This window comes from Staurois parvus, unplaced genomic scaffold (assembly GCF_062004578.1).
Source record: "Staurois parvus isolate SC_StPar_1 unplaced genomic scaffold, SC_StPar_1.0 ptg001805l, whole genome shotgun sequence".
NCBI lineage: Eukaryota > Metazoa > Chordata > Amphibia > Anura > Ranidae > Staurois > Staurois parvus.
In genome coordinates, this window is record NW_028319601.1 from 2055721 (window position 1) to 2165554 (window position 109834).

Genomic DNA, 109834 nt, shown 5'->3' on the forward strand with positions numbered 1-109834 from the left:
TGCCACAGAACCTGGCCCCTTCATTGCCACAAAACCAAACCCCTTTGCCACAGAACAGGGCCCTTTCCTTGCCTCAAAACGGCCTCTGACCTTGCAAAACACAAACTGGTCAGCATACAGCACACTTTCTGGAATGGACTGACCTACCTGAAAAAGGAAAGATGTGCAGATGTACATAAAGATGATCACAGACTGCCAAGTCCAGCCTGATGCCACTGATCCTCTACCTGCTGTCAAGTCTGACTCTACTAATCCTTTACCCACTATCCAGCTTAACTCCATTGGTACTTCACCTGCTTCTCAGCCAGATGCCACTGTTCCTTTACCCTCTGACCAGCCTTATGTTGCTGGTTACCACCTGCTGCCCAGCCTGATGCTGCTGATATGTTGCCTACTGTCCACTGTAGGGGCTACATTAATTTGTTGAGCACCAAGTCTGGGTCACTTAAGAGGATTACCCTTGGGGTGGGTTCTTCTGGGCTACACTAGGAACCTGTAACCGGATCAATTGCCTTGCACATGGGGTACCTCTACTTGTGGCGATTCCATCAGTGCCCAGGGACAAGGCCAAGGCTGCTGTCAGGGACTACTCAAGCTTAAGGCGTGCCTCCACTTTAGAAATGGCCGTACATGATGTACATTTGACCAGAAACTGTCCTCCAGCTAATTCCCCATGTGTCAATGTACACTTTAACTGTAATTTGTGTCAATTAGAAGAGACATGTCGATACTATGCCCACTCCACCTGTCCAGCATATCTCCACTACCTCACTCCCAGTAGTGAAATGGAATCCCTCCATGCACCAGGCGTGGACTCCATGTGTGCACGTGACTTAACTTCTGATTTCCCATACCTCTGCACAGGCTGGGGACCTCGGCGGTACCGATCTTCTCTCATTGCTATAGGAGACAGACTGCTGTGGAAGGAGTGCTGACAACATCTCCCTCTCTGCTAGAGGCATTCTGACCTGATGCAGGAACATGCTTAATGACAGGCTGCTTGACTGGCTCTTGGCTTCCGTTACCCCTGTTAACCATATGCTGTCTTCATACCCCAATGTGCTATTGACCCAAGTGGGAAACAATGTGTAGTGCTGATTACTTGCATTACACTTCTTTAATAACTTCAGACCAGGCAACAGGCAAAGTTTTAATGTTTTACTTAGAAAAGTGCCAAAACATTACAGAGTCCAAGCACAAGTAACAGTTCATCCTTATGTCCCTAATCCCTAACTCAGGCTTGTGTGCTGCCCTGATATACCTGGAAAGGTAGAGTCCATCAGTGGAAAAATCCATAAGTATCGACAGAGTCCAGCAGCTAGTGTCTTCAAGGAGGACCACAGGTCCCTGTAATCCCCCTACATGGTGGTAGGTTCCTTATAGCAGGCGGTCCCAGGTAATGTTAGCGATTCATCAGACCAGTAGAGATCATTTCAAGACATACACGTGCGCTCTCTGTTCCAGACCACTTTCCCTTTTATATCCACAGGATCAGTGGGTCAGACTCAAAAAGTCTGCCAAGCAAAAGACCCGGGGGAACATTATTAACCCTAACCCTCCTGTCTGGGACAGCACCTAACTAAGTCCAATTTAAAGTGGAGTTGTTCTTTAACCAATTCCTGTCCGATGTATGTTAATAAGCGTGCTATTTTTCTATATTGGGATAGAGTACAGTAATGCTGGCAAACAGCACTTTAATGTAGCATGTTGTGGTGCACTGCAGTGCATGTACTTTGCCTGATAGTGTAACTGTGTTTTCTGCATCTTCAAAATAACGGCATTCTAATGCATCTATTTAAAGGGAGTCTAAAATGTTATAATAAACCTTATCACTAAAATTTCATATTAGCCTTAGCATATTATAAAGTTCTAGGAACTTTATTTGAAATGTTGGCAACTATGCATATGGCCAAAGTTTGCAGACTCCTTATCATCACATTTATAAGAGTTGCTTGAATATTCCAAAACCATGACCAAAACCCCTCCCCTTACAACTATAATGCGCCTGCGCACTGCAAACCCCAGGAACTGCACACCTGTTCTTCACCAGGTCTTCACCAACTCAGGGTCTGCAGAAATCCCTGCTGTACCGATCTTAGGCTGTCTCCTTCCAGATCTGGAATATATCACCAATCCTATCCGGGGATAAAGACATATTGAGAGATCACTTATAAAGATTTTGGACTTTATACTTTATTTGGACTTTAGGTGTATGGGACTTTATTTATATTTGATATATATAATTTTTTTGGTTATATTATTTTTCTGGTTATATTATTTTTGTTTGTTTGGGTAGTCACTCATTATGTTTGCTTATTTTATTATTATGTTTGTACTTCAGGGGAAGGAATGTTAAGCAATTCATTAAGTTTTTGGTAGAGGAAGAAAGTGCTATTTATTTTGGATTGATTTTCCCAGAACTGATCTGCTCTTTTATGAACTGCTAACAAAGGAAACCACAGTTATGACTAAAGGGTTGAAAACCCATCCTGTTTATGCTACAGTATCAGACCTTTTTCAGGTCTCCAAGAAATACTGGTGTAAGACAAAATCAGAAGTCGCCCCATCCCTCCTCTGTCATGTGAGCCTCTTCGGTGCCTCTTTTGGGAGTGAAAAACAGTGATCCACTGCTAAATTCTAGACCCATCACTGACCTTTCTTGTTATCACCCCTCATTTGATGTCACCCACTGCCTTCAGGACCCTGTAAGATGAATCCAATGGGAAGTTTCCATGTCACCAGGCAGTGATAGTGGCAATCAAAGAAGGACCATTCCTTACCTTTTTTTTTCTTTGAAGGGAGTATTTTTTTTTGGGGGGGGGCAAAAGGCTTTCATGGCTGGAATTAGGTTTAAAGGAGAGGTATCGCAATATAACGGAGTTTCAATTATTGCGATTACCACCCTTTAGAAGGAAATGACAATTGAAAGTTGACTAGTGAGAGGAAAGTATCCGAAATTCATCAATCCTTAGAGGCCCAAGCCAAATGTAGCATTGTCAGCGTGTATTGATTAACCTGACAATAATATTATGACTTAGTTGCATACCTATTTTTTTAAGGATATATAAGGCTTCTATTTGTAACATTTTTTAAAATTAAAAATACTGCTCTGTTTTATATTATTGGCAGTCAAATAAGTAAATTTTTTAAATTATTATTTTTTTTTAATACTTTAATTGTATTTGTAATTACAATGTTAAACTGATGTCCCCTGCCACCAACAGGCTATAGTGCCATCTGCAGCCTTGAGGCTTATTTTGGTAAATGAAACCACCAGCCTGCATATGATAACTATGTTATAGCTGACAGTGGTCACATGATTAGGAAGCACTTTTAATGGTACCTTATATTCATTGGGGACCTTTGCTATCAGTGATAGCTAGGTTAGAGAGCTAGACGCAAAGGGTCAGCTGATGGCTCTCACAAGGAGAAGAAATATTAAAGTGTATCTGTAGGCAGAGCTTTTCATTTCTAGTTTTATGAATAGAATGGGTAAGGGATAGACCCTCTGTCAAGTTTCTAGTGCTCTAAAATCTAAGATAGTGTAGCGCAACCTTCAATACCTTATTCAGTCAATATACGATATAACAAATCTCTAAATAATATAATAATATATCTTATATTCACTGAATAAGTTATTGAAGGTTGCTCTACATTATATTAGTTTTATCATTTGTTTAAAGTGTGTTGAAATCACTTTAGCGTGCAATCTTTGATCTTTGTATATATCTGTTTTTATTTTATATCTTTTGATTTTCTGCACAAATTTCTATTGTTGTCTGCTTCCCATTGGGGAGAGTCACCCCTCTACCATAGTCTCCAAGAAAAAAAATGAGAGAAAATACAACATTTTAGAGCTGTTCCCAAACATAAGTCAAGGTGTAAACTTTGAAAGGGGGCACCTGTTTAGAGAATTCCTTTCACTTTGGAAGATTCGCTCTACCGTCTTCTTGCAACAGGAAGTGAAGGGAGATTTCCCCAATGATACACAAACTACAAAAAAGAAACTGGTGGAGGTTTTAATCATTTCCTACTCTATCCAAAACTAAAAATAATTTGGCTAGAAATACATTTTCACGAATCCGCAGCAAGAAACACTATGCCAAAGACCATTAATATCAGTACTGCAGGAAGGTTGAAAGACCCGTGTGTTTTAAGGATTGCAGAGCTCAGAATGTTTACTATGTTCCCCTTGTATACAGTGTTTCAACCCTCCCAGAGTCAAAACCAATTACACAAGTGGTCATAATTACAAGATATTACTACATTTTCCCATGGTCTACACTAAAAAGTGAAAGACTATATAGGAAGACAACAATAAACAAACAGAAGGCACTGCCATCTAAGTGTATCAATTTAATTAAAAACAAGTAAAGGGAAGCGTTAAAATACATTCACAAGGATGAGAGTAAATGCTCATTTCATCAGTCCTTATTCGCTTGCAAGCCTCGGTGGACAGTGGGTGGATGGATGAGATATATCCCTAAAACAGCTCTGCATTATAGGTGGAATAAAGCTGGACTCTGTCAGAATGCAGATAAAGTCCATATGACAGGTTGTGTCTTCCTCCAGCAGCAAATATCGCCATACTGGAACGCAAGCCAGTGCTAGGATCAGCAATCAGAAGTCACGTCTGGATGTAGTGACGTCAAAGCATGATGAGTGGTAACATGTTTTCAGAGCCCACAATCGCTCCTTTGTCAAACCATGAGCTGATGGATAAGAATGTGATTTGAGTTTGCGACTATATAGAGTTTGACCCAAGTATTACATATTCTCAGAAATTGCCTTGGGCTCCCCCTAAAATTCCATACCAAACTCTTATCCTTGATGAGGGTATCGCATGGATTTTATGGGGACCCATGGAAAAAAAATGAAAAAACAAAAAAAATGGCATGCCTTCCCAAGACACATGGGGGAACAGATATCTGATGGTGTCTATCATTCTGCAGACATCAACATTCACCAGGGCAGGGATATGGAGAAAAGAAACTCCCTGGTAAGGCACTTTCCCAATGTTGAGGTCATGTGGCCTGATATGGCTCTGGAGGTAAGAGGGGTCTGGGGGGGGGCACACACTTGACACTGGATAAGAGTTTGATATAAAGTTTTGGAGGATCCTACACCTTTTTTGGGGGGGGGATTTTTTTTTGCACACGCAGGTCTTGGATGACAGATTCCTAGACAAAGTACTGTTTCAGCAGTATTGCGCCCATCAGTAGTAGCCTCAAAGTAATGCAAGTAGTTGATGGGACAACCAGTTGTTCTGAGACTATGTTCTACAAAGTAAGGTGCTGAAACAAAAGTTCATGGATAAAGGATACATTCCATGTTAGTTGAAGAAGCATTCATTTCACATCTTCAAAAACATGAGAAAAAAGCTTCTACATTCACCAATGATCCAAGCCCAATATGGTTCATCACCCAGTTTAACTGGGTGAATGTAGAAATATGGAGAAAATCTTAAACGCACATTGGAATATTCTATGACAGGACCCCGTATTGGATCCACTGATTCCTACCTAACCCATGTTCACATATCACAGGACGGTAATGTTAAGAGCCACATAGCCCCAAGCAAACTCAAGACCCAAATCATTAGAAACACCACAGAGTCTCTACATTTTTTTCTGTAACTTAGTAGGCATGTTTGAACGTAGGAAACCTAAGTGTCTTACATATCAATTCATAGAACATACACCAAAATCCATTATGGGCATTGGCAAATTATACCGCATCTCCCAATTCTTCAGTTGTTCTACTGGATTTGTCATATACTGCCTACATTGCCCATGTAGATTATTGTATCTGGGACGTACCTTCAGAGCACTCACAGATAGGTTTTGCGAACGCTGTTGTGCCATAGAGCAAGGTAACACCAACTGTAGGGTACATTTCAGCAAGAGCCACAATCAGTCCATTCTTCATGCGGATACTGGAAAATATAACGTCCAGCTGTACAACAGCAGAACTTTTCAACATGCTCTGTGAACATTAAACGTTCTGGATTTTCTCTCCTAACACCCTGCATCCTCAGGGTCTTAATGAAGAGATAGAGCCATTATTGTTATTATTTTTTCCAAGAAGTGATCTTCTCTATTAATTATTCATAAATGTCATTATAGGTATTAAAAAAAAGATAGATTTGTAATTTAATTATTTTTTTTATTTCATGCTTCCTTTAATTTCATATCGGATCATATATCTATATACTGTCTATATATTACAACTAAGTGTCACCATATTTACTAAGCAGGCAGTTTACCCTGTAAATTGATGAGTCATTTTTTTTTATATCTTTTTATTTTATTATTTTAATTTTTTTGTATTTTTACAAAATATTTTTTACTGTCTCATTTTCTCATCAGGTGTCCATCCCTTGTTGTCTTTCCATCTTGGTCCATCATTTTTATTCCAGTAATGTTCTATCTGGCTGCTATTCACTCCATTCTTTCTTAGTATACATTTATGTACATTGTTTTTCCGTTTCCCCCTTAAATTTTCTTGTTTACATTTTGCCCCTGACAGTGTACATGACCAGCTGAAATAACTTTGTGTGCATAGAGCAGGCATCACTAAATGGCGGACCAGGGTCCGGATGCGGACCGAGTTACTATCCCATCTGGACCCATTCCGGTCCCGCCATTTAGGAGCCTTTTCTTCCTACAGCTGTCTCGTGATCATCCTAACAGAGCTGACAGCTGGAGGCTGGACAGTTCTGGATGCAGGGCGGGAGCTGCCCGAGGTTAACAAGCAGGTGATTGGTTGCTAGGATGAAGGACAGTCTTAGCAAACAATCACTGTCTGTCAATCACTGTCTGTGTAATGTAGGACAGTGGGGGGGGTGAAGCTAAAGGGGCTAAGGACATTAGTGTGAAAGAGAGCTGATGTGAAAAGGAGCCGAGAACTGAATGTGGAGGACTGAGGACTGAATGTGGGGGGCTTAGAACAGTAACGTTGGGGGGGGGCTGAGGACATTAAGTGGGGGAGGTGAGGACATTAAAATGAAGTGGAGGAGCTGACAATTGAAATGTGAGGGGCTAAAGGCTGTGATGTGGGGGGGGGGCTGTGAACATTAAAGTGGGGGGGCTGAGGACAGTAAGGGGGGCTAAGGACTATGGTGTATGGAGCCGGAGGAAATGAAAGTGGGGGAACTAAGAACTGTAATGTGGGTCCGAAGACAGTAAAGTGGCGTGGCTGAGGACAGTAATGTGGGGCTGAGGGCTGTAATGTGGGAGCTGAGGATAGTAATATGGGGGGGGAGGTCTGAGGACAGTAATGTGGGCAGAGTACTCTTGAGTGAAGGGGGAAGAGGACAGTACTGTTGGGGGGTGGAAATGTGAGAACACCAATGTGAAAGGGGTGGAGTGGGGTGATGATAATGGGGAGCAGAAGACCATCATCAATAGGGGATCTTGCTGTGATAGAGGACTGGACTGTGATGTCCAGTGGGGATTGGGGACACTTATGTAAGAACAAGTTTAGATCTGTACATGTGCATTTGGTGTACACGTCGTGGGTAGTTCATTTTAATGGGCTGCACTACCTGCGAGAAACACGAAGAAGTCCTCGACTCTTTTTTTTTTTTGCATAATTGCACCACAGCAACACATGGTTTGGCGCACAAGAAAATGGACCACAGGGTACTACACGAGATTCGGACCTCTGATGCATGAAAATTTACTGCCCGGACCTCTGTGAATTTTAATTCAATACCCCTGGCATAGAGACTCATTCCTGTCCCAGTCTGAATAAATAGGAATTTAGTTCTGACCAATCATTCTTTCTGACCTGAGAACTCCAATTGCCCTGAAATGCATAGCCAAATCGCCTTATGTCCATGACGTCACTGCCAGCTGAGAAATCCCCACAGGAGTCAATTTGATCTGCCTTCCAGCAAGTGCCATCTGAAACCACCTGGAAGACACGGAGGTACTTGCAGTCCACACTGAGAGTTCTATGGTGGTTCTTCCTCTCACTAGCAGCTTCCTTGCTTAACTCTGCAATGTCCAGCCACTTGCCTGCCAAACTCTGTAGTCCTTTATGGTTCTGGGACACCCTTCTCTGAGCATGGTTACAAGCCAAACTCTTCTTAACACAAAGTGAGTGCATATTGTTTTTAACCCTTTATTTTCCATTAAACTTAGTGGTAACCTCTTGTGTTTTGTCTATTCTCTGATCTGAGCCTCTTGGGATAAATGTGCACATTTCCATTTGCACATGTGTGAGATCTGGCGCCATGTCTTTCACATTACAAAGTACCATAGGGTGTGATTTACTAAAACTGGAGAGTGCAAAATCCGGCTCAGCTGTGCATTGTAGCCAATCAGCTTCAACTTCAGCTTGTTAATTAAGCTTTAACAAAAAAAACCTGGAAGGTGATTGGTTTCTGTGCAGAGCTGCACCAGATTTTGCACTCTCCAGTTTTAGTAAATAAACCCCATAGTGCCAGGAGAGTGCACAAGAATTTGGCACCCATGAGGTTGAAGCTTCCTGGGATGCATGATATGTAACTCCAGGAAGGAGTGTAGAAGAACAACTCCACTTAGCCTAGACGAGTAAAAGGCAATAGAATTATTAAGCATGCAAAATAAAGGTATTTACAAAATGGACAAAAATTAGTAAATAATTATATACGAGGGAGGCAGGAAGAAATGAACAAGACTGGGTTACACATTTAGTCGAAGGTCAGCTTTAAAAAAAATACAAATTAATGTAGTTAGTATAGTTAAAGAAAACACAAATATAAACTCAATGGGTTCCATTCACAGAAGCAGAACGCATGCAATATTTAGGTGTATGGACACATTTTGCCTAAATATTGCATGCGATTCTGAAACTGTCAATTCACTATATCGTTTTGCGGTATTTAATGCAAAACGCTCAAAATGCTTGGCAAATACCTCATGAAAAGGCTGTAAACTCAATTCACAGAAGGAAATAAATAATGAAATGAATGTGGTAATTAAGTAGTGCCCCATGTAAAAATATAATAGGCAATTCTGAGTAGTGTATGTGTTTTTGGATCAGTTCTCTCAACAGTAATGCATAGAAATCTAAATATGGAAATCATTGGAAATCAAAAACACTGATCGCACAAACAGACACCATAGAGAACAATTGATTTTTTTAAGTTTGAGCGTTTTTGGACCTTTGAGCTTCAAGCTACAAATCACTCAAGTGTGAATGCAGCCTAACTGTCCAAAATGAAAAAAAAAAATTTTTTTACTATAGTTCTAGTTAAACGTCTGGGCCTTGACGCCGAGCGGCCGCACATTTGCGTGCAATTAAGAATAACATATGTGCTGAGAGCATGCATCCTGAGTGCTCCCAGCACACATGTCCGGTACTCACAGAAAGGTCCCAATCTCCTCTTTCGATCGGGACCTTTGCCGATCATGTGACCGCTGTGACGGTGAATCACGGTGGTCACATGACCTTAAAACCCCGACCCACCTCCCAGCTTCTGAAACCCTTAAAGGGCCGGGAGGCGCTGGCGCCAAGGGGTTAAGGCAAATAGACTGTGCTATTTGCAAGTTGCTCCATATAGTGCATGAATCAAGTTTCACTTTACAAAGAATACCCAATCACAAGCAAGGAAAAAAATTGCATTTTTGCTTGCACATCATTGGGTAATGGAAGTCAGCAGAGCTCCCCTCATTTACTAAGCTCTTGAGCAACTACACTTGCACTATGCACAGTCTACTTGTCTTAAGCGCTGGTTCACATTAGAATATGGTGACTGCACGCGGTTCCCACACTGCATTCAAAACCCACTGCCCTTGTGATCTGCAGTCAGTGTCATGTTAACAACACCCCAAACGCAGGTTGCATATGCTGATTAATAAGTGGGTCTTTTTAGCACCTCTACAGAAAATGTCAGGTAGTGGTAAGCTATTAATAAATTAACACAGGGAAGTAATGTATTACCTAGGTACCTTCCTTGGTCTCCCTTGAGGAGCTTTGCTATTTTCAGAGCCCTGCTGTGATCCAGTCACCAGCCCACCAGACCCAGAGAGGAAAGCGCCTGTAATTCAGGAATCTTCACCTACCTATCCCTTAAAGGGGACCTCTGGCCTACTGGATCTATCTACACCTACTGGGGGCTATTTATCCATACCAACCTGAAGGAGAACCCACCACGTGTTCCAGTCTGGACCTAGACCAGTGAAGTGGACCTGTATGATTTATACACTGCGTAATCCTATTACGCTTCTAGTTAGTGCGCAATTTTTACCTTAACACAGGGAGCACCACCAGTGGACTGGAAGTTGAATATCACTCTATATTCATTTAAAAACTGCCACTGGCTGTTTTTATCATTGGGGACATATATTATGATATTATATGATACCATTATTTGTTAATTAGCGCTGCACATATATATTTTTATGCAATTTTGACAAGGCTTTTTATTTGGTTTCCTTGGATGTTCAGCTGCTTACCTTATAAGAGCGCTCACTTTTATTGCTATTTTAATGTATTACCTATACCAAGGGAAAAGGAGAACAAGCACCATGTAGGTGTAGTATTAAAAACAATGGTCCCAAAATAATGCACTCACAAAAGCAAGATGTAAATGGGCATGTAGTGCTGGGTATATAGCTGTCATCAGTACCGGTCCTGGTCCGCCGGATGGATGAGGCTGTGTACTCACTGGCAGGTTGTTCTGAAGGCTCACAGGGCTTCCCAATTGGCATGGAATGTATCTGGGCGGGTGGAAGTGACGTCACGACCGGATGTGACGAGCGACAATTGCATTGTGTTGCGGAGCATGTACTCTTTCTTCTGGCCATAGGGATGCCAACTTGGAAGGGGTATTTATTAGCACAAAGGCGGCACATAGAGAAAGTAAGATGGCATATGGAGAAAAAAGGGAAATAAAGTTTGTGGCCGCATTGTGAAGAATGTTTTACCTATACATTTGATGACTAAAAATAAATTTTAAATCAATTGCCATAGACATTAAAGGCCTGTTGAATGTGCAGGAACAATCCAACCACCCTCAGAGATGCAAATTTTTAAACCCTACAGATGTCTCTGCTGCCCTAACATGTTTATTTCAATTCAAATAGGAGATAATGGGTGGCACAAGATCCTGCTGCCCACGTGTACACCATGGCAGAACAGTAGCAGTAGAGAGGCATTTTCTTTTCTGATAACTGGTGTTCATCCTGTGGGCTGTTTGTCTGAAAACTTCTACCTGGCCCCATAAAGCCAAAGAAAAAAATGATTGGACTGAGTGACTGTCATCTTATGTCTCTGGGTTGCTTAACACTATAAACAACACAGAGAATATTTGGGACAAATCCCATGACCTAGAAGTGGTTAGACATGAAGAGCCCTGTAAAAGTTTTTCGTTTGTAAAAAAGATCTCAGGGTGGAGAGTGTAACTACAGCAAGTGACAGTTGCCTGGTTTCACAATCTGAACTGGTTAATCAAAAAAGGGAGCAGCTCCAGTCTTGTTGCTTTATGTAACCATAGAAGCAAGTCCAAGCTTTCTTTCCTCTTCATTAGACTTCAAGATATAGGTGGGCTGACAGAGGTGCCAGATAAAATAACTCATGGCATGTACAGCTTCAGCATAAGGTAAGATTTACTAGCATGTTTATAGAACTTTGTTGAATGCAAAGTACTTGAACAATGTTTTCACAAATAAGATTTAGTTCATGCATTGTATATAGAGAAAATATTATTATTAGCCAATGCAGGTAATTGCATATGTTTGCGTTTTCATTCCTTATATGTCATACTCTAAGCGTTTGTATCAAATACAGTATACCTATGTGTACCTTATTTTATGTAAAATTAAATTGTTTACTTGCTATAGACATTTAGGGGCAATGGCGAGGTTACGATTCTACCATTGGAGAATTTAAACAAATACTGATATAAACATGCATACTTTCAAGCCGACCTCAATGCACTGTTTAATTGGGCAACTATGTGGCAAACGAGGTTTAATGTTGATAAATGTAAGGTTATGCACTTGGGGGGCTAAGAATATGCATGCATCATACATACTAGGGGGAGTACAACTGGGGGAATCAATGGTGGAGAAGGATCTGGGGGTTCTGGTAGATCACAAGCTTAATAATGGCATGCAATGCCAAGCTGCGGTTTGTAAAGCGAGCAAAATCCACTCTTGTATTAAAAGAGGTATAGACTCCAGAGAGAGAGATATCATATTACCCCTGTACAAATCATTAGTAATACCTCATCTGGAATATGCAGTTCAGTTTTGGGCACCAATTCACAAAAAGAACATTGGGGAACTGGAGAAAGTACAGAGAAGGGCAACCAAACTGATAAGAGGCATGGAGGAGATCAGTTTTGAGGAAAGATTAGAGGAACTGAATTTATTCTCTCTTGAGAAGAGGAGATTAAGGGGGGATATGATCAACATGTATAAATACATCAGTGGTTCATATAGTGAACTCTGTGTAGAGTTATTATCCTTGAGGTCATCACAGAGGACAAGGGGGCACTCTTTATGTCTGGAGGAAAAGAAATTTAATCTCCAAACACGGAAAGGTTTCTTCACAGTGAGAGCTCTGAAAATGTGGAATATACTCCCTTAAGAGTTGGTTCTGGCCAGCTCAGTGGATTGCTTTAAAAAAGTCCTGGATTCTTTCTTGGATACACAGAATATAACTGGATACTAACATTTATAGGTAAAGTTGATCCAGGGAATATCCAATTGCCTCTCAGGGGATTTTTTTCCCCTGCAGGAGCAAATTAGGTCATGTTTTGCTGGGTTGTATCCTTCCTGAATCAATTGTGGGTGTAGGATTATAACTTTTTTTTTTTAATGGATGTACTTTTGTCTTTTTTCAGCCAGACTAACTATGTAACTATATTTAATTATGTAACACTTTGCAAAGTGAATTTAGTACAAAGGATGGTACTTACATTGAATGAGAAGTGTTCTGGTGGCTGCTCTCTAAGGCTAGGCTCACATACAGTCAGGTCCATAAATATTGGGACATCAACACAATTCTAACATTTTTGGCTCTATACACCACCACAATAGATTTGAAATGAAATGAACAAGATGTGCTTTAACTGCAGACTGTCAGCTTTAATTTGAGGGTATTTACATCCAAATCAGGTGAACGGTGTAGGAATTACAACAGTTTGCATATGTGCCTCCCACTTGTTAAGGGACCAAAAGTAATGGGACAATTGGCTTCTCAGCTGTTCCATGGCCAGGTGTGTGTTATTCTCTCATTATCCCAATTACAATGAGCAGATAAAAGATCCAGAGTTCATTTCAAGTGTGCTATTTGCATTTGGAATCTGTTGCTGTCAACTCTCAAGATGAGATCCAAAGTGCTGTCACTATCAGTGAAGCAAGCCATCATTAGGCTGAAAAAACAAAACAAACCCATCAGAGAGATAGCAAAAACATTAGGCGTGGCCAAAACAACTGTTTGGAACATTCTTAAAAAGAAGGAACGCACCGGTGAGCTCAGCAACACCAAAAGACCCGGAAGACCACGGAAAACAACTGTGGTGGATGACCGAAGAATTCTTTCCCTGGTGAAGAAAACACCCTTCACAACAGTTGGCCAGATCAAGAACACTCTCCAGGAGGTAGGTGTATGTGTTTCAGAGTCAACAATCAAGAGAAGACTTCACCAGAGTGAATACAGAGGGTTCACCACAAGATGGAAACCATTGGTGAGCCTCAAAAACAGGAAGGCCAGATTAGAGTTTGCCAAACGACATCTAAAAAAGCCTTCACAGTTCTGGAACATCATCCTATGAACAGATGAGACCAAGATCAACTTGTACCAGAGTAATGGGAAGAGAAGAGTATGGAGAAGGAAAGGAACTGCTCATGATCCTAAGCATACCACCTCATCAGTGAAGCATGGTGGTGGTAGTGTCATGGCGTGGGCATGTATGGCTGCCAATGGAACTGGTTCTCTTGTATTTATTGATGATGTGACTGCTGACAAAAGCAGCAGGATGAATTCTGAAGTGTTTCAGGCAATATTATCTGCTCATATTCAGCCAAATGCTTCAGAACTCATTGGATGCTTCACAGTGCAGATGGACGATGACCCAAAGCATACTGCAAAAGCAACCAAAGAGTTTTTTTAAGGGAAAGAAGTGGAATGTTATGCAATGGCCAAGTCAATCACCTGACCTGAATCCGATTGAGCATGCATTTCACTTGTTGAAGACAAAACTGAAGGGAAAATGCCCCAAGAACAAGCAGGAACTGAAGATAGTTGCAGTAGAGGCCTAACAGTGCATCACTAGGGATGAAACCCAGCGTCTGGTGATGTCTATGCGTTCCAGACTTCAGGCTGTAATTGACTGCAAAGGATTTGCAACCAAGTATTAAAAAGTGAAAGTTTGATTTATGATTATTATTCTGTCCCATTACTTTTGGTCCCTTAACAAGTGGGAGGCACATATGCAAACAGTTGTAATTCCTACACCGTTCACCTGATTTGGATGTAAATACCCTCAAATTAAAGCCGACAGTCTGCAGTTAAAGCACAACTTGTTCGTTTCATTTCAAATCCATTGTGGTGGTGTATAGAGCCAAACATGTTAGAATTGTGTCCATGTCCCAATATTTATGGACCTGACTGTATATGCAGGTGAGGGAATGCATGTAAATTGCACACATTCCTACACCACAGGCAAACCACACCATTATTTAGCAGACGCCTGGGGCTGCCATGTGAGAAATCATATGATAGAAAAGTACTGTGAGATTTCCCTGCAGCTGTGAACTCTTCCATGCATTTCCCACTGGTACAGCAGCCAATTCAAATGAATGGCCTCCTGTGCCCGTACAAACTCAACCCGCACCAATCATATAAGTGTGAACCTAGCCTTAGTTGAAATATTCTGTCCTTAGTCCCCTCCCCCATAGCAGTAATCTTCCAGTACTGTGGGGGTTAAAATGAGCTATTGGACATGCCATAGGCATTCATCTAGAGTGCTGACTTTGCCAACCCTTTCTGCCCCCATTCTCCATTCATAGAAGCCATACTATAGCTTCACTGAACAGCGCTCTATGAAGGGAGAAGGTGGATCTTTCATTTATTGACTGTCCTTCATTCATAGAGCACTTTTCATTAACAAAAGCTTCTTGAAAAGTGATGACAAATCCAGTGGCTCATATTAATTCCCTTGTGCTGATTAAAAAAAACCCCAAAGGGTTGTGTAAAATGTAGGCAAAATTGCCTTTGCATGTATATAAACATAAGTACACCCATAGTTAATATGATTTTCACACATTTTGCAACAGTTTCAAGCATCAATTGCAATATAAAAGAGATTGCGAATATACTGTAAGTAGTGTGAGTTTGTGTCTGATAAGTGATTATTACTTTGCTTAAAGTGGATCTTCACTCAGGAAAAGAAAATGAAAGGACACTTACCTTTCCAGGAATTCAGTGCCGTCCTCCCCCGGGCTAGTTTCTTTACTAGCCTTCGGGTTCCCAGCTCTGTCATTCTAACTGTGGCAATTGGCCATGCTGCTTTCAGCATCACAGCCAGCTGCACACTTTGTGAATGGTCCTCCATTCTTCTGGGACTTGTGGTGTATCCCAGAAGACTGTGGGGACAAAGGGGGGAGAAAAATTTGCCTTGGCAATCCAAACAGAAGTGGAAGCTGGTACCTGTCAAAACTAGGTACCCCCCAAGAAAAAAAAATTATATGCCAAACTTGGTAAAGGAAGGGGGGGGGGACCTAAAGCAGAACTTCTCCTTTTGGGTGAGTTGCCGCTTTAATAGAAAAGTGAATTTGATCTTAAAGTGGTGTTAAACATAAAAAAACATTATTATATTGCAACTTTCAAGTTCATAGATGTGATGGTTGCATTACTTTTTTTTCCTAAGCTTTCTTTCTTTTATTTTCACCTGCTGATCTGGCCAGTAAGTCTGTTATTTTTCAACAGAATAAGTTGTCCTGCAGATGTAGCAGTTAGATGGTTGAGAAAAACTATTTAACACTGACAGGAGTGCTTACAATGGTCAGTTTTTTTTTTTCATTTATGTAAAAACCTTTTTCCCCAAAAAACTGCTGTAATTGCTTATAAAGTGTGAGCTGGAACTTGGCTTCAATTTGCTAGTGTATCTATCTAACTCTCCTGCTAGTACATTCAACATTCCCCTACTCCCAGACTGACAATGGTGCTGTCCAAAGGTGTCTTTGAAACCAAATACAATAAGAGCACTGCCTAAATATGATACATATACTTAAATGCAACTCAGCAAAAAAATTAGGAATAGAACTTCCAAGTGAAATATAATGTCCTTAGTGCCAGTAGTCAGTGCAAGTGCTTCTGTTCCAAAACAATATGTGATTCATGCTCTGTGCTCCCCTCCTGTGTGCCAACTCACCAGATATATGGGACTCTTATGATGAAATAAGAGTCATGCACGCTTTGGTGGGGCATGTGGAGTTCCTGCTGGGTCTTGTAGTCCTCCTGATTAAATTAAGTTTATGATCCTCAATCATTCCAGCATGAAGTGGGATATATGCATGCAAGGAATGGAAAAGGCATCCGAATAGCGTGATTCCGTTTATTAAGTAAAATTGAAATATACTGGTAATACACTCACATGTCTCCAAAATATAACAAGCATGAACACTGATAAAAAGGCAAAGCAACCCCTTGTGCTCTTCAAACACCTGTTGGATGTCACCATGGTCCGATTCTAATGCGTTTAATCCCTCCCACTGGGCAGCCTCTGTTTTCCTTGTGATAGCAATAAAAGTGACTTAAAAATGTAACGAGACAGTGTAAAAATAAAGAATAAAATAAATAATAAAATTAAACAAAAATGTTTAAAGCTCCCCCATTCCACCATGCTCCCACACAATGGCGAATGCATGTGTTCGTCCTGCATGCATATATAAACGGCAATCCCACCTCGCATCTGAAGTATCATCACAAATGACAGAGCGAGAGCAATAATTCTAGCACCAGACCTCTTGTACAGCTCTAAACTGGTCACCTGTAAGGGTTTAAAACATTGCCTATGGAGATTTTTACGTAACATAGCTCCACGAGCGTGTGCAATATTAAAGCATAATGTGTTAGGGTATTTATTTACTCGGCGTAACATCATCTTTTATATTTTAACAAAAAATTGGTTATTATATTGTGTTTGTGTGCATTAAAATTCATTAAAGTGTATTTTTTATGAAAAATGCGTTTGAAAAATTACTGCAAAATTACTGTGTGACATAAAAAATTGCAAAACCCAACATTTTATTCTCTAGGGCCTCTGCTTAAAAAAATATATAATGTTTGGGGTTCTGTGTTTTCTAGCAAACAAAAATATGTTTTTTACATGTAGGAGAGGAATGTCAGATTTGGCCAGGACCAGAACTGGTTAAAGTGTATTTTCAGCCAATATTTTTCTTTTAGTTTTGGATAGAGTAGGGAAGGATTAGAATCCTGTGAGCTTATTAGTTGCTGTCTGTGCACCACCAGGGAGATTCCCCTTCATTTATTGTGTAATAGCTGCAACAGGAAGTCAGAAATATTCCAGAGTGAGAAGAATTCCTCTGTTAGACTGTTGTCACTGGAATAGGTGTCAGCAGGGACTTCCCCCCTATTAGAATACACAGATCATGCACTGATCGAATGCTGTTTTTTCCTATTGAACACAGAGGGATACACACAAATCGAAATTCATCAGGTTCCTGCTGAACCTGCCAATTTTCGATACATGTATACCCTGCTGTTTTTTTGTTTTTTTTTTAATATAATCATTATTGAAACAGTATAATTGAATACAAAACCAAGGTGAATGTAAACATACAGTGCTCTATGATATGTAAAATCATACAGCAAAGACAGGTCGTCATCAGTCACCATGAAATGTACAAAGAGTAGATAAATAATAAACAACCAATACAGAGAACATGGGACCCAGGAGTCCGGTTCTGAGGCAGTAATTGTTGTCAGGCTTTACAGAATGGAAGGACCAAAGCAAACTAAGAAACTGTGTAGTCAAAGCAGTGGAGAAGAGACATGCCCAGCAGCTCATGTCATGTCCCAGCGAGAGCAAAGAACCCCATAATAACAAGCTCTTTAGTAGATGTATGAGCCCAAATAATTACGATTATCAACGACCCCCTAGCCTCCAACCCAAAAAAGTAGGAATGGGATGAACGGTAACAATACAAATATACAAGCCTCATAAAGAGGAAGAAAATTCCCTGTAAATGGACGTTTACCAGATCCACATCGGAGTTCAGTCGCACCGGCATAGCCAGTTTGGCTGTTAATAGGTGATACAATAGCGATCTAGAAGGTGGTCTCTGTAAGTACTATGTGTGTGTTCTGATCAAAGGGTGAGCTAGTGCAAGCAAGGCAATATCCAGGCTTGATGGGATATGGGTAGAGTCAGTAGTGTAGGCCACCCATGTAGTCCAAATGTTACTGACATGATCACACATACCTCTGCAGGTCGCTAACCACTCCTCAAGGCTGGGAACTTGAGCCCTTTTCCATTGTATACCCTGCTTAAAGCCAGCCATACATGGATTAAGATTTGGCCAGTTTAGCAGGGCACTGTGGTTGTACAGAAGTCGTTCTTCCTCTCCTCTCCTCCTTTTTTTACACTTACTTGATATAAGTGCTCATTCATATCTATATCATCTTTTTTCTGGCTTTCCTCCTCCACATACAGTACTTGTTCAAGGTCAGTGGTTTTAAAAGTAGTCAACAGAACAGTCAGGCAAATAACATTTTCAGAAGGAGGTCATCAATGGCAGCCCCTATTTTCTCTTTTGGCAGGTTTCTTTTATTAAATCACATTTTCTTTAATGAAAATGGGCACCCTAAAATTTTGCTTGTATTAAGAGAGGATTCCATTTCTTCTTTATTTATTAGACATAATGCAAAATAGATGCACCATTTGCTATACCACAAAGTAACAAATTGGACTATAACAAAATAAACTCTCCCACGCAATATCCTTTTGTGTTACTGTCGCTTTGGTTGCTCAAAATGCAGGATTTAACACTTATGATGGGTACACACTATCAGTTTTTTTAATTCAATCCAGTGGACTGAAAAAATAAAAAAAATTAAGAGCTTGGCAGGAGCTCGCTGTATTCTAAATTGTATTCTAAATGGGGGGCTGCTCCCCCCGCAAGAGCACACCGGTCATTGTCCATTAGCATGCCCATTCAACTGAAGCTGGCATTTGACCAGAATTTGTTGGACAGGTGGGTGTACACATGGGCCTAATGTTGGCCGGTTTCTATTGAACCAGTCGATACCAGCCAACATTCGGCTTAAAGGACTTAATTGCCTAACATAGAGTCAAGCACCCTTAAACAGACCTATTCCTAAAGTTCACATTACATATAAACAATACGTCCACATTACATTCAATTTTGACTTGAATAGACTTTTCTGAGCAAAAATCAAATTCAGTGTTCGAAATTCATTCACTTGAGAACAATTCTCCGTTCTGCTCTTTTGAGCTTTCTCTGCACTGCCGTTGAAAACAAACTTTGATTTGACCCCATTAATGATTACAAAATCAAAGGAATGTTCTTAAAACAAAGATTTGTGAATGAAATTCTGCTAGCATATGGCAGCTTAAAATGTCATGGTTTCAGGTTACCTGGAGCATTATGGGTGTGCCAAGTCAATAGATACTACAAGGAATCTATTGTTTTCAGGGCATTGTCTGTGGGACTTCTAACAAGATAAGAACAGCATGGCACAGCCATTATGGCTGCCCTATGTAAATATATAATTGTAAATATGCACAGAAACAAGGTTAACGAGATGCATCAACACACTTTGATTAGGTAAGTTACTTTAAAATAATGTGTTTCACACATATACATATATATATATATATATATATATATATATATATATATATATATAAATGCTATCATAACTCTTAACAAAGAAGGAGAGCGCATGCGTGGGCGGCTGGAGCGGATGCTGTGATCCTCGCTCCGCACCTTCCCTGCGCTTTAGGGGGGACGTATAGCACACCTTGACCCCGTTTTGCGGGACCACTCACCTGATCAGCTTGGCGAGTAGTTAAGGGGACCTCTGATGCCCACCCGGCTGGATGGAAGATTGACGGGCGGCTCCCAAACTGCCACATTAAGGAAAGGAGGAGGGGGCAAGATGACAGCCAGCACCGGATTCCAGAGCTCCTCCACTTCAGAGGGGATGCTGTCTTTGACATAGAGTTCTCAGCTCTCCCCTTCCAGCCCTGGCACATGCAGTGATGGCTCCCCAGCCTCCCAGACACTTGTGAGTATGTTTACTGCTCTGGTCCATATCCAGCCCAGCCAGATCTCCCCCTCAGGCTGTGGCCCTGTCACCAGGCCAGGAATCCCATACTTTCTCCATACTTGATAAGGAAATGGCGGAGATATTTAATAGTCAGCTCAGTGGCCAAGAGTCTGCTCCTGATGGACAGGAGATTCTGTTCTCATTGCTCGTTTTGCTGATTTCCTTCAGAGGGAATTCGAAAAAGCTACCACTAAACTAACCTCTGACCTCAGGCTGGAATTTAGGGAGATCGGAAACCACCTGGAGAATATTGAAAATAAAGTTGATGATACCATTCTCAGAGTGTCGCAGTATTCTACCAAGGTTGCAAACCTACAAGATCGCCTTGAGGAAGCTTATACAAAGATATATGACCTTGAGAATCACACCTACTGGTACAATTTTAGAATTACAGGCCTACCAGAAATGGTTAAAGATATTGCTACATTTGCCCACTCCCTCATAATGTTGGGGGTTCCCGATACTGACGAAATTCACAAGGAGATTGACCACATCCATAGAGCTCTGATCCTCTTAAAGCCTGATGGACCCGCTCGAGATGTAATCATCAAACCTCACTTTTTCAGAATTAAGGAAGTGGTGATGCACTACGCCAGGGAACATCCAGACTTGGAAATCGAAGGATATAAGATTCAAGTCTTTGCTGACATTTCGCAAGCTACTATTCAAAAACAGCGTTCAAACCATTACTTTCACCTTTGATTCAGAGAGATATCTGCTATAGCTGGAACTATCCATTCTGCCTGCAATTTATTTACAATGGCAAATCGTATGTGTTCTCTACATTTTCTGAAGGGGAGAAAATCTTGCTGAATTTGGGCTTTATTTCCCTTAGCCCTTCCATCACGGAATCCTTCCAAGGCTAATGGCCCTCCTCCTCCACTCTTGCCTCTATGGTCTCCATCTCCCAGGAAGAAAATGACTACGCCCCCAATGTCAATCAACTAGCATTTTTTCGATCTCTATTTCAAACTTTTTCCCCCGGAGTTGGAAGGCAATATACTTTTGGTGGGGGACTCAAATCTGGCCTTAGATCAAATGCTTGATAAATCACATGCAACTAAACTTAGAGCCCCTCCGAAACAAAGTCAAGCATTTGCACAACTTTTGTGTTGTTATAATTTGATAGACACGTGGAGGGAGGCCAACCCTACCTCTAGAGACTACACCCAGGTTTCTAGAGCTCATAATTGCTACTCGCATATTGACCACGTTTTACTCCCTACGGAGATGCTGTCTATATTGATTTCGACTAAAATTGTGTCGGCACTGTGGTCGGACCATGACCCGGTGATGTTAACGCTTTCTAATTTAGCTGTCAGCTTGGCTAAGCCACATTGGTGATTAAATGAGTCCTTTCTTAGCACTGAGTCGATCCGCCTTGACATCATGCAACACTTGAAATCTTACTTTACTATCAATAAAGCAGAAGATACGACTCCTGTTAGTAACTGGGCAGCTCATAAAGCCTCTGTCAGAGTTTTTTGTGTTCAACTATCCTCTAGACTTAAGCGATCTTGTGATGAGTTGACTTCTGCCAAAACTAGGGAATATGAAGCTTTGCTAGCTCAGCACAAAAATATCCCATCCCCCGACCTGTTACTCAAGGTGGAACACGCTTGACTAGAACGTAATCTTTGCCTCACCACGAAAGTGGAAAAACAGCTACGATGGCTGAACCATACATTTTTCACATGGCAGGACAATCCTGGTTCTCTCTTGGCACGTAAACTTTCTCCTAAACACACCTATTCGGCCCTTCCTAAACTTCGGCTTTCGGGAGGTAACATCTCACAGGATCCTCAGAAAATCCTTCAGGAATTTAATAATTTTTATACTACTTTATATAGCCAACCCCGGCCCGTTGAGCCCTCTTGACTTCACAATTTTTTGGGACCTTTACTGCTTCCAGGCATTGCCGAGGCTCACAGGGAACTTATGGAACAGCCTATAACTAGCGAAGAACTAGGTAAGGTTCTTAAACTGCTGACACCACATAAATCCCCTGGCCCTGATGGCTTACCGAATATTTACTGTATATCTTTCTCTGAACAGCTTCTCCCCTATATGGCTCTTTACTTCAATTGCTTGAGAGGGAACGGTGTGATTCTGTGGACGAAAATAAGGCTTATATTAGTGTTATTCCTAAACCTAACAAGGACACTACTGATATTCTTAACTATAGGACTATCTCGCTTATTAACTGCGACCTGAAAATCCTGACAAAACTTCTGGCCTTGCACCTTAATTCATTTTTAGCACAATATATTCATAAAGATCAATCGGGTTTTATGTCTAATCGTCAAATGTTAGATCAAATCCACAGATCCATAGCTTTGATTTCTGCGGTCCACTCTAATTGGGATGCCCCTCTCTCTTGGAAACTGTTCCTCTCTTTAGACCTTCATAAAGCTTTCGATAGGTTAACCTGGGACTATTTGTTTGCTATCTTGAAAGCTTTTGGATTTGGCCCTACATTTCTTACGCTATTACAGTCCTTGTGTCACACACACTTGGCTCAAGTGTCCATTAGAAGTTACAGATCCCCCATATTTGCAATTCGTCGCAGCACTAGGCAGGGTTGTCCACTCTCCCCTTTACTTTTTGCACTGGCCATAGAACCCTTAGCTTTGGCAATCTGCTCTCACTTTGGTAGTCATGGGGTCCACTGTGGTCCTCAGGAACATAAATGCGCTTTATTTGCTGACGACGGTTTAATGTACATTTCCTCCCCTCTGACTACCATTCCTAGTCTACTTTCTCTTCTGCACCATTCCTCTGAACTCTCTGGGCTCTCTTTAAACTCTCAAAAGATGACAGATCCTAAATGTTTTGTTGCCCTCTTCCATCAAAAACTTGGGAATATGTATGATTTTCAATGGATCACCAACTCCTTACCTTATTTAGGGATTCATTTGATGGCTTCCATCGAGACTCTTTACCAAGCTAATTATCCTCCTCTTTTCAAGCACCTTAAAGAGGACCTCTGTCATTGGGCTATTTATTCTGTTTCTTGGTTTGGCAGGATCAACTCTATCAAAATGATGTTTTTGCCCCCGCTATTATGTTTTCTTTAGGACCATAATTAATAAAGGGTTACTGAGGATAGGTGACTTCCTCTGGGGTGCCCGAATTTACCCTTCTCAATATTTTAAAGATAAATTGCAGATACCTCCCATTGAAATTTTTAGATTTGACCAATTTGCCTCTTTTATCCGCTCGAAAATTATAAAACTTTATTGAGGTGGTACTTGGTCCCAACTCAGATTACGAAGAGGCATCCGCCTACTTCCCCACTGTACTTTCAGCGTTGTGGCCAGATGCGGTCTATGTTTCACAACTGGTGGCAATGCCCAATAGTAACTAGATTTTGGATCTGCATATTTAATTTAATCTATACATTGACAGGGGTGAATGTCTGTAGGGCTCCGGAGACAGCCCTCTTCCATAGATATCCCACTACGATACCAAAGAACTCCCTTCAACTGCTTACCTATATGCTGATAGTAGCAAGAATTTCTATAGCTAGACATTGGCAGAGTTCTCTTATTCCACTTGAATATGTTAAAAATAAATTAAACTGGATCATGATCAATGACAAATGTACCTGTATTCTACACAACAATACTACTAAATTTGACAAACCGTGGGACGCATGGATTCAATATATCCCTGTACCTTGATCCTTCCCGAGGTGACCCTTTTCTTCTTCTTCTTCTTCTTCTTCTTTAGCTTCTTATTTTTTCTCTTCTCTTATTCTTCTTTTTTTCATCTCTTACTTTATTATGTCCTTTCTCACTCCTCCGTGTAATGTGGTTGGGTGAACCCATTTGTATTTGTTCTACAACATTTGTTATGTTTTTCTTAATGCTTATTTGATGCACTTCATGCAGCTACAAGTATTGAGTCTTATTACTTTGATATATCATGACATTTGTGTTTGATGCTATTTGTATTATGAAAACGTTTAAATAAAAATCATTGGAAAATGACTCTTAACAAAGTGGGTAACAGAAAGCACAAGATAAGGAACATATGTCCAGAATAAAACATCTAAAAAACATTTCAAGAAAGCCACAATGCATACCAGGCATTTATAATAAAAAAATCAGAAATCCATATGATCCTCCAGAGCATTAAGAGAGCAGGTTGCACTGCTCAGCACATGGAAAAACACAAACAAAACTCAAACTGTCGTGGAGGGACACAAATAAGCAACATACTGCCAGAGACGCTCAGAGACATGAAATAACGAGATTTCATCCCTACGGTAGTGCAACCATTGTTTTTAGCTGAATGGATAGAAATATGTTTCCTGCTTTACACATGGTTTTGCACAGAGATTTCAGGAACCAACATGAATCAGAGAAGGCAGAATAGTACAGAAAGAAAGCAAAGTCGTGGGATAGTTTGATGAAAGGCATGAAATAGTTGCCTTTGGGATAATCACACACCAGAAGATAAACTTAAAACTTTATGCCAGCAACAAATGTCCCTGGCACACTCTGAGTGCCCAGAACATAGTTATTTTATAATATCTATAAGTAATATCTATGCCTTCATACCTATGCCGATGCAGACACTGAACCTAAGCGAGAAAATAGGTTGTACTAAAGTTATGGACAAGAAAAAAAGACTACATTTTAAAAAAGAGCATCTGGAATCTGTGTTGGGTGGCAGTGGAAGGGGTCATAGTACAGGAGGAGGTTGCAAACCTCTCTGATCATTTCTAAATCAAGGAATCCCTCTCCTGTGGTAATCTTTCCTGGTGTACCACCCCAGACTCCAAATGAACCCTCTTCTCATCCAGCTGAACTGAGGGAATCCTTGAGCAAGGGGTCCCAGAATCTGTTTCTGAAAATCAACAGTCTTAGATTGGAGTTAGTCAGGTTTCCCATCAGAATGCCCTCTACCCTTATCTGACCCAAGGGGTGTAGGATTATTCACTGTTCCTTGCCTGCAGGCTGGTTGGGTTGGAAGCTGTCTTGAGGCCTTCTGCTGGGTTGGCTCCTTCCCTGGCTGTACCGGTGGCCCTCCTTCTGAGGACCAGTGAGGTCCAGAGATACTCCTTTCAATATCCTGACTGGAGGTAGGCCCCTTCCTCATGGGCCCCCTCCCAAGCTCCTGCATCCTAGCCTTTTACTTCATTTTCCACCCAAACTCTGCTGCTGCTGAGCAGGCTCAATAACACTTAAGGGCTGTCCCGGCCTCATACCAAGCCTTCTGTTTGAGGATTGGCCAAAGTCCCTTAAGCGTGCAGGCCAGCCCCTCCTCACACCCAACCACTGAGTTCTAGAGACTTCTCCAAGTCTCTAGATCAGGGAGAGGTATTAGGGAACTGACCTGAGAAGCCCTCAGCCCTGACCTCTAATGACCTGGCTGACTCATGCCCAAGCTGACTCATGCCATGGCTGCTATACAGCCTTTCTCTCTAAAAAAAAAAAAAAAATAACTAGCTCCCCTGGCTATCTAGAGGAGCGCTACATTTATATATAGCAAATACAATATATGATCCTGCGAGTATGTATTTTTGGTAGGCCAAGTCCACTTTAATTTAAAATCATAGTCAGTATGGTTAATAATCAGAAGAATAGTGATAGTGTTAGACAGTTATACTGTATAGTATGATATTTGATCTTCAATATTTTGCTTATTTTTACAGGTTCTTTATTTTGCATCTCAGACTTATACGCCTGAACCAAGCACAATGGTCATAACAGTTGCCTAGCCATCTCTGCACTATTTTTGGTTATCTTGTATTTTGTAACTTTGGAACAAATGTCATACCGGATCAAAAATGGATATGTCAGTTTGCCTTCACGTTATGGTTCCATAGAAAACTTTCAGCACCATCTGGATAATGGAAGGAGGTCTCCTCGGTGGACCTCTACAGACCTAGGCAGCTGCAGGCATGGATTGGATTCACCAAGACTCTTTGGTCTCTCAGAGCTGGAGAAGAACATTGCGGTGAGACATCTTCATAATTTAATTATTGTTCTAAAACTGCCATATATTACGCAGTTTTCTTTCCTATAACCACAGGCTGAAGGAAAGAAAACTGCTCAATTCCCCCCCATCAAAACAGACCGCATTGATGGGGGAATCCCTGCTGAACCAGCCGAATATCGATCCATCCATGGCCTGCTTAAGGCCCCATTCACGCCTGAGCATTATAGTTCGAAGCTCAAAGTTCAAAAACTCACAACAAATGAAATCTCATGTAATTGATTGGTGGCTGTTTCCCATATAAGAGCTCAGGTGCCCATACCTCAATTCCTGACACTCCAAAAGCTACATAAGATACTTTTGAGGCAGATTTTGGCATTTTTGGCCCAACAGACTTCAGTGGGAAAGCCTGTAAACGCTAGAATTGAGCGTTTTTCAGGCATAGTTCAGTTGTTTTTAGCCAGTAAGAACTGGTCTCTTCCCCTCTGTGCTTTCCATTTGCTAAAACAGAAATGCTTGAACCTTCAATATACATGTTAAATGCTAGAAATATGTTTCTAAAATGCTTATATGTGGTATAGATATGCAAACACTCAAAAATGCTCAAATATTAATGCCTGAAAATTGCTGCTCAGGTGCCATTTTCAGGTGTTTTATTTGACCATTTTGCATGTGTATGCAAGTATTTTAGAAGCATTTTACAATTGTTTTACATGTATATTCAAGCTTCAGGCATTTTTAGCCAATGGATAGAATCAGGGGATATAGGCCAGTTCTTACAGCCTAAAAACATCTAAAATACACCTAAAAACTCTCAATTCAAGCATTTACAAACTTTCCCATTGAAGTCTATATGCCCACAAATGTCCAAATCTGCCTCAAAAGTAGCTCTTGTAACTTTTGGAATGTGAGGCACTAAGCTACAGGTGCCTGAGCTCTCATATGTGAGCAGCCACCATTAAAAGACACAGGATGTTGGAAGTATTTTAATTGTAGTTTATGGAACATCCATATCTAAACTGCTGAAACTAAGACATACACTATATTGGCAAAAGTATTGGGACACCCCTCCAAATCATTGGATTCAGGTGTTCTAATCACCTCCATGGCCACAGGTGTATAAAATCAAACACCTAGGCATGCAGACTGCTTCTACAAACATTTGTGAAAGAATGGGTACCTCTCAGGAGCTTAGTGAATTCAAGTGTGGTACCAGGATAGGTTGCCACCTGTGCAAGTCCATCAGTGAAATGTCCTTGCTACTAAATATGCCATGGTCAACTGTTAGTGGTATTATAACAAAGTATAAGCAACTGGGAACAGCAGCAATTCAGCCACGAAGTGGTAGGCCCCACTTTGTGGGAACAGTTTGGGGATGGCCCCTTCATGCTCCAACATGACTGCACACCAGTGCACAAAGCAAGGCCCATAAAGACATGGATGAGCGAGTTTGGGTGGAGGAACTTGACTGGCCTGTCCTGACCTCAACCCAATAGAACACCTTTGGGATGAATTAGAGCGGAGACTGTGAGCAAGCGACATCAGTCCCTGACCTCACAAATGTGCTTCTAGAAGAATGGTCAAACATTGCCATGGACACACTCCTTAACCTTGTGGAAAACCTTCCCAGAAGAGTTAAAGCTGTTCATAGCAGGAACGGGAGTAGCCACTAACTATTGAACCCTACGGACTAAGACTGGGATGCCATTAAAGTTGGCATGCGTGTAAAGGCAGGTGTCCCAATACTTTTGGCAATATAGTGTATCTAGGACAGTAGTACTATTTTCTTGCTTGTTATGTTTTCTGAATAATTTTATTACAAAGTTGCTAATGTATTCTCATCATGCACAATAAGAGAGCAGTTGACCTCAAATATAATCTACTTAAAGTGTAAAGCAGGCCATAGTGGAGGCTATAGCCACTGGCAATAAATGCATGTAAAAATCCGACCTGCTGGTTGTACCCAAGGTGATCGATGAATTGACTTGGGTACTATCAGCCTGTCCATAGATGGTTTAACTCTCAGCTGGTCCCTGCTGAACTGGCCAAGAGTCGAACCATCTAAGGCTGGCTTAAGTCAAGTTTAGGATAGAGTGAACAATATTTAGAACCTTTGTGAGGTTTGTGGGGCGCCATTACAAAACATTTCTGAACACTTAGGCAAGCCATACATATGTAAAGTTCCTTTTTCAGCTCCGCATGCTGAACAATCAATCAATCAATACCATTTGAGATAGCTGTGTAAAATTTTTGCCTGGTACAGTGAAAGAAAGGCCAACTCAGTGGATTGCCATCTAATGTCCCATCTAGGCATCTTTAGACTTTGAGATGGTTAGCTATCCTCCCGAGGACATTGGGTGGGATACCCAGCCATCCTTACACAACATAAAGAAGTAGTAGGACCCAACAATAATCATCACATGATGCTACCAAAATTGAAGGCGTGATACTGTTGACTCCTCACTCTTCCCCATAGAGAAGGATCTTAAAGGGACATTTTCCAGCAAGCATCTCAATCCACATGAGGTACTTATTATTGCATTCTAACAATGCAGAATACGTAATAAATTGCTTAGAAGTCATATGCACAGTGGTTCCCTGGGGGCATCATCCCCAAAACAACAAATGGTAAAGAAACTACAAAGAACACAGGACGTTTAATATGCCACCCAGGAAAGCATGTATAGTCAAAAACAAAAGAACTAAAAAGATAATCACACTTTATTAAACATATCATTTTTTTTGGTAAATTCATAAAAATAATTCAGTAATTAAACAAAAGTATTAAGTAATAATAATAATAATGATAAAAAGTACAAAACAAGCAATATAGAGACAAACGTCCTGACAAAACTGTGTTGTATCTTCACACTTTGCAGAAAATCTGCTTCTTCAGTACAAGGGCTTGCCAAACATGTCTTCAAGATCATAGCAGCTCCATCTAAGAAGACAAATCAACACATTGATATACTCCATAGCAATTAGTGTAACATTGTGGCAGTAAATTATTATATCCATCATCAAACATTATTCATAAAAAAAACAAATTCTATTTATCCCCCTTCACCATGTTATTTACAGTTGTGAATATAATATTTTTTTTATTATGAATTATGACATATTGGAGAGTAATCTTTTTTATTAATGAACCACCAGCGCTGTCAGGGGGCAGTGCCATGTGATAAACCCTGCAGCGCTGCCTGTGTGATCCGTCTGCAGGGGCTGTGTATGTGTACAAGCAGCTGTAGGTAGCCACATTGGTGCTGCTGGTAGTAAATGAACACTCATTTTATAGAGGGTCTGGGGCTCAGTGCTGGCTGTACCTTCCCCCACAAGAACACCCAAAAATTGGGCTTAAGAATGGGGTGGGACTGCAGCCATAAAAACAAGGTTTTTAATCCCCAACAGAGCTGCTAATCCAAATGGCACCAATTGCTATATGCATTTTGTCCCCTTCTAAAGTATTAAAAAGTTAAAAAGATTGAAATTAATAAGAGTTCCTATTAAGGACTGCTGACCAGAAAATTGTAGTTTTCTGATGGCTTCTCTTACAGTATGTGGTAAATAATCTGTTTATAGTGTTGTTAAAGCAGTAGTAAACTCTTAAAAGTAAAAAAAAAAAAAATCTTCCCCCTGCAAGCTAAGAGCATAAAGTGCCCGTATGTATCGCATACTTGTACATTATTATTATTATACAGTATTTATAAAGCGCCAATAGTTCCCTCAGCGCTTTACATTACAAAGGGGACAGAACATGTGACAGAACAATACCAATACAATGCAAAACATGAGGGGATCGAGGGCCCTGCTCTTTCGAGCTTACAATCTAGGAGATTATGAAAGACTTACCTTAAAACAAAGCGCTCCAGAGGCGCACTGTCACTGCTGACAAGGCTTCAATCTTTGCCTGGTCTTCCTCCTGGGTTCCCAGGCTCTGGACGCTTGAATGGCCACGATGACGTCACTCCCGCACATGTGCATGAGAGTCACGGTCAAGGCACAGAGCTCTGAAGGGATGGCATGAGTTTGCCATCCTTTCAGAACGCATAGACCAGTGATGTCACTGGCTGCAACAACAGTGAATATCTCCTAAACAGTAAACGTTTAGGAGATATTCTTTGTATCTACAGGTAAGTTTTATTATAAGCTTACCTGTAGGTACAAATGTCCATGCGGTGTTTACTAACACTTTAAGGCAGTTTTGATATTTTTGTAGCATCTAATAACTTTATCTTTGTAATATCTTGCCTGAATAATTCCCAAAAAGGCAGCTGGGCACATAGAATCCGAAAACTGGATGGGACAGTGGAGAGATTACACTAAAGGGCCTATGAATCCACGGCATACAGACAGAGCAAGATCTGTGAGTCCCCTGCGCGGCATCCACTCTTTGGAATGTTACAGGTACGGTGTACAATGAAACAAACATCTTGGCTTTAAATAGAGAGGTTACAAGCGGTAGAAGCATTCTTGTCATTCTTCAGTTATGTTTAATAAAGTTATTGACTGATGATCTCTAAATGTAACCACCAGGACCAATCCTTAGAACCACAAAGTGACAGCATAGCAATGATTCCATAAATTCAATCACAATTACATCACATTACTCTTCATTTCCTTAGATCTGCTTATACACAATTAGATTTTCATGTGAACGTTCATATGCAATATCTGAAAGGTCATTCATCAGAACATTTTTTCTTGCCATCATTGCGTCAACTAATTTTTTTTGAAAGCCCTTAAAATTTTATCCAGTGCTATTGAATGGAAACTCCAATTTGTTTTCAAAAACTACAACAAAAACTACAATACAGTTAGAATTGTTTTGCGCTGCACATTTATTTATATGTTTATGTAGTGGAATTAGAGGGTTTGCCACATTGTACTAGCTGCTCATTCACTTCTTTACTCTCACTGTTTATATTTTTTTACAAAGTATGCTGAGTATCCCAAGTATAAATACAAATAAACCCCCCTAGTGCAAAATAATGACAATTAAATACGGTGTACCCTTCCCTTATTAACAAACTTCCCCAAAACGCATATAAAACACTTTAAACCCCAAAAAATGTGATAATCTTATGAAATATGCTTAGTATCCCAAGTATAAATACAGATATAATAAGTGCTCAAAACAAAAAACACACAAGTCCCAAAATAATAAATTAGTTCTTCAAAATATCAAAGTCATTCAAAATCTCAAAATCAACCTCCAGGTGAAGACAGCCTCCAAAGTAATTTCTGAAACCAAAAAAACCTCAAAAAAAGAAAGGAAAACGCACAGTGTATTATCCTTAACAACTTGAATTATTCATTCCATAACGCATGTGATTCACACAAAAACACTTGTGATCACTATATGGTAAAGTGAATAGATGTGTAAACACGTGCCCGTGAAACAATCTAGTGATAAAAAAACTGTAAAAAACGTGTCCACTTCTAGAGTGCAAAATAGATACCCTTATCAAAAAAATATATAAACACAAGCTTAGTAATCCTCCAGGCAGCGTACTGATATATAATAAGTTCCTCCAGAGGGATCTTCACAGCCACAGTATTATACTCCTCTCCACATCAGTCTCCAAATGATGCCCACCATAAATGAAACCACAATAGTGTAATTCCATAAAAACTTAAACAGAATATACTTTATGTGCTTACATATATCTTCATCTTTAAAATTGCCATCAAACAAGAAATCAGCCCAGCCAGACCTCGGGCAGGGATTTCCGGAGGTCTGGCTGGGCTGATTTCTTGTTTGATGGCAATTTTAAAGATGAATATATATGTAAGCACCAGGGTCGGACTGACAACTCATGGGGCCCCCGGGCAATAGGGGATCATGGGGCCCCTGTGTCTTTGCCCAAACTCAAAAAAGCCTATGAAAAAGGTACCAGGGGCATCTCACGGGGCCTTCTACTGACCCCGGGCCCTCGGGCAGTGCCTGAATTTCCAAATGGTCAGTCCACCCCTGTTTTTTTTTGTTTCAGAAATTACTTTGGATTCTGTCTTCACCTGGAGGTTGATTTTGAGATTTTGAATGACTTTGATACTTTGAAGGACTAATGTATTTTTTGGGACTTGTGTGTTTTTTGTTTTTGTTTTGAGCACTTATTATATCTGTATTTATACTTGGGATACTAAGCATATTTCATAAGAATATATTTTTTACAAGTTAAAATTGTTTGTTCAGGAAAAATTTCATCCTGTTCCTTTGAATTTTCTCATTACTATGGTAAAAAATGAACCTCAATTTGGCCTCATTATCCATTAAAAAAAATTAAAGAACATTCCAAATATCAAATTAAATTCTGCTTGTGTATGGCTAGCTTTAGGTCAGGCAAAAATAGATATTTTTCCAGTCAATTACTATTTTTTCAAAGAGATAAGGTCATCACCAGTGGTGTTTGCTCAATGCTTGACCAAAATGGTTGTGCATGTTTGTTTCCTGATAATGCGGCAGAATGACTGCATTCCAACATGTCTATATTGGTGGTTGTGTTTATTCCAAAATGAAGATGACTTGTTTGTCCAAACATAAATTGCTGATCTGTGTCCAGAGTCCAGTCATATATATGGACACCACTACTATTCTGTGTCATAAAATGTAGATCAGGCCAGTCATCTGATTTTTTGTGAAACAGAATAAAGTAAGGCTTCATTTGTCCCACCAACTCAAAAAATTATCCCACAAAATAGATAAAAAAATTGATATTTTAATAAATAAATGTCACAATTTGCATAAACCATGTTAATACCACATGATCGGGCCCACTATATAAACTACAATAATGATGATGTAAATATTCAATATATAAAAAGCCACACATATATCCATGTGTAGCACCTTCCTAGATAGGTTAGATAAATTTAGTTCTTAGCTCTCCTGTTATCAGTGGAGCTTCTTGTGATTAATCTGGTCTGCTCTAAGTTTCACAGGCTGTGGGTTTGTCTGCTTCCCTGTTTTCTGGATGGTTCTGAAAAATAGTGGGCTGAGAGAATCAAATCTACAGTATGAATATTTATGTGGTTCCAGCCAATCCCTGGGGGAGGACGCCTAGATGGTGGATGGGACTGAGCATAAATAGTCTAAATCCTGGAGCTGCTGGGTCTTGTCTAAGAAGAGGAGATCCCAGCCTGAATGACTGCTGTCTTTCTGGGCGGTCCATCTGTGCTTTTCGACTGCTCATTGATGTCCCAGCTGGATAGCTTACAGGGGGGTTCCTATTCTGCTGAACTCTACTGGAGCTGATTGAGGGACTTCTTTTGGGGATCTGGTCTGAAGGATTCCGAGGATATATGTCTGGCAGATATTGGAAGGAGGCATCCAGATATCCAAGGACATTAGTGAGTACAGACCATTGTGTGAGAGCCCAGTGACCGTGTGCTGCTGCTGTCCCTTAGAGTCAGCTTGTGCTTAAAAGAGAAGTATGGGATTAGTTTTTTTTTTTAAATTATACTTACCTAGGTGGATGCAGCATTGATCCAGTGCTGCATCTGTTCCTTGCTGACTCTAAGGCTGAGAACTGAGCATTCAGACACTGCTGATCGCTCAGTTCTCCCAGTGACTGCTCTGCCCCTCCAGTGCTCACTGAAGTGCTGGCTCAGGCTCTCAGCAGCTCACTGAGAGGATGGGCCAGGTGCTGGGTCCAGGTTCCTGGGTGGATCCCAACCATATGGCCACAATCTTTCCCCAGTCTGGACCTGCCATCATCACTACTGTGATCCAAATTGGTTGGCTGTACTTCTGCTTTAAAAGTGGATATTGTTTATGGTGTCCCTATGTAGCTTAGCCATTATTTGCTGTTGCAAGGACTGTGCTCAGAATCCTTAAGAGGATCCAACGGTTGTCTTGCACCCATCCATGTTCAATTTTTTCAATAAAGCATCAAAAAGAATATCCTTAGACTAATCAATGGGCCGGAACAGTGACTGAGACTGTGTGCCTGGCTGCTAGTGTATCTACCGAGGAAAGAAACTTGGGAGCAAAACAGTGGGCCCTTTAGGGGGTGAGCATTACACATGTATTCCAGTAAAATAACTGATATTATGATACATTTATCAATCCAAATATATCTTGTAGAGGCATATACATACTTCAGTAAACATAAAAGCAATATTAATGTGACAGGTTCACTAAGTCCTTGTAATGAAAGCAAAAGTACCGGTAAATATAATGAGTCAAATCTAAAAGAAATGGACACCTTTGGGCAATTAAAAAGACTCACCGTGCCTGCAAGGGGGGTGCAGCTAGAGAGAAATATAGACCCCATCATATCAGTTATTTTACTGTGTGGCTTTATATATATATATATATATATATATATATATATGGAATATTTACTTCATGATTAATGTAGTTTACAGGTATATAGTGGTGCTGTCCATGTCCAAAACTGTTTATTAAAAACAGCTTTCTAAAGATTTTTTTTGTGATTTTTTAATATATTTTAGGTTTTGTGCAACAAATGATGCCTCTATTTTTCTTTATCTCTAGTTCACATTGTACTGGTTGAGGTTGTCCCTCAGACCAATTATTTTATAATGAATAAACAGTTTTTGTTATTTCATTATCTTGACATTGAATCTTATTAATCCCAGTAGAGCACTCTGCAGTTAAACCTTAACCACATTATATATCACATTAAACCACCACAATTGTGTGTAACACCCCTTCACATTAGTAAAACTTTAAATACAATCTATCATCAAAACAATCACTATGTGGCATGAATCCCATCAATACAATTATTTGTAATAAGAACAATCCTTAAACATCTTCTGTATTCTTTAATTCGCTTCCTGTGAATCATCCAAACAAAAACTCCTCTTGTACTCCTCCACTCCGTGGCCTCAATATTGCTGTTACAGGCTCCCAGCATGTATAGTGCTGCACCTATATCTCTCAGCTCAGCTCCCTGTCCGCTGTTGCATTGTGATGGTTATCTTATCAAGGTTTAATAACAAAGAGATGCACTGAGATGAACAAGATTACATTTTTGCTTAGTGTGGGAATCGCATATTGGTGCCAGCTTGCTTAGTTTATAAGTAATACTTTTTTATATATATATATGTATAATATTTACATACTATTACAAACCTCTCATCCATTACTGGACAACCAGCACTTTTCTAGTCATCTGTGTTTTTGTATTGTGGCAAAGTAGACAAATATGTTCTAACATGAACGTTATCTGCACACACATTGACTGCAATCTTTACTTTATTTGTATACTGCTGGTTTTTTTTTTAAAGGTTGCTTTACTGGAATGTTTATTGCTATGACTGTTTTCTTAAGCAGATATATATTTACTAGTAGCTTTCAGATAGCCTTTATAGTTTGTATGTGCCTTCATATTTTTCAATTTTATAATTTAATAGTTTTTATAAAATGGTACTTTATGTAGTTCAAGGTTGTTCTATCTGTGTCTACTTGCAGTAAGCTGCCAAATAATACACCTCCCAATTCAAGGAGAAATTCTCTGTCTCGCCTGTCCACATCGTCTCCAGAGGAGTTTCCCCTGGAGCTGTCCCTGACTCGTAGAGGATGGAGTGGATCAGAAATGGACCTCAGGGCATCTTTCTCAGAAAGTGCCCAGAAACGTGCAGATCTTGTACAGCGCCTGAGGGAGGCTCAAGGGAAACTGGAGGAGCAATCAGACAAAATCAGAAAGAGGGATAAAGAGCTGGAAATGGGCCGGGCCAAAACAGAGCTACTTGCCCTGAAGCAGAAAGTAAGAAAAGTGGCAGCTATAAGATATTAGGCCTCATGCACACTGGGCATAAAAAAATGCTGCCTAACAGGTGTTTGGTGGTTTTTCTTTCAGCCTTTAGACACAATTCTACATTAGACTACGCGTCCATGCATATTTGGGCGTTTACAGACATATTTGTAGAGGAGTGTTTACAGGCTGAAAAAAAAAATCTGTTTTTGAGAGGTGCTTTCGGGCATAAAAAATGCTTGAGATGCCTAAACACATGTAAACTGGTGTTTAGACACATCAGGCTTTTTAAATGTACATTTTTCTAGTGTTTTGAGGAAAAATTATTTTATATGCACCTAAATATGTGTACACTATGCTCCTTTTTTTATGCTACCTTTTTCTGCCAGCAATTCTGGCATTTTTACTGCTGCCTAGTGTTCATCGACCCTAACTCATAGCAAGCATAAAAACAGGCCATGGTTTGTTGCAGATTAAACCATTTTAGTCTAATCTTTCAATAAATGCCACATATGGGAGACTCAGACATTTGCTGCCAACCAGCTTTCATTCAGATATTAATCAGAAGAATGGAATGGCAAATCCACCTGCATATGTGATTATCATAGGATCACCAACATTGTCCTGCACATACAGCAATTCAAATATCTCATGAATGAAACATAAGGAGGAGTGCAAATGTTTATTAAGGCTTTTCCATACATTTTCCTTATGTACTAGATTTTTATTTTTCTAGTCAGGTGAATGAATCAACGTAAAGTTTGGGATTTATATAAAAAAAGTATATTCTCTCTGTCCCCCCACCACCTCTAAGATCAAAAAGACTTCTGAGCACTCAGTTCTCAGTCTTCAGTGAGCAGAGAGCCAGTGACTGTCAGTCACTGACTCTGCTCTGCCTCTCTGGAGCTCACTGGAATACCAGCCTGTACAGGGGACAGGAGCGGCTGGCCCAGGCTCTCAGCGGTGTGGATCTCGACTTTTAAGTCGAGATCCTTTCAGAGCCTGGACCAGCTGGGTGATGTCAGTTGACAGCCGGCTTTAGCCCATTGTTGGCTGAATAGGAGTCACAGGAATGCAGAAATAAGTGCACTCCTGTGACCAACAGGAGAAGTAGGACCAGAAAAGCTTTGGACCTACTTCTCCTTTAATGATTTGGTTCCATAGAGATAATCAGTCTGCAGAAACTGTGAACAATGTAAAACTGTGCTGAAAAGTCTTGTATGACAGCTCAGTATGCAACATAATTGTCTTTTAAAAGCCATCAGGAGGAGCCTAAAGCTGGCCACACAGGTTACCAGCAACTATTAACCCCAAAGGAGATTGTAGTTCTCTAGTGCTGTAAATAAAAGGCCTACCTAACTAGATATATTTTTTTCAGATCCTTGAACAATGTTGGTAAAGCTAAGGGAGATTATTCAGAGAATGTACAATTAGATTGTAACCTGCATAACCAGTTTAAGCTGAAATGGCAGTTCTAGCATTGTCTATATATGCTATTTGTCATAGCAATGATAATTTCTAGCTCTCATTGACTCTCTTTGCTGAAAATAATAGTCATTGTAGTGCTTAACAATTATTATAGCTTAGTGAATTGAGTCAATTGTTTGGAAAGTACTTACTGGAGTAGCTTTTCTTTTATGATGTACCCCTTGCCATTTGTTTTATTACGTTATGCTTCTATAAAAATGGTTTTCTTTTTTTTTTTAATGATTGCTAAATGATTTTTGCTAAAATTCTAAATTGGTATTGTGAATTTATTTTACCAGGTAGGATAGATAAATCTGTCAGAAGTACCTTCTGGAGCAGATGTGTAGCAGATGGGACTTGTGTCTTAAGTATAAAACTGAACTGATAACTACAATTTGATCATTGTTCAAGTCTATAGATTTACAGTTAAAGTGGTAGTAAACTTCACAACAAAAAAGTGGGCCCCCCATCTCACATTAGCACATTATGACAGACTTACCTGAAAATGAAGCCCTCTAGTGGAACGCTGTCTTCCTTCCAGGTTCACGGGCTTCGGCCATATGAATGGCGAGTCAAGATGACGTCACTCACATGCATGCACAGGAGTCAAAGCAGCAGCACAGAGTTTTTACCGAGAGGTAAAAATCAGCATTGTGACTTTACTACCACTTTAATAGTTTTAAAAACACTGAAGCTGAACCATCTTAACTGATGAATACAAATAGCTGCTTTCTGTTTTAGAGGTTAATAGCATGCCTAAAATACATTAAATGCACATATAATCTTACAGGAATATTGTTGCTGAAACAAATTATTTTTTGACAGGGTCACTTCACAGGGTAAACTTCAGTTCTTCATCCTTTACTTTGTAGTGCAGATCTGAATGTGATTGGTAGTTAAATGACAGTGGATCATGACAGTTCTTTCATCCTTGACTCTTTGTTAAAGCACAATGTTTACATGTACATTATGGTCATTTTCACACCTCTATTTTATTGGCTAGCAACTAGAAGCCTCAATTTCTCAATTAGAAAAAGAGAAAGGTTGGCTGGAAGTATCCCGTTTTGAAGATAAGAAACAACGAGGAGAACTGCAAGACAGGTGAGATTTTCATTAAAACTGTATGTTCATCACCTTTTTGTATATTATAATAAATGATAAATATTAGATATCATCCAATTACATGAGACAGACATAAATAGAATAATCGTATATAGCCAAATTGTTTAAACTGACCTGCCTGTAGTTAACCCCCCCCCCAAAAAAAACCCATTCTATATATATATTTGTGTATATATATATATATATATATATATATACACATACATACATACACACACACTACATATATATATAAATATATATGTAAATAATATGTAGTATGTTGTATATGTAAATATGTATATACATAAAGTACACATACATAATACTACACTGTTCTTTTAAAAATTCATGCTATATTATTATTATTATAATACAGTATTTATATAGCGCTAAAAGGTTTGCTCAGCGCTGTACATTATAGTGGGGGACAGTACATGAGACAATACAGTAACAAAACAATACACGAGGGGTTCAAGGGCCCTGCCCTTTCGAGCTTACAATCTAGGAGGGAGGGGATAGTGGTACAGGAGGAAGTGGCTGTGGGGGATGGAGTGGTAGGAGGAGTGGAGGAGATCAGCTGTTAGGTGAGGTTAGGGTAGGCTTCCCTGAAGAGATGGGTTTTCAGGGTGCGCCTAAAGGTGAGGAGGGTAGGTGACAGTCTGATGGATTGGGGTAGTGAGTTCCAGAGGATGGGGGAAGTCCTGCAGTCGGGCGTGGTCGGTGGAGACCAGGGAGCTAGAAAGTAGGAGGTCTTGTGAGGAGCGAAGATTATGGGTAGGGTGGTATTTGGGTATCAGGTCAGTGAGGTAGTTTGGGGCAGCGTTATGAATGGCTTTGTATGTCCGTGTTAGTAGTTTGAATTTAATGCGTTGGGCAATCGGGAGCCAGTGGAGGGGATGACAGAGGGGGGTGGCGGATGCGGAGCAGTTGGTAAGGTGGATGAGTCTGGCCGCTGAGTTCAGGATAAACTGAAGCGGGGATAGTCTGTGATGAGGTAGGCCGGTGAGAAGGGAGTTGCAGTAGTCCAGACGTGAGATAATAAGGGAGTGAACGAGTTGTTTAGTAGTGTCTGGGGTTAGGAACGTACGTATTTTGGAGATGTTGCGGAGGTGAAGCCTGCACGAGTTTGCCAATGATTGGACATGGGGTTGGAATGACAGGTATAAATAGCTATATGCTATTTATATCAAGCACATCCTTGCTAGAAGTCAGAATTCAGTGCACAATACACTATCTGGAGATTCTTTGACACTGAACTCCATGAAAATATTTTGGTGTTTGGAATATGTGATCATGTTCATTTAGTTTAATCCAGTAAAATGTCTTAACGCAGCATTTACAGTACATAGCATTTTAGGTATCAGTGCTAAATTTGACAATTTGACATTTGCTTTATGACAAATATTTTTATTGCCAGGATTATTAATTTGGAGATGGAAGTAATGTTGGCAAAATCTAGTTTAGAAAATTTCAACTACACCAATGGGCTCATGAATCAGAAAACTTCAATGGTAAGATTTTATTAAAACATTAAACAATTGTGGATCTAGTGCCCACTTTACTGCACCTGTATCTTCTGGATACATGCACAATAGCTTAAGAGTCCAAAAAGCTAGCTCAGCCCATTGCTATGGACAGGTTCAGGAGATAATAAAGGTAGACAACACATTTGTGCATGTCTGTGTGCAACTTCCAACCACCAACAACCAATTATTGGTCGTGAAGGGACATGGAGAAGAGACATCAGTGGCCAGTACCACACAAAACCTTTAGATTAAAAAAGGGGAGGCTGTCACAACCAAAAATATACTATCCAGAGGCTTACCTAGGTTGGTGTCACCCAGTGCGGTAACACTTGGTGACACCCCCTCCGACAATCCCCGCAGAATGGATCGGATCTGTGGATTGAGCATAATGGATCGGACTCCGATCCATTATGCTCAATCCGCAGATCCGATCCATCCTGCGGGGATCGTCGGCTTTCTTTACAACTTACCTTTTCGTGGAGCGGGTCCAATGTCACCCACCGTATAGGTTGCATGCCGACAATCCCCGCAGGATGGTTCGGATCTGCGGATTGAGAATAAGGGATCAGAGTCTGATCCATTATGCTCCCCAATCCGCAGATCCCATCCATCCTGCGGGAATCGTCAGCATGCAACCTATATGGGGTGACATCGGACCCGCTCCACGAAAAGGTAAGTTGTAAAGAAAGCCGGCAATCCCCGCAGGATGGATCGGATCCATCCTGCGGGGATTGTCAGCTTGCTTTACAACTTACCTTTTTGTGGAGTGGGTCCGGTGTCACCCCATGCGGTCGGTGTCACCCAGTGCGGGCCGCAGCCCCTGCACCTGCCTCGAGACGCCACTGATACTATCTTAGACCAGTGATCAGTGAATCACAATTACTTACTACAATGGCCTGTCTTAAAGGCAGCCTTGAAAACTGATCTGTTGGGTGTGAAACCTGGAGAGAAGTATGCCTGTGAATTCACAGAAAAAAATCTGGCATGACGCACAACAGTGCAAACAGCCACATACAGTGCAAGCGCTGCCTATGTATGCAAATGTAGGATCACCCCGGTGAAGCTTTCAGTTAATTGGGAAGACACAACTCTTTTGCTGCTGGAAAGGCAATCCAGGACAACAGTTATTGGACATAAAGTTACAAGCAGCAGCTTGATTTAAAAAAAACAGTTTAAGAAGTCTTGATCCAGAAATCTGTAGAGAAACGTCCTACTTTTTTATGATATTAAAGAGAAACTACAGTCAAATTTTTTAAACTAAAAGTCAGCAGCTATAAATACTGTATAAATAAACTGACACTTTCCAGCCCAGGGATCCAGCATTGTCTTTACCCGGGCCAGTTGTTATATGGTCTTTGGATTGCTGGCAACCCCATCTTGACTGTGGGATGCAGGTTGTGACTTCCTGCTGTTTCACTGCCTGCTTCCCACTGTGCATGCACTCTCAGAATGGTCCCGCAGTCTCATGGAACACGTGGCAGGCCCCAGGAGTTTGGGGGGTCGGGGAGAGAACTAGGCTAGAAAAACAGAAGTGGTAGTGGGTACTTGTCAGAAAAAGGTGTCTGCTCTCAAAAAAAGAAAAAGGAATTCCAATAGTGGCATAGGAGGGGGAGGAGAGAGTTAGCAGAACTTAAGTGAAGTTCTGCTTTAAGCTAAAGTAGGCCGTACCAGCAGATACAAGGGTACCGCCACTAAAGGATGCTGGCCTTCATGTAATTAGTCCTCCTGTATGTGGCATTATATCCACAGGTTATGAATATACAATGCTGTATCTCTCAATGGACATTGGAGAGTGAAAGAAAATGTTTTTTCTGCACAAAATGAATGCTTGGTATATTAATACAAAGATAATTGTTTTACATTGTCCACATTACTAGTTTATTCTAAATAGCAGCATTATTCAGTACTTCACAGTTTTCAGTACCTGAAAAGATATCAGATAACAGATGACCAATGCTGGTCATGATTTTTATAATATTTGTATTGAGATGTATTTACAATGTAATACACAGATCAAGTTATGAGATTCAGTCTATGCACAATTAAGAAATAATATAAAGTTTAATATGTGTAGGGAAATGAAGAGGTGAATCGGGAATTGAAGACAGCCAGGGAAAATCTAATCTACTTTCGAAATCGAGTCAAAATCCTTGAGGCAGAAAAGAACCAAGCTGTGGAAGAGCTGAGAAAACTCACAAAGGTAAACAGATATTCCCAATGCATGTTACGATTGACATGCTTACATGAGTACCTAAAGTTTCCTATTTGAAATTTAGGTAGACCCCAGATTTTTCTTTTTAAAGATGCACAAAATATGACAATTAAGAGTCAAACAGCTTGTGTATCAAAGGATAATACAGTCCACAGAAGGGAAACAATTATCTTAAATAACAGAGTCAAACATTACAGTACATGCAAATAGGGCTATTGAAGGCTGACATGGAATGCTTACAAAGACTGGTTGCTCAATCAATAGATTGTGATACCATCGTATCTGTGTCGAACTCCAATCAAGATACCTGACCAACTGGGATCTTGAAATAACTGGATATAACAATCGGCAACAAGTCGTAGCAAAGTGCACCAACATTTTTTGATCTTAAAAGAGTTGTAAAAGGGTAGGGGGAAGCTGACCCTAGATTTTAACCCCACTGTGTATTGAACACAACTTCTCTCTGTTCACACACCAGTTGCAGAAGGGTGCATATTGTTTTTTTTTACCTTACATTAGCATGGAGAAAAAAATATATTCATCACACTATAGAATCTTTTAGTCAGAATGGTAACTGAAATATTGCTGCACTTAATTGAATGCACCCTTTAACCGATAGTCCCTTGTGCACAGATTTAGGGCTCCTTCCTATACTTATTGTAAAAGATGAAATACAAGAAAAAAAATGGAGTTTTGGTTTTCTCTTAGTTCCATCCTGATATAGTGATTGAGTATTCAAAAGAATAATATAGAAGGTTAAATAGTTTGGGAGTGATAAATCGTGGTGTTGTATTTCACATAAAATGTTTACCTTGAAAGTAAATGAAATATAGAATAGAGTGGAGGTTGGACTTTTTAAATATGGCTGCAAGGCCTGAAAGGGTTCCTGTTCTTATGGAGGTGGTGGGTGGGCTCAGCGTTTGGCTTCCCTTTGCCCTTTAGTCTGGAAATGTGAACCTCACTTCCCTGGGGAACACATACTGGGGTTGATTTACTAAGACTGGAGAGTGCAGCTGTGCATGGTAGCCAATCAACTTCTAACTTCAGCTTGTTCAATCAAGCTTTGACATACCTGGAAGCTGATTGATTTCTATGCAGATCTGCACCAGATCACCGAATTTAGCATTCTCCAGTTTTAGTAAATCAACCCCATAGTGTTTTGTGCCCCCAGAGACTGGAGAACTGCCTTCCTTAGAAGCATAGTTGCCAAGTACATAGCTGTCAAATCACCCAGGAAACTCACCCAATTTTGATGGTCCTCTCCCATGTTTTAAGACATTGAAACAAAGCCTGTGGGGGGTGATCTGCATAAACAACCTGCACTGGGTAAGAAGTGATGTCACCAGATGGAGGAAGAAGTGGGAGGTGTCAAATACTGAGCAGGCGCCAGAAACTTCAAACTCCATCTTTGTCTCTTGTCCTCTCTGCAGAGGTGAGGGGTGGGTTGCTGGAGCAGAATGAGCAGTGGTGGAGTTTGCTGTGGCAGAGCAGAGTTGCTTGGTAGCAGAAAGTTGCAGTGCATGGGGTGTTGGGCTGCAATGTCAGAGAGGTTCAAAGACAGGGGTGAAAGGGGTGCTAGGTGGCAAGAAGGTGTTGAATGCCAGGGGTACTGGGTTCTTCATAGTCCTGAATGCAAGAGCTATCTACCTGGCATGGAGGAGCTCAGCTATGAGGAAAGATTAGAGGAACTGAATGTATTCTCTCTTGAGAAGAGGAGATTAAGGGGGGATGATATGATCAACATGTATAAATACATCAGTGGTTCATATAGTGAACTCTGTGTAGAGTTATTCACCCTGAGGTCATCACAGAGGACAAGGGGGCACTCTTTATGTCAGGAGGAAAAGAAATGTAATCTCCAAACACAGAAAGGTTTCTTCACAGTGAGAGCTGTGAAAATGTGGAACAGACTTCCGAAAGAGTTGGTTCTGGCCAGCTCAGTGGATTGCTTTAAAAAAGGCCTGGATTCATTCTTGGATACACAGAATATAACTGGATATAACATTTATAGGTAAAGTTGATCCAGGGAATATCTGATTGCCTCTCGGGGGATCAGGAAGGAATTTTTGTTCCCTGCATGAGCAAATTGGATCATGGTTTGCTGGGTTTTTTTGCCTTCTTCTGGATCAACTGTGGGTATAGGATTATAACTTTTTTTTTTTTAATGGTTGAACTGGATGGACTTATGTCTTTTTTCATCCAGACTAAGTATGTAACTATGTAACCTGTAAGTCTGCAGGAAAGTTTATGTGACTGAGCACCATTCAATATGGGTTGGCTCCTGGATGCATTGTCAGCTGACCTAAGGTAATTGCAAATGAGTTTAGTTAGCATGTGGAGGAATTAGGAATTAGGTTATATAAAAAAAAGTACAGTGGATATAAAAAGTCTACACACCCCTGTTAAAATGTCAGGTTTCTGTGATGTAAAAAAATAAGACAAAGATAAATAATTTCAGAACTTTTTCCATCTTTACTGTAACCTATAAACTGTACAACTCAGTGGAACAACAAACTGAAATCTTTTAGGTGGAGAGAAGTAAACATTAAAAACTAAAATAATATGGTTGCATAAGCGTACACACCCTTAAACTAATACTTTGTTGAAGCACCTTTTGATTTTATTCCAGCACTCAGTCTTTTTGGATATGAGTCTATCAGCATGGCACATCTTCACTTGGCAATATTTGCCCACTCTTCCTTGCAAAAACATTCCAAATCTGTCAGATTGCGAGGGCATCTCCTGTGCACAGTCCTCTTCAGATCACCCCACAGATTTTCAATCGGATTCAGGTCTGGGCTCTGGCTGGGCCATTCCAAACCTTTAATCTTTTTCTGGCGAAGCCATTCCTTTGTTGATTTGAATGTACAGTATGCTTTGGGTCATTGACATGCTGAAAGATGAAATTCCTCTTCAAGTTCAGCTTTCTAGCAGAAGCCTGAACGTTTTGTGCCAATATTGACTGGGGTTTGGAACTGTTCATAATTCCCTCTACCTTGACTAAGGCCCTAGTTCCAGCTGAAGAAAAACAGCTGTCACCACCATGCTTCACTGTGGGTATGGTGTTCTTTGACACAAAAACAACACTGCACATCACCAAAACATATCTTTTGGAATTATGGCCAAAAAGTTCAACTTTGGTTTCATCAGACCATAACATATTTTCCCACATGCTTTTCGGAGACTTCAGATGTGTTTGTGCAAACTTTATCTGGGCTTGGGAGATTGTTGTCACATGTACCACACAGCCAGTACTTGCCAGGTATTCCTGCAGCTCCTTTAATGTTGCTGTAGGCCTCTTGGTAGCCTCCAAGACCAGTTTTCTTCTTGTCTTTTCATCAATTTTGGAGTGACGTCCAGCTCTTGGTAATGTCACTGTTGTGCCATATTTTCTCCACTTGATAACGGTCTTTACTGTGCTCCATGGTATATCTAATGCCTTGGAAATTCTTTTGTATCCTTCTCCTGACTGATACCTTTTAACAATGAGATCCCTCTAATGCTTTGGAAGCTGTCTGTGGACCATGGCTTCTGCTGTAGGATGCAACTAAGAAAATGTCAGGAAAGACCTACTAGAACAGCTGAATTTTATTTGGGGTTAGAGGCACTTTAAATGATGGCAGGTGTGTACTGACTCCTATTTAACATGATTTTGAATGTGATTGCTTAATTCTGAACACAGCTACATCCTCAGTTATAAGAGGGTGTGCACACTTATGCAACCACATTATTTTAGTTTTTTATGTTTACTTCCCCCCCTAAAAGATTTCAGTTTGTTTTTCAATTGAGTTGTACAGTTTATAGGTCACATTAAAGGCGGAAAAGGTTCTGAAATGATTTTATCTTTGTCTCATTTTTTTACACCACTGGAACCTGACATTTTAACAGGGGTGTGTAAACTTTTTATATCCACTGTAGGTGTTTTTTTTAGTGGAAGGAGGCCTATTCAACTGAATGATGCGCTCCAAAATCACGCTTAAAAAAAGCTTTAAAAAAGTGGCAAAAACATGACACAGTAGCGTCACTCACGTGCAAACGGGGCCTTAGTGAAGTGACTGCATAGTGTTCAAAAGAGTCATCTGTGTTGTTAAAGGTTTGATAGTTCAATCTCACTATTTCTGTTTACAGGGGAGTCATTTGGCTCTCAGCCAAACAAATGAAGCAAACCAGAGGGTGACTGACACTCTTAGGACACATCAGAACCTGCAAGAAGAGCTTTCTGACCTTCAGCTGAATTTCAACAACATTAATCTGGTATGGATACTGAATTGCGCATACTGAATGTTGTCATGTGGCCCCAACCTGTCTTTTCCAGTGTGGTGAAGCTCTTATTTTTAACAGGAGAAAGAACTTCTGTCTTCAAAAGTAATGAGGTTAGAAGAAAAGGTTTCAGATCTGACCTTAAGGCTGAGAATTGCTCAGTCTGACAAAGAGAGGTATATGCAGGTAAGCATGGAAGCAGTTTGAAATAGAAGTGTTGCCTTTTATCTTTATATTTACTGATTTTAGAAATTGTCATACATACAGGAGAAACTTGAGCTCCACCGACGCACACAGGAGCTGTCTTTAGAGCTAGAGAGGTCTCAGAGAGGACGTGAAGGGTTTAATGACCAGGTCAGTGATCTCCATATTGAACTAGTTGGTGCAAAGGCCCAGGCTAACCGACAAGATCAAGAAAAGGTGCAAATGAAAGAAGAACTGGTGATGCTGAAACAAGTAAGACCTTTGCAACGCTTTCCTATATACATTTCGTACTCTTTCCTAATTACCAGAGTTTACATTTGTTTTAAAGTATTGTGAAATTATATTCAACATATCATTGCTATTATTTGTTATATAAACATTATATCATTGTCCTCTATTTTGCCAGGTCAATGAGAAACTGACAGAAGAGTTGGGGCAAACACAGCAAACTCTCCAGAATGCTCTGGAACAATTGCACCAGACTCAGGCAGAGCACAAGATTGCCAGCAATCTATCTGCTGCACTGGAAGCTGAACGCAAACAACTCCTAGAAGAGAAGCAGCTTCTAATGGCAGCTGTGGAAAATGATGAAGAAAGCCAACGTGTACAGGACCTCAGGTAGCCAGTTGTGCCCCATTAGTATGCAACTTCTAACATTCTTTTTTTGTTTTATGTTTTTCACTGTTTTGACTGTAATATATATGGACACATTTAGCTACTCACAATTCATTGTTAGTTATAATTGTTGTTTAGCTAATTCCTATCAATTTACCTGTCCTGCTATTTATCCTAGTTTGGGATATCTAGTGCAGCATGTTAAACTTGTTTCCCCGGAATTATCTTTGCCTGATCATGGACTCTAGCTGCTCCTTGGTGGAGCGTTGGTAAAACAAATTAAATGTAATAATGCAATAACCAGATTTTTCAGAATCTGTCAAAGAAACTCCCTCTAGTTTGGCATGCCGAGAATTGTCAGTTGTCATGGGGACATTTGCATAAGATGTTCAAATGACCTTTAGAAGGCTGCTCAAAATAAAGCTAGCCATACATGTCTGGATGTTTCTTCGAATGCTTATATTAAAATTATGAAAAATAGTTCATCAGAACATCATTGAGTCAACTAATTTCACTTGAAAGCCCTTAAAATTTCAAACACACCTGCTATTTGAAAGGAATGCCAGATATATTAAACAGGTTTCATGAAAATATGTACATTGCCCAAACCAAAACCACATTAATAGCTAGAATTTCACTTGTTCGAGAAAAAGTTACTATCTTGCTGGTTCAAATTTTTTCATCAATATGGTCGAAAATAAACTTCGACTGTATTGACCCTACTAACAAAAATCTAATGTTCCCAAAAATAAAAAACTTTCACTCAGAATTTTACTGGTGTATGGCAAGCTTTAGCATGAGCAGATTCTCTACTTTGTGTTTTACAAGATAATGACACTTAATATCATCACTCCAACCACAAAGAGGATGCTCATTTCCAAATTGTGCCATTGTGGAAAATCAGAATTAACACTTAGCCCATTTGTCAGAAAATATATATTTCGCTTTGCCATCACAGGGCAGACCAAAGTCTAGCAGATCAATTTTCTTCAAAAACGTTTTGAGTTAAAGTGGGTATAAAGCCTAAACATTTTTTGCCTTAATGCAGTCCTTGCCTTAAGGTAAAAAATGTTTAGGCATCAGTGTCTGCCCTCACCCTTCCCCCATACTTACCTGAGCCCTCATTTGATCCAGCGCTGTGCACGTCTGCAACTCTTCTGTCCCCTCACTTCCTTGTCCCACTGGCTTTGCTGAGGCAGTGGGAGCTATTGGCACAAGTGCCCTTATAGAGAGTCGCTCTCGGCGGAGAGGAGGAGCCAGGAGTGACAGTTGGGGAAGAGGAGAAGAGGAGAATTGGGGCTACTCTGTGCAATTCCATTGCACAGAGCAGGCAAGTATAAACCTGTTTGTTATTATTATTATTTTTTTTTATATAAGAGAGAATTTACAATCACTTTAAAAGTTGGTAGTAACACAAAAAAAAAAAGATTGTAGTTTTAGGCACTTTTAAAAATTGTTTCGTTGTTACACAGTATTACTTACCTTATTTCTACACAGGTAAACCATAGTTATTATTTTTATCCGTATTTGAGTCATGCAACAACTTCTAAGATGGTTGGGAACAGCAATGTTATTTTCTGTATCCTGAACTGTGAATTTGTGTTTTATAGCAAGTTAGAAATTCTGCTAATGTCTTGTAGAGCTAGTTATGACAATTTTGTTTTGTTACACTAATATCAGTGATGACCAAAGATTTTAAAACACAGATCTTCAAACAGAGCCTGTTTTATACAACTCTATGTAACTTTCAGAGCTTCCCAAGAAAATCAGCAGAAAGAAAGAGACAAACTGAACACTCGTTGCCATGAACTGGAGGCAGCTCTGGAACAAGCACATGAACAATTAGGGTCCCAAATCCAGGAGCAACAGCAGGTCACCCTATATTGGAAGGAAAGATGGCAGCAGACAGCTGTAAATTTAAAGAACGTGGAGGAACTGCTTGAGCAAGAAAAATCTCAGTGTCAGAAAGCTGCAGAAAAGGTGTGGGAATGTTTGGGGCAAGTATGTTATGACACAATCTTACTAGGATTGTTTTACAGTTTTTTTTTTAATGACTAGGTTAGAACATGATACGTTTTAGAGAATGCAATTAATTTAAAAGGATCAAGTTGTTTTAAAGAATATAGTGCCAACATTACATCTGGCAACGCATTTGGGAATTGGGTTGTTCTTTAGAAGCAAATTCAACCATGGGAAATTCCATTCTACACTGGACATAAATACACTGGATAGTACTATTAGTGTATTGGTAATGTTTGAGGCATCAGAAAAAAACAAACAGGTGTCATTCAGCTGAAAATATACTAAAAATGGTCATCGATCATAAAAGACTAAGGGATACATATAGGTATAACTAAATGTGTACTGAATTTAATAGGGTAAATCTCAATTATTTGCTGTTGTAAAGATTGGTTTTAATTTAAACACTGGTGAGACTGATGTGCTAGTGCTACCCTTACCTTTATTGCTGCTGATTAGAGCTTTGGTCTTGTACTGAGTAAAATAGTTAGCTTATTCTATACTTCTCTTCTATTGGTAGTTCTAGTCTGGAATTGAGCTATTATTTTCATTTTTCATGTATGTTGTGAATTTATACCACTGGTGAGCCACGTTTCAAATTTGTATTGTTATCAGGATCAGGTACCAATCCCAGGTATTTTGTCTTTTAGTATATCTTTCTTACATGCTCTGCTATCTTGTCTAAGTGCTACACCCTTGGCTTCTCTTTGACAACTATATGTCTCCTATTGGCCCTATTCACTAAAGGGTAAATTAGTTTGCACATCCCATTTTTGCCAGGTTTGCAAACTTATAATTTTTTTCAGCTTACTCAATTCATTACATTTTAGCATTTTGATGAGGTAAGAAGCACATTTTTTTCAGGTGCAAAATGGAGGCTCAAAAAAGTAAATTTTGCTAAATTAACATATACTTTTTGACTGATTCATCAGTTAGTTTCAAATGTTAGAGTTGGCATTAAAGTGTAAAATTGAAAGCTCAGTTTCTCTTGCTGGTGATATTTAGATACTGACACATTGGGGTTGATTAACTAAATGTGGAGCACTCAGAATCTGGTGCAGATGTGCATGGTTGCCAATCATGTTTTAAATTCAGCTTGTTCCATTAATCTTTGACAAAAGAACCTGGAAACTGATTGGTTTCTATGCAGAGCTGCACCAGATTTTGCACTTTCAGTTTTAGTAAATCAACCCCTGTGGGTGGAACCTGTTTCGAAAGTTCAGAAAGAGTTCAGGCTGGATCACTGAGAAGTTTTTCTTATATTCCAACAGACGTTAATTATTAGATTAGTTATCCTAAATATAAAGGTAACTTGTATGTTTTTCAGGGGGTGTTATATTTGAGGAACAAGGTGATCTGTGCAACATGGACATACTGTGTGTCATATGTCTTTTTTTATGTACAAAATGTAAAACTTTCTAAAATTCTTTTTATTTTCTTTAAACGTCTTTGAAATGTTTTCAGTAATTGATGTTTATTATTTATCACTTTAGAACTTTCCATCATTTTAGCATGTGTGCATAAAGTTTGGTTTGCAAAACATTCTTCCACAAGCATTATCAGCAGAGAAAGGCTCATAACTTTGATGCTTATGGGTGTGCACTATGGGATTCATTTACTAAAATTGGAGAGTGCAAAATCTGGTGTAGCTCTGCATAGAAACCAGTTAGTTTCCAGTGTTCCAGCTTAATTGAAGAAGCTGAAGTTAGAAGCTGATTGACTATCATGCCCACCAAACTCGGGATATAATCACAACCAACAGCCAACCAACTATCCAAAGCAGCCTTTTTTAGGGGAAGGCACAACGCGGAAAAGAAGGGACACCGGAGGGGAAAGAGAGGAGGAAAGAGAACGAATAGATACCCCCAAGAAAAGAAAGTTATAAAAGGACAAGGGATCTTTAACCTTAGTGGAACAAAGTTAACAGATAATGAGTTACAACTATTGGACAAGGGATTGAAATATGCCCCTTCCAGAAGTTTGAGTAAATTTGATACATATAGACATACACAAATTTACACGACAACTATCACTTAAGAGATATTTTGCAACTAACCCTATCATTAAAAACATGACCACTGACAAGTTCACCCATTCTAAATTGCATAACGCATCCACTTACAACCCCCCTCCTCAGGCCCACTCCTATGTAAATCTATTCAGGGATAAAGTCCTAAAGGAATTAAAGGACATACCGTTTAAAAAATCTTTTGATAAAACAGGAGATCAGAAGGCTATTAAGCAGTTACTTGAAAGGAAGGATTTGGTATTCAGACCAGCTGACAAGGGAGGTGGCGTTGTGGTTCTAAATAAGGATGACTATATAAAGGAGGTGAATAACATCTTGAGTGATAAGACCACCTATACCCCTCTACCTAAAGACCCTATGGTGGAATACAAACGGTCTCTGAAAAATATTAATAGAGGTTATGAAGAGGGAATTTTAAACAAAAAAGAAAAAGCATTTTTATGCCCAATAACCCCAAGGTTGCCAGTCCTATACATACTGCCGAAAGTTCATAAAGACCCCATTAAACCACCTGGCAGACCAATAGTGAGTGGCATCGGGTCTTTATGCTCTAAGATTGGAGAATATGTCGATTTCTTCCTCCAACCACTGGTCTTACAAACGCCATCCTACTTACGGGACACTAAGCAGGTCCTCAATGAAACAAGCACTTTAGTCACATCCCCTGATACATTTTTGGTGACGGCAGATGTCGCCTCTTTATATACTAACATTAATCATAAAGATGGCATGGAAGCAACTGATTTTTACCTCAAACACTATAGCACTTTACCTGCCACCCAAAAGAATTTTATCCTGGATCTATTAGAGTTTGCCATGTACAGAAATTATTTCTGGTTTAATAAAACATATTACTTGCAAACTAAGGGCGTGGCGATGGGGGCTAAATTTGCCCCCAGCCTGGCAAATTTATTTATGTCTCGTTGGGAGGAGGACCTTATTTTTGCTAGGGACTGGCCTGAATTGATGTTCTATAAAAGATACATTGATGATATCTTGCTTTTATGGAATGGGGAGGAGGAGTCTCTTATTAACTTTTTTACCTCTCTTAATAATAACGATATAAATATTAAACTCTCCTATACATACAGTCGGCAGGAGATTAACTTTTTAGATCTTACTCTTGTTAATTTTAATGGAAGAATTATCACAAAATCATTTTTTAAATCCACAGACCGCAACAGTTACATCCCTCTTGGTAGTTGCCATCATCCTAAATGGCTAACAAACATTCCGAAGGGCCAATTGATGAGAATTAGACGTAACTGCACCAATATAGATACTTTTCAGGTTCAAGCAAATATCCTAAAAAATAGATTCTTGGAAAAAGGGTATAATGAAGCGGCTTTGGATTATACTATTCAAACTGTGGCACAGATGGATAGAAATTCTATGTTATTGAATAAACCAAAAGGGAACAACACAACAAAAATATGCCCCTTCATTACTGCTTTCTCAAACCAGTACAAACTAATTAATAAAATTATCAATAAAAATTGGGGCATTTTGAAAATGGACCCGGTATTATCAAAGATTCTGCCTGAAAAACCAGAAATCATTTATCGAAAAGCAAATGCTGTTAGACATATGATTGCACCTAATGTGGTTGATCCCCCTAAAAATATTTCTCTATTCAATGAACTAAAGGGTTTCCATCCCTGTAACAGATGTGTCATCTGCAAATGTAACAACATCAGAAAACGCAGAGCTGATACATTCGAATCATCTGTCACTGGCAGAACGTACAATATAAAACAATTTATATCCTGTTACAGTAAGTTTGTTGTATACTTGCTACAGTGTCCTTGCCAGAAACAATATGTGGGCAGGACCACAAGGCGTTTACGTGACCGCTTGCGTGAACATGTATCAAATATAAAAAAGGGTTTTAGAGAACATTCATTATCCAACCATTATCGGATTCATCATAATAATGACCCGTCATCTTTGAAGTTTGTTGGCATTGATGTGATTGGCCATCATTGGAGGGGTATTAATAAAACACGAGCGGTCTCCCAAGCAGAAACGAAGTGGGTGTTTGAGCTTAATACATTACATCCCTCAGGCCATAATATAGAAGTAGATGTCAACTGCTTCATTGCCAATAGCTGATTGAAAAACCATATCTTCTTATATTTTCTTTTATTCTGCGCCCAATTTTATATCATATTTTATATTGCATTTATTTTTATACAGCATATATGATTTTATTGGTAATTTGCAATATAGAGTGCTACATCATTCTTTATGTTTAATTAACATTTTCATTTTATTCATTTTGTACAATCCGAATGGAATGAGTGAGGCACTAATATTGATATAACCAATTGTGGCAATTTTTAATATTTTATATTTAATTTTTATACTATTAAGCATACTGCGTTCTGGATTTTATCATATTCTGTTAAGTTTATTGTTTTATTTGCCATAAATGTATATTCAGTGCATCCACCTTGCCGTGGTCCGCCAGTATAGCTATTTGCCAGTCACTGTGGGGCCACTTTAAGGCCATTGATACCACTGTTACACTTTAGGATTACTCGAGCACCGTCACTTTACTTTTTGGATATATGGAGGATGTGTGTATATTATCCACACATTAGTTCCCTGGGGTCTGTGGCTGGCTAACTTTCAGCTAGCCCTGAATGGTTAATGGGAATAATCTCCCGGTCCTTTCTATTCTGCTTGTAGTATCGCGGATCCACGGCAAAATGGCGCCGTCATTAACGCGCATGCGCACTGTCTGAAACTTCGGGAAGATGGCCGCGGCTAACTGCGCACGCGCCGTCTTCCCCTATATAAACCTTTGACGTCGGTCACGCCTCTGTGTAGCCTCCCCTCTGATGATGTGCCTATAGCACGAAAGGCCTAAGGAGGAGCTGTGCAGAGCGTGACGTCATCTCACCGCCGGAGCCACGAGGAGGCCCGGCGGCCATCTTTGTTAGGGTCAGTATTGCTATTCTCACTGCTACTCAGTTTTCTGTGATATGCATACTACCCTGTTTTATTCTATCAATAAATACTTTTTGGGAACATACTACACTATCTTTGGCACCTTTTTTGGGGCTCCTGTGTGGAGCTATTACCTCCACAGAGGAGGTGCCTTTACCATCCAGAGGAGGGATCATTACCATCATAGAGGACTACCTGGCCGACCTTAAGGGGATCTCTGGACCTGGATTGGAGCTCTGGATGACCCACTATGAGAAGGATGCCTACCACCTGGTCTTGGATCTAACATCTAGGATGATTATTCCTAAATGCGCATAACCCATGCGTTTCTGGTGAGTGCGCACTTCTATCATTTGAGGCAGACAAGCTCTGGATATTTTCATCGCTTTAGAGAGCATTACGGATTATTATTGACTTTTATTTGCTGCCACCTTGCTGTTTTTTACTATATTATATTACTTGGTTTTATTATGTTCTAAGCGCTGCACCATACTACTTACGTTTATATTTTGCATTTAAAGGCAATGTGGTTGCCTTAGGTGTTCTAGCCGCTGTATGTATATAAGAGCGCTCACTACAACCCGCTTTTGAATTAATCCCCCTCCAGTGTTCACCTTTCCCACTCAAAAATGATCTAAATGTGCAATAATAATACTGCAAATGTTCACCATCTGAAATAATATAAAAGTCCACTCCAGTGTTAAACTTCTCTTAAACTAAGTGATATTCAAACATCCGATGTGATTCCTCATGTGCTCACCGCAAAATGAATGCTCACCTTGTTTGATGACCTATATTCTCATACAGGTCACCAATCACTTATGGGCTTCTCTCCCAACTGGGTTTCTACATCCAGTGCTCTTGGCTTTAATGCTCCTTCAATGTCTCCCATCTCTCTTATGACTTGCAATTATGTTCATAAAAATGAAAAATAAAAGCCCCCCTAGTGTAGTAGTGCTAATAACGTACTTATTAAAAGTAAGTCATGTACTCACATAATATAAATAAACACTAGCTAGCATAGACATATAGGTGCAGTAAAAACTGTTAGGACAGTTTTTCATTGATACTTCCGGTTTCAACGTGACGTGACGTTGCGTGGCTTTTTCCCACGTGTTGTGTCACAACTCACGTGACTTTGTCACGTAAATTTTACCTATTTATTTTGTGTGGATTCGCACATGTGTGGAGATTTAACAGTCTGTGTAGATATATATTTATTTGAGTAACCACTACACTATTACCTACCTATAATACAGATATATATGTCCAAATATAGTGGTCATTCCATTGTTTTGCATACATTTACCAATAAAGTCATTTACTAAACTGTACTGAATGAACATCTGATTATACAGTATTATGTTGCTCTGTGGATGTCACATTTGAAAGTAATGCCTAAAACACATTAGAGTTGAAAACTACTACTAGTTTGAATCAGTATGGTGACTTGTATCTTATTTCTCATTCTGTTCTCTGCCTAGAACACAGAGCTACTGCAGGATTGTGAAATGTTTCAGGTTGACACAGAGGAGTTGTCAGAGCTTAAAACAGAAGTGAACAGGTTGGTTGGAGAAAACTATAAACAAGCATTTGGGTTTTATTAGTGAATGAATATTAAACACAAATCTACAGTGCTCCATTGTTCTACATGTGGGCTATTTTTTTCTGCATTTTATATTCTGCCTTGAAGAGTATAAAACAGTCATGAAAGAAGTGAATTCTCCTGATTTTCAATGAATGCATTTTAAATTGTGATCTGATCATAGTAACAAATGCAGTATTATTTCACAAAGAATACTCATGTTTTACACTGTCATTTGAATACAGTAAAGAAAATTGATAGATACACTTTGTCAATCATTATATTATGTAACTAGTTGAACTTCTTTTCTTGATATTTTTAAGAGCTGCTTGGCAGATTTGTGCATGTGTTAGGAGATAGTATGGCCAATCCCTAAAATACATATTTACTTTAGTTCATGCATACATTTAAAATAAATGCTGAGAAATCCTTGAGTATTAGATCATAATGAGATGCCTTGATATTCTTTTCTACTATTTCCTGGCACAAAATGAAAATAATTGATCCCTTAAAGATTGCAAGATGTCCAGGTCATGAGCCAGCAAAGCGGCTCTACCACTCCTTCTGTAATATTTCGTAAAATGATGTTTTGTTGTTGTGGTAAAGCAGGGTTTCTCAACCAGGCATCTATGGAACCTTAGGGTTCCTCCTGGGTTTACCAGGGGTTTCTTGCACAAGGAGCAATTTCTGTCTCTCAGAAAAGTTCCTATTGACACGATTGATCTTTTTAGCTATCTATAATTCGGTAATTTTTTCCAGTGTCCACAAGTGAAAGGAGCATTCTTCCCACTGACCATCATACTAATATATCATGAGATGTAGATAAAATAATTTTTAGCAGGGGTTCGCTGAGACCGGAGAGTTATTGCAAGGGCTCCCCTGTGTTGAAAAGGTTAAGAAAGGCTGGTATAAAGTGTTTTGTGTTCTTCAAACACAAGCCTGTATACATTTACCAAAAGGTAATTGACCAGTGCTGCAGAACATCTTGGTAGTCTTTAAATGGACAGCAATGATTTTTTAGTGGGCCTCGCCTTTGTGGTAACCTACCATGAACTCTTCTATAGTATTTTTCCTATAGCAGACTCATAAACATAAATGTTATAAAGTGCTACCAATCATCAGTTGTCATCTATTTAGGAATGGTTCTCTCTACCTGAATTTTTATATGTAAACATTGTGGTTCATTTATAAGAGGGGTAGAGTATGTTCACTTTGCAAAGTGAATTTATACTATGCAAGGGATGAATGAGAGATATATTTAGCTGTGTATGCCCAGTTTTACTTTCATAAGCTCCTAAAACTGAGCAATTGTTTATAGGGATCATATGCTGCTTTAACATAAACATATACAAAATATAAGAGAAATACTTTATTTCTGTTCAGAACCATGTGCTTTTTTTATCTGAATGTTATATACAATGCACTGTAAATTTTTCCCTTTTGCTCAGATTAAAAGAGGAGAACAACAGGCTGTCCCAGCATATGACAGAGGTACAAAAAAGTCATCACCTACAACACCTTCAAAACTCAATAGTAAGAGCAAAACAAGTTTTCATTTCTGACCCTTTTGTCCCCTTGAAACAATATTCTATGCTTTGTATTTGTGGAGAATGAAGGAAGTCTTGAACCAAGACCTATTTACCTATTCTACAACCTACATGATTACAGAAGCTGCTTTTTGCTTGTAATTGGACTCGTACCCATGCTCAAATTTATATTTTTGTACATGGCATGCTAATCCTTATGGTTCCTTGAAGATCTCAAAAAGTAAATAACACAATGGGGGTTATTTACTAAAACTGCATGGTGCAAAATCTAGCACAGCTCTGCATAAAAAATCAGCTTCCAGGTTTTATTGTCAATGCCTAATTGAAGAAGCTGAAGTTAGAAGCTGTTTGGCTAACGTGCGCAACTGCACCAGATTCTGAGATTTCCAGTTTTAGTAAATCTCCCCCATTGTGTATGTATATTCTCAATAAAATATATTTAAATGAGAAAAAGCACCCATGGTGAGTTGTAAGAGAGCAGCTGGAAAACCAGAATCTTTTCTTAGAACCCCATTTACTTTAAAATTGAAACTGTTGTATTATTACAATACTGAGTTTTGTTTTACAAAGTTATGTATTTTGTGCCACCTATGAATGTATGCATACAGTTGTGTTACCCTTTTATTTTTTTGTCATTAGTACTTCTACTGATCAAATTATACATTTATCTCTGCAGCAAGAAAATAATGAAGGAATGACAACTCGACTAAAAGACTTGTTTGAAGAGCTCCAGCAAGCTCAGTGAGTGACGACATAGAACCATTTTGGTTCACAGTAATCCTCAGCATCTGCCAATTACATAAATCAGGGGTGTCAAGCAGACATGTGCAGAACCAAAAACGTATTTCATTTAGTTTCGATTCGTTAATTAACTAATTTTGTTTACTTAAATTAGTTAAATTTGTTTGGTTTCGTTTCGTTTATTCGTTTTCAAATTCGCTTTGGATTTTCCGAATTTAATGCAATAAGACCGAATTCGGATGCATCCAAATTTCCAAATAATGAAAAATGTGTCTGAATATTGATTTGGAACAAAACTATTTGCACATGTCTAGTGTCCAGCCTTTTGACTTTCATGAGCTACACTGGAAGAAAAGGAATTGTCTTTGGCCACACATAAAATACACTAACAATAAGCATAGCTGATGAGCAGAAAAAGATTACAAGTTAACAATCACTGATATAGATAATTTACCTATCTGGGTAATACAACGTTTTTGGTATATTTTTATTATAAAAGTAATAGAGGGAAACATAAAACTAGTGAGATATTTGACACAGTTTTTGATAAACTAATGTATCAATATCTGGTTCAATAGATGTAGTAGCAATTCTCAAAAGAATTCAAAGGTGCTCATCAGATATTTTGGTTCTAATTTTGCCCTTCATGTGCTTCGCCCTGGAAAATAGTTGCTCACAAATATAGGTGCTGCCAAAAACTGTTGACATGAATAAGGTGTGATTGTAAAAAGTGGAATAGTTTTCTTTGGGAAGATAAATGTTATAAAAGTCTAGTAAAGATACATTGTCAAATTTTTCTTCGGCTGCATGTGTTCACTAAGCGTAAACTTTTTTAAATCAACATTTTTAAAGTAGGTTTACGATTTTGCGTTGAGCCACATTCATAGCCGTCACGGGCTGCAGGTTGGACACTCCTGACATAAATTCATACTTTACAGTAAAAGCGGCAAAAAAACACAGCAACAAAAAAAAATATGGGCACGTTATCACTGCTGTAGGTGCTTCCACCTTCACCCAGTCTTCCTTCTGGGTTCATGAGCTTCAGCGCACTGAAGCTCCCGCACATGCACACAGGAGTCACTGTTTCTTCAGAGTGCATGCACCGCTGACGTCACTGGCTGCTTCTACAGTAAATACCTCCTAAACGTGCACTGTTATTTACTGTACCTATAGGTAAGCATTATTATAGGTCTACCTATAGGTAAAAATCAAACAAGGGAGATTACTCCCACTTTAAAGCAAACCTCCATCTTTGTGATAAATGATAAACTGAATATTTTGAAGCAGGACAGTTAAGAATAAATTGTGGATAATATATATATATATATATATATATATATATATATATATATATATAGTCTTTTTTTCTTATGATTCCAAAGGCTTTTAATGTGGTGCATTGTAAAAGTTTTTCTTGGGAGTTTATGCAATGCTTTGTGTATTTATGCTGAATGATGTTAGGAGGACATTCAAAATGTTTTCAAAGAACCTTACAAAATGTAAGCCCAAGCACACTGTAATAGTGCATAATACTGCCTAAGTGCACTGGCATTCCAAGTGTGATGCTAAAAGGACATTATGAGATGTAAGTGGAAATGTCCTCCTCCATAAACTTTATGATTTCTTACCACAGCCCAAAAATTTTTAGTTGGATTCTACCTAAAATATCAAAAAATGAAATGGACTTTTATGATAGAGTAAGTCCCATTGGGGCAGGAATTGCTTTGAATGGTACAGAGTCAACTGCCTAACACTTCAAATGAAGTAGGTTTTATCCAAGTATATATTAATATATTTATATCTGCTGTCACCCTCATATCCTGCTGTTTTTTCTACAAATGGTATTATGTTACATTTATAGTACATTATTGACACCAATATATAACTTTAGTAAAGTATTGCAGATTATGTTGACATGGCAGTGAATAGTGCCCAGTCTCACTGTATTGTACTTGGCACACCCAGGTCTGCCCTCCTGGAATGTTTATTCATTGCTTGTGTCTTGGAATGTAGAGCTTGTTTATAGATGAATAAGTGATAGAATTATTATATCACACTATCTCTACAGTGAAAAGATAAAAGACCTGGAGAGAGAAAAGTCAGATAAAGAATTAGAGATGAGAAAACTAAAGGTAAGCTCTAAGTTGTATACTTCATGGCTTTAGACTTTACATTTTATACTCTATATATTTCTTATGCAGACTGACAATGGATCAGTTCTTCGAATTGAGCTAGATGCCTGTAAGCAGCAGCTGGAACTGGAGAGAAGCCGTCGGGAGGTGCTACAAAGTAGAGTAGGAGAACTGGAGTCCAAGCTGTCCGAAGAAAGGAAAAGCCAGGTACACATCCAAAAGCTTTATTCAACATTAACAAAATGTTTAGAGTGAAGCATGGAATGGTGCACTATGCTGAGAATTGAATAAAGGTAAATAGGCTGTTCAGTTTTCAAGGGACTTTCTCAGTTTGCAAGAAAATGCATCTTAGCTTAGTGAACTTTACAAAAGATACCCAATTACATGCAAGGAAAAAAATGCCAGTAATTTTGTTTATACGTTTGTACACATACTAGAAGAAGTGAACAGAAACTGCAGACATGTTACAAGTATTGTCAGGATTTCTGCAGTATGGCGTGCACTCCGCGCATGATTTGGGCAGTACAATGTGCAGTGCAGTTTGATATGCATTGCACACTGGAGTGGTGCAGTTTGACATGCAGTGTGCACTGTACGGTTACAGTATGACATGCAGTGCACACTGGATGGGTGCAGTACAATGTACAGTGCACAGTGGATGTGCAGTGTGACATGTAGTGTGCACTAGATGGGTGCTGTGCAATGTGCAGTATATACTGGATGGGTGCAGTGCATACTGGATGGGTGCAGTGTGACATGTAGTGTGCACTGCGATGTACAGTGTGCAGTGTGACGTACAGGGCATACTGATTGGGTGCAGTGTGATGTACATTTGTCACATCCATCTGAGATGGGTGTAGTGTGACATGCAGTGCGCTCTGGATGGGTGCAGTGTAATATGCAGTGCGCTCTGGGTGAGTGCAGTGTGATGTGAAGTGTACACTGGATGATTACAGTGTGATGTGCAGTGTGTAATGGATGAGTGCAGTGCATACTGGATAGGTGCAGTGTGACATGCAGTGTGTGGGATGGGTGCAGTGTGACATGCAGTTCACACTGGATGGGTGTAGTGTGTCAAGCACAGCGCACTAAATGGGTGCTGTGTGATGTGCAGTGTGCACTAGAGTGGTGAAGTGCGATGTTCAATGTGCAATGAAAGGGTGCAGTGTTATGTGCAGTGCACACAGGCTGGGTACATTTCAATGTGCACTGGATAAGTGCGGTGTGATGTGCGATGCGCACTGGATGGGTGTAGTGTGAGGTACAGTGCACATTAGATGGGTGCAGCATGACCAGCACAGTGTACTGAACAATTGCAGTGGTGCAGTGCAACATTCAATGCACACTCAATCAGTGCAGTGCACACTGGATGGATGGATGTAGTGTGATGCACAATGCACACTGGATGGGTACAGTGAAATGTACAGTGGTTGGACAAAAATATGGACACACCTACATGATTTGCAGGTGTGAAAGTGACAACATGTTGCTCCTTGAAGGCCGAAGCGATGTAACATTCTTTTCCTTTCCACTGTGTGATGAGACACCTTGCTAACAGGTGAAAAGTCTTCACTGAGTGCGCTGCTAGTACTACGGAGTCATGTCAAAGCTTACTGAGCTTCAAAGAAGGCAAATTGTTGGTGCCGCTTAGCTGGTACCTCTGTGACTGAAGTTGCCAATTTATTTGCTGCGTGGCGAGGTCCAGTATGAACGGTTATGACGGCATATACAGTTTCCAGGTAAACATCGTCTGATAAGTATAAGCGCGGTGGACATAGTGCAATACTATTGTGTCTAAGTGGCTTTTACTTTTCCCAGACACAAAGTTCTGAGGGAATCTCTGGGGTGCAGCAATCTAGCTTCTATCTTTTCTGAACCCATATACTTGTAGGGGAGTTTGTGTGTTTGAATCTCGGTCAAAAGCTTATGTACCTGAAATGTGTGAGCTTTCTTAAAGAGTAACTCCACTTTTGCTGAGAAAAGAACCTTCCCCTCTGCGTGATCTATGTGCAGTGGAAGGATTTTAACAAACTTTGTTGCAGATTCCTACCTTTTGTTATTCTGAGGAAAAAGCTGTTTGTTTGTCTGTGTCCATGTGAAGAGTGAATCTGTATGGGAGTGATTTCATAATTATCACTCAGCTGCTGCATATGCAGGGTCCTAATGAGGAAAGTGGCAGGGTCTGCAACCCTTTAGACGTGATTTCCCTTTGGAAGTTATCCCACCAAAAATATTTTTGTTGCAGGAGGTGCCAAAAATATGACATATCTTAGTGAAGACCTCTGGGAAAATCAGTAAGCCAATGACATAAGCAAAAAATCTGAGTACAGAATGCCCCCAGGCTGCCATATTGCATTGCATTTTTGCATTGCAGAAAATTAAAGTGCTGCAAATTGAAAAGGAAAGCTAATTTTAATAACATTCAATTACAATATGATTTGTGTCACAACTGTATATGCTATACATTTTTTTGTATTTGCTTTTTTTTCCCCCACAAAAGTGGAGTTACCCTTTAAGTTTAGAACTATAATTTATCATTATACCTCTAATAAAAGGTTTGTGGGTTGTGCAGGTGATCAGTGGGTTGGTATCTGGTGTCCAGTTTATGTCAAAGTATGCTGAAAGAAAAAGAGTTTCAGTGAGACACCACTGCCTCTGTAGATTGGGACGAAAGGCGCTCGAGTCCCAAGAAAACAGGGGTGCGATCAGAGATTGGGATATTATTGCTGGATGAATCAGGGAAGAGGGACAAGTTCCTGTGTTTCATACCCATATACACATTATGTGTGTGAGAATAAAATGTGTATTACCTAGTGGAGGTATGGATCCTCCACTCATCACAAAGCTACTGTTTCGGCCACTTTTTTGGATTAAAAAGAAATCCTTTAATAAATATTTTAGAAATGCAGAAGCTTTCAGTCCTCATGCACATTGGACGTTTTTACAGCTGCTGTTTTTGGCTTTTGGCATTTTATTCTACAGTCAGTAAACTCCCCTGCATGTTATGTCCATGCACACATAGGCTGTAATCAGCATTTTTTGGCAGGGCCGTTTTTTGGCTGGAAAATACCCAGAACTAGTTTGTTTCTAGAGGAGGTTTTTAGTTGTAAAAACACTCTAATGCTGAAAAACGTGGTAAAACGCGGCAAACCAGCGTTTTTGGACTTTTGAGCAAAAATATCTTTTTTTGGTAATAAAAAGGCAAACGTGGAAAAACACAGCAAAACGCGGCTAAACACTAATGCTAAACACTAATACTAACACTAACATGCTAAAAACCGCTGAAATTTGTGCGTTTTTATGTGACTTTAACAGCTAACGCTACCAGCATTAATAAAATGCCCAGTGTGCATGGAGCCTTATAGCCTGTTGTTAATTTTTTACATAATATGTTATGTAATGTATACTGATCTGTATATTGTATGTATATAATATGTATATGTTTCTTAGGATTGGCTTAATGGTGTAGGAATCCAAAATTCGGTAGATCTTTCAAAGAGGTATGTAAGTTAGTAGCTGTATTATTATTATTAACCATTTGACGCCCGGCCAATAACTGTATGGCATCTGGAAAAATGTACTAGCTTTCCAGGAGGCCGCCATATGGCGTCCTCCCGCACATGCGCAGTTCGTGCGCATGCAGAGCCACGTGGCGGCGTTATCTGTCACCAGCCGCGTACCTTGGACACGGCAGATGACAGATCTGAGTACCGACCCCCGTTGCTGGTACCAGGTGACCTGATGTGACCAATCACAGCAGGTCACATGACAGTTGTATACAATGGATGGCTTCATTCATGCCATCCATTGTATACTAGTGTCTAGCTGTGAATGGTCACAGCTAAGCACAAAAAAAAAAAAACCCTGAATGAATTGATGTCATTCAGGTAAATGCTTGCTTATAGCAAAGTAATTCTTTGCTATAAGCAAATTGTGTAAAAAAAAACAAAAAAAAAAACAAACTGATCACTTCCCCAAAGTAGTACAATGTTACTATGGTAACATTGTACTACTTTGGACATAGTGAAATATGAAAAAAAAAATTTTAAGAAAGAAAAAAAATGTAATAAAAAATGTAAAATAATAAAAAAATAAAAATTTTTTAAAAAAAAAAATATTTTTTTTTTCACACTGTCACCAGTCAGTGTCCCTGATCACCACCATGCCAGTTATAGGATGACGCTGTACTGCACTGGTGACAGTATGTAAAAAAAAAAATAGTGAAAATAATTTTTTTTATTTTTTCATTTTCCGAAAAATTATGACAAAAAAAATACAACTTTAAAAAACTCGCCATGCCTCTTATGAAGTACGTCAGACTGTCTACTTTGCAAAAAGGGGTGATTTGGGGGATATCTGTACTGTTCTGACATTCTTGGACCTCAAGAAATTAGATTGACTGTCAGTACTTCAGGATTGATCAATATTCAGATCTATACCATAGTTTGTGAACTCTATAACTTTCCTACAAACTAAAAAATACATCCTAATTTGGGTTATTTTCACCAAAGACATGTAGTAGAATACATCTCGGCCTACATTTCTGAAGAACAATTATTTATTTGCAAACTTTTATAACAGAAACAAAGAAAAACGTGTTTTTTTTCAAAATTTTTGGTCTTTTTTTGTTAATTTAGCAAAAAATAAAAACCCCAGCAATGATTAAATACCACCAAAAGAAAGCTCTAGTTGTGTGAAGAAAATGATAAAAGTTTAGTTTGGGTACAATGTTGTATGACTGCGCAATTGTCATTCAAAGTGTGAAAGCGCTGAAACCTGAAAAATGGCCTGGGCAGGAAGGTGTAAAATTGCCCGGTATTGAATTGGTTAAGTACCATCAACTCAAGTCCTAGCAACTTGATGCATAAGAGCTCTAAAAAGAAGTCAGATTTGTGCTAGTCTGGTGAGATTCTCCAGCATCACCCCCACAGCTGTAATCAATGTGTCCAACCACCTAGTAGTTGGTCTCCCTCTTCACCTGGTTCCTTCGATCGTCCCAAACATTATGTCCTTCTACAGTGATCTCTGTCTTCTAACAGTGTGACCAAAATATGACAGTCACCATTTCATCATTTGGGCTTCTAGTGACATAGCCAGTTTGGTCTCTTCAAAAATCGATCTATTAGTTCTATGGGCTGTCCACAGCACACATGAAATCCTTCTCCAGCACCAAAGCTCAAATGAGTCGTAATTCCTGAGTTAATCATTGAATGTTCTAACTATTACTTAATGGCTCCTCTTTTTTAGGATTATATAGTGATAGAGTATAATGATATATTGTAAGTTATACTTACGCAACCATTTACACTAACGACACTGAAAATGTAATTCAATGGATCTGGAGAAGATATACCTTATGGTAAAAAGGATGTCCTATCTCTTAGGTCGAACGTGGGTGATGTCAGGGCAGCAATACAGAACCTAGAGCAGCAATTGGAAAAGGAAAAAGAAACAAAGACGCAAAAAGATGAATTGATATTTACCCTGAAAGAGGTGAGAAACTCGCCATTTCTATTTTGCTTTGAAAATGAGTAACTGTAAGGTAGCCCATATGGGGAATCTAAATGCAGCTCTTCTAGGCATGCTCTATGCCTTTGGGGTTTGGATTTAGTTTTTTTTTGTTATTCAGAATGATATTATACTTTACAACATTTACAATGCTAGTGTAATTATCATTTTTAAATCTTTCTTTTGTAATTGCTACTTGTACTTGGTTTTTATTATTCCTTTTCTGACATTGTCTACTCGTGCTACAATTATTACTAAATATATGATCTCTACCTACATTCAGGAGTTGGAAGATCTGAAACGTAAGAAGCCTGGAGACATCAAGGTGAGTGTGTAGCAAAAACAATTATGCAAATCGGTCTGCCTTAAGAAATGTATCAGATATAAAATATACATTTAATCATACAAATGGGTTTGTGGCTTTTCCCTCAAAAATAATCCAAGCCTGAAATTTTTGTTCTTTTCATCCTACATGCATGTCAGCTATAGGGGGAATGTTGTACATATTCCACATTGAAGCTTTTTTACATTGAAACATTGTCATTGTAATGTACAGGATTACTGTATATTGTATATAGCGCTCTGTATACATAGTTACATAGTTAGTCTGGCTGAAAAAAGACAAAAGTCCATCCAGTTTAACCAAAAAGTTATAATCCTACACCCACAAATGATCCAAAGGAAGGCAAAAAAAAACCCAGCAAAGCATGATCCAATTTGCTCCTGCAGGGAAAAAAATTCCTTCCTGATTCCCCGAGAGGCAATCGGATATTACTTGGATCAACTTTACCTATAAATGTTAGTATCCAGTTATATTCTGTGTATCTAGGAAAGAATCCAGGCCTTTTTTAAAGCAATCCACTGAGCTGGCCAGAACCGACTCTTGAGGGAGTCTATTCCACATTTTCACAGCTCTCACTGTGAAGAAACCTTTCCATGTTTGGAGATTAAATCTCTTTTCCTCCAGCTGTAAAGAGTGTCCCCTTGACCTCTGTGATGACCTCAGGGTGAATAACTTTACACCAAGTTCACTATATGAACCACTGATGTATTTATACATGTTGATCATATCCCCCCTTATCTCCTCTTCTCAAAACATAATAAATTCAATTCCTCTAATCTTTCCTCATAGCTGAGCTCCTCCATGCCTCTTATCAGTTTGGTTGCCCTTCTCTGTATTTTCTCCAGTTCCCCAATGTTCTTTTTGTGAATTGGTGCCCAAAACTGAACTGCATATTCCAGATGAGGTGTTACTAATGATTTGTACCGGGGTAATAAGATATCTCTCTCTCTGGAGTCTATACCTCTTTTAATACAAGAGAGGATTTTGCTCGCTTTAGAAACCACAACTTGACATTGCATGCCATTATTAAGCTTGTGATCTACCAGAATCTCCAGTATACATAAAACATTTTCCTACAATATATGGCTCTTTGCCAAGGTTGATTGTTAATCAGAAAAGGGAATAATGTGACTCTTAGACTTCGGCATTGGACAGAAGCTGAACCTACTGGGTTGGCCATTTTCTACACCTCCTGTAGTCAACGGTCCTTTCAGAAATAAGTGTACTTCTATGATTCACAATAAATGTTTGGTCATAAGATACAAATATGTAAGTTATTAGAACAAAATATATTTCAGCATTTAGAACTTTATCTACAGAACCTTATGTTTAATGTTCTGTTTTGCTGTCTTCTGCATATTCCAGCTTTACTTCTTTTGGTTTAAGCAATGGAGTTGTTATCTAGGCAATGTCAGTGACGTTTGACTGTATTCTGTTTAGACATCTTTGGAGGAAGTGGACTCTGAATTAGTTCTGGTTAGAGAAGAACTACAGAAGGTGTGGGATATGTTAAAGTCAAAGGACACAGAACTGGAAGAGCAGTATCAAGAACTGGAGTCTGCTCGGGACCAGGTATGAAGCAAAAGGAAAAAATACACACTGTTGATTAAGCTGATAAGTGATTTTGAATGAACCATTGGGTTTTACATTTGATCAATTTAGGCCTGGTTCACACTGATGCGATGCATGAAACGCCCACGTTTCCCACACTGCATAGTAATCGCACTGTGTTCATGCCATCTGTTGCAGGTGCCAATTTAAAGATGCCAAACACCCCAAAAGCAGGTCACAGAATGCCATGCATTTGCATGAATCAGATCACATGGGTATGAAGACAAATGCAAAAAAAGAGCCTGCACCTTTATCGTGTAGATACAGTGTGATTTGAGCCATACAAAATGATAGACTCAATTTGCGCCTCACAAAATTGCATGTGATGTGCACAGGAAAGCAATGGAAATCCTGTACAAAACAGATGCGATGTGACAGTGTGAACAGGACTTTACAGTCGTCAGAAAAATGTATGGAAGACTGCTGACTGATAATGGATGTATTTTGAGTTTTATAGAACATACCTCATCAGTTGGCACAAACCAGAAACAAAAGCTTGTTATGAGCCAAACTTGAAGTGGAAGTAAAGTCTATTTTTTTATGTTTTACCTACTTTTAAGCCTTTAAAAAGTACTGTAAATATCTCCTAAACGTGCACCGAGATATTTACTTTTGTAGCGGTGGTGATTTCACCATCCATCTGTCCTTTGAGAGAGCCTTGCTGCAGATCAAACTCCCGCACGCTTGTGCGGGAGTAACATCATTGCAGTTGGGCCAGTCAAACGGCCACAGCCCGCGGTCCCGGGAGAAAGACCGGGTGAAGATGGAAGCCTTGGGGAGCCGTGACTGCGCTTCCCTGGTGGGCTTTCTTTTCAGATAAGTCTTTCATAATGTGCTAGTACAGGTGAAACTCGAAAAATTTGAATATCGTGCAAAAGTTCATTTATTTCAGTAATGCAACTTAAAAGGTGAAACTAATATATGAGATAGACTCATTGCATGCAAAGCAAGATAGTTCAAGCCATGATTTGTCATAATTGTGATGATTATGGCTTACAGCTTATGAAAACCCCAAATCCACAATCTCAGAAAATTAGAATATTACATGCAATCAATAAAACAAGGATTGTACATAGAACAATATTGGACCTCTGAAAAGTATAAGCATGCATATGTACTCAGTACTTGGTTTGGGCCCCTTTTGCAGAAATTACTGCCTCAATGCGGCGTGGCATGGAAGCTATCAGCCTGTGGCACTGCTGAGGTGTTATGGAAGACCATGATGCTTCAATAGCGGCCTTCAGCTCTTCTGCATTGTTCGGTCTCATGTCTCTCATCTTTCTCTTGGCAATGCCCCATAAATTCTCTATGGGGTTCAGGTTAGGCGAGTTTGCTGGCCAATCAAGTACAGTAATCCCACGGTCATTGCACCAGGGTTTGGTGCTTTTGGCAGTGTGGGCAGGTGCCAAGTCCAGCTGGAAAATGAAATCAGCATCCCCATGAAGCTAGTCTGCGGAAGGCAGCATGAAGTGCTCCAAAATCTCCTGGTAGATGGCTGCGTTGACCCTGGACTTAATGAAGCACAGTGGACCAACACCAGCAGATGACATGGCTCCCCAAATCAACACAGACTGTGGAAACTTCACACTGGACTTCAAGCATCTTGCAGTGTGTGCCTCTCCATTCTTCCTCCATACTCTGGGTCCTTGGTTTCCAAATGAGATGCAAAAGTTGCTCTCATCAGAAAAGAGGACTTTGGACCAGGTCTGTTTTTCTTTAGCCCAGGTAAGATGCTTCTGACGTTGTTTGTTGTTCAGGAGCGGCTTGACAAGAGGAATACGACATTTGAAGCCCATGGCCAGGATCCGTCTGTGTGTGGTGGCTCTTGATGCACTGACTCCAGCCTCAGTCCACTCCTTGTGAAAGTCCCCAACACTTTTGAATGGCCTTTTCCTGACAATCCTCTCCAGGCTGTGGTCATCCCTGCTGCTTGTGCACCTTTTTCTTCCACACTTTTCCCTTCCACATAACTTTCTATTAATGTGCTTTGATACAGCACTTTGGGAACATCCAACTTCTTTTGCAATTACCTTTTGAGGCTTTCCCTCCTTATGGAGGGTGTCAATGATGGTTTTCTGTACAACTGTCAGGTCAGCAGTCTTTCCCATGATTGTGATTCCTACTGAACCAGACTGAGAGACCATTTAAAGGCTCAGGAACCCTTTGCAGGTATTATGGCTTAATTAGCTGATTAGAGTGAGACACTTTGAGCCTAGAATATTGCACCTTTCCACAATATTCTAATTTTCTGAGATTGTGGATTTGGGGTTTTCATGAGCTGTAAGCCATAATCATCATAATTATGACAAATCATGACTTGAACTATCTTGCTTTGCATGTAATGAGTCTATCTCATATATTAGTTTCACCTTTTAAGTTGCATTACTGAAATAAATAAACTTTTGCACGATATTCTAATTTTTCGAGTTTCACCTGTATGTGATGCAACTTGTAGGGAGATTTGTTCAGATTTTTTATTTTTTTTTTTAGGTTTACTACCACTTTAAATAAATGTAAAAACTATGCAATACAGATAGAAAGCTAGGAAAGTATGAAAAGTGAATGGGATATCTGGATCTCATTGTTACTTAAGAGTATAGCCAGAGTTATTTTGGCTGTACTTCTCCTGGAAATCATAGGAGTGCAGTTTGTTCTGCACTCCTGTGATTTGTTTTCCGGAGACAGCGGACTGACATCACTCAACTGGTCCAATCTCTGGATCGATCTCGACTTTACAGTCAGGATCCACCCAGCATGCTGCTGAAAGCATAAGCCAGCCTCTCCCTCCCCTTCCACAGCCCGGTGCTCCATTGAGCGCTGAAGGGGCAGAGCGTCAGTGACTGTCAGCACTCTGTGCTCACTGAAGGCTAAAAACTGAGCGATGGTTGATGATCGGTGGTGGTTTTGGCAGCAGGGGACAGATGCAGCATCAGATCAATGCTGCATCCACCTAGCTGGGTATAAATGTTTATTTTTTAACTCATTCTTCTCTTGTAAGAAGTGAATAGTGGATCTCACATAGCTAATAGTAAAAAGTAGTGAAAACTGTGAATACATACATTTGATTATGTATCTGGGTAGAGAGGTGATCTCTTTCTCTTTGTAGTACACAGAATGCAGCACTGAAAGGGTCAGACTGGAGCAGCTTGTCACCTCCCTTCAGAAACAAATGGAAGAAAAGTAAGTTGCTGAAAAAGTTGTAATTTAAAGAGAAAGAGTCCCAATTTGAATTATACAAGGCTCTAAATATTCAAATTTAAAGCGGTATTAAACCCAAAAACAAAAATGAATATATTGCAGGTTACCAATAATTTTTTTTAGGGGTTTTGCTATTTTCCCCCAGTGATCTGGCCAGTAACAGACTGTCATGCCCACGTGGAAGAAAAATATATTTTAAATATATTTTAAAAATATTCTTCCCAAATATATTGACATATATTTGAAATACAATTTTGGTTGTATTCAATATATTTAAAAAAAAAAATAAAAAAAAATTATATATATATATATATATATATATATATATATATATATATATATATATATATGTATGATTGCTCCTGTGGACAGGTGTCTTTTATACAAGTAACAAAATGAGATTAGCAGCACTCCATTTAAGAGACTGCTTCTAATCTCAGCTTGTTACCTATATGAAAGACACCTGGTAGCCAGAAATCCTGCTGAATGATAGGGGATCAAATACTTATTTCCCTCATGAACATGCAAATCAGTGCATAATTTGTTAGACATGCATTTCTTTTGAATTTTTTGTTGCTATTCTGTCTCAGTGTTACAATATACCTACCATTCGATTTTTAGACTGATCATTTCTTTGTGAGTGGGCAAACATTCAAAATCAGCAGGGGATCAAATACTTATTTCCTTAATTTAATCTACATTTTTGGAATTCATTTACAAATATATGTAAAAATATATGTTAAAATAATTTTTTTATATGTTAAAAAATATCTGAAGTGTATATTTTAAAAAAATATGTTTTTAAATATATGCCTTTAAAAAATATATTTAAATGTAATTTTTTTTAGAATACATGTTAAAATATATTAGCGTAGGCCTATATTGTAAATATATGTCACATATTAATATTTAGAAAAAAAACTACATATTATTATTATACAGGATTTATATAGTGCCAACAGTTTGCTCAGTGCTTTACAATATAACGGGAGACAATACAGCAACAATACAGTTCAATACAAGAGGGATTTGAGGGCCCTGCTCCTTCGAGCTTACAATCTAGGAGTGAGGGGCTAGTGGTACAAAAGGTAGTAACTGTGGGGGATAAATATATTGGAAATGTATTTCTCTTCCATGTGGGGGGGGGGGGTCTATACATTCTGCATGGAAGAGCAATGGAGCCACCTTTGGACAGCAGGGATAGGGTAGTGTTAGTTGTTCTTGAAAATTTAGAGAGACTTATTTAGGGAGACTTTATAGAAACAATATAAAGCTGAACACCTGCCAACACTTTTAAAGCATTACAGCAACAGATTTTTTTCCTCTGAATAGATTAATAAAAGGGAGATGAGAGAGGCTCTGGACTTTGCCAGACCCTCTCTCATCCTCTGGAACACTCTACCCCAATCTGTCCAGCTATCCCCTGCTCTGGCTGCCTTTAGGAAATCCCTGAAAACTCATATCTTCAGGGAAGCCTATCACGCCTCCGAATAGACACTTATCACCTCCATCAGCTCATCCCCACAGTTATACCCTTTTGTACCACCTGCCCCACCCTATTAGACTGTAAGCTCTTATGAGTAGAACCCTCTTAATCCTCTTATTTTGATTGTAGCTGTACTACCTCCCTTTATATTGTAAAGCACTGCACAAACTGTTGGCCCTATATAAGTCCTGTATAATATTAATGATAATAATAAAAAAGTTAATCTATTCAGATTCAGTGAGCTCATATCTCACTGACAACAACATTCATGACCCCTTAGGCTTCATGTACACTGGCAGCTCCTAAACTTGAGTTTATGAGCTTGTGGCGGTTTTTTTGCCAAAGCTCCTGAACTCAACTCTATAAAAGCCTATGTGTATATGTACACATAGTTTTTTAGCAGAGTTTAGGAGCTGCCATGTTTAGATGACATTAACCTCCCTAGCGGTCTGATTATGTCCATATTTCTGTGCTCAAAGCGGTACATTTTTTTGCATGGAAATATGTATTTTTTTTATTGTAGGCCTGTAATTTTTAGGAATAACTCACTGAAATCTATCCGAACAAGAGTCTAGTAAACATCCCGGGTAGGATAAAACTTGAAACACGAAATCATAAATTATAATTTAATAAATAATCATAAAAAATAATAATATAATAATAAATTTAATAATAATAAATAATATAATGAAACCAAAAACACTGAAATTTGAAATATAGCGCCAAGTTCGCACATCACTGAGCAAAGTCGAAGAATCGTTTTCAGTGTCTGATGATGAATTTCCCCACGAATCATTATCACTCAATTCTGCAAGTAGTTCTAATTTACTATCGCTGTTCTCTAGCTGGTCTAAAACCGCTTTTGACCTAAAGGGACGCTTTTTGGACGCCATGTACATTTCTCAGTTTCCAGGCAGAAAGAACAGTAAAAATGCAGGCAGGGCGCTGGACAAAGCACTCGGGACAAAATGTATGTGAAATGGTTTGATACAGGAATGTTTTACTATGTGACTTTAGTGAATGTCACTTTTTGTCATTTTCAAATTTTCCCGCCAGTTCCGTCCCCTGTACGTCCCGGCGCTCGCAGGGGACGGAACCCAGATGACAGATGCCGGCATCCGCCGGATTACATTGCCGGGGACACTGCAGGAGGGACATCGAGGGAGCGCAGGACAAGGTAAGTGATCGAGGGATCCCAGAGCAGCGCCGCTTGGTAAACCCGAGTGTAGCTCGGGGTTACCGCTTGTGGTACTGAAACTTTACCCCGAGCTACACTCGGGAATACCGCCAGGGAGGTTAAATCTCCCACTCCTGGACACAGAAGAATCATGTTCAGGATAGGAACGTTCTTACCACCAGCCGCAAGAAAACGCCAAATGCAGCAAAAACTTGTGTAAATGCAGTACATAGAATGCATGAAGGTAAAAAACCTTGAGCCTTTAGAACCCCTTTAAAAAGATAACTAATACAACCACCACATCTAAGGATTGGTAAGCTGCAATTTAATAAATGTTTGTTTTGGGGTTTATTGCTGATATGATATATTGACTAAGGTTTGTCCAACTTACCATTTTGCTACAACTTTGTCTATCGGTACTACTTGAATCAGTTGTTCTTGTTGCAAGTGCATTAGTACGACTACAATCACCTGTAACAAAAGTGAAACCAGTGCACATTCTTTTAGATATAATTTTGTCACTTTCATCTATTATTCATGAATAAAATATAACTATAGTAAAGGGCTGATCATTAGTTTTATATTTTTGACCTTTTGGCAGTGACTGGTTTAATGATGTATTAGCTCATAATCACAGCTTGTTCATTCTTCCCTATGTAGAGAACAGTCAGTAAAGCATCTGCAGCAAATTAGGGAGATGGAGAAAACAGAGATGGACATTGAGAGGTCTTCCCTGGAATTAAAGGTAATCTCTGTTAACAGGCAGTAAATGGGGCTTGTTTGACTTTGACACATTCAGCTAATAGTGCTGAACTAATTGTTATTTAACCGTATATTATACAGCATAAGCAGTGTCATCACTAACATCTACTGTTACATGATCTGGTTATTTACTGTAATTTGAAACAGCATATAAAATAAATGATGTGACTGATACAAGCAACTGCAGCCCAAAAAATGCAGACAAACAGAGATCCAGAGGGTCAATTTCCGGTAAAATATAGATTTTTAAAAAGCTGTCACATTATATTTCTGCCAATGGTACACATTGCAATACATAGATAATATTAATATATCCTTTAATGGTATATTCAATTTGGAGGTCTCTTAAGGGGTTCTTATCTTACCCAGCAAGAAATGTAAATTACAAGCTGTACCTTGTTACATGTGTAACTTTCTACCAGTCCTCAGTCATGAATTCTGAAATTCAGTTGGCAGAAATACAAGAACAGCATGGAAACATCTCCTCTAATAACATGGTGCCAGGAGCCCAGACTGGAGTGAAGAGCTGGAGTCCAAGAGTAGCACAGCCTGCTACAAGTTCACATAAATGTACTCGCTGTGACATCTTCCTTCAGCAGGTGGAAAAAGCAATTAAAGGTAAGCCCATCCTATGAGGGAGAACATCCCAGACACTTTACAGACTGCATGTTTTCTTTTCTCCAGAGCAAAGGAAATTAACCTTTCACTGCATCTGCACTGCTTTTGGCTGTTGGCCAGTCGAGGAGACATTTTGTGCCCGATAATTGTGTTGTTTGAACTAATTTTGTCAGATATTTTACCATTTTAGGTGAGATATCTGCCCATCTATGGCCACATTTGTTACAGCCAAACATTTTTCAGTAAGTTAAAGGAAATATCCTGTTATATTTTTATGAGGTCAACAACCCCCTCTTGCTAATGTCTTTACTTCTTTTTGCTCTGTTCCTACCCCCTCTGCTTTTCTTTTTTTCCACATCTGCTAATTTGTCCTGGCCATTATGCCTATTACTTCCATACTGAAAAAATTCAATAAATCTATCAATACTGGAATATATATGTAGCGCTACCCCCGCAAGGGCTGCTTGATAATGTTTTTCCCCAGTGGTTTCTCTCATTTTGCAAGCATCCCAACACCTCTGGTACTCTTTGACATATCTGATTGCCTCTCAGGGGATCAGGAAGGAATTTTTTCCCTGCAGGAACAAATTGGATAATGCTTTGCTGGTGTTTTTTGCCTTCCTCTGGATCAACTGTGGGTGTAGGATTATAAAAAAGAGTAGACCACAGAATGAAGGTTTAGGCGGTACATCCCCAGTTAATGCATGAAAGCAAATGTTACTTTGTAACTATGTAACTGCAACACCAGCAGCAAGGGGGGGAAATAAAGGCTTGTTTACTTATCGGCTCCCTCTGGACCACCAGTGTCACAATAGGGAATGCAGATACATATATATACAGTTGTGTTCAAAATAATAGCAGTCAGACATAAGTAACCTGATCAATCACTGTTTTTGGTAGAAATGATATTTCTACATGGCAAATAATTTACTAGCAGGTGTAGTAGAGTAATAGAAATCCAAAAGACCCAACAGTCATGACATGCATGCTGCTGATTCTGTGTAATTGAATCACTAATTGAAAGGGGCATGTTCAAAATAATAGCAGTGTGGAGTTCTATTAGTGAGGTCATTCATTCTTTGAAAAACAGGTGGCAATTATTGCCCTTATTTAAGGAAGGAAGGCAGCAAATGTTGTACATGCTGGTTACAGTGCATTTCTCTCTGAAATTCTGAGGAAAATGGGTCGTTCCAAACATTGTTCAGAAGAACAGCGTACCTTGATTAAAAAGTTGATTGGAGAGGGGAAAACATATAAAGAAGTGCAGAAAATGATAGGCTGCTCAGCTAAAATGATCGCAAATGCTTTAAAATGGCAACCAAAACCTGGAAAATGTGGAAGAAAGTGAAAAGCTATCATTCGAATGGATAGAAGAATAGCAAAAATGGCAAGGACTCAGCCAACAATCAGCTCCAGGAAGATCAAAGAAGGTGTAAAAGTTACCTGTGAGTACTGTTACAATTAGAAGACGCCTATGTGAAGCCAAGCTATCTTCAAGAAGCCCCTGCAAAGTCCCACTGTTGAAAATAAGACGTGCTGAGGAGGTTACAATTTGCCAAAGAGCACATTGGCTGGCCTAAAGAGAAATGGCGCAACATTTTGTGGACTGATGAAAGTAAGATTGTTCTTTTTGGTTCTAGTGGCTGGAGACAGTTTGTCAGACGACCCCTAAACACTGAATTCAAGCCACAGTACACTGTGAAGACAGTGAAGCACGGTTGCTCAAGCATCATGATATGGGGATATTCCTCATACTACGGTGTTGGACCTATTTATCGCATACCAGGGATCACAGATCAGTTTGAATACATCAGAATACTTGAAGGGGTCATGCTGCCTTATGCTGAAGAGGAAATGCCCTTGAAATGGATGTTCCAACAAGACAACGACCCCAAACACACCAGTAAACGTGCAACATCTTGGTTCCAGACCAACAAGATTGACGTTATGGAGTGGCCAGCCCAATCCCCGGATCTTAATCCAATAGAAAACTTGTGGGGTGACATCAAAAATGCAGTTTCTGAGGCAACACCAAGAAATAGAGAAGAACTGTGGAATGTAGCCAATCATCCTGGACTGGAAAACCTGTTCACAGGTGCCAGACGTTGGTTGACTCCATGCAACACAGATGTACAGCAGTTCTCAGAAACAGTGCTTATACAACTAAATATTCATTAAGTGATTCAAAGGAAAGCAAAATCTTCAAACATTTTTCAGTTTATATAGTGAATGTTTGAGTTTGTAAAGAAGAATACAAACACTGCTATTTTTTTGAACAGTCTAATATTCACTTTTCTTCAATTTTTTAGAGGAACAACACAAATTTGATATATTTTTCTTCATGTTTTGATTTGGAATAGAATGTGTAGTGTTCCCAATGCATTTGTGTGTATGGAAATAAAAGCTATTAGAAGGATTTTGAGCTTTATTCACTTTTTTCAACACACTGCTCTTATATTGAACACAACTGTATATATACACTCACCTGCCACTTTATTAGGTACACCTTGCTAGTAATGGGTTGGTCCCCCTTTTGCCTTCAGTGCTGCCTTAATTCTTTGTGGCTTATATTCAACAAGATGTTGGAAACATTCCTCAGAGATTTTGGTCCATATTGACATGATAGCATCACGCAGTTGCTGCATATTTGCAGATCCATGATGTGAATATCCTGTTCCACCACATTCCAAAGGTGCTCTATTGGATTGAGATCTGGTGACTGTGGAGGCCATTGGAGTACAGTGCACTCATTGTCATGTTCCAGAAACCAGTATGAGATGATTTGAGCTTTGTGACATGGGGAATTATCCTGCTGGAAGTAGCCATCAGATGGGTACACTGTAGTCATAAAGAGATGGACATGGTCAGCAACAATACTCAGGTAGGCAAGAAAATATCTCCCACACCATTACACTACCAGCCTGAACCGTTGATACAAGGCAGGATGGATCCATGCTTTCATGTTGTTTATGCCAAATTCTGACCCTACCATTTAAATGTTGCAGCTGAAATTGAGACTCATCAGCCCTGGCAGCACTTTTCCGATCTTCTATTGTCCAATTTTGGTGAGCCTGTGCAAATTGTAGACCCTGTTTCCTGTTCTTAGCCGACAAGAGTGGCACCCGTCGTTGTCTTCTGCTGCTGTAGCCCATCTGCTTCACGGTTCGACGTGTTGTGCATTCAGAGATTATATTCTGTATATCTTGGTTCTAATGCACAAATGATTATTTGAGTTACTATTGCCTTTCTATCATTTCGAGCCAGTCTGCGCTTTCTCTTTTGACCTCTGATATCAACTAGGCATTTTTGTCCACACAGCTGCCACTCACTGGATATTTTCTCTTTTTTGGACCATTCTCTGTAAACCCTAGCGATGCTTGTGCATGAAAATCCCAGTAGATCTGTAGTTTTTTAAATACTCAGACCAACCTGTCTGGCACCAACAACCATGCCACGTTCAAAATCACTTAAATTCCCATTCTTCCCCATTCTGATGCTTGGTTTGAACTTCAGCAAGTCGTCTTCACCAAGCCTAGATACTTAAATACATTGGGTTGCTGCCATGTGATTGGCTGATTAACAATTTGTGTTACCAAGTAATTGAACACGTGTACCTAATAAGGAGGCCGGTGAGTGCATATAATATATATATATATATATATATATACTGTATATATATGCCCTAATTTGAATAACAATGTCTTAGATGCAAAGAAGTCCCTTCAACTAGACATAGCAACTTGAGTCCTGAGATGTTTCAAGTTCCTGATGTGATAGTAGCCATTGTCTTCTGCTAGCAATGGTGGAGCCCATATACAGTAGTGAGTAATGGTAATTCAGTGAAGATAACAGACTGTTGTAAATGCTCAAAGCAAAGATCTGAGGTACTGAGGTGTAAAGGTGTCTGCATGCAGTGTCTCTAGAGTGTTGTCAGAAAGAGGTTGGGTATATACTCGCTCACCAATCCCATGGATAGCACATCCTCCTAGGAACAGGGTTCTTGCACAGGCTTTTGGCTGTTCGCAGAGAAATGCAGAGTTATCGCCTGACAGCCTGTCAGCATAGCAAGCAAAGTTGACTGGCCGAAGACTGTATAGTGACAGTCCCAATTCAGAGAAGCTGGTGTGATCCCGATGTGGCAGTCGGCGTCACCACTGTGCTGAACTGATATGCAGAGTCCCGCAGTAGAACAGCAGTCTCCCTGTGTTCAGCTCTGAATCCTGCACCAAGAGACCTAGCCAGGTTCTTGTTGTGGAATATCTCTGCTCTCCCAGCAACCTTTTGGTTCCCCAGCTCTCTGCTAGTAGTACTTCAATCAGCACTCAGAAATACAGTATGAATTGGTTATAGGACTACAGGTCCCAGGATCCTCTGCTATCAGAAGAACTGGATCCACTCTGTTAGCAGGAAGTGATGTATAATATCTCACAGAAGTGAGTACACCCCTCATATTTTTGTAAATATTTTATTATATCTTGTCATGTGACAACACTGAAGAAATTACACTTTGATACAATGTAAAGTAGTGAATGTACAGCTTGTATAACAGTGTAAATTTGCTGTCCCCTCAAAATAACAACACACAGCCAGTGATGTCTTTACTGCTGGCAACAAAAGTGAGTACACCCCTAAGTGAAAATGTCCAAATTGGGTCCAATTAGCCATTTTCCCTCCCCGATGTCATGTCACTCGTTAGTGTTATAGGGTTTCAGGTGTGAATGGGGAGCAGGTGTGTTAAATTTGGTGTTATCGATCTCACTCTATCATACTGGTCACTGGAAGTTCAACATGGCACCTCATGGCAAAGAACTCTCTGAGGATCTGAAAAAAAGAATTGTTGCTCTACATCAGCGGTTCTCAACCTGGGGGTCGCGACCCCTTCGGGGGTCGAACGACCATTTCACAGGGGTCGCCTAAGACCATCGGAAAACACATATTTCCAATGGTCTTAGGAACCGAGACACCGCTCCTGTCTCAGGCGATCTGTGGGCGGGATGATATGCTGCCCCTGTAACCTGGCCACACCTCCGGGATCACTCAACAGCTCCGCCTCCTCGCCGCTGATTGGCCACCGGAACTGTAGCTCAGGAGAGGCACACAGGCGGCCATTCAGCGGCGAAGAGGTGGAGCTTGGAGAGGAGGAGCCGAGCGGCAGCGCGCGGAGATCGAAGAAGATCGAGGGAGCTGCAGGAACGAGTGAAGAGAGAGGCCAGAGAAGGAAGACAGCTGACAGGTAAGTGCAAATTTTGCTGCTGCAGCCAGGTATGCAGGTTGTAGATGGGAGAGGGAGAGAGCGAGCCCAGGCTGGAGCAGGGGTCAGCAAGGTAAGTATCATTGGTGTCAGTGGGAGGAATAGAGCCCCATAATTTGTGTCACTAATACCAACGGGCACTATTCCTCCCCCCACTGACACCAACGATGGGGCACTATTCCTCCCCCCACTGACACCAACGATGGGGCACTATTCCTCCCCCCACTGACACCAACGATGGGGCACTATTCCTCCCCCCACGGACACCAACGATGGGGCACTATTCCTCCCCCCACTGACACCAACGATGGGGCACTATTCCTCCCCCCACTGACACCAACGATGGGGCACTATTCCTCCCCCCACTGACACCAACGATGGGGCACTATTCCTCCCCCCACTGACACCAATGATGGGGCACTATTCCTCCCACTGACACCAATGATGGGGCACTATTCCTCCCACTGACACCAATGATGGGGCACTATACCTCCCACTGACACCAATGATGGGGCACTATTCCTCCCACTGACACCAATGATGGGACACTATTCCTCCCACTGATACCAATGATGGGGCACTATTCCTCCCACTGACACCAATGATGGGGCACTATTCCTCCCACTGACACCAATGATGGGGCACTATTCCTCCCACTGACACCAATGATGGGACACTATTCCTCCCACTGACACCAATGATGGGACACTATTCCTCCCACTGACACCAATGATGGGGCACTATTCCTCCCACTGACACCAATGATGGGGCACTATTCCTCCCACTGACACCAATGATGGGGCACTATTCCTCCCACTGACACCAATGATGGGGCACTATTCCTCCCACTGACACCAATGATGGGGCACTATTCCTCCCACTGACACCAATGATGGGACACTATTCCTCCCACTGACACCAATGGTGGGGACCTATTCCCCCCACTGATACCAATGATGGGGCACTATTCCTCCCACTGATACCAATGATGGGGCACTATTCCTCCCACTGATACCAATGATGGGGCACTATTCCTCCCACTGACACCAATGATGAGGCACTATTCCTCCCAATGACACCCACAATGGGGCACTATTCCTCCCACTGACACCAATGATGAGGCACTATTCCTCCCAATGACACCCACAATGGGGCACTATTCCTCCCACTGACACCAATGATGGGGCACTATTCCTCCCACTGACACCAATGATGGGGCACTATTCCTCCCACTGACACCAATGATGGGGCACTATTCCTCCCACTGACACCAATGATGGGGCACTATTCCTCCCACTGACACCAATGATGGGGCACTATTCCTCCCACTGATACCAATGATGGGGCACTATTCCTCCCAATGACACCCACAATGGGGCACTATTCCTCCCACTGACACCAATGATGAGGCACTATTCCTCCCAATGACACCCACAATGGGGCACCATTCCTCCCACTGACACCAATGATGGGGCACTATTCCTCCCACTGACACCAATAATGGGGCACTATTCCTCCCACTGACACCAATGATGGGGCACTATTCCTCCAAATGACACCCACAATGGGGCACTATTCCTCCCACTGACACCCACAATGGGGCACTATTCCTCCCACTGACACCCACAATGGGGCACTATTCCTCCCACTGACACCAATGATGGGGCACTATTCCTCCTACTGACACCAATGATGGGGCACTATTCCTCCCACTGACACCAATGATGGGGCACTATTCCTCCCACTGATACCAATGATGGGGCACTATTCCTCCCACTGACACCAATGATGGGGCACTATTCCTCCCACTGACACCAATGATGGGGCACTATTCCTCCCACTGACACCAATGATGTGGCACTATTCCTCCCACCGACACCAATGATGGGGCACTATTCCTCCCACCGACACCAATGATGGAGCACTATTCCTCCCACCGATACCAATGATGGGGCACTATTCCTCCCACCGATACCAATGATGGGGCACTATTCCTCCCACCGATACCAATGATGGGACACTATTCATCCCACTGATAACAATGATGGGACACTTTTCCTCCCACTGATACCAGAGATGGGGCACTATTCCTCCCACTGACACCAATGATGGGCACTATTCCTCCCACTGACACCAACGATGAGACACTATTCCTCCCACTGACATCAGTGATGGGGCGCTAGTCCTCCCACTGCAAAATTACAGTTATGAAGTAGCAACGAAAATAATTTTATGGTTGGGGTTCACCACAACATGAGGAACTGTATTAAGGGGTCGCGGCATTAGAAAGGTTGAGAACCACTGCTCTACATAAAGATGGCCTAGGCTATAAGAAGATTCCCAAGACCCTGAAACTGCGCTGCAGAACGGTGGCCAAGACCATACAGCAGTTTAACAGGACAGGTTCCACTCAGAACAGGCCTCGCCATGGTCGACCAAAGGAGTTGAGTGCACGTGCTCAGCGTCATATCCAGAGGTTGTCTTTGGAAAATAGACGTATGAGTGCTGCCAGCATTGCTGCAGAGGTTAAAGGGGTGGGGGGTCAGCCTGTCAGTGCTCAGACCATACGCCACACACTGCATCAAATTGGTCTGCATGGCTGTCATCCCAGAAGGAAGCTTCTTCTAAAGATGATGCACAAGAAAGCCCGCATTTTTCTGAAAACAAGCAGACTAAGGACATAGATTACTGGAACCATGTCCTGTGGTCTGATGAGACCAAGATAAACGTATTTGGTTCAGATGGTGTCAAGTGTGTGTGGAGGCAACCAGGTGAGGAGTACAAAGACAAGTGTGTCTTGCCTACAGTCAAGCATGGTGGTGGGAGTGTCAGGGTCTGCATGAGTGCTGCCAGCACTGGGGAGCTACAGTTTATTGAGGGAACCAGGAATGCCAACATGTACTGTGACAAACTGAAGCAGAGCATGATCCCCTCCCCTCAGAGACTGGGCCGCAGGGCAGTATTCCAACATGATAACAACCCCAAACACACCTCCAACATGACCACTGCCTTGCTAAAGAAGCTGAGGGTAAAGGTGATGGACTGGCCAAGCATGTCTTCAGACCTAAACCCTATTGAGCATCTGTGGGGCATCCTCAAACAGAAGGTGGAGGAGCGCAAGGTCTCTAACATCCACCAGCTCCGTGATTTCGTCATGGAGGAGGGCTCCAGTGGCAGCCTGTGAAGCTCTGGTAAACTCCATGACCAAGAGGGTTAAGGCAGTGCTGGAAAATAAAATGGTGGCCACACAAAATATTGACACTTTGGGCCCAATTTGGACATTTTCACTTAGAGGTGTACTCACTTTTGTTTCCAGCAGTTTACACATTAATGGCTGTGTGTTGAGTTATTTTGAGGGGACAGCAAATTTACACTTTTATACAAGCTGTACACTCACTACTTTACATTGTAGCAAAGTGTCATTTCTTCAGTGTTATCACATGAAAAGATAGAATAAAATATTTACAAAAATGTGGGGGGTGTACTCACTTCTGTGAGATACTGTAGCAGTCCCAGTACTGGAGGAAAAAAGGTTTAGCCATAGTAGCATCTGTAAATGTCCTTGAATGGCATAATGACATAGCCAGCACCTGGTTACATCTATAATTGTCGGCTAATGACTCTTTGTACAGTGCGTTTCCAGTTATTAGGATTGCTATATATAAAATATGATAGCATATGCAGTTAATAAAAAGTTCATTAAATGTTGTTGGATGAAACATATTCCTTATGTTTTTATTCAGGATGTCAAGAGCGCAATGTGGAATTACAGGAAGAGAAAAACCAAACTCTGGTCTGTCTTTACCAGCTGCAAGATGTTTTAAAGGTGATTACTTGAACCACAAGCCTACAGGGCACTTATACCCCCTTCCTGCCCAGGCCAATTTTCAGCTTTCAGCGCTGTCGCACTTTGAATGACAATTGCGTGGTCATGCAACACTGTACCCGTATTACATTTTTATAATTGTTTTGAGACAGATAGAGCTTTCTTTTGGTGGTATTTAATCACCTCTGGGTTTTTTATTTTTTGCTAAACCAAAAACCACTGAAAATGTTGGAAAAAAAAGAGGTTTTTTTTAGTTTTTGTTATAAAATTTTGTAAATAAGTGATTTTTCTCCTTCACTGATGTGCACTAATGAGGCTGCAGTGATGGGCACTGATAGGCTGCACTGATGGACACTGATAGGTGGCACTGATGGGCACTGACAGGCAGCACTCATATATGGCACAGATAGGCGGCACTGACTGGCACTGGTAGGCGGCACTGACTGGCACTGTTAGGTGGCACTGACGGGCACTGATAGGCGGCACTGGTAGGCAGCACTGACTGGCACTGATGGGTGGCACTGACTGGCACTGCTGGGCAGATCTGATTGGCGGCACTGATAGGTGGCACTGACTGGCATTGATAGGTGGCACTGACTGGCACTGATAGTTAACACTGAAAGGCAGCTCAGATGGGCTCTGATATGTGGCATTGCTGTGCACTGGTAGGCACTGATATGTGACATTGATGAGGCACTGACAGGTGGCATTGATGGGCAGTGTACATATATACACACACACTATATTGTCAAAAGTATTGGGACGTCTGGTTTTACACGCACATGAACTTTAATGGCATCCCAGTCTTAGTCCGTAGGGTTCAATATTGAGTTGGCCCACCCTTTGCAACTATAACAACTTCAGCTCTCCTGAGAAGGCTGTCCACAGGGTTTAGGAGTGACTTGTTTTATGCAAGTCATTGATCTATTCCCCCTTTCCCAAAGCCTCGCCATTGGGCCAGCTGCACCCTCCCTTCCCACACCTCCCTATTGTACCTGTTTTGACCAAAAGTGGGTTTACATATGCAGTATGGGCCAAAGCAGAAAATCTCATGTTATCAGCTGCATATAAAGCACTGTACCTTTGGCTATACTGGTGACATGTAGTAAATGTAATAAATGTTTAAGAATTTATCCTTTGTTTATTATATTCTCTGCTTAAATTTTACAGGGATGTGATAGGTTTACCTTAAAATGGATGTAGACACAAAGATGGCAATATATTAGGAAATAATCTAAACACTATAGAATTTGTTTTTTCTCCGTACATACAAACCCATAAAATTGTGGGAACACTACATGCACATGAAATGTACATTTGTATCACAATGTGTATGGATAACTTACATTATTGTTTTGTTTTGTCAGCTGACTATTTCCTGTTATCTCAATAGAATCTCTCAAAGCAAACTAAAATAAATGATCAAGTCGCCCAAAACCTTCAAGTGGATAATGAGGCTCTTAAACAGCACCACAGACTGGTAACTGAACAGGTAAAAATTTCCAAAGTCACACAAAGATGGTTATCCTGAAATATAATTGCCATACTTAAAACTGGAAAGGCTTTACTAGTACCATTAAATGTCAAATGATATTTATAAGTCTAAATAAAGGGAACGTTAATCCTCAAGAAAATGCACTTTTTTTACGTTTAATGCTGCTTTGTGGAGTTTAAAGCTGAACTCCAGGAATTAGGAAAAATATACCAATATAATAGGGCCCCATGTGCGTATTAATAAGCGGAGATACTTACGGTACTTATTACTTACTTGAGGAGGGTCCCACAAGCTGTGAAATTGTTCCAGGACTGCCATCTCTCTAAGGTGCTTCAGGCTCCAATTGCATGCTTGCCTCCTCGCTTACAGCAGGGTTTTTCAACCGGGGTGCCACAACACCCTGGGGTGCTGGGAAGAGTCCTCAGAGGTGCCACGGAAAAATTACAGAAAGCCCTTTACAGTCCGATGATTAAAGGTTTCTGGTGGTAACGTCTGTGTATAGGGAGCAGAGAAAGCACATCCTTTTCCTCCTGTGGGCTTTCTCCCCCTTCCTGCTGCTATCTACAGGTGAAACTCGAAAAATTAGAATATCGTGCAAAAGTTAATTTATTTCAGTAATGCAACTTAAAAGGCGAAACTAATATATGAGATAGACTCATTACATGCAAAGCAAGATAGTTCAAGCCATGATTTGTCATAATTATGATGATTATGGCTTACAGCTCATGAAAACCCCAAATCCACAATCTCAGAAAATTAAAATATTGTGAAAAGGTGCAATATTCTAGGCTCAAAGTGTCCCACTCTAATCAGCTAATTAAGCCATAACACCTGCAAATGGTTCCTGAGCCTGTAAATGGTCTCTCAGTCTGGTTCAGTAGGAATCACGATCATGGGAAAGACTGCTGACCTGACAGTTGTGCAGAAAACCATCATTGACACCCTGCATAAGGAGGGAAAGCCTCAAAAGGTAATTGCAAAAGAAGTTGGATGTTCCCAAAGTGCTGTATCAAAGCACATTAATAGACAGTTATGTGGAAGGGAAAAGTGTGAAAGAAAAAGGTGCACAAGCAGCAGGGATGACCGCAGCCTGGAGAGGATTGTCAGGAAAAGGCCATTCAAAAGTGTTGGGGACTTTCACAAGGAGTGGACTGAGGCTGGAGTCAGTGCATCAAGAGCCACCACACACAGATGGATCCTGGCCATGGGCTTCAAATGTCGTATTCCTCTTGTCAAGCCACTCCTGAACAACAAACAACGTCAGAAGCAACTTACCTGGGCTAAAGAAAAACAGACCTGGTCTGTTGCCCAGGGCCCAAAGTCCTTTTTTTTCTGATTAGAGGAACTTTTGCATCTCATTTGGAAACCAAGGACCCAGAGTATGGAGGAAGAATGGAGAGGCAAACACTGCAAGATGCTTGAAGTCCAGTGTGAAGTTTCCACAGTCTGTGTTGATTTGGGGAGCCATGTCATCTGCTGGTGTTGGTCCACTGTACTTCATTAAGTCCAATGTCAACACAGCCGTCTACCAGGAAATTTTGGAGCACTTCATGCTTCCTTCCACAGACAAGCTTTATGGGGATGCTGACTTCATTTTCCAGCAGGACTTGGCACCTGCCCACACTGCCAAAAGCACCAAAACCTGGTTCAATGACCGTGGGATTACTGTGCTTGATTGGCCAGCAAACTCGCCTGACCTAAACCCCATAGAGAATCTATGGGGCATTGCCAAGAGAAAGATTAGAGACATAAGACCGAACAATGCAGAAGAGCTGAAGGCCGCTATTGAAGCATCCTGGTCTTCCATAACACCTCAGCAGTGCCACAGGCTGATAGCTTCCAACACTCATTGCGTTCATTCAGGAAAGGAAGGGGCTAGTAAATGGGCCCCTTCCACCACACTCCATCCTGAAGGATCCTATTGTGTGCCTGCAGCTGCCAATGGGAGGGAAAGCAGGGAAGCCAGCAGCACTATGGGGGTGGGGGCACAAAGGGGGGCCTGGGCAGCTGAAGAAAACATATGGTGTGCAGAGAGAGAGATGGGTGCACCCGGGGGGGGGGGGCAATTACTGGAATCGATCCCCTGTATGGCTCTCTCTGCAGCAGCTGAAAGCCTGCAGGAGGAGGGGGAGAAGAAGCCAGCTTTCAGCTGCGGCAGAGAGAACCATACAGGGGATCCAGTAATTGCCCCTCTGCCATGCCGATCACCTTCCCTGCCCACATCTGATTCACCCAGCTGCCTGGGCTCCCCTGCTGGCCTGGGCCCTGTACAAGAGGCTCGGTGGTACCCCCTTATCCACAGCCCTGCCCATGGGTCCTATCCAGATAGAGCAATAGACAGAACCGTGCTCCATCAAACAGGTACATGTGCAAGGATTAAACAATGACAGAGCTGCATACTCAGTAAGTTAATAACTTGGCTGCTAAAAGTGTTTAAAAACTGAGGATGTAATACCTCTATAAGCACAGTTGCTGGATAGGATTGGATGCCCAGTGAATGCATTTGCTTGTTGACTGAAATTGCTCCTAAATAAATATGCATCTTTTTTCTCTTTATGTAAAATTAGAGGTTTTACCTTTTCTTTGCATGCACACCATTTGAATTTTAGTTTTGAGTGATTATGCTTATAAGAAAGTATTATGTGCTATATCATACATTTCCATCATTGGGTAGAATAACTAAACATTACCTGCAATATATCAGCTTTCCCCATAGTGCTCATATGTACTTTGTGTTTGAGCAGCTCAAGGGATTGTTCAAAGAAAAAAAAAACTTGGAAAGTGCTTATAAACAGTTTCCTAAAGAAGAGAAGCCAGCTGATGACTGGACAGTGAAATCCAGATTAGTGAAGGTAAGTTATTTACAAGCTGAAGTTTTTTAACCACTTGCCATCCTGAGGAATTACCCCCCTTAATGATCAGGTCTTTTTGTTTGCTATTTGGCGCTGCATTATTTCAACTGGTAATTGCGTGGTCATGCAATGCTGTACCCAAAAAAAATGTACGTCCTTTTTTCACATAAATAGAGCTTTATTTTGATGGTATTTGATCACTCTTGCGCTTTTTATTTTTTGCACTATAAACAAAAAAAGACCGAAAATTTTGGAAAAATATGATATTTTTTACATTTGATTATAAAAAAATATATAATAAACTTAAAGTTAGTCATAAACTTAGGCCAAAATGTATTCTGCTACATGTTTTTGGGGAAAAAAAGCCCAATAAGTGTATATTGATTGCTTTGTGTGAAAGTTATAGCGTCTACAAACTATGGTATAGATACTGCAGTTTACGCCATTTTTTTGCTATACAGCGCTGCACTAGTTTAACTGACAATTGTAATATGGTACATAAATGAAATTTATGTCCCTTTTTCACGCAAATAGAGCTTTCTTTCAGTGGTATTTGATCACCTGTGCGCTTTTTATTTTTTTATTACGCAAACACTGCAGTTTTGTGTGCAATGTATCAAGTGAAAGTGACCTACTGACACTGCACTTGCTGGGGGAGAAGGGGGGGGTAAGCGTAGGGGCTAAACACAAGTGCTGGCAGGTGCCGGGGGTGATCTCGCTAACACTGTGTTTTTGGGGACGCTATACTAATGTGAACACTGGTATTGTGCTGATCTGATCAAAGATATTGATCCGTTCAGACACTATACTAGCAATGGAGGTTTATTGAGTATGTGATTGTGTTCCTGGCAATCAAGGGGTTAAATGTGATTACTGGTGAACTGATGGGCAATGTAGGAGGGGCGATGACTGACGCTACCACTATCTGAAGTCACCAGCAACACTAATACAGTGATCAGCAAAAATCTGTACACTGTACTAATGACACTGGTGACAGGGCAGCGAAGGGGTTAACTGGGGAGGGGGCATCAAGGGGTTAAATGTGTCCTAGAGTGTTCTAACTGTAATTGTGTAGTTCTTTTACTCACAGTTTATGTTGATTGTTCGCTCTCTGGGACGGAATGTGCCCAGAGAGAGAAGATTTCATCACTTCCGGTCCTGTCAACACAGGACAGGATAGGACAGGGATCGATCATCAGACTTGAGCCGAACATCACTGGCCTAAATCAGATGATTGATCTCTCAGGGATTAAATCGGGGCACTTGCGGGTCCCCCCCGGCCCGCAAATCAGGGAGTGCGAATCACGTATATATACATGATTTTGCGCACAGGGGCCGACCTGCAGCAGTATATGTACTGTGGGCAGTTCTTATGCGGTTAATTGAGAGTGCAATTACTATTAAAGCCCAGTTCACACCGGTGCAACCTTTCATGGGATTTGAAAGTTCCAAATCGCATGACAAGTCTCATCCCATTGCCGGCTATAGAACCGTTCATATCGAGATTATAAAAAAGGTTCCTGCACTACTTTTTGTTGATTTCATTGCAACTTGCATAGACTTCAGTTATATGAAGTCGCAAGCCGCAATGAAATAGCCAGGGCAAATCACACTGATGTGCGACTTTGAAGTGGCATGGTTTCAAAGCAGCACCAGTGTGAGCCAGGGCTTAGGGTGGCCACAACATGTAATGAAATGAAGCAAATTAATAGTCACTTTAACAGTACAGTGTGCGATCAAACTGGTGACACAGTATTGAATGTTAAACATCAAACATGAGGGTGGCAATTGGCTTGGCTCTATATCTGGCAGTATATGACAGAAAGGGGGGGGGTATGTTTTGATGGGGAGGAGGTAATGTCCTAGATTGTAAGCTCTAACGGGCAGGTCCCTCTGATTCCTCTTGTACCAAATTATATTGTAACTGTAATGTCTACCTTCATTTTGTAAAGTGCTGCGCAAACTGTTGGCACTACATAAATCCTGTATAATAATAATAATATGAGGTCAGGCAGCTGACTTTACTTCTTTCATATAGATATTTACACTCTTAGGATTTCTTTCAGAATGTGCTGGATTCTGTCAAAGTACACAAAGAGCATCAGGAGAATGTCATCAAAGAGAAAAGGCAACTGGAAGAACAACAAAGCCTGCATGGAGAATCCGAGGAAAAAGATATGAAAAAATTGCAGACACAATTGAAAGAAAAAACTGAAAAAGTATATTACATCGTTCTGTGTTTTTCATCAATTCTATATGTGGAACATATGCATTACTAGCTATGTGCATATTTTTCCTCCCTTTGCAAAAGGAATATACTGCATTCTAGAAAGAGTACATTTTCATTATTTATATCCTTTTTTATCGTATTTCAGTAGTAAACAAAACAACATTAGTCATAATTAACCTTTTAAATCAATTTATATTAGTCTTTTTTTTATTTTAGATATCCATAATGTCTTCTGAAATCAAAATGCTGCAAGAAAAAAATGAATCTCTAATGAAAGGTTTGTACAAACCTCAGCTTTGCTGGGAAAAAAGATGTAGGAAGCCAGGAGCAGCCAAAATAGACTAGGCGTTTGATCACGTGAGTCAGGAAGTGGTCAGCTTTGAGTATATTGTGTGCTGTGAGCAGACAATTATGTGTGTGCTTCCCAACGGTCCAAAAGACCCACCTTCAGATTCAGCTCTTACAATGGCATTTCTATCAAAGCACTCCTCTTACAGCAAAACTGTCTGCTTTTTAAGAGACCCTGTTGCCAGACTATTCACTTCAACTAAAGTCTTCCGAATATACTGTGTGTGCACTTTTATGCAGGTCATTTACCTAGAAAAGTCAAACTGAACCCAACCCATGGGACTTTAAATGAAGCACCAATAGATGGTTGTATAATTCATACACATAATAGCAAATTCATTAATGCCCTACATACATATCTCATAACAATTAAATGCAAGAAAATATTGCGTTGATTTATAACATGTATTTAAAACATTTGTAACATAGATACATGATTTTATAGTAGATAGCATTCCAAAACTCAATGTGTTTTGTGGATCTCTGTCCACTTCCTCAGGAGTAAAGGCAGAATGTGTATCTATAGATACACATTGTATAAAGGTCCCCTTATATAGATGTCCAAAAGCCCTGATACAGCTGCTTGGCACTGCCATCTTGGATGTCAGCAGCCCTAGGAAACTCAGAGCTGTCACTCAAATGACACTCCATAGTATTCCCCTTTACTACTCCCTTCCCCGGTAGCTACAAAAAAAAGGTTCTGTAGGGAGGTGAGAGGAGGGAGGGAGAAGCTGGGCCATCAAAGTGAGTAAAAAAAAAAAATCAAAGCGAGTAATAAAAAAACCTCCCAGAATAGGTGAGAGCAATGACATGAAAGGAGGGAGGGGACTGACTAAGGAATTGACTCTCTTGGAGTAGTCCAATTTTCCAGCAAGTTCAACAGCATATTGCACGTGAATACAAAATAGTTTATGGAAAGTTAATGACAGGATCTCTTTAAAATTTTCAAAATATGGCTACATTCACATTGTCGATTTGGGTCGGTGCAAATTGCAGCTGCAGGAATCATTTGATTCCTGCTGCAGCTGTGAGCAGTTACGTGCAGCCACCGGCCCTATTCACTATAATGCCAGGTCACTGGCGGCCTCAGCCATTCACAGTTATCAGCACAGCCAGTGATTACCTGCAGCGATCACTCCTGGATGCACACAAAGTATTACTTTTATCCAGATAAAGCTCATGAGTTCCTGTGATTCTAGTCCCATCCCCTGTTTGATGAGAGAATCTTTACTGAACAGAGAATTCAGACTCTTAAAACTAAAGTGAACCTAGCTGTCATACTCAGAAAAGGATTTTCTAGTAAATACAAGTAACAGCAGGCACCTTGTAATTGCTTCTATTAGGAGGGATTTTGCATTGATAAATGCAAAATAAATGACAGGTTCCCTTTAACCACTTGGCCTCCGGAAGGTTTTACCCCACTTATGACCAGGGCATGTTTTGCTATTCAGCACTGTGCTAATTTAACTGGCAATTTTTTGGTCATGCAACATTGTACCCATATGAAATTTATATAATGTTTTTCACACAAATAGAGTTTTATTTTCGTAGTATTTGATTACCACTGGGTTTTTTTTAATATTTACTATATAAACAAAAAAAAATACTGAACGTTTTGAAAAAAAACAAACAATATTTTATACTTTCTGTTATAAAACATATCCAATAAAACATTTTGTAAAAATCAGAGTTCTTCATACATTTAGGCCATAATGTATTCTGTTACATGTCTTTGGTAAGAAAAAAAAAAAAAAAAATCACAATAAATGTATATTAACACCTTCCTGCCCCACCTATAGCAGACTGACAGCTGGGCAGGACACTCGCCATTGTGACTGGGTGTCATATGATGTCCTATCAAAATGAGCTGCTCACGTGGCCAAGGCCCGTTGCCAGTGTCATGTGACCACTGTGACCACTCACAGCAGATCACATGTCAATTGTATACAATGGATGGCTTCCTGTCATGCCATCCATTATATAGAATTACTGTATGTTGTTAGCTGCGACTGGTCAAGGCAGTCGCATGATACAGACAGAGCCATTCACAGCCCATCTGTATTATGTGTGATCAGCTTTGCCTAATCACAACAAAAGACTGAATGAATCAGTTTCATTCAGTAACAATGATTGCAAATATCAATTAAATACATTGGTATTAGCAATCATGTGTTAAAAAAAAAATCCTGATTACTTGCCCAGAGTAGTTCAGTGTTACTATAGTAACATTGTATTACTTTGGTCACAGTGTGCTGAAAAATAAAATAGTAAAAAAAAGAAAACATTTCAGAAAAAATAAAAAAAAAATATAAACATTTGAAAAAAAAATAAATTAAATTATTATTTTCTCCAAAAAAATGTAGCAGAATACATTTTGACCTAAATTTATGAAGACATTTTATTTATTTGCAAAATTGTATAACAGAAACGTGAGAAAAGTGCGTTTTTTTTTAAAAAAGTTTCTGGTGTTTTTTGTTTTATTTAGCAAAAAATCAAAAACTCAGTGGTGATTAAATACCACCAAAAAAAATCTCTATTTGTGTGAAAAAAATGATAAAAATTTCATATGGGAACAGTGTTGCATGACCGTGCAATTATCATTCAAATTGCGACAGCTCTGAAAGCTGAAAATTGGCCTGGGTAGGAAGGGGGTATAAGTGCCCGGTATTGAAGTGATTAATTGGTTTGTGTGAAAGATATAGCGTCTACAAACAATGGTATATATACTGGCATTTATGCAGCTACAAATGCTATACTATTAACCTCCCTGGCGGTATTCCCGAGTGTAGCTCGGGGTAAAATTTCAGTACCACAAGCGGTAACCCCGAGCTACACTCAGGAATACTTTGCAGCGTTGCTCCGGGATCTGTCCTTCACTTACCTTGTCCTACGCTCCTGCGATGTCCCTCCTGCAGTGTCCCCGGCAATGTCCTCCGGCCGATGCCGGCATCTGTCTTCTGGGTTCCGTTTCCTGCGATGTCAGGACGTACGAGGACGGAACAGCGGGAAATTTAAAAACATGAAAAAGTGACATACACTAAATACACTAAAATCACATAGTAAAACATTACTGTATCAAAGCATTTCACATACATTTTGTCCCTAGTGCTTTGTCCTGTGCCCTGCCTGCATTTTTACTGTTCTGTTTGTAAACACAGTACTCTGTGCTGTGATTGGCTACAGCCAATCAGCAGGTCTCAGCAATATATCCTTGGCCAGGACCCACTGCAGCCAGTGACAGTGGGGGTTAGCAGCAGGTGCGCACATGCGTACCCCTAACCCCGAACAGGCTGGATGATGTACACGTACATGATCCAGCCTGCCCATGCTGCCCTCCTGCAGTAAATGTACAGACGGAAAGTAGTTAAACTTGTCCTAAGAAACTATGTATGCAGCATTTGTGAACTATCCTTTTAAAGATGTTAGTTACCTGCCTGGCTGTTATACTTATCTAAAAGCTTCAAGTCAGTGACTTAAATCAAATATGCAAACTAGGAGTTCAGATATTTTTTCTGACCTTGGTGACAGCATGCCTGTCCTGTGTCAGTGATTTAGAAAGCCAGGCAACTAGTAATTTCTAAATGAGGTCAGAAAAGGCAGGCGCCATATTTCTCTCAACACAGGTTTCCATTAAGTATGTTTTTGTTCATAATTGTTGTAATAATTTGTTCTATTTGTAAATAGCACTAATATTAACATTTGATTCAGAATTTATGAATAGATAGAACAACCATTTTACATAAATAGATTTTTGTGAATTTGAGCCATGTACTTGTTTGGTTCATTTTGCACTTACATTGGTTAGGGCAATGTGCATTGGTATTATGAAAGTTTTTATTTTACACATTACTGCATGGTCTGATAAATATGCTGATTTTCTTTGCAGCTAAGCTGCATTTCCAACAACAAGTGCAGAAGATAAGGAGCATATCCCAACCAGGATGTGAAAAAGAGCCAAGAGATCCCATTGTACCACGCTTATCTAGAGATACCAAAGAATCCCATAAAGATCAGGAACTTGAATCAGACAGCCAAGGATCATCAACACCAGTGGTTGGAACTCAAACCCCAGAGTTATCCTGGGCAGGTTCTCAACAAAGCTCCAGATCCCCAACTCCTATAAACACAAATAATGCAACATTTTCACCACCGAGACTTAACCTTCATGGAACTATGGGCAGAAGCTGGAGGAGTTCCATGGAGGGATCTCCACTGAGTCCAAGGAGTAATGCTGACAGCGAGGCTCCCCTCACTCCCAGGGCCTCTGTGCTGCTCTCCCCAAGGCCTTGGAATAGTAAAACACTGCAAAAATTTGGAGAATCTTAACATCACAACAGATAACCTATCTGTAAATTTGCACATATTACATTTTAAGAGATTTGCTACCATTTATATCAGAGATAACTTATTTACAAAAAATATTAATATGATTAACTTTAAAAGTTTCTTGTGTTTCCCAGTATGGCTGGAACAATCCCCAAAGACTTGGTTATGTTAAACTGTTATGAGTAAAACAATCTTTTCTGAGCCAGGCACACAGCAATTTAATTGTTTGCTATATAATAGTTCATAAAGTACTAATAAGAAAAGTACATTCTGCAATATGTGAATGTGTATTTATATATTTACAATGAAGCAGAGGGCAACTAGGTGCATAGTATTTCAAACTAATATCTATGGCCATTAATGGGTGAGCCAATATTGCATGTGAACATCAGGCAGTGTGTGCTTCTTACCCAAGTAAATGAATGCATGTGCAAAAGCTGTAAGTGCCTTATATTGCTTACATAGATTTTGCTACATGTTGGAAAATGTTTTGGCTTTTTGTGCAGAAAACACAATTATCCTCCTTAAGAGACTTTTTTTGAATAGTTATTGTAGTTGGGGAAAAAAAAGAAGACCTCTGCTACCACTATGACATATCTATCTATCTATCTATCTATCTATCTATCTATCAGAATACCTGCCAAGTTACTTACTTACAGTGGAACTACACTACATTTGACCACCACAAACCAAAAACGCTATTTAATTCATTTTTAGCATTCAAAGCAAACTCATCTATTGTGTCTCCATGCTTTATTTTGCTGAGAAAACTGAGAAATCACTTTGAAAAACACTCCCTAACATTTCCGACCATGGCCATCTTGATCAAGGGCAGATGAATTATGTAAGATTCACTTCCTGGAATCCATCTGCCCTTAGCTCAGTCTTGCAGACAGGAGGGTGTGCATAGCCCCCTCCCCTGAAAACTCCTGGGATGTATGATATAATTTGCCTAGGCCTGGAAGCCAGGAAGTAACTGAAGAAATGTAAAAAAAAATGATAAATATAATATACAGTACTTTCCTATTTTTTTTACTAATGTATAAGGATTACAAATAATCAATGTGGATAGAGATATATGCAGCGTTAAACACTTTTTTATACAAAAAAATCAATCAAGCAACACAAAAATATTAATCTGACAGCCAGATGCAACATACCTTTGCTTACTTGGCTAAGCCATATCCATGTATGGATGTTAGTGAAGAGTGGAGTCATTTCAGCTAAACACATTACGGAGCAAAATGACCGATTTCACCGCATCTTGGAAACTCCATTTCAATCGCTGAAGCTTGCTTAAAAAATATTTTCTTTTTTTATTTAGACAGTGTGGGGCTTGCAGGGGTGTATTTAGGTCAGTTTTGATTTTTTTCACTAAGTGTTATGTATACAGTATTTGTGTTTTTGTAGTGTGCATTTGATTATTTGTGTACTGTTGATTTTTAATTTAACTTTTTAAACTATTTTTCTTTTCTGTAAAAAAAAAATTTAAATAATGAGTTTATTGAGGTTTCAAAACAAGAACAGTGCCAGGATAGTTGAAAGCAGCTGTCATGATCTTAAGGAGCAATTTAAAGCCCACTATGCTCTGAAAAAGCAACAAAATCCACTTTGAATTCACCTTCTTCATTGACCCCATAGCATGTCACCAACATTTCACAGGGCGATGAAAACTTTCAGTTTTGGAAGGGAATGGCAATGCCAAACACCCCAAACATCTGCTTATCAAATAAACAATAGTAAATACTACAATTGTAGTCAACACTATTTGCTTAAGATCTCTTAAGCCCTGTACACATGGGCTGAATATTGGCCGGTATCAGCCGGTTCAAGAGAAACTGGCCAACATTCGGCCCGTGTGTACAACAGCCAGCTTCTGTCGAACGAGCATGCTGAAAAGTCTGATCAGATCAGTGTTGGCAGCCAATGCCTGTGAGTACTTACTGGTGTGTTCTGGTGGTGGGGTAGCAGAACCCCTCTCAGAACACAATAGCTCAGCAGGGAGATCGCTGTACTAACATTAGATAGCCCAACAAGCTCCTCCCAAGCTCTTCATTATTTTTTTTTGTTCATCCCGCTGGGTTGAATGAAACTAGGAACTGATAGTGTATGCCTAGCATTAGCCAGCAATCTGCATCTGCCTGTATATTGTTGCTGGATTGAGCTGGAAACAGCTGACCCAAGAAATTAATATTTCTTTTCAGAAGAGTGGAGAAGGGTTGCAACTTCTGCTTTTTTTGTGGCTGCATATGCCATTCAGTCCTTCAATAGCTGCACCCTGTTTCTTGCATAGGCATCAAAGAAACAGCAGGGAATGTGTCTCAATGTAGTCACAGACAAACACAGAAACCTGAAAGAAATTTAAAGCCTAAATGCATTCAGAATTACACACAGAACATCAGTACAAGGGACACAACTTACAGTTAGTAGGATGTGTCTCTTGTGCTGATTCCCCTTCTGTTAGTGAAAATCTTTCTTTGTCCTGCCTCCCCCACTATAATGTTCTGGTGCAGTCAGGGGTTAATACAAATAATGGCCGATATATACTCTCATCACGAGAGCCTGACTGTACCTGCTCTTTTAGTCCAGATCGCCCATTTATTGAAGCTGTTCTACAGCTTCTATGAAATGAAACACAATCTATGAATGGATGAGGTGGAGATATCGATCATTCACCTATCCTCTATTCGTAGATTGTAGTAACAGCTTCTATGAATGGTGGATCTGGGCATAAAGGGCAGACAAAGTCAGGTTCTCTTGATGAAAGCTTATAACAGCCTGTTAGTTGTATTAACCCCTTCTGCACTGGAAAAAATTGGTGAGGGGGCAGGACGGGAAGATTTTCATTAGCAGAAGAGGAATCAGCACAAGGGACACATCCTACTAACTGCAAGTTATTTCCCTTGCGCTGATTTTTCTGCTTTCAAGGGTTAAACTCTTTCCCACTCAAAGAATAAGTTTCCCTGTAGTCAGGTATTTAATACTGATAATAGAACACAATGGGCTATAGCAATAATACATTACCTCCAAGACAGGGATTGAGGAGAAGGCAGCTTTAATTATCTTTGTTAGAAGCAGCATTCTTTCTAGGCTGCCAAACCCTTTGAATTTGAAAATGTGCTACACCCATGAAACAGTAATCAGCACTGGATGATGGATTAATAAAGTGAAACATCCCCTTGAGAAAGTCTTTGATGACGAAACGCATTGGTGCATGGCTTAGTGGCAACTGGATTGTCAGGATGAATGACACAGGAACAGAGTGGCCGGCTTTTGGCTTTGTTATATATATTTATCATGTTTGTGAGTATGTTTCATCTTGAATAAATACCCTGGGGTGTTATAAAATACTGCACTATATAGTTTATTTTGCTTTTAAAAACATTTGGCTTCAACGTGAGAAGGAGACAGGAGGAGAAAGCATTGTGTTAACAGGAAGCATTTGGAACAAGTGATTGTCCACATTAACAGAGCCAGTTATGCTGATATGTACAAGGAGAGGTGTATTAAGCTGGTGAGTTGCTATCCTTGAGAGGTGGTGGAGGGACACTGAATCATTGGAATTACAGGAACTGCGTGCGGTCTACCCTTTTGAAGTTGATTTGAAAGTGTATGGACACTGTATGGACTGTAGTGTACGGATCACTGGGAAGATTTGAAGATTTTTTTTATGAGTTATATGAGCGCACCAATTTTTTCTGTCTTGTACAATTGGTCACATATTTGCATATTATTTTTCACTGGTTTATGTCAACGTTTGAGATATATATATGTATAAAAAAAATTGGATTGCTGCACATAAAAACCTTTATTGTTGAAAAATCACCATACAAAAGAGTGTTAATTTTTTTGGATCAAAGCCATACATCATAGTGTTCGACAAACAGTTTCTGGCTATTATGTTAATGCCCTTCTTCAGATCAGAACACATATTGTTCAGTTCATTATGTGTTCCGATCTGAAGAAGGGCATTGACATAATAGCCCGAAACTGTTTGTTGAACATTTTTTTGGATCACTCTTTTGTATGGTTATTTTGCAACAATAAAAGTTCTTTTATGTGCAGCAATCCAATTTTCTTATATATATATATATATATATATATATATATGGTCTTGAGAGGGCCTGATTGCTATGCACTGTGATTGATCACCGCTGTGTACTCCACCTATATTACTGATATATATATATATACTGTATATGCACTGTATATAAAACACACACGTCAAAAACTAAATTACAAATTTGCAATAAATAAACAAATGTAAAAACACCACAGTCCATTAGTGTAGATACAAATGTGTATAAAATGTGTTATATTAAATAAATAACGCCACCTGGTGTCAACACCTAAACGAAAGTTGCTCACCTTTTTGACCCCTAAAACATGGAAAGTTAAACAGCACTCAGAGATCCACTAATGGGACAACTGCCTCACTCTATAGGAAACTTAAAGTGTTACTAAACCCAGGAACCTGCATTCACTATATCCGGTCTCCCACAGTACACAAAACATGGAAATGAAATTATTTTAGTAAATATAAACTGCTAAATTCCTTTTCTCACCAGCAGTATATAGCAGTCATGTGACTTCTATCAGTGTCCAGCCAAACACTGGTTAAATCTTGTAGGTGGAGTTTTCATTCTCCCCTGATTGTCCTATGAGGCTGCAGAACCCCTGACCCTCTGTCTGGACAGTGCCGATTGGCCCTGTGCTGATCACATGCACTCTCCCAAAGAAAAAAAAAAGCTCTCTGGCAATACACACCAAACTGAGCATGTGCTCAGTTTGACTCCTAGAGCTCTGTACTATCTGCACATGGATTGCAAACAGTAGAAGAAGGGGAGGATTAGAGAAGACAGGATTAAACATCCTTTTTACACAGTGCGGAGGATTAACCTCTTAGGCTCCACAGTGAGTATAACAAGCATGCTTTACAGCATATATAGACTGATTTTGCAGTTGTGGGTTTAGCAACATTTTAAAAGATCCAACCAAGTACCGCTAAACATCTTTTATTAGAATGTAAAAACATATGCACTCACATGATCAGAGTGTAAATAGGAATCAATACTTTACATCCATGAAAATTCCAGCTGGCAGTACCTTAATGTTTGTGAATGCGGTGATGTCACAAAAACCTGCCCAACGCTTACTTGTTTCATCACATCGACTTCCCCTGCGGCTGATGGGAAGTCATCGTCACCACCGTTGTGTAGCCTACACCTGCATGGAAATGCTCATTTAATAATAGGTTAGAACAGTAATGGGCAAACTATGGCCCGGCGGACCTTTTAATCCGGCCCGCGGAGCTAGGCTCCTCTCACAGTCCGCCCTGAAGACCGGTGTAGCATGAAAATCTGTCTCCTATGAGGATCTGTGCCCCTCGACGTATCTGCGCATGTGCCGGAGATCGCCGATCGGCTGCTAATGCCTGAAACTGGCACATGCGCAGATACGTCGAGGGGGACAGATCCTCATAGGAGACAGATTTTCATGCTACACCGGAACGGCGTGGAAACACGGCGAGAGGAACGCGCGGAGCAAAGGTAAGTGAATTGACACAGGGGGGACTTGGGGACTTAATATGGGGAATGAATTAATATGGGGGATGAATTACTATAGGGGGGATGAATTACTATGGGGGATGAATTACTATAGGGGGGATGAATTACTATAGGGGGGATGAATTACTATATGGGGGATGAATTACTATGGGGGATGAATTACTATAGGGGGGATGAATTACTATATGGGGGATGAATTACTATATGGGGGATGAATTACTATGGGGGATGAATTACTATATGCGGGGTGAATTACTATATGGGGGATGAATTACTATATGGGGGATGAATTACTATAGGGGGGATGAATTACTATATGGGGGATGAATTACTATATGGGGGATGAATTACTATGGGGGATGAATTACTATATGGGGGATGAATTACTATAGGGGGGATGAATTACTATAGGGGGGATGAATTACTATGGGGGATGAATTACTATATGGGGGATGAATTACTATATGGGGGATGAATTACTATATGAGGGATGAATTACTATGGGGGATGAATTACTATATGGGGGATGAATTACTATGGGGGATGAATTACTATAGGGGGGATGAATTACTATGGGGGATGAATTACTATAGGGGATGAATTACTATAGGGGGGATGAATTACTATATGGGGGATGAATTACTATATGGGGGATGAATTACTATATGGGGGATTAATTACTATGCTTACTATGGGGGAATATTACTATACTTACTATGGATGACACATACACATAATTCATCTACTCTTGGTCCGGCCCCCGGGTCCAATATATGAACCCATTGCGGCCCTCAAGTCAAAAAGTTTGCCCACCCCTGGGTTAGAATCTCAGTCAGTTTTTTTTTTCTGCTTTCTGTGTCCCCCACTTCAGAGATTTACCCTCTCAATTTGTCCTGGTGACAACTGTCATGGGGACTGAAAGTGAAGGGAAATTACAAAAATTTGAAAAATTAAAAAGTATCCTGTTCTCTTTGCACTGCTTCCATTGTGTGAAATCTCTGGTGCTCCTGCCAGTCCCTCTGCTTTCCATTACACACTGTAGTCAGTTATCTAGTTATGCTGGGAACTCAGTGTGCTCTCCTGCAAAGATCAGACTTGTCCTGACTTTCGCCCCAGTCCCCACACAGCCATTCACTGGGAAGATCAGTGTGCGGCTGTTTCGCCTTAGCCCTTATGCAACTGAAAACAGAGGGTATTTGATCATTTATAAAAAAAAAGGGGGGAAAAGGTGTATCTAATGTTTTTTATATGTGTACACAAAATGTTTTGCCTTTCATTTCTTTTGTAAACTGAATGGGTTGTTTTACAAGGTGAGGGTTTACAATCACTTTAAGTATGGTTTACCCATAAAGACTAGTTGTGTGATAATGTAATACTATATTGGCATAGCACTGGGACACTCAGGCTGTATGTTGGAACCTGGAATAGGATACTAAGATCACGTTTTAGGACACTTTCCTGCCATAGTAAAAAAAAATGGTGCCTTGCCATGGCGACGTGTTGTTTCTCCCTACTTGGCAAGACATTGTGAAGGACATACTGTATTATTATTATTATTATTATTATTATACAGTATTTATATAACGCCAAAGGGTTTGCTCAGCGCTGTACATTAGCGAGGGGGACAGAACATGAGACAATACAGTACAATACAATACACAAAGGGTTCGAGGGCCCTGCTCTTTCGAGCTTACAATCTAGGAGGGAGGGGATAGTAAGGTTCACACCAGGGGCGGACTGCCCATTTGGAAACTCGGCACTGCCCGAGGGCCCGGGGTCAGTAGTGGACCCCGTGAGATGCCCCTGGTACTTTTTTCATAGGCTTTTTTGAGTTTGGGCCCCATGATCCCCTATTGCCTGGGGGCCGCATGAGTTGTCAGTCCACCCCTGGTTCACAAGACAATTTTTCGAAATGAAGGGAAGTACCATCTTCTAGGGACATTTGCCAGCTATACCTTGGACAAATGTTGCCATTCAAATAAGTAACACATGCTATATGCAGGGAAGTAGACTTTGTATCAAAGAAGCATTAGCTCTCCTTCGTATACTGGAGGATTCTGTCTGAAAATGTAAGTAGTAAATTACTCTTGAAGAATGGGAAGCCACTTATCCAGTCTCTGTTCTACAAGTGTAATTTACAACCCACTCCGGAGGGACAGAGGTTTCCAGCTGTGTATGTCTGAGTGATCACACTTACCTGTATACGCACATCTCTTTTGCATAGATATCACACATACCTCATTCTGGCTGCCTAGCAATTGTAGCTCCCCAACAAATAGAGTAGGACTTGTTTCAGTCAGGTGAAGGTAAATGAAGCATTTTATTTACTTATGAGGCTTGTGCATCACATAGTAACTGGATTTAGTGTTTGTTTAGACTATAATAAGAAGACTTTAGTTGCACTTTAAGGTGTGCTGTCACTGTCTTGAATTGAGGTGCTTGGCAATTCGTACAAGCTCCCAATGCCTGTAACATGCAAGCAGGGTCGGTGCTTCCATTAGGCAAACTAGGTTGCCACCTAGGGGCGGCTGGGCACAGCACAGGCCGACACTCTCTCTATGTGGGATGCTGCCACTCAAGAATGATCCTCCAGGTGAGGGGAGGGGTGGCAGAGGGGAGCAAGCAAGGACAGCGGAAGATGCCAGGTGTCTGGAGTCTGTGTAGCAACTGAGCTTGCCACTCCTTCCAGTGTTCCTCTCAGACTCAGTCTCTTGCTGCGAGCCAGCTGGTGGCTGCTGATACCTGTAGAGCAGCCTTTCTCAGCCAGGGTGCCCAGGCACCCTGAGTGCCTCGAGGTTTTTCAGGGGTGCCTTGGAAAATTTCTAAAAATTGCCCAAAACGTGTACACAAGCCAGCAGGTGGAACAAGCAGGCCTTTTAGCTACACAAAGCCATAGGATTTCATTGTGCACCATTATGATCTTCTAGCCGCCGGCGTCCTGACAACCAGTGACATCATCAGTAGATAAGGAGGATGTCAGCTGCCTGGACAGCATCCTAGTTTGACACCCCCCCCCCCCCCCCGCACCTCACCATCAGTGTTGTGGTCACATTGGCTCAGCGATGGAGAAAAACTGAGGGAGAAGAGAAACATTGGATTACTAGTCAGTACCAGTGTGCAAAAGTGTATTTTCTTTGGAAGAATAAATCACTTGTAATGTGCTGCATTATATAAAACTATTAGAAGAATTTTTCACATTTTAGAATGGAGTGCCTCAAGACTGTCCATAATTTTAAAGGGTGATTTGACTGAAAAAAAGGTTGGGAAACACTGCTGTAGAGTTCCAGCCCTTCTCTTCCCACTCATCAGCAAGAGGAGGAGCTGCGCCTGCAGAGGATGATAATGTCTGACTCTGATGTCTCATGTCTGTGTGTGTGACCCAGCCATCAAATGTGCGATGTGTCACTGAGTGATGACATCATCACGATCGCACAGCCTGCTCTTCTAGTGCCTACTGGGCCTTCTGATCTGTGTCAGTGTTGGTGGTGTTGTGTTTTGTCTGATCTGTCACTGTGTGGGATCGCAGAGTTCAGGTGTTCTCTGTGGATCCATCACCCTCCACTCACTGCAACTGTTTTTAAAAAGTTTTATTTATTTATTTTGTGCACGTGTCTGGTCTTGTCCAGGGTGTAAAATAATCTAGCACCGGCCCTACATGCAATATTAAAAACAACACATTATGAGTTCCATGTGAACTAGACCATGTTACAGAATAGGCTTTGGCTTCCAGGTGTTTGGAAGGTTTCCTTAATGCAGAGCAAAAGCCTGTCCTTTTTGCCCATGTGAATGAGGCCTGAGAAAGAAGGTCTCTTGTCTCAGAGCTTTAACCCCCTACTCTGCATTCCAACATTAAAAGTACCAAAGCAAATCATGTCACTTGGAGATAAATTGGGACTATGTATGTAGGTAAATGTGTAATAGCAGAATTTGAGACACAAGGAGTATGTGGTCCTAGAGGCCAACTGAGCAGCAACTGCAACCTGTGTCATCCCTGTTAATATTTCTACCTGCAATACACTATTACTATTCAAGTTACAGAGATTGTTCTCATGTTGCAAAAGGCTTGATGTATGCATAAATTAATTCAAATCTTATGACATAAATGCAAATGTCCAATTTGCCTTGCGTAATCAAATATCATAATTATCAAAATTCCTAAAATAACTCTGAAGATTATAATTAAAAAAATGCAAGGATGGAACCAGTTACACAAATTCACAAACTAATCTCAGAATGGGCACAGTGATTAAGCGGTCAAGTTATTCCAGAAGCTTAGTTAATAGCTGTGATAAGGAACACTCCATATTAAAATGTCAGTTGAATATGCCCACTTTAACCACATGCACGCCAAACAGCATCACAGGCTAATATACAGAATTTTGCAGAGTAGGATGGAGCAATGAGAAGATACTGATATGTGTCATCTGATGTATTTTGTTTTGTCATTGCTAGGCAAGATCATACCTAGATGATGGTTAAAAAATAATGTATGATACCCCTCACTTTTGAAGTCATGTGCATTCATTATAGAACTGCGCAGCACCATTGCAACTACAGAATAAACATCTGTAGATTGCAAGTTTGTTCTCTGGTTTCTATGGTTATGACTAGTATGTTTTGAGAAGAATACTGTAGTCACAAATCATCCTCTTAGCATTCATTTGAAAGGATAGTCAACACTTGACTACAATATTTAGTAATAATCTCTGCCTAGAAGGAATGGAACCTCAAAATGGTAGGTCTAGATAATGAAATTGTGAAGAACACATGACTCCACATAGCTATGGATTTTCTGTTGATAATTCAAAATGTGATAAGCATAGTTATATGAAGTTTTGCCCCTTTTGAATTTATTTAGTTATATGAAGTTTTGCCCCTTTTGAATTTATTTAGTTATATGAAGTTTTGGCCCTTTTGAATTTTTGTTAATTTTTAATTAATAAATGCGATCATCTAAGCCAGGGGTCTACAAATTACTGCCCTTTGATAGCCTTTATCCAGTCCTTGGGGCACTATTCCTCCCACAGATATGAGGCACTATTCTTCCCACTGACACCAACAATGGGACACTATTTCTTACACTAATAAAAACGATGGGGTACTATTTCTCCCACTAATACCAATGATGGGAACTACTCTTCCTCCTCCTGCTCACCACCAACCCTGAAGTTATGTTTATTTTCACTGATACTGGGCCTGGGACATTTTCTACCCCCACTGGCCACAACCCGGCCCTTCTAAAGTCTGAAGGACAGTAAACTGGCTCTTTGTTTGAAAAATTTGGAGACCACTGATCTAAACTATGGCAATAAATACAGTCTTATTAAACAATACACAGAATGTTTAACATGCTTGGGGAAAACAAAACACTGTATATAAAACCCATTTCAATTATAAATCATTGTGGGGGTAATAATGGTACTTTACTACTTCACTGCCTTAGGGACTGACAGCCTTTCAAACACAGAGGGGGAGATGAATTCTAGGAAGTTCCATTGTAGAAAGTCGGGTTAATCTAAAAGTTCAGAGAAACTGAGATAACAAAGATGAAAATTATCCAAATTGGGGCATAAATAAACAGAATAGTTTATGCAAAAGAAATGTTATATTTTAGCATGGCCAAACTTGAGCCCAGTCCTCAGTCTTAGATAACTGCTGTGGTATGATAAGAGTATGGGTACAAAAAGCAACAAATATCTAATATATTCACAAGCTGTTCACAGCAGTTTTGTACAAGAGGTTTTACTAGTTGCTAGACATAAAAGTTCATAGCATTTTAGGTTGATAATGTCTCATTTAAAGTAGAACTTAATGCAATATTATAGAATTTACAAGCAAGAAGACTATTTATTTCCGAAGAGATATGCAATGCCTACAATAAAATAAACCTACCTGCCTGCTTGCAGTATTCTGTGCATGTACACTTAGCTAAATGTAGGCAGGTGCAGGTTGGCCTCCCTACACAGGTGGAGCTGCTGCATCCACCTTGCGGGGAGAGGGGAGGATAGGAGGAACACCCCTTCCTCTCCGCCCTCCTTTCGTGTCACCGGATGGACTGCTGTCCAACTGGATGTTGCCACCAGGGTGACCTCTGTGGCCATGTTTAGTGAGGGAAAAGCTTAAAAGAAGCTCTGGCTTGGCGTACATTCTGCATGTTGGTAGATCAGGGACAGGAACCTGTCTGTCAGAGTGTGCCTAGTGTAGGGAAAAGGTTACAGAGGAGGGGGGACAGCTTAGGGACCGTCGTCAGAGCTCCTTGGGTAACTTCTCCACTACTTCTGCTTACTGCATTCAATTCGCTCCCTGCGCCAGGTCCTGTCAGTATATGTGCATTGCTCACTCTCTCTGCAAGTCCCACATACTGGTGTAAGTTTTGCAGCTTGTCTTATACTGTTGGGAAGACTCTGTTATGGTATCTCAGCCTTTCTCAACCTTTTTACCCCAAAGGAAGCCTTGTAAAAACTTTTAGGTCTCAAGGAACCCCTGCTAAGATTAGTTCATTGGTGGTCATTGGGAGCCCCTTACATTGGTGATGATCATTGGGAAGAATACTCCACCTACAGCGATGGCCAGAATGCCAACATGACAATTAAGCCTCTGGCTCTGCCAAATGGTGTTGGACCTGGAACTATGCATGCACCATCACATGAAAGGACAGTTAGCCAGAGCTCAATGAACCCCTGACCACCATGGGAGAAACCCTGGTTGAGAATGCTTTCTGTATCTGGAACATTTTGACAATACAATTCTGCATTTTCAGCTACTGTGTGTGCCGTGCTTTACCACTGGGTGGCTACCGCCTGGGCCTGCTCCTACTCCACAGCCTATATGCGCACGCCCAGCTCAGTTTATATGGCCAGCATGGTTCCTAAATACCAAGATGAATGACTCCTGAGCATGCTTAGGAGTTACATCAACCTGCACCAGACAATCAAGACGGCCAAAGACGGATACCTGGAAGAAGCCAAGGAGAAGATGAGGGTGTCAGCAGAGGAGCTAAGTATGTGACTTTAGTTCCACTTTAAGAATCAACACAAATCATATTTCTTAACTGTACCATTTGTTCATTGTAAATATAACAATTCAAAAGTATTTGTGTGTGTGTTTTTTTACAACACCTCAATACCAAATCAGAAACAATATCAGAAATAAAATTTTGTCTTTACTATGGGGATATAACCAGAAACAGATTAAGGCAAAGTAGCAGTTTTCGCCCCTTGATCATTTAAAGTGACTTTGATAAAGAGTGCAATAGGTACAAATAAGCCATATCATCTACTTCTCTATGCTGGCACAGCACCATCAGATACCATCTGCCTACAAGTGCATCCTTCTTTATGATGTGACAGACAGAGGATAGCTTTGGCCAATGGTGCTATCCCCCTGGTTTGCTGCAAGAGCATAAAACAGCGGTTCTCAACCTGGGGGTCGCGACCCCTTTGGGGGTCGAAGGACCATTTCCCAGGGGTCGCCTAAGACCATCGGAAAACACATATTTCCGATGGTCTTAGGAACCGAGACACCACTCCTGTCTCAGGCGATCTGTGGGCGGGATGATATGCTGCCCCTGTAACCTGGCCACACCTCCGTGATCACTCAACAGCTCCGCCTCCTCGCCGCTGATTGGCCACCGGAACTGTAGCTCAGGAGAGGCACACAGGCGGCCAATCACCGGCGAAGAGGTGGAGCTTGGAGAGGAGGAGCCGAGCGGCAGCGCGCGGAGATCAAAGAAGATCGAGGGAGCTGCAGGAGCGAGTGAAGAGAGAGGCCAGAGAAGGAAGACAGCTGACAGGTAAGTGCAAATTTTGCTGCTGCAGCCAGGTATGCTGGCTGTAGATGGGAGAGGGAGAGAGAAAGCCCAGGCTGGAGCAGGAGTCAGCAAGGTAAGTATCATTGGTGTCAGTGGAAGGGATAGTGCCCCATCATTTGTGTCACTAATACCAACGATGGGGCACTATTCCTCCCCCCACTGACACCAACGATGGGGCACTATTCCTCCCCCCACTGACACCAACGATGGGGCACTATTCCTCCCCCCACTGACACCAAGAATGGGGCACTATTCCTCCCCCCACCGACACCAACGATGGGACACTATTTCCCCCCCCCCCACTGACACCAATGATGGGTCACTATTCCCCCCCCCACTGACACCAATGATGGGTCACTATTCCCCCCCCTGACCCCAATGATGGGGCACTATTCCCCCCTCCATCTCACTGACACCAATGATGGGGCACTATTCCTCCCACTGACACCAATGATGGGGCACTATTCCTCCCACTGATACCAATGATGGGGCACTATTCCTCCTACTGACACCAATGATGGGGCACTATTCCTCCCACTGACACCAATGATGGGGCACTATTCCTCCCACTGACACCAATGATGGGGCACTATTCCTCCCACTGATACCAATGATGGGGCACTATTCCTCCCACTGACACCAATGATGGGGCACTATTCCTCCCACTGACACCAATGATGGGGCACTATTCCTCCCAATGACACCCACAATGGGGCACTATTCCTCCCACTGACACCCACAATGGGGCACTATTCCTCCCACTGACACCCACAATGGGGCACTATTCCTCCCACTGACACCCACAATGGGGCACTATTCCTCCCACTGATACCAATGATGGGGCACTATTCCTCCCACTGACACCAATGATGGGGCACTATTCCTCCCACTGACACCAATGATGGGGCACTATTCCTCCCAATGACACCCACAATGGGGCACTATTCCTCCCACTGACACCCACAATGGGGCACTATTCCTCCCACTGACACCCACAATGGGGCACTATTCATCCCACTGACACCAATGATGGGGCACTATTCCTCCCA

General features: G+C 40.4%; 1 protein-coding gene across 1 annotated transcript; it reads left to right on the top strand.

Moving 5' to 3' along the window:
* Positions 1-26016: 26016 nt before the first annotated feature.
* Positions 26017-95609, top strand: LOC149434206 (uncharacterized). Its single transcript, XM_089663929.1, has 29 exons — positions 26017-26283; positions 30530-30666; positions 35702-35996; positions 38455-38552; positions 39973-40066; positions 42156-42281; positions 46422-46547; positions 46635-46739; positions 46821-47009; positions 47164-47375; positions 49124-49352; positions 55857-55936; positions 57406-57490; positions 58181-58245; positions 60314-60377; positions 60447-60584; positions 63828-63877; positions 65762-65870; positions 66169-66210; positions 67669-67800; positions 70946-71019; positions 74361-74445; positions 74912-75080; positions 84075-84157; positions 85551-85649; positions 88397-88504; positions 90571-90723; positions 90951-91011; positions 94969-95609. The coding sequence occupies exons 1-29, from the start codon at positions 26095-26097 to the stop codon at positions 95406-95408; spliced, it is 3837 nt and encodes a 1278-aa protein (XP_089520055.1). The 5' UTR covers positions 26017-26094; the 3' UTR covers positions 95409-95609.
* Positions 95610-109834: the final 14225 nt, after the last annotated feature.

Bases quoted from the DNA above. Each gene is read 5' to 3' on its own strand.
- LOC149434206 (XM_089663929.1), top strand. From the start codon at position 26,095: ATGTCATACCGGATCAAAAATGGATATGTCAGTTTGCCTTCACGTTAT. The intron at 55,937-57,405 runs GTTGGTTGGAGA...CCTTTTGCTCAG, and splicing joins CTTAAAACAGAAGTGAACAG to ATTAAAAGAGGAGAACAACA. The intron at 66,211-67,668 runs GTGAGTGTGTAG...TATTCTGTTTAG, and splicing joins AGAAGCCTGGAGACATCAAG to ACATCTTTGGAGGAAGTGGA.